The sequence below is a fragment of the Cyprinus carpio genome, chromosome A3 (assembly GCF_018340385.1).
Source record: "Cyprinus carpio isolate SPL01 chromosome A3, ASM1834038v1, whole genome shotgun sequence".
Taxonomy (NCBI): Eukaryota; Metazoa; Chordata; class Actinopteri; order Cypriniformes; family Cyprinidae; genus Cyprinus; species Cyprinus carpio.
Genome location: NC_056574.1, coordinates 7,334,680 through 7,478,858, shown reverse-complemented (window position 1 = coordinate 7,478,858; position 144,179 = coordinate 7,334,680). Strand labels below are relative to the sequence as shown.

The following is a 144,179-nucleotide window of genomic DNA, read 5'->3' as shown; positions in this document are numbered from 1 at the left end:
ATGCTGAGTTTGACAGATTCGTGATAATAGCCCTGTTTTTAATATTGTTTATGTGCTGCATTTGCAAAATCATTTACCGTAAGTATTTCTGTGTGTTTTATTCCTGTCAGTCATCAGATACAATGAGTGAATGAGATTAAATGTTTCATTAGATTCACACTGATCTGAACACTATAGATTAGGGGTGTCAAACTCAGTTCCTGGAGGGCCGCAGCCCTGCAGAGTTTAGATTAAATCCTAACTAAACGCACCTGATCCAGCTCATCATGTCCTTCAGGCTTATTTAAAAACTGCATGGTATGTGTGTTGGAGCAGGGCTACGGCCCTCCAGGAACCGAGTTTGACACCCCTGCTATATATAGTATTCGATTCAGTAGTATTAATACATTAGATTTTTATATTAAAATGCAAACATGTTTTATTGTACAGATCTGATATTGTAGTTTTCAGTTGTCATAGAAAAAGTACATATTGGTGTTTTTTTATTATATTTCATAAATATTTTTATATTTCATATCAAATATTTACTCGGTTCACCTGCTTTTGTTGTTTATTTTACTGTTTATTTATTTATTTTATTCTGTCCTGTTTTTCTGGAATTATAATTACTTAAAACTGAATCAAATAAGATGTTAATTATTGAAAATGTTTCTCATATAGTTTTAGTTAAAGAGGTTGGAAACAAAACAGGACAAATACTTAAAATATTTGACATCATGGCTGAAATGATCTTTGAAATTCTGCCTACTTTACAATTCATTCTCATGTTCTACATGTTTGGACCTACCAAAGCAGGTGAGTTAATAATTATAATGGTTTGTGTTCATTTTATTGAGGGTTCAGATTAACACATTTGGACATTATATGTTCATTCTTCTATAGAACCATTTTAACACACTCTTTATTCACAGAAACTGATGTTAATTTATGGTTTACTTGTTGAATTACAATATCCAGTATTAACATAATTACTGTCCTTTTTTTCAGGTTTCTGTATTGTTGTCCTTTTACCAGTATTACAAGTGATGACAAATGACAGATGGTTTTAAAAGATGCAGATGTGCGCTCGGCTGTAAGTATTTGATTTATTCTCATATGATCTCTGTTTAACTTGATCAATATATCTGTTATATTGATCCTCTATAGAGAAAAAAAAAAACATATTACAATAATCTGATGGAATTTTCACTGTAACAAAGTGCTTTAATGTGTTTTATCTTAAATTCCTGTAATAATCAAAGAGAATAATATTTATTTTACATAGGATGAGTTTACTTCATGAATTTCATACATTCATACATGCATCTGTTTGCAGGCTGCAGTCTGTTATTTACAGTGTTGACACCTTAATTTTAATGACAGCACATCTTTTTTCTAGTTTAGTTATGATGCATGTAGACATGCAAATACTGTGTATTAAAAGCACTAAAGCACATTACACCAATGTTAACTCAAAGAGCCATTAATCCAGACATGTGGACATACATGAGATCATCCCTCACACACACACACACACACACTGGTATTCCTATCATTATGGGGGCATTCCATAGGCGTAATGATTTTTCTACTGTACAAATGCTCAAGTTACTGAGGAAACCTTGATTCCCTGAGATAAGGGAAGGAGTGTTGCATCAAGGCCATGTATGGGGGAAACTCCCGTTTACTCTGAGTACTGAAGCCTCATTTAAACATATGGCACATCAACCTGTAAGACCAGGTGGATCTGACTGCTATAAGTTGACTCTGAGTGCCATTTCATCAGAATCTTTTGACTGATAGCATCAGACATTGACTCATGCTATGCAACACTCATTCCCTTATCTCATGGAATCAAGGTTATGTTAGTAACTGGAGCATTCCCTTTGAAACAGTCTCTCCTGTTGGGGAATGTAACCAATGGCACCGTGCTATAAGCAAGTGCAGAACAAAGCTGCTCTGCAAGCCCAGCTCCGGAGCACCTGTAATGAGGGCTCCTAGGAAGCATGAGCCAAATACGAGATCCAAGCCACCAGGCTGTGGTCTGTAGCAAATCAGCTCAAAGGGGAAATATAAATAATTAATTATAACTATATTAATTATAAATATTTGGATCCACTGTAAGTATTTACTTGACATCTCTATGTCAACTGTCTGTCAATTCTAAGAATGTTAATTTCCTGGTTAAGCATGTAGCAAAAATATCCATGATTAGGGACTGCAGTTATGAGCAAACAATGAGCAACCTCAAGTGTGATACAAGTAAGACTTTATTAACTACATAAACACTTAAACTAGTCTAACATACACACGCATGCATACAGTTGGCATAGGAAAAAGGGTTAAAGCTTAAGCAGTAAAGAGAAGAGAAATAAAGACATGAAGCTATGGCACAATTTGATATTCAGCAGATCTACAGCCTGAAGGAAACACCAGTTTCTTAGTTCAAATGCACCTTTGTAAAAAGTGCAACTGATATTTAATGTACCAATTAATAAGACTAAGTTTGATACTTGCACGTCTTGTCTTTCTGAAAGAGAGTCCTGATACAAACTGAAGGCTCAAGTTTGCTGAAGTTGGTTGATGAAAAAAAAACAGTTTGAGTCAGAGGATCTTGACGTGGAAAGACTAGACCAAAGCCTGGCATAAGCTTAGGTTGGGTTATTGAGGAATAGCTCTAGCTCACATCCTCATCTTCTCAGAAACTAACAGAACCGCAGACTGGTGTCGAAGTCTGCCAGGCATGGCTGTGTCGGCTCTGGGACTTAGCAACCAGCAGAAGGGAAGGTGATGAGAGATGAGTAAAAAGACTAAAAGCAAAGCGGGTCACTCAAATTAGGCCTTTTAAGGTCTGTGGAGGTCAAACCTCTCGGGGGTCAAAGAGCCAATGGTGACCTGAACTTTTGGAGGGAAGGTTTACGACTCTTTGTCTCCAAGCAGGGCCATTTGCATATGTAACTTGATTGGATGTTGATGCAAAGACTACTAAAGATTCTTAGAACACTAATATGTTTCTTAAATATCAACATATTATATAAATGCTCATTTAGATCATCAGAAGACAAATTCAAAGAGACCAAACATGGTATTGGTGGGGTTATATTAACTAGTGATCTATCATAAGAGACACAAAAAACAGTATACAATTCAAATACAAAACAATATACAAGAACAGTAATGGTATACACAATGTCCTGAGGATATGTGTTCATTCACAGAAAGGTTTTTTCATGAATGAATTAGAGAAGAGTGCATTTTTATGGCGTTGTGTGTCTTTCCTAAGGGTAAATGAATTGAGAGCTGCTCTGCATTCCTTTGAGCAATAAAACCAGTGTTATCAGCATTATCAGCATTGCCATGGAACTAGAGGTCTGCTCTGCCTTTTTGAGGCATTAGCCACATTTTTGGGGAAGGGTCCATTGAGCCCTCATAGTTGTCTTGTTGATTGAGGGGTGTTACGGAGTATTTGGTAAATATAAAAAAAATAATAATAATTGTGTGTCTGATTAGTTCAGCCGCTATAGGTCTACAAAACAAAACCTTCTCCACTTATACAGGGGATTAGGTAAATTAAGTGGACAAAATCTGTGCCTGAAGGGCGGGACATCTAAGTTATAATGCCCTGCTCATCCACTGTGTTTGGAAGAGCTAGAAGGGTGATGACTTGTGCTCTAAACCGATTGGAGAGCACAAGTCATTGAACAAATTGTGCATACTGTAAATTACATCACAGGGCCATGCTATACAGACGGTTAACCCCTTCTCAGGCACCCCCCTTCCCCCCATTTTGGTATTGGGACATAAATGACATAACCAAAATGAAAAGGTTGCTGCTCATGAGTCTTTCTGACTAGATACATAGCCAATATATATTTGCAAAGCCGACACTTGAAAGTTTTCTGTTCAAGACTCAGAATTTCTCAGACTGTTATAAACTATTTTAAAAGAAGGCTAAAACTTTTATTCAAATTGTGAACAGATTAAATACAGAAAGTGAGCAAAGAGCACTCCCTTTAATATAATCACTAAAGCTGTCAATCAGTGGCAGCAAGATTATCTACAATGCTCAGTGCTGCAAATCACACTGTAATTAGAAGACTTTAACAGTCTTCACAGGGCATGAACACAAGCATGGGACCACTTGAAAGCAGCTATCCGACATATAAATATTATTTCATCCGTTACATCAAATATTAGTGGTTCATCCATTGGGTACCTATGGGTACCTGCCCATGTGCAGAACTCTGGTTTTCGTTCCATACTGCACACCAGTCAGAAAAGACAGACTGCTTAAGGACGTAGAGGCGTCGCATAGAGGGGCTTTAGCCTCCAAAATGGTGTTAGTCACACTCGCAGAGAGCTGCAAAGACTCCCATTGAGGGGCCAAACATAAAGGCTCTACAGCTCAGGCCAGGGATGCCATATCATGCCTCTTGCTTTTTGAGTCCTGGTAGGGCACTTGTCTGATACAGGAGAGGGGCCTTCCAAGGGGCCACAGCTCTGATGCAGCAGTGGGTTACCTTGAAGCGAAGAAGTCCTAGGCACCTAGCATGGGAAGGTACATGGGCTTTGTGGGCTTTGATGTGAACTTGTGGATCGACAAGAAGATAATGAATTCTAGTCTACACTAAGATATAAATGTACACAATACACAAATGTTAACAGGTATGACTTTTAGTGTCTTTCGCACTGATCAGAAAAAAAGTTGAGCTGGTCACGCCGGTGAACTTTCTTGGGAACAAGGACATAATGGCTGTAAAGGAGGGCTCTCTTTTTTCAAGCAGACTTTGCACTTCAGGCAGTAGAACATGTGAATCACTGTCCTTTACTAAAGTTTGAAAAGCACCTTTGAAGCAAGGGGATCTGTGAGCGAATTGGAGCAAGTAGCCTCATTCTATGGTCTGCAGAACCCAGCTTGATACGCCCAGGATGACTTCCCAAGCCAGGAACTGGGCAGCAGTTGGTTTGAGTTTTCCAAGTGACAGGGCTCTGCAAGAAGGCAGGGAGCTAACGTTTGTGGTATTGTGAAGAGGAGAAGTGCTCTTTTGAGTATGTGGGTCTGTTTTTACAGCAGTAATTTGCCCGGGCATATCTCGTGAGCACGAGACTTCTTTGAGGGTGGTCAGCGGAACTTGGCACTCTCTTCTTTCTCTTTGCATCTAGATCAGGATGGCTTCTGCAGCTCAGCGTCCAATGCTACTCTGAAGTGGGGTCCCTGGCGCTTAGAGAAGAGATGACTCTAAGCTGTCTGAGGGTGCTGTCAGAGCCCAGGCTCTGATTTTGGCTGAGGCTGAGCTGGAGACAGCACAGGCTTCGCAGACTGCTGGGAAAATGGAGCCTTCTGGTGACCTGAACCAGCTGCCAAGCTGGATTGCTTAGGCAGGAGTTGGCACATAGCTTGCAATGACTTGCAATAAAGCACTATGCGACACCGTCTATTGCAGGGCCAAATAACCCCGTGGGGGGAGACAGTGGAATCGAGGAAGGTGACTTTGTCTACATCCTTGATCTCCATCAAGTTCAGCCAAAGTTGACGCTCAAACACCACCAAGCTGGCCATGGCTTTGCCAATCACCTGTGCCTTGATAGCATGCAGAGCCAGGTCAGTAGCTGTGCGCAGCTCTTTAAATGCATACATATTTGGTCTAGGCTCGTCCAGTCCACAGAAGAGTTTGGCTTGAAACACTTGAAGCACCACCATTGTGTGATGCACTGAGCCAGCCTGGTCAGTCGGTGAATAATCCCTGTCCAGTAAGGCCAAGATGGGCCTGCAGGGCTTGGATGGGTGTACAGCCTTGGTTTTGATCCGCCAAAATAGATCGAACAGCTTGCTGCAGATGAGGGGCTTTGATTCTCATGTGTAAAGCATGCGGGTGAATCAAACTGCTGAGGGGAGAGTGAAGCATGTTGGACCTGTGTTGGCAAGAGATCACTCAAGCCTGGTTGCTTAGGCCTGTGACTCCACTGGTTCTTCCTCCAAGGCTCCTGGGATGGGAGAAACATGAGAGTGGGACAAGTGGGGCCATCTTCATTAAAGAAGGTGATCTGCAAGCGAAGGAGGGGAGGCTTACGCTTTCGCAGTAAGAGCAGCCTGTCTCGGCAAGTGAAGCCTCAACGTGGGTGCAGGCCAGGCAAGCAACGCACTCACTGTGCCTGTCTGAGGCACACTCAAGGCATAGAAATTTGCAACAATGCTGCAAAAATTTGCTCTAAGAAAATTGCTCTTTGTGTTCTCCGGATAGCCACAGAGGAGAAGCCAATTTTTTATTAAAAAAAAAAAAAAAAAAAAAAAATGTGTTTTTGTTGCTATATGTATTGTTTTGTGTGTGAAATGCATGTTGAAACCCAATGAAACAAAATTTCCCCAAGGAGATATTTGTTCCATAACATAGTGAATACCAGTACACACACACACACAAACACACCACAAGAATAACTTTAGCGTCATTGTAATATGTACTCCATATGTTTATTATTTATTTAAAACATTTAAGTTCTGTTGCTGTTTCACTTTTTCAGATCCACTTTTGGTCACAAGAACAGTTTTATTAATCATCGTAATAGCGTCTAATGCAGTGGTGATTGGTCTTTACATATTGACAGTTGAAAATAAAACAGGTACAGTAATCTTTTTAATATGGTTTAGAATAACAGCACATACCTGACCTAATTTATCTTGTAAATTGTTTTCATGCTGAAGTTCATTAGTTTTTCTTGTTTGCTAACACACAATTCATGAAATAATTATAAACACAATCCCAAAAATTATTCGCCCCACTTGCACAAACTTCAGACTTCAAAGTTGTAGTATTTGGATCCAGGGGTGATTCTTCTTATCTGGATCTTTGTGCTTTAAAACCATATGTGAACCCAATGTAGAAAAAACAAACAAACAAACAAAATTTGACTCTTCAAAAAAAACGGTGTTATTATGTACATTAACTTTAAACTGGATAAACAGTTTGATTCAGTAATTAAAACTATATTTTTTTTCCAGTTTTTATGCAATTATCCAAAGTCAAGTCATTTATGTCTGTTAATGACTTCGAAAGGGTTATACGTAATTTTATCTCGACTGGATTTTTGTAATGCCCTTTATGTGGGTATTAGCCAGGCTTCCCTCACACATTTGCAGATGGAACAGAGTGCTGCCGCTCATTTGTTAACAGGAACGCATGTTAGGAATACGCTCTATTTTGTAGGGGAGAATTTGGGGAAGAATATATTGGTACATTCATTTTGTATTAAAGGGTAACTAAACCCTAAACCAACTTTTTTTAGTTAATGATCTGTAAGAATGGTGCTTTATTAGTGCTGTTCAGTAATTCAAGTAACTTTTTTGACATTTGAGTATAAAGTGTTTTAATTCTACAATATATGGTGTAAAAAATGTCTGAGTGCTGCCCTCTTCAGGTTGAACGGTGGCTACTGCAGTTGATTTTTCCTATTGGATGTTTGCGGTGGTACGTGAAGTAAGTGGTGGTATGTGACTTAAGCAGTTTCCAGCTCACCACGCCCTTGGTACGAGCTACCACACCCTTGGCAGTATAAAACCATCTTGTTCCATCAAATCACTGTAGCGAGTCAGATGCCTATCGCGATGCGGGAGTTAAGACCGTAGTTTGAGCCAGCGGCTCGAATTGATATGGCTCAGGCCCTGGCCCTGTGTCCACAGACACCTCGACATCCTCCACTTCAGGTGAAAGTGGGGGAGAAAATTTTAATGCGGAGAGCTCTGCTCATATTTTCTGCATAATGATGCATTTAAAAGTTAACGATCAAATGGATGTTTATAAAAGTTCACATTGCTGTTGCAGATTAAATATAACACGGATAACAATAAATCAATATTTTTTACTAGATTAAATGTTGATTATTAGTAACTCAAACCCCAAATTTTAGCCATTAGAGTGTGCACAGATCCACACTTCAAAAATCGACCTAAAATAGTAGACCATCCGAGGACTTTTGGCTTACTCTTTTCAACATACTAGGCTTTGGGACACACTTATTCTAATCTCACATACTGTTTAGGAAGGATAGTGTGAACATTGAGACTTAGGGATAGTTTTTTATGAGACTATGAGTACTGTGTTGTGTTGTACGGAGCTGTGCCAGGATCTGTAATAGAGAAAATGCTGGCTAAATAACAAAAGCACCCAGCTAAATCACATGCTTGTTGTCTTCTTCAAATGTGCTGAAAAATAAACAAACAAACAAAAAAACAAAAACTCAGAAGTGCCATCATCATTCCTGTTGTGGCCCTTACACCAATCATAATGAAATGCTTTGAGCAGCTGGTCATGCAGCACATTAAGAACTTCCTGCTAATCTGGACCCTCTAGAGTTCGCTTATAGATTCAACAGATCCACGGAGGATGTCATTTCTACTACACTCTCACTCTTCATGTCTCATGCTGTCGCACTTAGAGAGGAAGAACACCTGTGCCTGGATCCTCTTCAATGGTTTCAGTTTGGCTTTTAATATGATCATTCCACAACAGTTGGTGGAGAAGCTGAGGATGATAAAGGTGGACACAAGCACCTGCATCTGGGTTCTTAACTTTTTGACACAGCGGCGGCAGACAGTCAAGGCGGGCAGTGAGGTTTCAAGAACCATCACAGTGAGTACAGGCTCTCCGCAAAGTTGCATCTTGAGCCCACTGTTGTTCTGCCTGCTTACCCATGACTGTACTGCAAGAGTAAGCATCAACCATATTATCAAGTATGCTGACAATACAACAATAGTTGGTCTCATAAGTCACAATGATGAGTCTGTATACAGGTTGGAGGTGGAGCAGCTTATAGCATGGTGTAGACTTCATTATCTTGCCCTCATTGTGGACAATACAAAGGAGATGGTGATAGAGTTCCCCTTTCGGATTGTCAAATGCACCTGAAAAAATTTTTAATGGAGCATGAAGGGGTGCCTAAGTGAACTGCATGATGAGATATGTCAACCTTATTTACCATCATTTATTGTGTATACATATAATAACCCTCCCACATATGTGACATCAACAGCTAAGCTAAATGCCACCACATGTCACTGTTGAAGGAACAGTACATGGAAACCTGCTCGGAAGAAGTGCACTGATGTCATGGTCAGTATAACTCAGCCAGTGATGGTACAAAATCAGGAGAGAGGCCTTAGGTTGTGTCCACGTACCATTAAGTCAGCACTGTCAGGAGAACAGGAGGAGGAGCTGCTCATGTCACTTGCAGAGATCCCTAAGGAAGTTCTGAGAAAAGATCAAGAAGAGGACCCTGAAATCAAATATCACAACCCATAAACCAAACAAAAAAAAAAAAAAAAGTGAAAAAAAAAAAGTGACGTGACATTCAGCCAAGTATGGTGACCCATACTCAGAATTAGTGCTCTGCATTTAACCCATCCGAAGTGCACACACACAGAGCAGTGAACACACACACACACTGTGAACACACACCCGGAGCAGTGGGCAGCCATTTATGCTGCGGCGCCCGGGGGAGCAGTTGGGGGTTCGATGCCTTGCTCAAGGGCACCTAAGTCGTGGTATTGAAGGTGGAGAGAGAACTGTACATGCACTCCCCCCACCCACAATTCCTGCCGGCCCGAGACTCGAACTCACAACCCTTCGACTTTAATACAGACAAACTAAACTACAGCCAAAATCAAAATCACAACCCATAAACCGAAGCCAGGGCAAAAAGGCTCTGATGAGGAACAGAGCCAGAATATACTTGGATGAGCATGGTCTCGTTTCGCAAAACAGCAACCCATCATCAGCTGGTCCTGCCAAAAAAAATATCACAAGGTTATAAGGAGTTATATCAAGGCATGGGCCACCTAGAGGCAGAACAAGTGCTGAACTTGATCAGGGATCGATTTTTAAATGTCACCACATGCAATGGGAAGTGGAACACTGTGTCACACGTGTTTGCAGTTGCCTGAGAATTAAGTGTCCAAACAAGGTGACCTGAGCAATTTTGCCTAAATCACTGTGTAAAAATCTTCTTTAATGAAACATTATAAATAATCAAATGCTTAGTTGTTAAAAAAGAATGTAACGAAACATTTTTATTTAAGTGTTTTTAGCATTTTTAATGAGTTCAAAAATGTTTTTATTTTTATAAACTGAGTAGGCTACATATCAACCGCTCACCCTTCTACACATTACCTTCACAGACAGAGTCACATGACAAAAATGAATAGAGGAGAGAAACACACTGGGGTGCTGAACATGAAAGACAAAGGAAAAGAAAACCAATGCATTAAAATACAGCAATGTACAAGTGAACTAATAGCCAAAATGGCAAGCTATTATTATTTTTTTATTTTTTATTTTTTCATTGTAAGTCATGAAGTGATTCAACATTTGACGTGGTTGCCTAAGAGGGCATATCTCTATTACTCAAAAAGTGAAGTTATGATATGTTTGTGAATGGGTGTTTGATTTACATTTGAGAGAAGCTGAGAAGATTGTTAACAAGGATACTAGCCACCTTTCGTTTAAAATTTTTTATTTCATTTTAAATTTAATATAGGTAATTTGTGTGATTCACATGGAAAACTTGCTACTTCATACTTCAGTACAAAACAATGTTGAACTTTGACAAAAAAAGTTATTATTAAATGTTATAATACTGATTTTATAATGGCTTAATATAAATCCAAAAGAAAAACATGTGAAAAGAGCTATATTACGAAGTGGAAATGGATATTGAGACGACGAATGATCCTCTGCTGCCATCTAGTGGTTATAGTGAGAATATCATGACATTCATTTTAATGTGTATTTCTATTAGGTTGCAGAAATCTTCCACTTATAGGGATAGTTCACCCAAAAATGAAAATTCTGTCATTAATGACTCACCCTCATGTCGTTCCAAACCCGTAAGATCTTCGTTCATCTTCAGAACTTCAGAATTTTTTGATGAAATCGGAGAGCTCTCTTACTCTCCATAGACAGCAATGCATCAGTAATGTTCCCAGGTCCAAAAACTTAGTCAGGACATTGGTAAAACAGTCTATGTGACATCAGTGGCCCAACTTCAATTTTGCAAAGCTATGAGAATACTTTTTGAATTTATTCAACAATTCTTCTCCACCGACGTCTTTTGCCATTTTGAAGAGTATCCAAGAACGTTTTTTTGTCAGTTTAGATGGTAAATAGATGATTTGAAAAGCCTGGTTGGAGTGCCAATCAACAGAGAGAGACGAAATGACATGACAGTAGGTGTCTACAGTAAGAACCTCTAGAACCTCATCCAGAGGACACAGTGATGCTGAATGTTGCAGATCCTGAGGAGGAAGATAAGAAAGGAGCAGGACGGGGTGAAGGTGATGTGTCATCATCAAGAGGAGAGGTCAGAGAAACAGGTGATGCTGAAGAGGGTGACGTGGAGACTCCTTTGCAACCAGACTGCAAAAGAGTATATCTTTTGAGAAATAGGAAAGTAAAGAAAATGCTCTACATATATACCATACCATGCTCTGGGTCAGCCTAGCGTTGCAGACTGCTGAATTAAATAGAAAAAAAATGTTTTAGTTAGAATGTTAATTAAATTAGAGTTCCAGCAAATACAGTTCAATTGATAAGTTAAATTAAAACAAGAGCATGATTAATTTAATATCTTACAGTTTTAAAAAGAGTCATATGATCTGATTTCAATTTTTCCTTTCTCTTTGGAGTGTTACAAGCTCCTGGTGCATAAAGAAGATCTGTAAAGTTGCAAAGACTAAAGTATCAAACCCAAAGATATATTATTTATAAAAGTTAAGAGTATACCACACCCTCCTAAAATGGCTCATTCTAACACGCCCCCACATGTCTACGTCACGATGTGTGAAGATTTGCATAACACCACCCAACTATTCACACAAAGGAAGAAGGCATAACTTTTATTCTCACTGTAGCCGCCACTGCCATGTTGTGGAGACACTGTGTGTTTCGTTGTGAAAGCGAAACTACTTTGTTTGGCCTTCCAAAAAAGGACACAACTAGAAATCAGTGGTCAAGTTGTATTCAGTGGTATTTACAACACTGTTCCAGAACAGTTCAACCCAAATATTCAAATGTGTGCAGGGCATTTTATGGAGGATGAGGACTGTTTCCTGAACCAGTAGCCTGCAATACATCTGTAACACAAAGGCTGTTTCTATAAAGTGGGGAAGTTCCAACTTTGCAAGGACAGTCTGACGCTTCTGACTCACAGCCTGTAAGTACATTTTTTATATTTAAAGAATTTGTCACTGACTATTCAAACGCGAGTTTTGAGCATTGTGGAGTCAAGACTGCCTATGCATAGGGCCCTGGATCTTGTGCAACGCCCCTGGCTGCAAAAGCAAATTAAGTGTATGTACAGGCCTGAAGTGGCCAAGGGAAGATTTGGGAGAATTCCCTGTAAGCAGCTCGACAAACGTTGTTCAGGACACGGAAAGCACAAGTGTCTGTAGTTCATTTTTACTAAGAGACGTAGAAATCTGTTCAAGCTGTGCTCGTACAGCCAAAATCCCTATTCGTAGTCAGGGGCTGCATACGAATACTGCAAAATGCTGCCTTCAGAGGATGCATTCCAAGGTAGGAAGGCTTCAAGACACGTCTGAATTTAATGTTAGCTTCAGTTCCTGTCTACATACATTCAATCACATTCCCTAACATTTAAGCCAAAATATCCTGTGAATTCCATTCTGTGACAGTTAAGCTAAAAAATAAAGATGGCATCTGAAAGTTACGGTCGGTGGCAGTGGCGGCTTGTTAGGGGAGGCAGGGGAGGCACAGCCATCCCCGAAATTTTGAGGTGAAAATGGGAGGAGGACTATTTAATTTTAATAAAATTCTTAATTAATTTCAGTTCATATCTCAGAATGTGTATTTTTTGTTTGTAATTTCACAGTTGTAATACCATAAAATGATAATGAAGTTGGAAAGCGCAGTTTGTGTGTAAATGTACATTTTTGATAAACGTTTTCCACTTTCAATGTCATTTTTAGCGAGAAATTAATATTGCAGTAATGATATATTTACTTAGCTAGTTATCACCAAAGCACTCTGCTGTAGATCATTAAACCGTTACTCTGCCTCAGAAGCCTATGTGAAATCTTTTTCATGAGGTGCCTCAGTGCAAAAACGCTGCCTGCAAAGTCATTGCCTCATATGGCAGCGAGGCAGCAAGTCAGCTGCCTAAGTTTTAGGATACAGCCAGGGTGTAATTCAAACAAGCCGTGTCAGGATCCAGCACCTCCTTATTCCGATAACTTCATTTGGCGGATCCCCCTCCTCACACACCATTGAAAGATGTTCGTGTCAGGGTTATAATAGTTTTGCATTTTTAAATTTGTTTATATTGCTTTCATTTTTTTTTATTGGTTTTATTAATAATTCTGTTCATTTTAGTTTAGTTTTTATTTTGTGAACAGATTTATAGCCTATTTAGTTTTTATACAGTTTAGTTTCAGTTTTAATTTTAGTTTTAATAATTAAAGTTTAGCACAATTAACAGAACACTTCCAGAGCGCAGAACAAAGACATTTTAATTTAAGCTTATTGACGCAGACCTCTAGCGACACAAAATTAAAGCATGCTGAGACTGATTAGAAAACAATTATTTATTATATTACTATTATTATTTTTATGTTTATGTTTTATCATGATAAAACCTTAATATCAAACCTATATGAGTTTGGAAATTTTATGCTTAATAAATGCACTTTTTAACCATTCGATTTTAGCCGACTAAATTTACTGTAGACTTAGTAGAGTAAAATGTTATGATATCTAGTCGACTAAAACTAGACTTTACCTAAAAACAATTCAGATGACTAAAATATGACTAAAACTAAATGGCATTTTAGTCAAAAGAGTGAAGACAAAATGACTAAAACTAAATCAAAAATTTGCTGTCAAAATTAACACTGCTTTGCATAAAATAAAATGATTTACAGCAAAGAAACTGTTTTATAGATTAAAAAAAATATATACACAAACTTGTATTTGACGAAAGAAATGCAAGTTGGCGGCACTGAGAACTACTCTCACCTGAAGAGAATGCAAAATATCTGCGCTCATTACAAACTGGGTTGTTGCGACTCTTCTGTCCCAGGAGCTGGGTTACACAAAAACTACCCAAACTCACAAAAAAAGTTGCAATAAAGTAACCATGATCTTTAGAGTATATGTGCATACTATAAAAGCAACTGATGCAAGCTGGTAATCACTTAAGTGGGTTAACTAAATGATTGTGCGAATGCTCCTTTGCCTCTCCATCCTCCAGATCCGTCAACCCGCTTTATTCCAGGACCTCCCAATTTACAAATTACTGTAAACACTGTTCGTAGCATTATAAATGATAAAGGCTTAATATCTAGGCTACCTGGCTAAAAAAAAAAAAAAATACTGTTTTGGTTCAAACCGTTTTTTTTTTTTTTTTTTTTTTTTTTTGGTGTAGATGTATCCACCTGTCTCCCCCCCACATTTTCTCTCACAGTAGGCTATAATCTTACCTTTCAGAAGCACGTGTCATACATTAAAACACATCACAAATCACCATGTATCAAAAAACTTAAATACACACATATTTTTATCAATTTATATTAAATTTATCCAAACACAAGCGGCATTATTACAATTAATATAAACGCTGCTCAGGTGGGGCACAGTGCGGGAGCAGCATTACTATGAAGCAAAGTTAATTTAGATTTAGAATAACTAATGGGGTGATAACTTGTTGATATGAGTGCAATAATTCCAAAGAATGCCCAAAAGATAAACTAAAATCTCTTTTGGTGCTCTGACTGTGCTTCCGCCCTAAGCGGCTGGCTAGTTCGCCTATATGCACGCGCCAGCCCTGGTCATATGACCCCTTTAATAACAAAGTAGTAAACATAAAATTCCAGAAGAAACCCCTTACAAAGTAGATTATTTCCATGGTTAAAGGTTAGATTCCTTCAGTGAAAGTACAGATTCCTGTTGATTAACAGCGATTGTGGTAGAAAATCATGGTGCACAATGATGTCTGCTTCAAACACACTGCATGGAAAAAGAGATAAATGTTGTGTGTGGCGTGTGAAAGTCTAGCACGTGTACTAGAACTGTTGTATCACTGACTCCTAATAAAGAAATAATCTCATAGGTCGATAACCAGTATTCTGGGAATGCCGGGACTACATTCTGTTTTATTACACACGCAATACATCAATACTGGCCTCTCTTCATTGGCTTCCTGTTCATTTTAGAATTGATTTTAAGGTTTTGGTGTTAGTGTTTAAATCGCTAAATGGACCAGCCCCAAGATATCTTTCTGATTTAAAACAGTTACATACTCCTTCAAGGGCACTTACTGTAGGTGTGCTGAGCATTTACCTTTGGTTGTTCCTCGATCAAGTTTGAAAACCAGGGGGGACCGTGCTTTTCAGTGGCAGCCCCAAAACTCTGGAATAATTATGTTAGGCAACACTATGTTAGGCCCAAACACTTTCTGCTTTTAAATATATTCTCAAAACTCATCTCTACTCCTTGGTATTTATATTTACACTCAGTGGCCACTTTATTAGGTACACCTTGCTAGTACGGGGTTGGACCCCCTTTTGCTTACAGAACTGCCTTAATTCTTGGTGGCATAGATTCAACAAGGTGTTGGAAACATTCCTCAGAGATTTTGGTCCATATTGACATGATAGCATCACACAGTTGCTGCAGATTTGTCGGCTGCACATCCATGATAGGAATCTCCCAATCAACCTCATCCAAAAGCTGCTCTGGATTGAGATCTGGTGACTGTGGAGGCCATTTGAGTAAAGTGAACTCATTGTCAAAATGATTTGAGCTTTGTAACATGGTGCATTATCTATACTTTCTATCTATACTATACTTTCAATTATCCATTCACTGGGGACCTAATGTCTCTTTTAAGTCTCACGCTAGCTTCACGTGGATCTTACAATCACAAATTTGCTAGTCTGATGTTAGTCAAATGGTGTAGGTAGACTAATACCCATTCTGCTTGCCGCCTACTGCTTGCTTATGACAAAATGTATAGTTCACTTAATCCTTTCCTGTATAACTTGCTAACATCATTCTCATAATACAAGTGACTACTGTGAAACTGAGACCATTTTATCAATCACACGGAGACCTATAAAATAATACCAAACATGGAGGGGAAGAACAATATATTTGCAAGATATGACACATGGGGCATATGGATATTCTTGTTTTTGGAGGAGAAGCATGAGAGAGGAAAGGCAGAGGCAGGCAGGGGAGAGGAAAGGGAGGAAGGAGGTCGTAAATGAGCAAGGAGAGTGGTGTTGTTTGCTCTTTAAAGATCCCTTCTCCAGAGTTCCTGAGTTTGGGCTGACTTAATTTCATAAGGAAATAATTTCACTCCTTTCAACACTGTAGTCATAAAGGGATGGACATGGTCAGCAACAATACTCAGGTAGGCTGTGGCATTTAAACAATGCTCAATTGGTACTAAATATCCCAAAGTGTGCCAAGAAAATATCCCCCACACCATTACACCACCACCAGCCTGAACCGTTGAGACAAGGCAGGATGGATCCATGCTTTCATGTTCTTTACGCCAAATTCTGACCCTACCCTCTGAATGTCGCAGCAAAAACCAAGACTCATCAGACCAGGCAACGTTTTTCCAATCTTCTTTTGTCCAATTTTGGTGAGCCTGTTTGAATTGTAGCCTCCAGTAACGGTTCTTAGCCAGGGGCGCCCCCACGGCCACCCCTGTATAAACTCTGGCCACCCCTGTGGCCACCCCTAGGATGATTTGCAGTGGCTACTATTAATTTAAATCTATTTTAAATCTATTAATTTTAGATCTATATAATTTATATATCATTTAATATAGTTACTATCACACGAAGAGTGACGTTTTTCTCCAGAAGTCTGCATAATTGCAAATGTGACATTGATTTTATACAACAGTTCAATAAACAAGAAGTTAATATCAAGAGTTTTATGTTTTAGACAACATATTCACTTTTTGCGCTCTATTTCTAAAAACAAAAATCATTCCAAACACAGCCACTGTTTTGCGTCTCTGAGCAACATGATAGAGTTTCATTCCTGAATGAATCAACCGTTTACATGATTCGGATCAATCGCAATGACTCACTTATTAACAGTGACTCGCTGCCACCTACTGGCTGTTTTAATTTCACATTTAAGGTACCATTTCATTTTTTAAACAATTTCAAACATCAGTTTTCAATGTTTTATGTTTTAAATTATCAAAACATTATTTATTACTTTGTAACTCCAGGTTAAAGTATTCCGTGTCCCTCAGAGCTCCATTAAACAGTGTGTAAAAAACATCTAAATGGCACTTCAGATGCAGTTTTCTGTTTTCTCTGCATTGCAAAGATCAATTTTGTTGATACTGATTGCATTTGCCTGGTAACAGCCCAAATGCAAGTGTCTGACTTAAAAGATGGTGCACACTTTTAGAAAAAAATGGCGTAAAGGTTAAAAAAAAAAAAAGCCTCAGCTGTCAGCACACTTAGAAATAAGATATCAGCACAATAACACACTCATCAAAATATTGTCTAATTTTTGTTATCAATAAAATCCCAGAAATCACAGAGATATAATTTTTTTTGTCAATATTGCAAACCCTTTATTTATTTATTTATTTTTTGATGTGCCACCCCAAGATTTACTGTGGCCTCATCTGGCCACCCCTATTAAAATTTTCTGGGGGCGCCACTGTTCTTAGCTGACAAGAGTGGCACCCAGTGTGGTCTTCTGCTGCTGTAGCCCATCTGCTTCAGGGTTGGATGTGTTGTGCGTTCGGAGATGGTATTCTGCACACCTTGGTTGTAACGAGTGGTTATTGTTGTTACTGTTGCCTTTCTATCATCTATAACCAGTCTGCCCATTCTCCTCTGACCTCTGACATCAACAAGGCATTGTTGTCCACACAACTGCCACTCACTGGATATTTTCTCTTTTTCAGACCATTCTCTGTAAATCCTAGAGATTGTTGTGTGTAAAAATTCCAGTAGATCAGCAGTTTTTGAAATACTCAGACCAGCCCGTCTAGCACCAACAACTATTCCACGTTCAAAGTCACTTAAATCCCTTTTCTTCCACATTCTGATGCTCAGTTTAAACTTCAACAAGTCGTCTTCACCATGTCTAGATGCCTAAATGCATTGAGTTGCTGCCATGTGATTGGCTGATTAGCAATTTGTGTTACCAAGCAATTGAACAGGTGTACCTAAAGTGGCGGATGGCATACATATTTTTGTGACTTAAAAATTAAGTTACTTTACTAGGTACTTAAAAAAGTAATCTGATTACATAACTCTTGTTAATTACGTTGGCTTGAGAAAGCCAACTTACTGAAATCCTATTTAAAATTATTAATCTTCTTCTTATTATTATTCTTCTGACCCAAAATTTTGCAACTCTAACTCCTCCTTGAGCTTTAACTCTACAAACTCCAAACTCGGGTCAGACTTTCAGACTGTTCTGACTTGGTGTGCTATATCTTTTCAGACTGATTTGACTTTCAGTTTTCTTAAAAATTAATATTAAAAATCATAAAAATCCCATAGACTTACATTGCAGAGTGCTCAAATTGAGCCAAGACTACGGTGGCCCATTAGTGCACAACCAAAAATTCAAATCTAAACTCCCTGAAGCCCTAGACTCAATTAAACTACCATTCTATGTCTATCTATCTATCTATCTATCTATCTATCTATCTATCTATCTATCTATCTATCTACAGTATCTATCTACAGTACCTATCTTCAAACATTTTCTTGCTTTCTTCCTTTCTTCCTTTCTTTCTGTCGATCTATCTATCTATCTATCTATCTACTCATCTAATATTTCTAATCTATCTATCTATCTATCTATCTATCTATCCTAGCAACATGCTAATAATGTTAGAAACATGCTAGTCGAATGCTAATCATGGAAGAAACATGTTAACGACATGCTAGTCGCATGCTAGTCATGCTAGAAACATGCTAGCAACATGCTAGAAACATGCTAGAAACATGCTAGCAACATGCTAATCATGCTAGCAACATGCTAATCATGCTAGTAACTTGCTAATCATGCTAGTAACATGCTAATCATGCTAGAAACATGCTAGCAACATGCTAGTAACTTGCTAATCATGCTAGCGACATGCTAGTCACTTGCTAATCATGCTAGCAACATGCTATTTTTTACATGCTATCTTCTTTTCTTTCTTTCTTTCTTCTTTTCTTTCTTTCTTTCTTTCTTTCTTTCTAATGAATCTTTCTTTCTAATCTATCTATCATTCTTTCTTTTGAACTAATCTATCTATCATTCTTTCTAACTAATATATCTTTCTCTTTCAACTAATCTATCAATCTAACTTTAAACTACTTTAAACTTCGAACTACTTTAAACTTCTAACTTCTTTAAACTTCTTCAAACTTTTTTCTCAAGCCAACTTAAAGTTTGTCTCAACAAACTTTTTTTTCTAGTTGAAATATGTTACCCCCAACGAGTTTGAAAGTTAAGAGTTTATGGGTGTACAGCATGTGATACAATGTGTATTGCATACAGAAGAATAACAAAGGCTTTCTCATCTAAATTTGAACTGTAAGCAGTATAAACACACTGTAGATTTCTTTCTATGGTAAATTTTCAGGTCACTGTTTTCTTTTCTATACGTTAAAATGATAGATGCAATCTTGAAACGTCTCACATTTGACTGAACTCACTGGCTAGCTTCCCTCATGGTCATCCCATGAGCGAAAACATGGTCAACTAATGTTGTTTTTATTTAATCAGGAACAAATGTTTTTTTTGGCCCCTTCCTCTTCCTCGTCCTCTTTTTCTCCCACCTCTTTTAGCTCTTTCACCATTGTTAGGGTCACCATTGGTACATTGTTATAATTTTCCAAAGCACACATTCACTTGCATATTGCATATGGTTAAACCTGTGCAATATGGGGGTATTTAAGTTCAGCAGAAAACATTGAGAAAATTGGAACATTTGAAACATTCAAATTGTGTTTAAAATTTTGAGAAATGTTTTTGTTCTGAGAACTGAATTTTGGGAATTTAGTCTGGACAGTAAACTGTACAGTAGTGTGTTAGCAATCAGGAAAAACTAATTTCATTAAATGAGTCATGGCACAGAGGGTTGATCACATGATCAGGATATACAGTATAAATCTGTTCTGCTCATGGAGATATACAGTTGTGTTCAAATAAATAGCAGTGCATTAATGAAAGTGAATAAAGTGCAAATATTTTAAATAGTTTTTATTTCCACATGTCCAATATAGTGGAAACATTACACATTCAATTCTAAATCAAAGTATTAAGAGATTTGATCAAAATCTGTGTTATTCTTGTAATACAATGAATATTAATTTGTTAAAAAATAGCAGAATCAACATTTTACCCTTCATACTCAAACACTTACAAACTAAAAATATTTAAACTTCTGTTATATTACTGAACTAATACTTAGTTGCATTACCATTGTTTTTGATAATTGCTCCACATCTGCATTGCATCAAGTCAACCAATTTTTGGCACCTATAAACAGGTATTTCAGCCCAGGATGAACTAACTACATTTAAAGGGGTCATATGATGTGATTTAAATTTTTCTTTTCTCTTTGGAGTGTTACAAGCTCTTGGAGCATAAAGAAGATCTGTAAAGTTGCAAAGACTAAAGTCTTAAATCCAAAGTGATATTCTTTATAAAAATTAAAAGGATACTCCACCCCAAAATGAAAAATTTGTCATTAATCACTTACCCCCTTGCCGTTCCAAACCCGTAAATGCTCCGTTCGTCTTCGGAGCACAGTTTAACCCTTTGAGCGGTACGGTCCCACATATGGGATTCTTATTTCCGTGCCCCTGGGAGTATGGGTCCACATATGGGATTTAGAACGTTCGGTGACATTGCATAACTGCCAAATTCTCTTAGCTGGCGCTGAGCCAGAGAGAGAGACATGCACTGCTCTTGTTATATTATCACAACTATGCAGTGTTATTAACCACATAATGCATAGTTTAGGTTTCAGACATTTAAATACACATAAGTACTAGTAAAACAATACATTTAGAGTTTGAAAAATACACACATACACTCACCTAAAGGATTATTAGGAACACCATACTAATACTGTGTTTGACCCCCTTTTGGCTTCAGAACTGCCTTAATTCTACGTGGCATTGATTCAACAAGGTGCTGAAGCAATCTTTAGAAATGTTGGCCCATATTGATAGGATAGCATCTTGCAGTTGATGGAGATTTGTGGGATGCACATCCAGGGCATGAAGCTCCCGTTCCACCACATCCCAAAGATGCTCTATTGGGTTGAAATCTGGTGACTGTGAGGGCCATTTTAGTACAGTGAACTCATTGTCATGTTCAAGAAATTTGAAATGATTCAAGCTTTGTGACATGGTGCATTATCCTGCTGGAAGTAGCCATCAGAGGATGGGTACATGGTGGTCATAAAGGGATGGACATGGTCAGAAACAATGCTCAGGAAGGCTGTGGCATTTAAACGATGCCCAATTGGAACTAAGGGGCCTAAAGTGTGCCAAGAAAACATCCCCCACACCATTACACCACCACCAGCAGCCTGCACAGTGGTAACAAGGCATGATGCATCCATGTTCTCATTCTGTTTACGCCAAATTCTGACTCTACCATCTGAATGTCTCAACAGAAATCGAGACTCATCAGACCAGGCAACATTTTTCCAGTCTTCAACTGACCAATTTTGGTGAGCTCGTGCAAATTGTAGCCTCTTTTTCCTATTTGTAGTGGAGTTGAGTGGTACCCGGTGGGGTCTTCTGCTGTTGTAGCCCATCCACCTCAAGGTTGTGTGTGTTGTGGCTTCACAAATGCTTTGCTGCATACCTCGGTTGTAACGAGTGGTTATTTCAGTCAAAGTTGCTCTTCTATCAGCTTGAATCAGTCGGCCCATTCTCCTCTGACCTCTAGCATCAACAAGGCATTTTCGCCCACAGAACTGCCACATACTGGATGTTTTTCCCTTTTCACACCATTCTTTGTAAACCCTAGAAATGGTTGTGCGTGAAAATCCCAGTAACTGAGCAGATTGAGAAATACTCAGACCGGCCCGTCTGGCACCAACAACCATGCCACGCTCAAAATTGCTTAAATCACCTTTCTTTCCCATTCTGACATTCAGTTTGGAGCTCAGGAGATTTACACCCCTAAATGCATTGAAGCAACTGCCATGTGATTGGTTGATTAGATAATTGCATTAATGAGAAATTGAACAGGTGTTCCTAATAATCCTTTAGGTGAGTGTATGTCTAGGGAAGCAACAATAACAATCCATTCAAATATAATTTGCCAATGTGTTTTATTCATATCAGATACAAATGGTGTAAGTAACTATAAAGTTCACTCTATTCTTCACCCAGTTCACATGCCACTTATTACTTGTATTTCGGGAGAAATTGATGGACAGGACTCCCTGAACTGCAGCGCGAACAAACATGGCGGTGCCCATCTCACAAAAAAAATAAAGATAAAGATAATTTAAAGAGGTTTTTAAATGACCAAACACACTCATTTACACACATTTGTGAATCGGAATATCAGATTGTTCATGACCTGGTATGCAAATTTGTGAATATTTTAAATAAAAAAGGAAAAACAAAATAAAAGCGATCCATCTGTCATAAAGTGATATTCGTGGCTGTGGTGTGTCACGTGACAAGCCTGACGTGTCACCATGGAAACAGTAAGGGGAAATGTTTCTAAAATAACGGTCGCCTTAAAAAAAAAAACCTCACTCTGGGGGACCGCTAGAATGTTTTAAACTCACCACTGAAAAGGTTAAGATATTTTGGATGAAAACCGGGAGGCTTGAGACTGTCCCATAGACTGCCAAGTAAATAACAGTGTCAAGGTCCATAAAAGGTATGAAAGTCGTCGTCAGAATACTCCATCTGCCATCATACATGCAAACTGGGTTATATTGGGCAAATTGTGTTCCGAAGACGAACAAAGCTTTTACAGGTTTGGAACGACATGGGGGTAAGTGAATAATGACAAAATTTTCATTTTGGGGTGGAGTATCCCTTTAAGTGTCAACCACACCCTGCTAAAATGGCTCATTCTAACACGCCCCCACATGTCTACGTCATGATGTGGGAAAGATTTGCATAACGCCGCCCAAATTGTTCACACAAAGAAAGAAGACGAACTTTTATTCTCGCTGTTGCCGACGCCATTATGTTATGGAGATGCTGTGTTTCTTTGTGAAAGTGAAACTACTTTGTTTGGCCTTCCGAAAGAGGACACAACTAGAAATCAGTGATTAAGTTGTATTTCAGCACTGTTCCAGAACAGTTCAACCCAAATATTCAGATGTGGGCAACACATTTTACGGAGGATGAGGACTGTTTCCTGAACCACTAGCCTACAATGTGTCTGTAGCAAAAGTCTGTTTCTATAAAGTGGGGTAGTTCCAACTTTGCAAGGACAGTCTGGCGCTTCTGACTCACAGCCCGTAAGTACGTTTACATATTTAAAGAATTTTCCGCTGATGATTCAGACGTGAGTTTTGAGCAGGAGAGTAGGCTTGTTGTTTCTCTGATCACAAATGCAGACATGGTTTTATGTTTATGCAGCGCGATACACAACGCAATGCGTAAAAAGACAGTATAAGTCATTATAATCAGTAATTATGTCGCCACTGGATCCAACAAATGCCTCATTTGTAATGGGTTTTATTGTTTTTTGTCTTGTCGCGCCGGGCCACACTGCATCACAGTATGGAAAGGGGCGTAAAATTTCTGTCACACACTTAAGGTATTCAGCCAATCACAATGCACTGGATAGCTGGCCAATCAGCGTATACTCGCTTTTTTAGAACGATGAGCTTTGTAAAGATCAATGCGTTTCAGAAAGGCGGGGAATAAAGGAGCACCAATAATGTACATTATGTGGAAAATTATGTGTTTTTTGAACCTTAAACCACAAACACATTTCATTACACCAAACACACACAGAAAATTACCTTTTAGCAATGTAATATGACCCCTTTAAAGCATTTGAGATCATTTTAGCTGAGCACCATGTAATTTGCTGCACTTCACTTTTTCACAGAATGAATGAATTCTCTAATTAAACTCCACACTGCTATTATTTTGAACACACCCCTTTCAATGCATTAGACAATTAGTCAGAACAAGCAGCATGCATGTCCTGCCGGTTGGGTCTCTTGTTTTTCTATTACACTTCTACTTCAAGTAAATTATTTACAATGCAGAAATATCACTGCTACTAATAACAGTGGTTCATCAGGTTACTGATATTGTACTGCTATTTTTTTTTAACACAACTGTAGGTTTGAGTCTGATCTGTTTTATGTCCCATTCACCTTATCTCTCCTCACATTGTCCTGTCTGACCTCTCACTGTCCTGTATAAAGAAGACAATCTTTCTAATGAAATATCTACAATGACAATATGATGGAAAAGACACTTTATTTCACTCTTTTTATTAATGCAGATCCTATTGGATGGGGCTGTGTGCTTGTGTTTCTGGAGATACTCTGGGCCATTGTGACGGTTTCATGCTATTATGGTTTTAATGCTGACGGTGCAGTATTGATCATCTCCTATGTGATATTTTTTCTGCATCATCAGGAGTACATGTACAGTTAAAGACTTCAGCAGCTCAGGATATTAAACACTGCAGAATCAGTAAAATTAAGCAGATTTGTGTGAGGAAATACTGATGAGATACTATTATGTGTTTTTAGTTGTTAGTTTTTTTGTGTGTATGTCTGTTTGTTTTTTTGTTTTTTGTTTTTATATGAACTAATATTGATATTTAATATGTTTAATATAAACACTTTATGTCCCTCAAAGAAAAATTATACAATAATTAAGCTTTTTATTTAAACATCAAATTCTTCAATTGTATTACAGATTTTCACCGTTATGTTCCTGTGTATGTGTTTGGATCAGTTGGTGTTGTTTTACTGAACTCTGTTACACTGATGACTGAACTGATACTGAAAACAGGTGAGTGAACAACATACACTTTATCATACAATATGTTATACAAATAATTTGAGAAAAATAATGCATAATACATCTATGTCAAAGTTAGTATATACTAACTTATTATTATATTACTAACATATTAAAACAACTTTTTTTAATAATTTTATTCATTAATAATAAATTGTAGAAATACTTTAAAGTCAGAGTCAGAAATCACCTTCTCAGACTTGTTTAATCAAACTATGAGTTCATCTGTATTTTCCTGGAATAATTATGCTGTTATAAAATACTGGTAAGATTGCATTCATTTCTTGAAACAGTGATCATAATATTCATGAATTAAGTGTATCCACTTTTTTTTTTTTTCTCCAGTGAATGGTAATCGTACAGTTGGAGATCTGAGATTCATTGTCTTTCCTTCTGAATCTTACTTTGTCGTATCTGTGCTGATTTCAGCATTAATTCCATCTAGTGAGTATTTCCTGTCACAATGCTTAAAACCACCCTAACCTCCTCAATGTTAAAATCCTAGAGTTCAAGCATCTTGCAATGATTCATCAACATGGCTGGGATCCATTTGCAGTTTTATTTGAAACTTAATCAAACAAGCAGAGGTCAAGACACAGATCAGGCAGTAACGTAGGGCAGACAGACCTGAAATCGGGGCAGGCAGATATCGGTCAGAAACTGAGACAGGCTTAGGTCGGGGCAGGTGGCAATCCAATATCAATAGTCCAGTAAACAGAGCAAAAGTCAAAGGGGCAGGCGGCAATTTAACAAGAGAGAGGAGGCAGGCAATACAAAAGGCTGTCCAATGAAACAAGAATAACACTCAGAAATGTGCACCAAGGCAAAACAAGACTTCGCAAAGAGTCTGTGTGAAAGAGCTCATTAAATAGTCCAGAGTAATGGGGAACAGTTGGAGGATGGTGATCAGTGCCAGGTACAGGCCGATGGGAAATGTAGTGCCGGGAGAAAGCTAGTACTCTGAAGATGGAGCCCTCTGGTGGTCCGCACAGGGAGTAACAGAAGCGCTCTCCTTAACACATCTGCTGCGTCAGTGAGAGCTGCCCATAGTGGACATGTATAAGTCTTTATATTTACTGGCTCCCTGGTTTGTTCAAATCATTGATGGGACCCTATCAGGGGTCTTTTCGTGCATGTTAGCAATTAATTAGTAATTAAAGTTTTCAAGTTGAAATGGGTTGAAAAAAAAAAAAAAAAAAACTTCCTTAAAGTGTACTTATTGTAAACATTAAAAAGAGTTACTATTGCAATAATTTAGAAAGATACATTACATTGTTTATTGATATTATAAGAATTTTCTGAAGAATTTTTTTTTTTTTTTTTTTTTTTTTTATCCTTCACAAAAAAAAAGAGAATGATTAGATTTGTCAGATTCGCTAATATATTTTCTCTCTCTGATCTGACTTTACAGTGATCGCAAAATATATGCAGGTTAGTATCATTTATATGGTTGCAATAATTTGGGATCCAATGACCTGCAACATCAGGAGACTTTTTAGTTCAATTACAAGATTTTCTAAAAGCATGAAGATGTTACATAAATAGTTTAAATTACATATCTTGCCCCAAATGCAGAATATATCGAAATCCACACAAACTTCAGCTGACAGCTCACAGCAGAATCAAAACACAGCAGAAAGACATGAGGTGGAAGAACTGACCTGAAGACTGAAGATAAAGAAAGTATGATCCAGTGGAATCACAAACATAATCAGCAAAGATTGTTCCAGTTATCTCCCACACCAGTGTTGTCTATTAACAAGAACCACCTTAAGCATTCAAGCTATGGATACTCTTCTTTGCATGCTACTGTCCTCTCAAGCAACTCGTATATAAGCAACCATGGCCATAGCCAGGCTTTAAAAATTAGTGAGGTCCAGGGGGTTTCTAATAACCCCCTTATTATAGAATTGTGCTGTAATAACCCCTATAAATACAACTAACACTATTAACACTTTAAAAGACAAAGAAATGTAGATGTTTGTGAAAGATTTTTTTCTGTTTTGGAAGGATGATCATTTTTAAATCATACCCTATTTATTGCATCACAATTTGTTAATACTTTACTATAATTATGGGGTGGATAATTTTATCAGGTGTTTATTATTCTATTCATACATTCTATTCAATACATATTGCTGATATAATTTTTATTTATTTATAACCATTATATAGCTGATAACTTTGTCTAGTGGTCTTGTGAATGTTTATATAGCATGATTTGTGTAAATTTAACTACTATACTGAATGACTTAGCATAGACTTCTTCATGGCTAGTGTTTGCGTATTTCATTTCACTGTAACCTACTCGTTCTATTGTTAAATGCTACAGCTTTTGCAAGCGTTGATAACGTTTCTGGCAGATAATACGTTTTTTTTTTTTTTTTTTTTTTGCGTTTTCTTTACCAAATGTCGTATCTTGTCAGCAATTTATTTTGGATTACTGCCAGTTTTAAGTGCCAGTTTTACACCAAATTCTGTGACCATCGTATTCTGTGACCCTAGTAGGCGCTGTTGTCACAGTTTCCCTTGAACTCGATCACGCAAGCGGATTTGGTGGGCAAACAGCGTACAGGTTCATGGCGCGCGTGCACATTGAATGAGCGCGTCAATGCAGTCTGGTCTCGTCGTTTCACTCAGGTAATGTGCAACCAAATCTATTGTATAGCATAGCCAGGAAATAATCTTGGTCGAATATGAACTGTACAGTTGTCACATTAAATAATTTGTATTTATTTATTCATTTTCTTATACTTTTAAATGGATAAAAATCGACTTTTTTTATTAATTAATTATGATTTATCCTTAAGTGTTATGTAGACTAATGTAGATACTCTTGAATGTTCTTGAATGTTTGTACACATTCTTAACCGCTTCTTTAATTAAAAAAAAAAAAAAATGTCTGGAATGTTTTTTTTTTTAGAAATGCTGGTTATTTAATAGGCTTATTAAACCAATTTAAAATATCATGAGAATAAACACAATCCAGTTGTTTGCAGAGTAGCCTATTTTTGCATTTTGTATGCAAAAAATGTATTACAATGTTCAAGAAGCTGATGTCACAAAAACAGGCTACTAATCTATTTCAAGGGGGCATCAGAATATGTGACCCCATTGTTATGTGTTTGACAATTAACACAACAATCAAACCATTTGAGGTAACTTATCTGCCTTTCATGTACTTTTTTTTTTTTTTTTTTTTTTTTTGTGGTTTTACCACAAATGTAAAATAAATTTACAAACACTCTATCTATAATCTATATACATACTCTACATACATAATAAAACCAATGCTTTAATTTACAATGAAATGCTTTATTTTTGGTAATATCGGGTTAACAGTACCATTAACTTAACAAAAACTTAAACACTAATAATATGTAAAGGCAGGGGAGGTGGAGATTAAAACACGCTGCACAGCTGTAGGGCTTCATGGGGTCAGGCTCTTGTATACTTTGCATGTGGTACCACTGATCACACAAGCCACACTGAATCTGTAACAACAAAGTTAATAATGCTTCCAAGATATTTAGGGTGAATATCCGAGATACAGCACAACATACAAGCTAGCTGTGATACATATACTGTGTTTATATCCTCTTAAGAAAGATGGGCCCTCAGAATGATCAGAGCACTGAGATGGAATGTTCTATTTTAAAATTAGCTTCTTACCCAAGAACAAGGTAGCGCCTGTCTTTGTTTTTTTTTTCCTTTCTTTCCTTGTTCCTCCACAGTATTCTTCTCCCCACAGTGGTGGCACAGCTCACTAGGTCATCTGGTCAACATTGGACCAAAAAAATATACATATTGAAATACAACACTAAAATGTATCAAGAACTATATGAAGGGTTAATCATTTAAACAATGTCTCAGTCATGTAAAAAAATAAGTGCTTCCCATGAAAATAGTCTATGAATTGGAAGATTTTAGATAAATTTGCACAGTTATGGCAAAATATGTCAAAAGGGCAAAATTTTTATTTTTTTCACACAACTAATTACCAGACTCATTTAACAGTGTCATGGCGATCTCTCCTCTGTAGTGTTCCACTGCAGAGGTATTATTGGGAAACTGTAGAGGCTCTTCTGCCAGTATTTTCTCTGCATACTAAGATGACATAATAGAAAAATAATGTTTCAGTGCATACTGCATGGAATATAAACCAACAAAATGTTGATGTGAGAGAAAAATTTGAAAAGAACATTGAAATCAAAATATTGTGTCTCATACATTAAACATGGTTATGTGCAAATTTGTGTGTGAAATCTGCATATAAACTTTTTCACAGAAAAATCATGAGTCACCAAAACTTTCATATTAAAACTTACCCCCCCCCCCCCACACACACACACACAAATGTGAATGACACACATTGTTTTGAAATACTTTACAGATACAATAATATACAGAATGAAAACTTACTTTCAGGACAAATATGCAACATGAGGTGGCACCTTTTTGGAGGAAATGTAAAGAGACACTTTACATTTATGAATTCAGTGGTTACCTTGTCAACTCCAAACACTGTTTGAGTTTGGCAAGAATCATTTGGGGTCCAATCCTTCTCTCAGAAGGAAAGATTACCTGTAGAATTGTAACCTTAGAATCACTTTCACTGCCATTAATAATATTGTAGTTATCCACAAAGCTTAGCTATACACAGATGAAGGTATCTGGTCTTACTGCCAATATCCAGTGCCTGCGCTCATGGACAGCTCCCAAAATAGCACTGTATTTACTTTGATCACACTAAAAAAAAAGGGCAATAATCAATTACAAAATAATTTAATTCTATACATTAAATTACTAGCAACTTATAAAAGCCTGACAAATGAAAGTACGTAAACATTTTTTTTTTTTTTAAGTTTGCCTACCTTCAGTATTGAGCCCTTTCCCTCCTATATCCTTGCTCCTATATCCTTGTCATTTCATATGTCAATGTGAAGTGCCTTTTTGTCTTGTATGTGATTATTATTTTTTACTATGAGGGCCATGTATGCATTGATCACCTGAAGGACAGGTAAATAATGAATATGTAAATGTAAATATAGAAAAGCACAACTGATACAAGTCGATACAAGCTAAGAAGACAAATCTCTCATTACATTCTACTCACCTCACTCTCAGCTTCTTGACTGGGAGCTGTACTAACCAATGTCCCAGTAAAATAATTTATAGGGACCAATTCAAGAAAGCAGGTGCATTTTTGCCTCCCCATAAATCTTGTATGTCTTTGTGTGATCAAAAAGTAAAATAGAAATTAAAATAAATGTAATGCATTCCTAACTTTAATCACAATCTCAATTATTTGAGGTATTTCATATCAGTTTAAAGGTGAAAAAAAAAAATAATAAAAAAAACCTTTAGCTCAGAGTTAATTTTTCCAAGTCACATACACTTTTTGTGAAAGGATGTCAAATTAGATGATGATTGCCCTGCTGGAGGAGGAGGGAGAAGATAGTCTTCAGCTGAAAGTGGACAACAGACATCCTGAAATGGAGAAGGAGACACATCCTGAGATGGAGGAGAAGAGGCTACATCAGGTGGCTGAGATGAGGAAAACTGTTGCTTCCTCAGTTTGTGAGGGATCCTTGGCATGTCCTCTAGGTGGTGTTTGAGGTGGTCGATGTTGACCTTGTGTGTTGACTGTCCCTCAGAGTCCACAAGATCAACACTTTTACCTTCTATTTTGGTGACCATAAAGGGACCAAAATAATCTGGGTCAAGTTTCCCCCCTTTGCGCTGTTCACTGCGGACATTCTTCCTCCACACCATGTCTCCCACCTGAAGGCTTTGGAGCTGTCTTTTTGCTAGTCGCCTACGTGTTCTATACTGTGTTTTTTCAACATGTTTCTCTACCAGCTCCATAATTTCTTCATGATGTTTAATGTCGATGGCCAACCCTTCTTCACTTGTAGTCATTTTCAAAGGAGCCATCAACCTGAAACATGTTAGTAATGAGAACTATTTTATCTACATTGCTATCTACTATATTCCTTTAAAATTATATGCCTGACCTTTTACTTAAAATTAGAAGACAAAAAATCTTTTTTCACCTGATAATGTACAGCAAACAAATATGGTTATAAGAATTATAAACCAAACATAATGAAAAACATATGCAAATAAAAAAAATAAAGCACTAACACTATGCTGTTTGAAATAAAAATTCAAAACAAAGCACTAACAAAACTCCACAAATAAACATAATGCATAAAAAAAAATAACATTTGTTAACTAATAAATCAATATCCCCTTGTGTACTCATACTTCAAAGAACACAAATGTGCTTTTATGACAGATTGTTTGTGACTAAACGCAATATATATGTATTAATTAAACAAACAATCTGTCATAAAAGCACACTTGTGTTCATTGAAGAATGAGTACACAACCAATTTACAAAAGTAAAACTAACTTTATCATATAAATGTAATCTGTGTTTTATCAGAGGCAGAACGTTCAGTAGTCGAGAGACGAAGACAACAGACTGAGATGAGCCAGGAAGGATCAAATGCATGTAATTACTAAATGTTAAATCCTAATAATTTTCCCCTTATGATTACTGTAAGCTTTATTGTATTTACACAATTTGGCATAAAGCCAATTTGACAGTATTGCACAGAAAAGATATCTGCATAATTAAAGAAACCATATGATTGTTTGCTTGTGTGTGTATGTGTGTGTGTGTGTGTGTGTGTGTGTGTGTGTGTGTGTGTGTGTGTGTGTGTGTGTGTTTGTGTGTGTGTGTTTGTTATAGTGTCTCGCTGTAATGAAATCATGTTCATGTTTGGAGCAGTTGGTCTTGTTTTGTTGAACTCTGTTACACTGACAGCAGAACTGATCCTGAAAGCACGTAAGTGAATATCTATAATTTCTGCAAATAACTGTATATTTGTCTGTATATGTGTGTATAATTATTATTATTATATATAAATATGTGTGTGTAGCATCATACCATTTTTACACAAAGACCTCACTGAAAATGAAGAGAGCCCAACAGGGTTACATTATCCAAATACTAAAAATTTACCGTTTTGCTTTCACATGTCCCCTGCATCTTTCTATTCAATGTTATTCTTTCATTTTGATTCTTAGGAAATGGTGAGCGTGTCATGAAGGATATGAGAGTCATTGTGTTCCTTTCTGAATGTGTTTTTGCTTTGTATTGGCTGGTTTTACAAATGCATGCTTTCTGTAAGTTTCTTTTAAAATAATTTTTCCTTTTTTTTTTTTTGTTTGGACTTTATTACACGACAGTATTGGCAGGGAGAGAGAGATTACATTTATTGTCAAAGGAGAGGGACTTGTATGACTGTCCAATTTCCCAACAGAGAACATTATAATATTATAAATAATAACTCAAACTCAGGAATGTTAGTATGATTCATGGGCATGCAATTTTATTTTTATTTTTTGCAAGTTTGGTCAAAAAGTGCCAGTGAAAATACACATATGTATAAATTATATATATATATATATATATATATATATATATATATATATATATGTGTGTGTGTGTGTGTGTGTGTGTGTGTGTGTGTGTGTGTGTGTGTGTGTGTATTTTCACTGGCACTTTTTGACCAAACTTTACTATATAAACTATATATATAAAAAGTGTCCAGTAGGGGGAGCCAGCGTTATTTAAGTTTGGCATTGCATACAGTAATTATAATTTTGCTCAATCAGTTATTAACATTTTTAAACAACTTAGTCTCTCTAATCTCTCCTGTCACATAGGGAGGATTGTTACATCTGGGTAAGTTCAGATTTGTATTCAACACAGCTCTTGTGTGTGTGTGTGTTTATCTGTTTATGTGGTTTATGAGGACACATTTTGTATAATAACATGGGTATTACAATGGGTGATTTATGAGGACATTTCCAGTGTCCCCGTAATTCAAAAGATTTAAATTTTTTTTTTTTTTTTTAAAATCCAAAAATGTTTTCTGTGAGGGGTAGGTTTAGGTGTAGGGCAATATAAAAAATAATATTTGTACAGTATAGATATATGTATGTATGTATGTATATACATGTATATTTGTATATATGGAACTATTTATGTATCAAAGTTTAATCTGTAATTCTCCTCTTTTATACAGATTTACCCACAATCAAATAACTCGCCTCAAAGATGTCATCTCAGGGTAATGTAATAATTGCATATGATGTGTCAGCTGATCATCAATATAAGGTTTGATCTTTGTGTGGAATAGAGATGTGTAGCTGCCAAATAGAAATGTATTGTTTTTAATACAGAACACAGAATCATGAAATGGAGAATCTGGCTGATCCTGATGTTTTACAGACACAGATTTGAGAAACCGACTCATCTACATTTATCCTGTACTCTGACTGCTCTGTCTGCAAAGAAGAGTTCCTCTGGAGTAAAAAAAACCAAACAAACTGAGACTGAAAACTAAATTGTGAAGCAGATGGTCTGGTGACATTCTGTTACAAATAACTTGAATAGTTTTGTATTGGTTGCCAAATAATTTCAAAAGTAAAACATGCTGTATTTTTGTGGCATTATTAAGTTTCTTCTAATAATTCTTATAAACAAAAAGGTTTTTTTTTTCTTTCTCATAAACAAACTGAGGTACAGCTCTTATGTACAGCAGTGCCTTGCAAAAGTATTCATACCCACTGAACTTTTCCACATTTTGCAGAGCTTTGGATCATCCAGGTAACAACGCAGTATTAATTTTTATAAATATATTTTTTATCAATTTAACTACTATTTTCTCTTGTGGAATATATGTAAACGTCTTTTATGTGCCATATCTTCTTCTTCTTTTTTTTTTTTTTTTTTTTTTTTTTTTTTTTTATATCTGTAATATTCAGGTCAATAGTAATACTAAAAAACAACATGCAATTTGTATTATCCCTCTTATCTTGGTGAAATAATTAGGCCTGACATTTTGCAGATACTGCAACTACTGAAGAACTTTGCTCTCTCCCACCGGAACACTGTCAAGGGATGGGGACTCAAAATGATTCTAAACTGAAAATGTTTGTTTATTTATTTATTTATTTTGCCCCGTTTGCATTTATATTGTTTTACTTACAAAATTATTTTAAGTATATAACTAATTGGACGGGTTTGTGCCATCTAGTGGTTAAGAAAAAATACGTCGATATCAGAGAGATGGTGGCTGCACTTTAGTGGGCCAATTTAAATGACTTTTTATTTGAAACGTACATACATTTAAGAGAGAAACAGACACAAAACAATCATGTAAACAGGAAACAGCAGGAGAAGTAGGAGTGCCACCATACCAGTTCTCGGTATTACGAAACTATCGAATTAGACATTTGCACAGCTTGTTTCTTCTGTGGATTCTGATATATCCCGTCTCCTCATCTTGATGTGAGCATTTTGGATTCAGTGCAAGCATAAAAATATACTGACATTAGTGTGCGTAACTGTACTGCAAACTTTGATCGTAGTTATTCCTTAGTATTTTGAGTGTCTAATATTATGTAACACCAGGTGTGTGAAAAGGCCATTCCAATCCCTGTTTGCATGAATATTACGTATGGTAGATAGGCTACTTTAGTATTTCATTGATAAATAGATTTTAAAGTAACTAATTTATTGTGCTTCTTCTGTGTTATCTATACCATGAAAGAAACAAACAATGAGATTAAAATAATGTTTGTGTGATACAGCGTGTCGTGGCACTCACTTATGAAATTCTAATAGGCTACATGGAACACACATTTTCAGACACAGTTTGTATATTTGTGCAATTGATTTTATTTGTGGGTGTGTGTGTGAATCTCAGAATGAAAGTAATTTCAGTGTTTAGCCAACAGTGCGATGTTGGGCTGGCAGAAGATTTTGTTGTGGCAATTTCTGATTAAAAAGCGAAACTACAAGAACGTCTTCAGATGTGAAGGCTATTCTCGTATGAAAACCAAAGCTCTTTTACATGATAATTTATCATAGTTATCAAATTTTTGTACATGATGGCCACTGGGTGTATTTTTATGTCTGTACTTCTGCTATTCGCTGATGGTACGTATTGTCAATGTACTTGAAAGTAGCATTCGCATTTTTCTTCGTAATTTTATACATTAATCAGATTGTGTATTCATAGCCTTCATTGTGCATGGTCCCTCTGGTCCTCTGGTTGCTCCTCTGGAATCTTCAGTGGTTTTGCCCTGTTATGTAGATGAACTCTTAGTAATGGAGGATCTGGAGGTGGAATGGAGTAGAACAGACTCAGAAACTGTGGTTCATCTGTATCAAGATGATGCAGAGGTCCAGCAGCAGGATTATCATGAAAGAGCTCATTTCTTTACTGATCAGATTCAACATGGAAACTTCTCCCTCCGTCTGGACAATCTGAGAGCTGAAGATGAAGGGGTTTACAGATGTACAGTTCATAGTCAGCAGGATTCTGGGGTGACTGTGGTTCAAATAAAGGATACAGGTGAGTAAAAACCTAATTTTGTTAATCATTAAAATATTTCAAGCTCCTATTTCAGTTTTATTCTATCTTATTCTCTCAGAGCGTTTGCTAGTATCAGGCTCAGATGAGTTCATGTCTGTGGGTGAGGACGTCACTCTGAGCTGCTCTGTAGACTCTCACATCACACCTGAACACATTGAAGAGGTTTCATGGAGGAAAACAGATGAAGATATTCTGGTTCTGCTCTTCCAAAACAATAAGATTTTCTCAGATTCATAAGATGAGCGATACAGAGACAGAGCTGAGCTCTTCACTGCTGAGATCCCCAAAGGAAACTTCTCTCTCAGACTGAAGAGTGTCAGAATTGAGGATAAAGGAGTTTATATGTGTTTAGTGTTTGCTGGAGGACTTTCAGCCAATGCAACTGTAGTAATGGAGCAACTGGGTGAGTCGAAAAAACATAGCAAAAAAATAAGGCAGTCTCTATTCTAAGTGCAAATTGTCAACCGTTCCCGTTCAGTGGCTGGGAATGGACACTGTAGGTCCACTGATAAGGAGTAGGACAGGCTGTAAGTGTGTTGATCATACAGTATGTGACAACACGATATCCAGAAGTGTTTCTGTTAAAAATCGTAAAAGCTAAAGCTAGCGCTTTCTGTCTTGCACAGTTCTTCTCTAAAGTAGTTATTCCAAAAGAAACACTGAACAACAATGGAAACAATTTCATTTCTTAACTCCTACAACAATATCAGCTGCTAGGAAAAAAAAGGGTTACAACAACTTACTATGATCCTGAGACAGACTTACTAGTAGAGAGATTCAATCAAACTCTAGTGCAAATGCTTTGTAGTTTGTGAATAATGGGAGGATCAACTGGTATCAGGTTTTATGCAATAAGTTCAATTCAATTAAATTCAAGTTTATTTGTATAGCGCTTTTTACGATACAGATCATTGCAAAGCAACTTTACAGAAAATTAAGTTTCTACAATATTTAGTAGGAGTTTATCAGGACTGTCAGTTTATGTGCATATAGCAGAAATGTTCAAAATCAATAAAAGACGTAAACAAACAGATGATTAACACTATTAACAGCAATTATGCAATCAAACTTAGAGCAAAATGTGGTAGTTCTGTATGTTGTCTCTGGGTTAGCATCATCTGAGGTCCTCTGAGGGGCTGGCATCATCTCTTCTCAGGTGTTCTGGATCCAGACTGGAGCTTGTGTAAATCCCGTGGCAAAACAGAGAAACAAATAGAGACATAATTAGCTTAGCTGCTGTTCCAGCCAAGTAAAATTAATTAGTTTAACCCAAGTTAAAGAATAATAATGCGCATTTGATCAGATATAACTGCAGTCCAAAATTATGAGATGCATTATTTGAATGCTTGGCCAAAGAGGTGTGTGTTTTTAATCTAGATTTAAACAGAGAGAGTGTGTCTGAGCCCCGAACATTATCAGGAAGGCTATTCCAGAGTTTGGGAGCCAAATGCGAAAAAGCTCTACCTCCTTTAGTGGACTTTGCTATCCTAGGTACTATCAAAAGTCCAGCGTTTTGTGACCTTAGGTAGTGTGGTGGATTGTAGTGTGGTAGAAGACTAGTTGGGTACGCAGGATCTAAGCCATTAAGGGCCCTATAAGTAAGTAATAATATTTTGTAACTGATACGGAAATTAATAGGTAGCCAGTGCAGAGACTGTAAAATTGGGGTAATATGATCATATTTTCTTGACCTGGTAAGGACTCTAGCCGCTGCATTTTGGACTACATGTAGCTTGTTTATTGAAGATGCAGGACAACTACCTAGCAGTGCATTACAATAGTCCAGTCTAGAGGTCATGAATGCATGAACTAGCTTTTCTGCATCAGAAACAGGTAACATGTTTCGTAGCTTGGCAATGTTTCTAAGATGGAAGAATGCTGTTTTTGTAACATGGGAAATATGATTTTCAAAAGACAAGTTACTGTCTAATATAACACCCAGATTTCTGACAGTAGAGGAAGTAAGAGTACATCCGTCTAATTTGCAAATTGTAGTCTACGAGATTCTGTGTGATGTTTTCTGGTCCAATAAGTAATATCTCTGTCTTATCTGAATTTAATAGGAGAAAATTATTGGTCATCCAATCTTTTACATTTTTAACACACTCTGTTAGCTTAGATAGTTTCACCTGGTCTTGTTGAGATATATAGTTGAGTATCATCAGCATAACAGTGGAAACTAATCCCGTATTTTCTAATAATATTACCAAGGGGGCAACATGTATACTGAAAATAGCAGAGGACCAAGGACAGATCCTTGTGGCACTCCATATTTTACTGGTGATAAATGAGATGACTCCCCATTTAGATAAACAAAGTGGTAGCATATGGTATAAGTGAATGGTATAATCCAGTGGTATTAGTGCCAAAACAGAATAAATTGTTACACTAGGGGAAGTCGTAGCCTAGTGGTTAAAGAGTTTGACTCCTAACCCTAAAGTTGTGGGTTCGAGTCTCGGGCTGGCAAATACCACGACTGAGGTGCCCTTGAGCAAGGCACCGAACCCCCAACTGCTCCCCGGGCGCTGCAGCATAAATTTTCATTTTCAAAAAATCATTTTGACCCTCCTCCACAAAATAGTGCATTACTCAGTAAATATTCATCCAGTAGTCATCACATTTAATATTTTGGCTTTCTTCTTCATTTGTGTATTTCTTTTCGCCAGAAAAAAAAAAAAAAAAAAAAAAAAATATATATATATATATATATATATATATATATATATATATATATATAGATATAGATATAGATATCTGCTTTTTTATTATTATTATTACCCTGTAGGAAAAAATGACTAATCAACAAATTGTCAAATTTGTGTTTGACAGGTTTCTCTTCTTGGCACATAGCTGTGATATTTTTCTGTTTTGCTGCTGGATCTGGAGCTGTGCTTCTGCTCTGCTCTCTGAACTACTGCAGATCAAAAAACACAGGTGTGTTTGGAAGAGAATTGTTCTCACTTGTGGTACTTAACTCTGAATGTGTAACTGTAAGTATCTCATTTAACTGGGTTTGTTTTACATCTTCCAGTCACCCTCAGAACCATCAGGAATCTTCAGCTTTCTCTGGTCTTTTATCCAAACATCTGTATGTTCTTTGCCTTTATCTTCTGGGGTCTTACTGAAGGTGAGTGCAGGACAGTAGTTTAGTGTCTTAGGTATTGTAATTATTTACAGAACAATATTAAGAATATGACAGATTTTCTAAGTGTTGTAATGTAGTGCTACTTTTTCATGATGAGAAGACTTCTAATTCCCATCATTGAATATTCTGTTCCAGAACTTCTGAATGAGACCATCACTTGCTGCGCTCTTAATATTCTGAGGACTTTTATGTTGATTTGGGCTTTGTCTTATTTAAATTATGTTCAAGGTATGTTTATAATCTAAATATTTTATTTTTTCAGTAAGAAAAATATTGATGACATTTTAAGATTTTACATATTTTAAGAGATTAATGCGGTTAGTTAAATAAATAATGTTATATTAAAATGTGGCTAAGAGTTCTATGCATAACTCAAGATGAAGGCGTACAGAAAACAAATTATTAAAACCGACGTATTCAGGGTGACTTGTCTCGACCATGCTTTAATATTTGATGTTTTGTGAAAAAGAATATTTTAAATTTGTCTGTTTTCCAGCAGAAGGAGATACAATTTACTCAAGCAGGACAGAACTAACAAACATTGTAGAGCTTTTTAATAACATATTAATTGGGTGTAACGTTGTGTGATTACAGACAACCTTAAAACATGGATCAAGTTTTCAAGTAGAAAAAGAGAATTAGCTGTTTGCACAGTTGTTGTTTATTCAGGTGGGTAAATCCAGCTTTTGCACAGCAGAAGTCATGGACATTATTCTGACATTAAAAGCAATTAAAAGCATTTCACAAATTAAAATGATATCTGTCTGCTTGTAGGGCTTTTTTTGACACATTACTCCATTAAGATAGATAGATAGATAGACAGATAGACAGATAGATAGATAGATAGATAGATAGATAGATAGATAAATAGATAGATAGATAGATAGATAGATTTAGCATTGAGAAGGAAATAAAAATGTATTTCTTTTTCACATACTTTTTTAATATTGGCAAGTTTTTTGTTTGTTTTATTTGACAGATACAGTGCATTGCCATTGTGAACATTTAAAATCATAATCAAATCACTTCTGTTTTTACTTTTGACACATCATTTGGGGATAATAGGAATTTCTCAATATTCAATAAGGAAATGGTTAATCTGCTTTTCATTACTTCATATAAAATTGGCACAATCTGCCTTTCATACCTTTTAATGTGCCTTAATAATAACAATGGGGACGAGAACTTTAAATATGGAAAAAAATGAAAACCTAATCTCTGAAATAAGATTAGGTTCTTTTGGAGTTTGGGCTTTTTTTGGCGTAATTTCATGTAGTGCTGCTTTTTCATGAGGTGATCTCCGCATATATTAGAACAGCCTTATTTAATTAAAACAACAAATTGTTTGATAAACATTGCACAGTTCACTCATTCTTAAGGTCTATAATTTTCTTGCAGTTACACTGTCCTTTTTATTTTTATTGATTTATTTACTTTTTTGTGCATTTAATTTTGATCTTTTCCTCTGGCAGTTTTTTTGATAGAGGGCTGGATAAAGACTGCACATAAGAACTCAGCATGGCGCATAATCTTTGGAATGTTCTATGGATGTGTTGTGCTGTTCTCTTTCATTCTGAGTAGAGGTAAGAGTTTCTGAATTATTTGTTTTCACAAGTTGGTCTAGCTTATATGTGACCCTGGACTATAAGAAGCAAGGGTATATTTGTAGCAATAGCCAACAATGCATTGTATGGGTCAAAATGATCAATTTTTCTTTTATGCCAAAAATCATTAGGATATTAAGCAAAGATCATGTTCCATGAAGACATTTTGTATATTTCCTACTGTAAATATATCAAAACTTAATTTTTGATTAGTAATATGCATTGCTAAGGACCTGGACAACTTTAAAGGGGATTTTCTCAATATTTTGATTTATTTGCACCCTCAGATTCCAGATATTCAAATAGTTGTATCTCGGCCAAATACGGTCCTACCCTGACAAACCATACATCAGTGGCAAACTTATTTATCAGCTTTCAGATGATGTATAAATCCCAATTTCGAAAAAATTGATCCTTATCTTTGCTGACCTTGGTTATGGGGTCCAGCGTCAAATATATAAGAAAAAAAAAACAGGCTTAGAGAAAAAAAAAACCTAAAGCTAACCTCATTGACTATTAGCATGTTTTAAATTCTATTAATTTCTCTACCAAACATGATAATCAGATAAAATTTATATAGAGATGTACTATGCAGTTTCTTTTTTAGGCTTAATTACACTAATTTGGTAAGCTGATTAAGCCTACAAAATTATCCAGTGGTTGCTATTGTGCCAAATGTGTCTCTAATGGAACTTCTTGAAGCTTCTGATCAATTAAACCAATTGTTCTGCAGAATGATTCACTCTTCTGAAATACTCAATATCACACACCAGTGAAACCTCCTGCTCAAAACAGTGTATATGTGACAAAAACTCAGCCCAGACATGCACAGCCACTTCTTAGGAATCAGTTGCAAATGCTTTCTTTAAAGTGTATTCTAATGAAATGTACAAATCATCAAACAATAAAAAAATACAAAGTGCCTGTATAATATTTATTATTTTGCTAATTTGTATGGCTTGATTTGTGTTTTTGACACACTTGGATAATCAGGCCAATAAGAGACAACAATTAATTAAGTTTTGTTTTAAATGACCTTGTTTTAGCGTTCTTCTATAGAACTAATCAAATAGTGTGGAAAAGTAGTCTCGATTTTTGTTACATTTATTGAGAAATTGTGTTGTTGTTTTAGTGTGTGTTTTATTAGCTCTAGAAGAGTGTGCTGTATGTTAACAGATTTAGCCCATCCATTAAAGGCTGAGAAAAAAGAGATTGCAGGAAAAAGAGGAACAGCAAATAGAAGAAAAATGAAGGAAAGGGAGTGAGCATACATACATTTTGATCTTCGACCATTTGAAGCTAAAGCTCACACATTTAACCAGCAAACAAATGTTATCCTTACTGTTGTGATGAGCAACAGGGTCCTTTTCATATATGGAGTTCTGTTATATGAGAAAAGATGTGATGAGCATCCACTCATGCTCATCACAATATATATAGTGTATATATATGTGTATATGTGTATATATATATATATATATATATATATATATAAATTTTTTTTTTTTTTTTTTTTTTTTTTTTTAGGTTTTATCAGGATGCATATAAAGTGGCTCTGGTTATATTTTCTGTCTCTGGCACAATTCCTCCTACTGATTTCCTCATTTGGACTTCCCAGTCCAGGTAAGTTGCACCTGAGTACAGATCCCTTCGTGCTTAGATTATTAAATACAGAAATATGAATACAGTAATGAGCAATACTTACAAAAACTACACGAATGACGCGAATGTAGCAACTAAAAAAATTACTTTTTTATTTGATTATAACATGTGTGTTGTCTTTTGAGCAATCATAACATTATGCACTATTATCTTGTTTGAAATGAAAATTGATCAGTAATCTTGTTTTAGCTTTTCTAGCTGTGCCATTGGTTCAGGCAATACTGCTTATGTGTATGCGAAGTAAGTGCATGTTATTGTGTATGTGTAGTTAAATTCAGTAATATTAAAAGTAAACATTTAGTGATTATGAATGTTATGCTGTTGAATAATAATTGCTCAATGGTGATTTAAAAATTTTCAGTTCAGCTAATAAATCTGAGATTATTTGTATTATGTGAACTTTGTCTGTTTTTTTTTTTCCACAGCTATCTTCTGGAAATTAGTGATAGCATTATATATCATTCTAGTGGTCTGTGTTCATGTATGCATATTTGGAAGAGAGAAAGGTATGCTACTTACCTTTTTTGTCACACTATAGTTTGTGGAAAAATTCTCACTATTAACTATTAACTATACTGTTGCCTCAATAAACTCATGATTTGCTGCTTATTAATAGTTAGTAGTTTGTAAATTTAGCTATGGGGTGGATTAAGGGATCCAGAATATGGTCACGCAGAATAAGGCATTAATATGTGCTTTATAAGTACTAATAAACAATATGCTAGTAATATTTATGCTAATAAGCAACTAGTTAATACTGAGAACTGGTCCCTAAAGTGTTATCTATTTATTTATTTATTTATTAATAAAGATAATCATGAGAAAGTTTAACATGTTGTGCTGAACAGAAATAAATTCTTTTTAATTGACAAAATACTTGCAGTGGACCTTTATGGTTGTATTTCTTGAAGTTCTGAGGATTATGGTGGCCTTTGAAGAACGAGATTATGTTATTGGTATTATCCATCATAATGCATGTCTTTTATAACCCCACTCTGTAATTATTAAAGAGCATAATATGGATTCATAAAAGTCAGAAATAAGATAACTGTTATACATTTTACAAGTTATATATAAAATATCATGAAAGCAAAATGTATGAATAAAGTTTCTTCAAGTTTAATATAAAGCATACATTTTAGACATTTTTTTTTATCACATGAGCAAGATTTAGGATTAACTGAATATACACATTAATGTCATTAGTAATTATTCTTTAATTCTTTGATAAATCATTCTTATTTTAGTTACCCTGGCAATGTTTCGAACTTTCTGTACTGCACACCCTGTCATTTTTGTTGGCCAAAAGAAGTGCTACTGAAATGTCATTATATCACGTAAAAGTAATTATAAACTCTGAAATGTGTCCTAACCTAATTCATGCCTTAATGCTTCAAATATTTTTATCATATTCAACAATTGATTTTACACTTAATGTTTGATGTAGCAGGCATAGTATAGTGTCATATTATCAGCACTTGAACTTGTTATTTGTTCTTTTGACCTTTGAATGTGATTTTATTTTTGTTTTACACAGAGGAAGAACATTCAGAAGCACAGAGACGCCAACAGACCGAGACGAGCCAGCAGGGATCAAATACATGTAATTACTGACTGCTGACAATATGAATCACTTTATTTCTAAATTTCTTGATTTACCCAATATTTATTACTTTTTTTATTTATTAATACTTTCACTATTAAAAAAATCCTCTTAACTCTGTTAGTGCAATAGAATAAAAAAACATTCTGTAGTAGAACAAAGAAAAAAATCTACTAAACTTAACACAGTGTTCAGTGGTAACAATAATTTAATAAATTAGTGCAACTATTGATTTGTTTGTTGTGTGTGTGTGTGTGTGTGTGTGTGTGTGTGTTTTTAGCGCCTCTCTTTTATGAAATCATGTTTGGAGCAGTTGCTGTTGTTTTTGTTGAACTCTGCTACACTGACAGCAGAACTGATCCTAAAAGCACGTGAGTGATTGTAATATTTTAATATCATACAGCGTTATCTAATCTAACACACTGTAATAAACTGTGTCTTTAGGAAATATACACAACAAATTACAGTGCAATTACTAAAAATTGCTTGACTTTTTTTGTTTTTAAATGTCTTAATTTTTCTGTTTTCATATGTAGTATTTTAATTTGAAATTCTTAGGAAATGGAGAGCATGTCGTGAAGGATCTGAGAGTCATTGTGTTTGTCTCTGAATGTGTTTTTGTCTTATATTGGCTGTTTCTACAAATATGCGCTTTCTGTAAGTATCTTTTAAAATACTTTTAAAAGAGACTCAGCTGGTTAAATTAATCTGACTGTCAAATGTATGAGAACTTAACACTATAAATAATGAGCCAGCTCATGTATTTTGGCGAAATCTGTTTTTGGTTTATATTAAAAAGATAAACACAGGCTCAGTAACAAACAGTCAGTGGCTAAAAGCAAGTAAATCCAACCAAACAGGTACTTGAGCTAAAGACAGTAACCAACAATATTTATATTACACAATGCCAAGTTTACTGTATAAATCAGTGTTAGTGTGCTACAGATATCACTTAACAATCATGCTTTTAACCCTCAGCAAAGGCATATTTCACACTTGTACTTTAATAGGGTTACCACATTGTTTTTTTCTGTCTTTAAAATTGATATATTAAATTAATTATGTTAACTTAAAAAAATAAATAAATCATTAGTCACAAAAAAATGTTATTCAAATGACAGCCCTAATAAATTTTATTATTAGGATACTTTATGAAAACAAGTGGGCCATTTTAGGTGCATGTCTAAATATCTAAATTGTGAAGCAAAACCCTCAGAGCTAAATCAACTCTGCTCAAAGTAAACATTGTCCCAATCTATAGCATGTTTAAGTAACACTGAAGCAGAGTTTAAGTTAACTGATGATTGAGCATTAGTGATGAACATCTGCTGTAAACAGTGTTAAATATGAACAACTACTGCTCAGATTTTAGACATGAAAACTTATCAAACAGTCCTCAACAGTGGTAACTCTGATTTGGTGTTACTTTAACACTCTGTAGATTGGGACAATATGTACTCTGAGCAGAGCTGATTTAACTCTGGGGATTTTGCTATGTAACTACAACCTGTTTTACTCACAGTGGTTTTAATTTTCCTAAAGAACAACTAAATGCTGATAATATGTAATATTTAGGTGACTGTAAATGTAACATGTCATGTGAATAATTTTCTTTTCTTTGATGCCTCCTGTCCAGTGAAAATTAATCCTGGGTAAGTGCAGGTCTCTTTCTTTCTTTTTTCTTTATTTCAGTGCAACTGTATATAATTTGTTTTTAATAATGTTTCCTGTCACAGATTTATATTTAAACAAGGGAACTCACTTCAATGATGCAGATTTCATCTCAGGGTAATGTAATTATTATCATGTTACAATGTTTAGGCTGATCTGCAGTATAAGGTTTTAAAAGATCCTAATGTGTTCAGTTGTACAGATGCCAGTTTCTTCTTTCTTTCAAAACACAGAACTCACCAGAGATTTATACAGTACATGGAGAATCTGTCTGCACCTGATTCTGATGTTTCACAGAGACAGAAATGAGAAACAGACTCATCCACATTTTGTTCACTCTGCAAAACCACGAGAACCCCAGCAGATCAACAAGCTGAGAGCTAATCATTAGTCTGGTTGTCTTTCAACAATTGCAATACTTTGGGGATTTAAGTATGAAGGTGTGTGAAAATGGCAGTCTGTTTGTCTTTATTAAATTCAATATTTTTTTAAGTCAGTATGAAGATCCTGAACATATGTTTTGAAAATGTTGGCAGTGATCAGGCATACGGTGTATAAGACATTATTTAATATTTCAACTAGTAGTGGTAAAGTAACACAACTGAACCATATTTAAATATACGAAAACATATTTATGCAATGTTTAAAATGAAATGGAAATTAAGTGTTCTGTGTCTGAATTGCTAGTTTATGTTTATGTAACTGTAATAATAATAAATAAAAAGTGCTTTCTATTGAAGTCTTCAAGTTCATCATTTCTGAAAAATAAATCTTTCTGCTTGAGATGTGGCCAGGTTTCAGTAGTTTTACTGGTCAATTATAGACCACAATCCAGTTTCTTACTAGGTTACAACTGTTTCTATATTTTGTAAATTTCTGTAGAATGAAATACTATGGTAATATACAATTCAGATTTATTACCCTCAATCATAATAGTCTTAGCACTGAGCCCCAGCTCAGAAACACTTCAGTCACTCCTGCTGTCTGACCCGATCCTCTGTGGTGGAACTGCTTAAAAAAAAAAAAAAAAAAAAATTAGCTGGTATGTGTGGATGTAATTCTGATCCATTAAACAGTTCTGGATAATTCTTTGACAGTTTTTTTCCTCTGATATTTCACTTTCACGCTCCTTTCAGAGCATTTGATAGTATCAGGATCAGACTGTCTATATCTGTGGGTGAGGATGTGACTCTGTAGACAAACCGCTCTAGACTCTCAGATGCAAGCTGAATTCAGTTCAATTCAATTCAATTTTATTTGTATAGCGCTTTTCACAATACACATTGTTTCAAAGCAGCTTTACAGAAAATGCTTGTGTCTTACAAAGCAGAAGTGAATGTGTCCAAGTAATGTTCATTTCACAAATGAACAGTTCAAGAAAATAGAATCATACAGTTAGCTAACATGAAATTAATTTCAGACAGAAGCTCATTAATGCGATTATTACAAGTGTGATCATAATGATTACAATATAGAGAATTTTTGGCAGCATGTCGATTCAAGTTGGCGTCATCTGGGGTCCTCGCAGGGTTTAGGCATCATCTCTTCACAGGTGTTGGGTCACCTGAAGTCTTTCTATGAGTCTGGATCCACGCTGGAGATGGTGTTATCTCTAGATACCTTGAGATGGGCATCCCAGGGTGGGAACAAAAGCAGATAGAAATTAATTAGCGGAGCTGCTGTTCATAATGTTTCAAGCAAAAAAAAAAAAAAAAAAAAAAAAAAATAAAAATACAGAAAAAAATATATATATATACAGTACAGGTCAAAAGTTTGGAAACATTACTATTTTTAATGTTTTTGAAAGAAGTCTCTTCTGCTCATCAAGCCTGCATTTATTTGATCAAAAATACAGAAAAAAACAGTAATATTACTGGGAACAAGGGTGAGATTGAGATTCATTATGCGAATGCTTGACTGAAGAGATCTAAACAGAGAGAGTGTGTTTGAGCCCCGGACATTATCAGGAAGACTATTCCAAAGTTTGGGAGTCAGATGAGAAAATGATATCCCTCCTTTAGTGGACTTAGATATCCTAGGTACTACTAAAAGTAGACTATAGAGTTTTGTGACATTGAAGAGTGTGATGGATTATAGGGCATAAGAAGATCAGTTAAATATAAAGTGGATTTACAGCCTAAATAGATGTATTTATATATACAGCATACGCAGTGATTGCTGTAAGGGTCTTTTCATCGCTAAAGCTTCAACAAGTTCATGCTACGATGAGCAATATCTAGCCTATTTTTTAGTATGAGATAAGGGGTATTTTTCTCAGATGAACGCTGCCACCTGTAGGTTGTGTGTGAACATTACTCATGCAGCTGCTTTGAAGCATGAGGGCTTCACCAGACACCCCTCGCTGCAGACTGTAGCGCGGTGACGTCACGTACGTCTACGTCTATAGCACGCATGCACATTAACGTGGTGACAGCGCATGCGTGTGTAATTTGCATTGCGTGATGACGTTAGTTGTTTTTGCGTCTTGTGTGCATTAAAACGCATGCGGTCCCATCTGGTCTAAATATACTTATTAAAAATTCATGTCCTCTGCTCTCTCCATAGGCCTACTCATTGGATCCTGCTGATACTGAAATAGGCCGGATCTGTTTCTCTATTCCCTGTACTAAAAATAATAATCGTTGTATACGGGCTTTGTTCCAAAGGGATATTGGGGGAAGGGGAAGTCGTGGCCTAATGGTTAGAGAGTCGGACTTGCAATCCAAGGGTTGTGAGTTCGAGTTTCGGGCCGGCAGTAATTTTAGGTGGGGTGAGTGAATGTACAGTACTCTTTCCACCCTCAATACTACGACTGAGGTGCCCTTGAGCAAGGCACCGAACCCCCAACTGCTCCCCAGGCGCCGCAGCATAAATGGCTGCCCACTGCTCTGGGTGTGTGTTCATGGTGTGTGTGTGCACTTTGGATGGGTTAAATGCAGAGCACGAATTCCGAGTATGGGTTACCATACTTGGCTGTATGTCACGTCACTTTTACTTTCACTTTCATATTGTCTCCAAACCTGCTATTATATCATTCTGGAATGGATGTGCTGATAATTTGTTATGGTCTAAAATATGGAAACTCCCACATAAATATTTAATTACAAATAAAATCATAAAAATTTATAAATATTACCCATGTAATTATTTTCTTGTGAACAGATTTAATTATGTATATGTATTTTTATGTCTGTTTATGTGCTTTACTTTTTGTACCCCCTGACTGCAGTTGTAATTTCTAAAAGTCAAATAAAAAAAAAAAAAAAAAATTAAAACGCATGCGCATACTTAAAAGAATACACTAATAAAATGTTAAAGTATTAAAGAACATTAAGGTGTAAACATTAAGGAGTAAAATCTAATACAGCAAACAGCACATATCCATTATTTTAACCATGTTTCATCTGAGGTAAAATTATACGGAATTACAAAGTTTATTCTGTAATATCTCTGTAGTATTTTATTTACAATATATTAACATTCTTTATCACAATACTTCACTATGTATATTGTAATATTACACTTTAATGACACCTTATATATGTCTTATTGAGCTATTCAAGAGTAAAACAGATGAAAATCAGTCATCAGCTCTAGTGGTGCAGATGGTAAAACGTGTGTTGATTACAATTTGATGCAATCGACCCGGGTTCAAGTGTTCCTTTTGACTTGTTTTTTTCCCCTCCTTTTTCAAATTTCAAATCACATCAGAAAAGCATGTATTTTCAATAAAAATGAAGGAAATAATCAAAAAGTTGTGAGGGAGGGCTTTATTGTCCCCCATTTAATAATTTGAATTAAAATTATAATTTACACTTAATAAGTTATTATTGCATACGGTTTTATAATGTACTACAATACTGAGGTGCAGATACTTGCCGCGATTTGCAATAAGTATAAGTTGCAACCTGGAACTCAGGTTGTATTGTGCAGAAAATGCACTCAAGTTCTCGACACATAATTTACATAAAAGAACAAACAATATTAAAGCAATATTAAATTCTTTTGAAGAAAGGCAGAAGAGCCATACAAGGAAAAGATTTTAAATGTATTTTTAAATATATTATAGAATGGTATTAGAAAAAGTGTTAGTTGCTTTTTCTGTAAAGTGATTAAATTTATAACCAGCATTAACATCAACTAAATTAATAAAGTTTGTCAAGTCAAAATTTAGGTTGGCTTGGTTCGAGAAAGTATAGCCTGAAAGTTTGAAGTTTTTTCAATGTGAAAATTTTACAGTTGAGGGCATTTTTTTTTTTTTTTTTAGATTAGATTCAACTTTATTGTCACTGCACATGTAAGGTACAAGGCAACAAATGCAGTTAGCATCTAACCAGAAGTGCAATAATCAGTAAGTACAGAATATACAAGGTCTACAATATGTTACAGATGTACAATAAATAAACAAATAAGGCAGTATTATGGACATAATTTACAGATTTTAAATACTATCAGCATGATATATAGATAGGTGTACTATAAACATACTATACAGATGGATTATGTATAAGTGTATGTACACTATAAGCAGAAACTATGAACATATGAACATCATTTACACTACTGCAATGGACAGTAAAGTGCATATAAAAATATTCCAGTGTGCAAATGGATCATTCAGTATTCTGGATGAACAAACAGTAGTGCAAGTAATAACAAGTTACTGTTTTTGCTTGTTTGTAAATAAATAAATAAATCAGATGTAGTTTTGAGGAGGGGTGAGGAGTGTGTGTGGTGTGGGGGGTGTCAGAGGGTAGAGTTCAGTAAGGAAACAGCTGTAGGGAAAAAGCTGTTCCTGAATCTGCTGGTCCTTGTCCGGAGGCTCCTGAAGCGCGCTCCCGGAGGGCAGGAGGTTAAAACAGTCTAAGGTCAGGGTGAGGGAGAGTCCTTAAGAATGCTGCGAGCTCGACGTAGACAGTGTTTCCTCTGGATGTCCTCAATAGCAGGAAGTGGTGTCCCTGTGATGTGTTGGGCAGTTTTCACCACCCTCTGCAGTGCTTTGCGGTCAGCCATGAGCAGTTCCCATACCAGACTGTAATACAACTGTTCAGGATGCTCTCGATCGCACACCGGTAAAAGTTCACCAGGATGGCTGAAGACAGCTGGTTCTTCTTCAGTGTCCTGAGGAAGAAGAGGCGCTGGTGAGCCTGTGAGCCTCTGATATAGTCTATCAGAGAAAAACAAAAACAGATAGTTGAGAGGAGACAGACAAAGAGATGAAGAGAGACAGACACTCAAATACTTTTTACAGTACTCACTACATGGTAAGGAGTTAAAGAACTATCTAGCCACATGAAGTGAATTTCTTCTCACTGACAGTGTCCCTAAAAAGTCATATGAAGTCAAATGAAGGTAAATTTAAGAGGTAACACTTTACAATAAGGTGTCATTGGTAAACACTAGTTAATGTATTAATTAACATGAACTAACAATGAACAATACATTTGTTACAGTATCTTTTAATCTTTTATAATGTTAGTTAATGAAAAAGATTACAAATATGCTAAAAAAATTGTTTTTGTTTGTTTTTGTTTTGTTTTTTAAATGCATGCAACCATCAATGACATTACTTACATTAATAAAGTCTTTCTGCTCTATTTTAAGACATCTTTAAAGGCTCATTTTAGGCGAAATAAGATTTTTAAAGACCCTTTAAAGAGCAGCAGAATCCCTGTCACTTCAAATAATATATCATAAAACGTCATAAATGTTTGAAATCGCACACATTTGCAATGACACTCTCTATGATTATGACCAAAGCATCCTTACAATTAAAAGCCATTAACACAAATTCACATTTTTAAGAAAACAAAAGTAATTAAATGTTTTTTGACTTTACTGCCACCGAATCTCAAATCCACCATACCTTACGAACATCTGGAAGTGAATGAACCTGGATATGCGCATTAATGCCAGTCAGTACGGCGCACACGTGTATTTACGGTAAATGCATAAACGTGACGTCACCACGTTACTGCGCATGCGTTTTATAGACATACCTTAAGTCACTTTGTGCATGCGCGGTAAACACATACGTGACGTACATACGTGACGTCACCGCGCTACAGTCTGCAGCAAGGAGTACTTGACCAGAGATGGTTAACACCCCCCACATTACCCCATCAAAGTGTTGTAGCTGTGGAGGAGATCACAATGTGGCTTATGGTGGATGTGAAATAATGCGAAAAGAGACAAAGATACAAAAGATAAGAGTGGAAAGAAGGATATCTTATGAAGATGCAGTTAAAGTGGTTAGAAAGAGGGAAAACAACACAAGTGAGACAGAAAATATGGGAATAATGAAACCTATACAATGGTCAGAAGAAGGGTTGTATGTGAAAAAAGGAGATCTGGTAAAATTCATAGCAGGAGTGATAAATAGTACAGCAGAAGTGAAGTCTAAAATGATAAAATTCAACTGGTGGTAAAAGCTGCAATTAATCATCTAGGATTAGTAGGACTGACATGGGAGGAAGTAAGGGAGAACCTTGCTATTCAGTGAAGTCAAGAAGTATCATGGGTTGGTTAATACTAATGGTTATATCCTTTTACAATGGAATGCCAGAAGTTTAATGGCAAATGGCCAGGAGTTTAAGCATTTCATAAATGAGTTAGAAGTAAAACCAAATGTAATCTGTATTCAAGAAACAAGGTTGAAACCACATCTAGAATTTGTTATTCATGGGTATATTGGATTAAGAAATGATAGGATTACAAGAGGGGGTGGAGGATGTGCTACGTTCATAAAGATTGGAACTCCATATAAGTTAAAGGATAAGGGAGTAGATCAGGAGTATTTGGTGGTGGAGGTGTGGGACAGAGTGGGAGGGTTAAGAATAATTAATTATTATAACCCATGTGGACGGTTAACATTAGATAATTTATTAAAAATACAAGGGCAAGATAGGGAAAGAGTAATTTGGTGTGCAGATTTCAATGCTCATAGCTCATTGTGGGGCGGTGAACAGACAGATGAAAATGGAAAAATAATTGAAGAGTTGATAGATGAAAAGGATCTGGTTTGTCTGAATGATGGGAGAGGAACTAGGATTAACCTAATAATGGGAAAAGAATCAGTACTGGATTTGACATTAGTGTCTAATACTTTATCCGGAGAAAGTTATTGGGAAGTTAGGTCAGCAACAACGGTGGGGAGTGATCATTATCCAGTTTTGTGCACAGTGGGTGGAAGTATGGAAGCTGGGGTAGAGAAAAGGATTCCTAAGTATATTTTTGGAAAAGCTAACTGGGAAGAATTTCAGAGTTTGAGTGATGAATTAGTTACTAGGATAGATATGTCTGGAAACATAGAAGAAGTGAATAAGCAATTTACCTCAGCAATTAACAGGGCAGCGGAGAAAGTCATTCCAAAAACGAAAGGTAAAGGTACTCGAAGATTGGTGCCTTGGTGGAATGAGGAATGTCGACAGGCCGGTGAGGTTAAGAAATAAAGCATTTAGACTGGTTAAAAGAAACACACAATTATCAATATTTATGTTTGTATTGAATATAAGAAAGCTCAAGCAGTGGTTAGAAGAACTATAAAGACAGGCTAAGAGGTCAAGTTGGAGAAAATTTTGTGATGAGATTGGTAGGTCTACACCTGTGGGTGAAGTATGGGGTATGATAAAGAGGATGGGTGGAGTTAGGAGGCAATGGGATTATCCCATGCTATCATTTGAGGAGAAAATAGCAAAATCCGATAAGGAAAAGGTGGAGGCCATGGTCAAATCATTCACAAAGATTCATAGTTCGGAAAACCTGTCAGAAGAGGAGAGAAGGCAATAACTATGAATCAGAATTTTCAAAGGTTAGACAAAAAAGAGGAGTCAGGAAAGGGTATTGATGAGCCATTCACAATGGCAGAGATGGTAAGAGCAATTAATAGAGCTAAGCAAACATCTCCAGGGAAAGATCGAATATGTTATGTGATGTTAAAACATCTAAGAGAAAGATCACTGTTAAAGTTGCTTGAGATATATAATAAAGTTTGGAAGGAGGGAAAATTACCAAGTGAATGGAAAGAAGCAGTAGTGATTCCTATCAGGAAGCCTGGCAAAGATCCTACTAATCCCATAAATTATAGACCAATAGCTCTTACATCAAAACTCATGTAAGATAATGGAAAGAATGATAACGGAAAGATTGTCGTACGAACTGGAATCTAGAGGGGTTTGTCAGAGCTGTCAGAGTGGGTTTAGGAAGGAAAGAAGTACACTGGACTCTGTTTTAAGATTAGAGACTGAGATAAGGAAAGCTCAAGCAAATAAAGAGAGCGTAGTTGGTGTATTTTTTGATATAGAGAAGGCCTATGATATGATGTGGAAGGAGGGTTTGCTAATCAAGCTAAGTAAGTTGGGGGTAGAAGGGAGGGTGTTTAACTGGATCAGAGATTTTTTGTTTGAAAGGAAAATTCTGGTAAAAATTGGGGTAGAGATGTCAAGTCAGTATACGATTGAAAATGGTACGCCTCAAGGTAGTGTTATAAGCCCATTGTTGTTTATCATAATGATTAATGATGTATTTGTACAGGAACAAGAAGAAATTGGTAGATCTCTATTTGCTGATGATGGGGCAGTGTGGAAAAGAGGAAGGAATGTAGAGTATGTTATTAGGAAGGTGCAGGGTGAGATTGATAAGGTTGCAGAGTGGGGCTTTGATTGGGGATTTAGATTTTCAATAGATAAGACAAAAACAGTCTTTTTCACCAGGAAAATAATCCAAGAAGACAAGAAGTTAAGGTTATATGGTAGAGAGATAGAACGGTTAAGCTCATTTAAATTTTGGGGGGTGACATTAGACTCAAGATTAACATTCACAGAGCACATTAGGAAAGTGGAGGGAAAGTGCAAGAAGGTAGTAAACGTGATGAGATGTTTAACAGGAAAAGAATGGGGAGCTAGTTGCTCTTCTCTTAAAAGTATATATGTGGCGCTAATAAGATCAGTATTGGATTATAGTAGTATAGTGGTGGGAGCAGCAGCCAAATCCCTGATGAAGAGATTGGAGGTGGTACAGACCCAAGCACTGAGAGTATGTTTAGAGAAAATTTAGATATAATTAATGTGAGATTAAGTCCTACAGTAGTTTTCCCAGCATTAGCTCCATGGAAGATGATATGGCCAGAGGTAGACTGGTTTGTTATAGAGGAAAAAAGGAAAGCAAGGGAGGAAATTAATGGTAACTTTATTCAGATTTATACAGATGGTGCAAAGAATCCAGAGACAGAAGTTACAGGATTTGGAGTAGCAATACCAGGTCAACAAATTGGAATTAGTAGAAGAACATCGGATAAGTTAGGGGTTTACACTGTAGAAATGTTGGCAGTATTGGAAGCATTGCGGTGGCTGGGAAAGATGGGACATTAGGGCTGGGCGATGTATCGCATGCAATTGTCACGCGCATTTCGTCAGTAAAGCCGGTTCCCCTGATTACCACTAAATCGCCATCACCTGCTTTCAAATGGAGCGGCATTTAATAGACAGAGCCGTAGATCACTGAAAAAGCTACGCAATATCGCGTTCATTATCGCAGATGAATCGCCTTCGATAATGAACGCGATATTGCGTAGCTTTTCAGTGATCTACGGCTCTGTCTATTAAATGCCGCTCCATTTTGAAAGCAGGTGATGGCAATAACTAGAACAAAGAGGCAAAATGAGTATTGACTTGAGGGAGATAAGAGTACAGGAGCTCACTTTAAAAAGTTTACTGGGTGGTAATGGTAGGGCGCAGTTTAGAGTACTGATGACTTTTTTGAAGGAGACAGGGCTATATAGTAGGATTTGAGATAGTTATAGGGAAAGGAGGGAGGATATTTGATTGGATAAAGTAGGGTAAAGTAGAATTAGTATATAAAATAGGGTAAAAGAAGAATTTGTAGGAATTGTTTTTAAAGTAATGAAGTTATATTGGTGGTAATGTAGGAATTAAAATGTGTTTTTTTTTTTTTTTTTTTTTTTTAATATAATTGTGTAGGAGATTGAGAAGTAGAGAGTAGACCTATTATCAGGTCCACATTGCGGAACAGAGGGGGCGGTAATGCTCCATTAAGCTGGATGCCAACCGCCGGTAAAAAAAGAAAGAAGAAGAAGATGAAGACGAAGAAGACCCCCAAAGCACATGGACGGCAAGTGTCAAGCCTGTGGAGTACAGGAGTCTGTCAAGCATGTCATCATGTTCTGTCCGAGATATGCTGAAGAAAGGAGACTGTTATTCATTGGTCTAAACGTTCTGGGAGTTGATTTAGTCTCTGTTAAAACTCTGATGGGTGATGGTCCTAGTCAAATAGAAAGAGCATTGGAATTACTTCACTTCCTAAAGGCCACTGGCTTATATTGGAAAATATAGGCTAGGGGGAGCTTTAATGTAGATTATCTTTATCACCAGTGGGAGGCAGCAATGCACTAGAAGTGCCTAGTCTGCCGGAAAGGAATAGAAGAAGAAGAAGAAGAAGAAGAAGAAGAAGAAGAAGAGAACCCCCCACATAGGCTCTATCATAGACATAATATACGTAGACACCTCATAGACTGACGCTACCTATTGGAGCTGGCGTACCAGCGCGGCGCCATCTTGGATGGGTCTCCAATGCGCCGCCCCCTCCGCATTTACTTCTACTGAGGAAGGTGTATTCCCAACTACAATAATCATAAATCCCCGAATTTTTAACCGGATTTTCAGACGGTTTTGTTTGTTACAAACGGCAGAGATTTAGTTATGATACAGGATGCTGTCACACATTGAAAAATACTGCTTTCATGCTAAAATACTTTGTATTATGCTCTTTAACAAAGACATATGGTAGGCTATGGCATATTGATAAATGTATAAAATTAATCAGTTTTATATTTTAATAAAGAAACAAGTTTGATTTTTGACATTTGAATGTATTTCTCTTTCCACACACACACACACACACACACACACACACACACACACACACACACACACACACACACACACACACACAAGCTCCCATATATACTGTACCAGCTCTGAACACTTTTTTTTAAAAAAAGGCCTGGAAAAGTAACTGCTATAATTCCAGGTCATTCCAGCATCTTACACTACCCTGTCAGGCTTGCAACTGGGGCTGGGGAGCTAAAATCCTTGAAAAAGAACTGTTTTGCACAGCTTCTTGCGTATGCTGGCACTCTGTAACTCCAGGGGTACTTAATTTTGCAATGTGGCGCAGCCTTACTTTGTGAAATACAGACACCACAAATGACACAAGCATGAAATGATGGTTCTCAATTCCGAACTGGGTTTCTGCAATGTGCTCCCCAAGTAAGAACACATCCTCTGAACCAAGGATGGTTCACTTTCAGGGAAATGCTGAGAAAGGTCCACTGGTAGGCTCTCTTCAGCTTTCCTTGAAGTTTTTGTGTTCCTTGTCACTACTGGCTAAAATATAAGAAACATAATATTTAAAAAAAAACACTTCATTAAAAAACACTTGAAAAGGTTTTTAGTATCCCACACTGTATTTTAATACACAATACATCACTAATTTCCTAAACATGCAGAAAGAACTAACGGTTTAAAAAACGTTTAGCAAAGTGTGATATTTAACTTTTGTTTTACATATGAATCATAGACATCTCTGTTAGCATGTAGAGTAAAAATACACCTACTCTTTGGAGATGACATGGGAAGTTGAAGACAGATGGAGTCGCGCCATCTCTAAACCTGACAATCTGACCCGTCCTGTCAAAATCATCAGGCTTGAAGTGCTCACTACAGAGCTTTGACGATTCAGTCACAACAAAACCCTCCCGTCTTATAGCAACTTCCCATTGACTCCTCAAGCCTGTATCACTCGGAAACCTTCAAAATGTGAAGAAGAAAAAACAACAAGAGACAATGAGAGAGAGTACGTTACCAGTTCCTGCTGAACGTTACACGTAAGTAACGTTAGTTACGATGACATAATATTATAAATGGTAAATAACCTAAATTATTGTTCAATATTACTTGTGAAAGGTAATCCCATGCGATCTGGTTTCAATACTGCGCCGGTTATTGCAACCGTAAGCTGCACAAAATACGGGCATAGTTGCTCGCTCTCCGTTGACTCCGATTGACTCTGGTGCTAGCGTAGAGTGAGGGAGACCTAACCAATATGGCGGCGACACTGGGTTACGCTCCAGCACGTCATGAGGCGTCTACGTATATTATGTCTATGGGCTCTATGCAGCGGGGATTGTGACGTATTTCCGACTACACTCTCTACTGGGCTAACAGTTTCGTTCCGTATGCGATAACCTTGTGTATGGCGCGAAACTTAACAGCGATAAAAATTTCTGGTTGTTCTTATATCTAGTTTTTGGTTTGGCAGCTTAACCATGGAGAAAAAAGGTTTTCCGATACCAAAAGCTAATGCGACCTAGATCGGAACATTGTTGTGTGCCGTTGTGCCTTGTGTCGGCAAGATACAACTCGACTGTGAGTTTCCATTCATTTCCAGTGGAAGAGGATCTCAGAAAAAAGTGGATCGTTCAGATCAGGAGAGATGACTTCCAAGTCAACAAAAACACAAAGGTGTGTAGCGTTCATTTCAGACCTGATGACTTTATGGAAGGGGCTCGTCTGAAACGTCTGAAAAAAAGGTGTTTTCCCTACACTGTTTGAGTGGAACCATTACCAGGAGCAGCCGCCAAGGTTGAGTGTTTGGGAACGTCGAGAGAGACCGCTGACCCCTGATCCTGACTCGAACATAGACCAAGAAGATATGGACTTTGATGTGGAGAGGACTGGACATGATTATTGTTCAGTTCCCGAAGCTGCAGCTGTGGACATGGTTCTACATGAAAACGAGGAGTTAAAAAGGGAGATAGAAGATTTACGGAAGCAGTGTTCAGTTGAAGCAAACAAAGATCATACACCGCTTTGGTCCCAAGAGATTTGCTGGGTCCGCTTTTATACAAGGTAAGATTATATTGCCTGTGGTAAGCATTTGTAATAGCGTTGCCATTGACCTGAAAACACTAGTCCACATTTCTGATAAATATGATTAGAGTTGTATACGCTAGCTACACGTAGCCTAGGCAGCCTAAAAGTAGGCTACACTGACCAAAATAATAACAACAACGTAGACTAACATAATTATAAGTATGAACAGCAGCTGTTGTCTTCAACAGCAACCAGAGTTAAATTATACATACCAAATTCCATAATTGTCATGACTCAGTATTGCAAGATTGTTGTATCAGTTACTTGTAGTTCAGCATTCCTATTTCCTAAACTTTAAACTTACTACAAAGCTATTTATAATTATTTTATACCATGTGAGAACCAATGCATATATCTTTCTTGACAGATTTGCAACATACAACCACCTGATGGCCTTCTGGGAAACTGATTGAAACCGGCAACTCACAGGATGATTCGTGTCACCAACTCCAAAGTCTTCAAGGAGCCTGGAAACACTCGGGCACTTCCTGCAATAGACGAGTTCTTCCTGTTCTTGATGCATCTTGCTTTGGGCCTCAAGCAAAAGGACCTTGGTCATCGGTTTCAAGTACATCAGACCACTGTAAGCCGCATCATAACAACCTGGGCCAACTTCCTGTACTTTGTCCTGGGGTCAGTGTGCATTTGGATGCCAAAAGAGAAAGTACGAGCCCATCTGCCAGAAGAATTCCATCAATTTCGAGACACACAGGTTATCCTGGATTGTACAGAGATCCGCTGCCAAACACCTTCCTCTTTGCTACTACAAAGTGAGGTCTTTTCAAATTACAAGTCTTACTGCACCTTCAAAGCTTTAGTAGGAATGGCACCTCATGGTGCAATAACATTTGTTTCTGCACTGTATGCAGGGTCTATTAGTGACCGGGAGCTGTTCAAACAGTCAGGGATCACTAACCTTCTTACCCCTGACATGGCCATCATGGTGGATAAGGGCTTCTTAATTGATAGCCTAGTGCCATGTAAAATCCACCGGCCCTGTTTTCCCTGACCAATGGAAAACAAATGTCAGCTGATGAAGTGGCACATACTCAGTCTGTGGCTGGGCTCAGGGTACATGTTGAACGTCTTATCCGTCGCGTTAAAGAGCATAAGTTGTTTGACACAGTCATCCCCTTGTCCATGTCTGGTAGCATAAACCAACTGTTCACAGTGGCATGTTTGCTTGTGAACTACCAATGTGGACCACTTGTCAAGGCATGGAGCCATTGAGCCTAAAAACTCTCATCCTTGATGATGTGCTAAAGTTTGTATAAATATTGTACATATACTTTTGTAAATACTATGGATTTCACACTCTGTTCTTGTATTCATACCTCTGATCAACAGACAAAACTAAGACAGTGTTTCCTTATACATATTTTATTATAATTTCATAATACATAACACAAAAAACAATAAGAATCCAAAGATATATGTATATACATAGGTATATATTGTGTGTATGTATATATATATATTATATATATATATATATATATATATATATATATATATATAATATAATAAATATAATGCTGTATATAAGTTATGTATATATACATGTGTAATATATAGATAGGTATATATTGTATAAAATAATATGTATGTATATATATTTATCTATATGTGTGTGTGTGTGTGTGTGTGTGTATATATATATATATATATATATATATATATATTATAATGCTGTATAAAGAGTGTATATATACTGTAATATAATACTTGCAATAGATAGGTATATATATTATATTGTGTATGTATAAATATAGTGTATGTGTATGTAAATATTGTTTAGTGTAAATAACTATGAATAATACAATAAATATAATGCTGTATAATAATTTCAGTGTAATTGAATGGACCACCAGTGGTATGTGGCCACACTCACACTTAACACAGTCATTAAATGAAGCAAAATCTGAAATGACTTAAACACACAAACACTTCAGTAGGTAGTGGTAAAAAAAAAAAAAGATCTCCTCAGGTCTCTAATGGTAAGCATTACATCTACATTTTTGTGTATGCGCTCAACAAGCATGTCCTCCTGCGCACATACCACGAAATCGCACCACTTCAAACCTGTTAGGAGGATCTGACCTTGTACTTGCCAATAGTACTTGTGCTGCCTCCTAAGCTGCAAAGAGCCACCAGACATTTTCAGGTAGGGACAGTCAACGTAACACTTGATGTTGGGGCATTTAATTTCCAGCAGGCCGAATGGTGGATTTTCAGAAGGATCAAACACTACTCCATCGGGGGAGCATCCCAGCCATGGAGCATCAGGGTGTATAATGAACCCGCAGGGTGAATAGTTGACATTTTTTAAACTGCAGTACTCTGTCACGGCAACTGGCTCCATATCGATTCCTCTCCTCATGTCCTTCGTCATGACAGTCCCCCTCAGAATTCTGTGTGCCAGATTTTCAGCTGATGTATGACAGCAAACATGGCATGCCTCGTGAATGCGTGTAGACGTAACTCGCATCTTTCTCAGTCGATGCCATTCCTGGCATGAGCTCTGCTCCCGTGTTGCAGCTTCAATCCTGTGGGCCATGTGGAATGACACCTGTAGCGATTTCATATATACATGTTCCTCCTCTGATAACACATAGGCACATGTGGTTGGCTCAAGCCTATAGCTTTGGATGGGAAGGGAAGGTTGGGCAGGGGCGTCTGGGATGTTGATGATTTCTCGCATTTCTGGTGGGTTTTTTTGCTGAAATGACAGCACACTCCCGGCCTGACAGCCCCAAAAGCTGACTGAACTAATGGGACTTCCGCTGACATGGCCCATGGTGGTCACCAGAGGTGCAAGCAAAGGGGGAAAGTCCCTATATACTTCTGCCACTCTCAATGTGGCAAGATCTGGCATTTCCCCGTCCAGTGCTTTGTAGAGAGAACTTCTGAAAATGTTGAAGTGAAAAGATGTAAAAAAAACAAACAAACAAAAAAAAAACTGCAGCATATTAACTGCATACATATTAACCACATCAACACATATCTTAAACTAAAGGTAAAATAGCCTCACCTCACACAAACAGCGGTAGAATTTTGGGGTTTGCAGACCTCCATGTCTCCCACCGGACCTGGCCTAACACCCTGACAGCAATGACACATTTTGACATGGCATCACAATATGTGCATAGGTACAATTCACATGACAGACAGATGACTTACCAAGGTCCTTGGCTTATGCCAGGTCTGCTCAGTTTCTGTGCAACTGTGCACTGGGGGTACAGCAGGGATGCCTAATTGTGAAAAGTGTGCTGTTTGATATAATAGTGCAACCAAATGGTTGCATAAGGCACACCCCGCCACACAGGAGCAGTGGGTGCTCACCAAAATGACAGGTTTCGAGTCTTTTAACACCATCTAGGGAGAAACAGAAGCTTAGATGAGAAATACCTTAAGCTTAATGCTTTAGAAAAGCAATGTAAATTGTGCTAATCGTAATTTATAATCGCAATTAAAATTTCAAGGGAATAATAATCGACAATTATGATTTTTTGTCATAATCGTCCAGCCCCTACCATGTACATTTAGATAATGTTACTTATCAGCTGGGTCACTTATCAGCAGGCCTAACCATTACCCTAACATGACCCTAGTCACCCTACTTTTCAAATCGTGTGGCTTTTTCATTTTTCCTCATGGATCTATGACACACTGCCCCCACGCTGACCTCTCCTGTCACCTTGTTTTTCATTGACACTGTTACGGAAAAAAAGATTAACATACATTTCGAAAACTGGATTACACTCGTTCTTACACTGTGCTAGTTTGTCTGTTTTAATATTGTAGAGTATTGTGAAACAAAAATAGCTAACGTTAACAAGTTCAGTCTCGTCAGTTTTTGATTGTAGCATGTAGCATGATAACGTTAGCTACTTACCCTCATAGTTTGTCGATATAGCTGCCGATATACATTTTTAAATCCCTTTTCCCCCGCTTGCTGTTCGGAAACGGCACATGATGTTTTTATTACGAGTCGGTCAATGTCATTTACCGTGAGACGAGGTAAATCCTGAAGACAGCGACTATAATATAGAGCCATATCTGTCCGTGTATAAACAGGAAGTTGAACAGGAAGTTGAACAGGAAGTTGATAGCCTAGTACACTCGAACCCGGAACCTGTGACGTGCATAGAGCGTACTAGTGATGGGAAGTTCGGATCATTTTACCGACTCGGACGTTTGAGTCTCGTTCAGCAAAATGAACGAATTTTTTTTCGAGTCATTTCGTTCATCTTAGCAAAATGTAATTAAAATGTTACGTGTTACTTCCCCAACACATCTACTACTTACGCAAACGTTGATCACACTACAAACAATACAAAACTACAATGCAATAAGATACAGAAAAGATTAATTCATTCTTTACCTGTGTCTCAGTCTATGATTAGCTCACCTCACCCCTTATCTGACAAGGCTTCGGGTTTGAGTCGTTCCTTAATCACGTGCACCCCCACACGCTAAACCAATGCAGTATGAGCCGGAAAGAGAATTGATTAGTTCGTCTCATGAGTCTTTCGGGTTTGAGTCGTTCCTTAATCACGTGACACCCCCACACGCTAAACCAATGCAGTTATGAGCCGGAAAGAGGAATTGATTAGTCGTCTCATGAGTCTTTCGGGTTTTGAGTCGTTCCTTTATCACGTGACACCCCCACACACTAAACAAATGCCAGTGTGAGCCGGAAAGAGAATTGATTAGTTCGTCTCATGAGTCTTTCGGGTTTGAGTCGTTCCTTTATCACGTGACAGACCCATTTCCCACAAAGCTTTGAATTTCTATGAACAATCTTTTCTATAACTTGTTGCGGAAGTTCGGCATACTCTTTTAAAACTGTCTTTAACGAGTTCGGGACCCCCTTTTTTGTTGTTTTTTGTTACTTTCTACGCCTGAGTTAAGTAGCTCGGTTGTTACAAACATGGAGGAAAATATGAATACAGCTTCTTTTGAGGCTTCTGCAAACATCGATAATCTAAAGGTGCATAATTATGCAAGACGCCTAGAAAATACATTTGGGAGCTCTCCGGACACTCCTAGTAAGTCCCCTGCTCAGAAGAAAATCTCGAACGAACACCCCCTGACACAATATCTAACTCTGTGTTGCTAACGGCAATCGAAAAGGTCAGCAAGTTACAAGAAGAGAGTCGTTTGGTAAAACTGCAGTCCGTCGAGGCCCTCGGTGAAGGAAAACACCTCTTCAATCTGCAAGCTTACCGGCTCGCTTGAAGCCATGAATAAACAGGTGGATGACGTGACGGAGAAGGTGCTTTGTCTGCAATCAAAGGTGGAGATCCTCGAAAAAGAAAACAAGTCTCTCAAGGAGAAATGCAGTGGATTAGATTAATACAAACGCAAATGGAACCTCCGTGTAGCTGGGATACCTGAGCATGAAGGGGGAAATGTCAAAATGGTTATCATTGAACTGTTCAGGAACCTCTCTCCACACTTCGCGGAGAAAATACAGGAGATGGTTTGACATTGCGCATAGACTTGGCCCCAAGTCTGGAAATTTCCAACCCGCGGCGTATCATCGTCCAGTTTTTATCCCGCACTTACCGTGATGCAATATGGGCAGAAGCCAAACGATCTGAGATGCTGAAACAGAAGAAAATTCGGATCCTGGAAGATCTCACTCAGGAAGACAAAGAGGCTAGAAACAAACTCTGGCCACTCGTTGAAAAGGCAAGAAAGGAAGGAAAGAAAGCTGGGTTTAATGGGCCAGTTGCTTTCATTAACGGGAAGAGAATTTCTGTGTATGATATATAGTATACCTCTTACACTTAGATTTTTTTTAAAAACCCGATTACATTTTTTTTGTGTATGTATGTGTGTGTGTATATATATATATTTTTTTACTTTTTTGATTTTATTATTGATTTCTTTTTTTTTTTTTTTTTTTTTTCGGGGTCCACAACAGAGTGTGTTGACCTTCCCAATCTTTATTGGGAATTCGAGCTTTATGCTCTGCATATCTTCTAAGAAGTACTTTATTTGTCGTATCTGTTTGCAACAGTTCCATTTACTCCGAGTTGAGTTCCACTACTATTTTTAGTTCGTATTTCTCTTGTTTTTCTTTGAATGTTCGGGGGCTACGTGACTTAAACAAACGAAAAGCTTTATTTTTGTTTTGTAAATCCATGAAAAGGGATGTTTATTTTTTGCAAGAGACACACTCTTGTGTGAATGATGAAAAGTTCTGGCGTACCCAGTAGAGAAGCTCTATTTCTTTCTGTCATAACTCTAGTTCGTCAGGTGGGGTCGCTATTCTACTCGATTATGGTTTTCAGGGAAAAATTATAGAAACGCTTTCTTCAGGGATAGGAAGATGGATTATCTCAGTTGTTCTCTTGAATAACAATTTCTTTATAATGGCTAACATATATGGGTTCAACAATTCTTCAAACAATAAAACTCTTCTTAATGGTATTAAGCTTAATGTAAATAATTTGAAACTTAAATATACCTCTGCCTTCACATTAATTGGTGGTGATTTCAATGAAGCACCAGACTTTGTTGCTGATAGATTTCCATCTAGATCTGTGCCTAACAGTGTTAACCCCTTAATAGGAAAGTTATGTAGATGTCTGAACCTGATTGATGCACATAGATATTTAAACCCCGATAGCCCCATGTTCACTAGGTTTAAATCTGATCTTTCTCAAAAATCTCGTATAGACCTGTGGCTAATATCTGACTCTTTAATTTCATATTTGACATCAGCAGAAATCTCACCCTCACCTCTAACAGATCATGCAGCAATTGATATTACTTTTTCTGATGGTGAATCTAAAGCAAAGAAGAAAAGTTAGCCCTGGTTACTGATTTACAAACTAATCCATAAAACTATCTGAAAAATATAGAAAAAAAATACCAAAAAATCATAAAAAGAAAACTCTCAATACAATACAAAGCACACATCTAAATGGGAGCAATTTAAATATGAATGCAGAAAATTCTCCGTAAAATTTGGAAAAAATAGAGCATCTGTTAAAAATAAAGAAGTTACAGATTTAATTAGAAAGATGAGCCAAATTTTAAAGAATCCCATCCTGGGAGAAGATGACAAGCAATCTCTTTATACTTTACAAAGCAGGCTGGATGATTTATTTTTAGAGAAAGCAAGGGGCGCTTTCATTAGATCGAGAGCTAAATGGCTCGAGTTTGGGGAAAAAAACTCTGCTTACTTTTTCAACCTAGAGAAAAAACGTGGAAGTAATAAGAGGATCTCCTCTCTATATATTAATAATTCACTATCTAATGACCCCCCTCCATGATTTCGTCTTATGTTTCTAATTTTTATCAAAATCTATACACCTCTTCTTTCGATCTTGTTGCTAGCACTCTTTATTTTTCCGTAAGGTTCATCTCTGTGATTCCTAAAATTAATGACCACAATAGAGAACTTTGTGAGGAACCTTTTACTATATTGATCTTTATAACATAGTAAAAAGAATGCCACACAATAAATCTCCAGGGCCAGATGGGCTCCCATTTGAATTTTTTAAAGTCTTTTGGGACTCTATTAAGTGTCTTCTTTACGAAGCCCTTGTTGAGTGTATAAACAATGGTGAATTGGCAGAATCAATGAAACAAGGTCTCATTTGTCTTATACCTAAGCCTAATAAGGATCCCAATATTTTGGATAATTGGCGCCCGATCACCCTTTTGAACTCTGATTATAAATTATTGGCTTCTGTTTATGCTGAAAAGCTCAAATCTTGCTTAGCAGACATTATTTCTAACACTCAGTCTGGTTTTCTAAAGGGTAGGACCACATCTCTAACAATATCAGATATAATTATAGATATTTTAGATTATCCCGAATTTATAAATAAAGATGCGTTAATTTTGTTTATCGACTTTTATAAAGCATTCGATACTGCTGAGCATTCCTTTATTTTTGAAGCCCTTTATCAGTTTGGTTTTGGTACATCCTTTATTAATGCGATTCGTACTCTATATAATGGTATTAATAGCTGTGTCTCCTTAGCTTCCGGCACTTCTCCCCGGTTTTCGGTGGGTCGAGGTATTCGCCAAGGATGCCCCATCTCTCCTTTTCTTTTTCTATTAGCCGCCGAGCTGTTAAGTTTGCATATAAAACACTCCAATATTGAAGGTATAAATATTGAAGGGAACACATTGATAATTAGTCAGTTAGCTGACGACACTTGTCTTTTTCTTAATAATGATTCACAAGTTTCTGTTGCCTTCAATGAATTTATTCTTTTCTCCAAAGCTTCAGGATTAGTAGTAAATCCCCATAAAAGTGAAATTTTATATGTACACGATTCCAATAAAAATTCTGTTGATGGTATTCTTGTAAAGCGTCATGTAAAATATCTAGGGGTTGATATCTGCAAATCTGATGCAGACCGTCTCCATCACAATTTTCAGCCAAGGTTAGATAACATTAAAAAGATTTTATGTTGCTGGCTGCAAAGAGACTTGACAATTTATGGGAGAGTCCTTCTGACTAAGGCTGAGGGCATTTTGCGCCTAGTTTATCCTGCTTTTTCCCTTTATGTTGATCAAAAAACGATTAAAATGATTAACTCTCTGCTATTCCGCTTTATTTGGAAAAATAATAAGACCGAATATGTTCAAAGGAAATCTATAATAAGAAACTATAAGGAGGGCGGTCTTAATGCTTTAGATTTTAATATAATTAACCAGACTTTCAAAATTAATTGGATCAAGAATTGTTTATCTAATAACGAGTTACCCTGGTTTTGGATCCCTAATCTAATCTTCAAACGTTATGGTGGCCTTAAATTTTTATTGACCTGTAACTTTAAGTGTAGTAAGTTACCTATTAAACTGTCAAATTTTCATAAACAAGCCCTAGAATCCTGGAAGATTGCTTTTAAGCATAATTTCTCCCCACACACGTGTATTCTTTGGAACAATGAAAATATTTTGTTTGGTAACAAATCACTTTTTTTCATTGAATGGGTGAATCAAAATATCTTTTTTGTTTCTGATTTGTTTAATGCTGATGGGGACCTTCTTTCCTTTCCTGACTTTGTGTCTTTGAAAGGTGCAACAATCTCACTAAGAGATTTTAATAAAGGTGACTAAAAGTATTCCTGTCAGTTTAAAAACTTTGTTTAAAGCGCATTTATGGTATGGCTGTGTAAACAACTATTTTCCTACTTGCAGTTAATGGTGTTTATTTATTTGATAAAAAATGCAATAACTTTTTTATTAGAAATGCCCTTTCTTCAACTCCAGGATGCCCATCTAAAGCACAATCTAAATGGAGGATCTGTTATCCGAACTCTGATTTAAAAAAACTTATGGACCTTTTCTCACAAATTATTTATCCCCAGTAAAATTAAAGAACTCCATTTCAAAATTGTTCATAGATACTACCCTTGTAATTTATTTTTGAGCAGATTTTTTGAGAATATATCTTCAATGTGTTCATTTTGTAATTCTGATGAAGAATCTATTTTACATCTGTTTTATCATTGCCCATTCTCCAAATCCTTTTGGTCAGATGTTACCATGTTAATTTTTTCTTGCTGTAACAAAATGATAGAATTAACAGAATCTATTATTTTTGTGTCAGATTTTCATACCAAGGACATTAATCTGGAGCATATTGTTTTATTGCTTTGTCTTCTGGGTAAATTTCACCTACATAAAGCCAGAGCCATCCATTGCAAACCTAACTTTAGAATGTTTTCATCTGATATAAAGTCCCTTTTTACTTCCTTTAAGAATATGTCAAATCCGTTGAACTCAAAGGCTTCAAAAACTTGTAACATTATTGAGTCTATTGTAAGCTATCTTTAAATGATCCTTTCTTTCCTTTACATATTGTTTTTGGTATTAATTTTTTTTTTTTTTTTTTTTTTTATTATTATTTTTTCATCTTTGATATGTCTTGTAAATTTGTGTCTCTATCCTAACCTCTTGTGATGGTGTCCGTTTGCCCCCTGTTGCTTCAAATATGTTGTTATTCTTTCAACTGCAATAAAAAAATAAAAAATAAATAAATAACTAATCAATTCTCTTTCCGGCTCATACTGCATTGACTGAAACAGGTGAACTACTACAGAACCTATAGAATATTGCGCATGCGTGACTGAACGAATCACTCCCCGAGACGACTCGTTCTTCCCGAGTCACATTAAAGATTCGTTCAAAATGAACGAATCGTTCAAGAACGACACATCACTACACAGCACAGGTTTAGCGCATGGGTCTGTCACGTGATTAAGGAACGACTCAAACCCGAAAGACTCATGAGATGAACTAATCAATTCTCTTTCCGGCTCATACTGCATTGGTTTAGCGTGTGGGGGTGTCACGTGATAAAGGAACGACTCAAACCCGAAAGACTCATGAGATGAACTAATCAATTCTCTTTCCGGCTCACACTGCATTGGTTTAGCGTGTGGGGGTGTCACGTGATAAAGGAACGACTCAAACCCGAAAGACTCATGAGATGAACTAATCAATTCTCTTTCCTTCTCATACTGCATTGGTTTAGTGTATGGGGGTGTCACGTGATAAAGGAACGACTCAAACCCGAAAGACTCATGAGATTTAACTAATCAATTCTCTTTCCGGCTCATACTGCATTGACTGAAACAGGTGAACTACTACAGAACCTATAGAATATTGCGCATGCGTGACTGAACGAATCACTCCCCGAGACGACTCGTTCTTCCCGAGTCACATTAAAGATTCGTTCAAAATGAACGAATCGTTCAAGAACGACACATCACTAGAGCGTACTGTCACGGGTCTCAGCAGGACGCTCTCTGGCAGCAAAATGGATTTTCAATTTGAAGAGGAATTATTGCAAAACTGCAAGTACACGCTGGTTAATATACATGTTTATAAATATAAAATGTTTTGAAAGAGTTTATGTCGTTATTTTACCCAGGTTAAGGGAAGATGAAACGCCTTGTAATTTATTTTACTTCCTGAACTTATGTGAAGTACAAGAACAACCGTTGAGCAGGTCCATCAAACCTTTCTGAAAAGTTACAGATCAGACGACTTGAGCGAAGAAATCGAATGACTGAAAAAAAAATACATTAGTATAATTTTATAAAACGTTTTATTCAGAACATTTTTAAATGCGCGCAGCGATGACGTTAACTGTTTACAAACAAACACTCGACGACGACACTTTTATCTTGGAGTTAGTTCTTATTAACTAAAAACAGAGAATGTCTAATATGGCGAGAAGTTTCACTATCACTAACATGTTCCGTACACTTTTCGCTATTCACCGCACGCCAGCGACCACTCCTCCATTGTTGAAAGACATTTTTGTGTGATCATTCTCCGGGGGAATACCTATTATAAAGTCTTTGATTGATACCTTTAGGACCAATAGTTTTTGAGAAAAGTGGGGAAAAGTACCTCCTCCGCCAGTGTACGGAACATGATAGGGGTTAACGGTGTTCCGTACAGGCTTATAATGATGTTCCGTACAGCGCGCATAACTTGATTTTATCGGCGAAAATGGACATTTAACTGATCAACTGTAAACTGTTTATTTTAACTGAAGAAAACATTATTTAAATGAAAATGAAAGATGAGTACCTTTTTATTTGATTAAAATGTAAGTTAATTGCTGCTTTAATAAAGAACAATGCGAGTTAGGCATGATTGTTTCGTGATATTAATTATGGCATGTGAGTTTAGCATGAAGCATGTGAAACGTTAGTGAATACCATTTCCATATCTTTCTGAAGACAAGAAGGGCAAACAACTTGCACTGATTAATAATAATAAAAAAAGATTAACCAATGTGAAAACTTATAAGGTAAGAGATCTCTGTTGCCTGTGTCAGGTGAGGGTGGCGCTAAGTGGTCATCGCCCGCAATCGATGCTTAAAAATTCCCATTTCAAAGCATTTATTCAACAAAATGTAATATATTTAAAAATTTGTGATAACATAGGTTTCATTTCATAAAGGCTGTAGTACTGTGGGAAACGTATATTAAATAGAAATGTACATTTTCGCTGCTCTAGTTGTTTCCCCACCCGAGCGGCAGTTTCACGTTTAGCTTGCCCACCGTCCATTTTCAAGCGCAGTGGGCGCACCTGGCAAACTTACTCAAATCTTACTGAAACAAACAGCGGATGTATCTCTGTTTAGATCGGGGGTGAAAGAGGGAGACATAAGGATGACACAGATATATAGTTTATGTACGACCTGGAATTATTTATTCTGCAATTGGCACTAAAACGTCACCTGTACGGAACATCGTTGTGTACGGAACATGGTTAGTCTACGTTACACTTCCGGCTTCTGAACTGGTTGCAGTTCCACCACTGATCTATTTTTATTTTTTTTTTTTAAATTTTTTTTGCATGAATAACAATTACAGAACATAAAAACAAAAAATAAAAAAAAAAAATATAGTGCCAGGGTTACAGATACACAAATACAAAATACAAACATTGAGTTGAAATAAAACTAAATAGGCCAAACAAACAATAAAAGGCTTTGACATTTCACAAAATTGTAAAAGTGTTCAACAAATACATGGTTTTAACAGCTTTTTTGTTTGTACTGTCCTTAATGGAAACCATATAATTTTCTAATTCTTTCAATACCACAGAAAAAAAAAGGTTTCTGATTAGTAAATTTACACCGATGAATATGAAACTTCACTAAAATAATCAAAAGATTAATAATATACGCTTCCCTTTCCATACTCTTTTCATATTGTAAAAAACCAAATATTACATGTTCGTATAACAAAAGAAAATTACATTCCAATTTGTTATTTATAAATTTAGAAACTTCCCACCACAACCTTTTGGTATATTGACAGTGCCAAAAAATATGAGGTACAGTTTCTGGTTGCAAAAAACAAAATGAACAATTTACATCTATGTCTTTGTTAAATTTGGATAGAAAATGTTTAGCAGGGTAAAATTTATGCAGTATCTTAAATGAAATTTCCTTGACCTTATTTGTAATAATAAATTTATTAGGTAACAACCAGACCTTATTTCAATTAATAGTTCCAATAAACCTTGACCAATAGGAAATGACATGTGGTTTACTGACTAGTTCTTTTTGAAAAAGGAAACGTATAGCCTTATTATTTTTGCTTGTCGAAAAACAAACTTTACCACAAATCGTATCAGCTACCTGCAATAGAGACACACGTTTAGAGTATGAAATACCTCTACATAAAGAAACAACACTCAAAGAGATAGCACCAATTACAGAGGCAAATTCTTTAGGGGAAACAGGGAGGTTGAAGTATGAAAGAAACTCATCATAAGTCATTAAATACCCCTGATAATTCAACAACTGACCAACCACAAGAATGCCCTCATCAAACCAAGTTTTCAAAAATATACTCTTATGTTTGTACAAAATATTACAATTATTCCAGATGTAATAATGATGTGAAGAAAAATTATGCTTGTAAATTAACTTCCAAGCCAAAAGTGCTTGCCTGTGAAAAGCTGACAGTTTAACCGGAAGTTTCTCGATTCTGTAATCACACATAAGCAAAAATGAAAGGCCACCAAGTTTGTCAAAAACCGATTTAGAAATCATATTCCACACAGAATCAGTGTTTTTTAGAAAATATTTCAACCAGTTAATTTTGAAAGTGTTATTTAACGTAGAAAAATCTAAATAATCAAGCCCTCCATTTTTATAAGAATTAACAATCACAGATTTTCTAATATAGTGTATACGGTTTTTCCACAAAAAATTCAGCATAATTTGATCAATTATCTTATTTATTTTATTATCTGAGTGTATTGAGGAAGCTATATAAGTAAGCCTAGAAATACCTTCCGCTTTAGCCAGCAGAAGATGACCTTTGAGAGACAAGTCCCTCTGCAACCAAATATTAAATCTATTCTTTACTTTTTTAATCACCGGATCGAAATTTTGTGAGATTCTCTCCTGCTCATTTTTAGTAATAACCATACCTAAATAAGTTAGAGAATCCTTAACAGGGATATTACATATATTTCTGTAATGGCAACTTTTTAAAGCAAATAGTTCACATTTTTGTAAATTAAGGCACAGACCTGAGGCACTGGAAAAAACTTCAATAATCTTGACAGCTGACTGAATTTGATCAACATTTTTCAGGAAAAGAGCCGTGTCATCAGCCAACTGACTTATCAGGATACTTCTCTCTTCAACTTGAATTCCTTTTAAATTGGATGATTTAATAAAGTGACAAAACACCTGAGCAACAATGAGAAAGAGATAAACAGAAACTGGGCAGCCTTGCCTAACTCCTCTTTCCAAATTAAATCTTTGAGTAGTGCCATTATTTAATTTCACAGAACTATTTCCCCCGAGTTTTCATGGCATTACAGAAATAAGCCCCAAACCCAAAGTGTTCTAAACAGTAGAAAATAAAAGGATGCTCAACAGAATCAAAGGCTTTGAAAAAGTCTAAAAAAAGTATAAAGCTATCATCATTTATAAGGTCAGGATAATCAATAAGATCAAAAATAAGTCTGATATTGTTACATATATGACGGTTTCTCATAAACCCAGATTGATTTTCATCAATAATAGAATCTAATACTAATTTGAATCTTTGGGCAAATACCTGAGCAAATATTTTATAGTCATTATTTAACAGACTAATGGGTCTCCAATTATCAATAAGCAACAAATCTTTCTTGGGCTTAGGAATCAAACAAATTATACCTTGCGTCATAGTTGTAGGAAGCTCTGAGTACTGTAAGCTTTCAGAGTATACTTCAAAAAGAAACGGGGCAAGAATCTCAGAAAACTCCTTATAGAACTCCGTAGTAATTCCATCATTACCGGGTGATTTATTACATTTTAAAAGTTCAATAGCTTGCTTAATTTCCGTAATAGTTATTGGAAAATCACATAACTTTTGGTCCTCCTCAGTAATTGTTTTAACATTCTTAAGCTGTTTACAAAAAGAAGTCATATCATGTTCACTGAATTTAGAAGTATATAATTTAGAGTAATAATCATAGCAAAACCTAGAAATTGTGTCAACATTATCTGTAATAGATCCATTAATATTCATTTTAGAAACAGAATTTAGTTTAGCTCTTGACTTTTCAAGATTAAAAAAATAAGCAGACATCTGTTCTCCATGCTCTAACCATTTTTGCCTTGATCGTATAAAAGCACCTTGTGCTCGCATTTTGTACATATTATCAAGCTCATTTTGCAGCTCTGTTAGACGCAGTCTCTGTCCTTCTACCAGGTCCACCACAGAAATGTTAGAAATAGCTAAGATTTCACTAACAACTTTCTCTTCCATAAGACAATGTGATTTAACTAATGTGCTACTAAACTTCCTCAAATATTTTCCAATTTCAAATTTTAATAATTCCCAATTATGACAAAACAACCCTTCCTTTTTAGCTTTAATCCAATAATAATTAATGAGTTTTCCCAATTCCTGTCTAACTGCACTTAATTTAAGCAAAGAACTATTAATTTTCCAGTATGAATTATACTTGTTACAATTTGTGTTTGGTGAAATATTAATTGTAATTAATATGGCCTTATGGTCAGTTAATGGTGTTGGCAAAACATTAACCAAAATATTGTTCTCATCAAAATGGTTAGAGACAAGCCAAAAATCAATCCTAGAACGTCTACTGCCATCCTTGTTACTCCAAGTATACACAGTATCATCTACATTTTTCTCTCTCCATATATCAATCAGATGAAATCTGTCCATAAACAGTTTCAAATTAGTATTTAAATTTGAAGGTCGTCTTGGAGGCCACCTATCTATTGACTCATTTAACACAACATTGAAATCACCCCCTATAATTAAATAAGAATCAGGAAATTTGGATAACCAATGTGTAAGTCTTTCCTCCAACAAACATAATAACTGGTCATTATCAGATTTACAATTATATCCATAGATATTAACTACTATAAAAATTACACTAAAACATTTTATAATTAAGCATATAAAGTGGCCATTTTCATCACAATCCGCATGCAAAACCTCACCTCTATAGTTATTCTTCAGGCAAGAAACCCCTGCTGAGTGTTCGGTTCCATGAGACAGCCAAATATCACTAACCCATTGTGATCTCCAAAAATTAACATCAGAAGCAATAGAGTGAGATTCTTGAAAGAATACAAAGTCATTATTAAACCTTTTAGTAAACAAAAACAAAGCCTTACGCTTAACGTTTTCTCTTAAACCCCTGGCATTCAAAGATATAATGGAAAATGACATAAACAACAAAGTTAACTCTGAAACAACAAAACAACTTGTAACCTCTTATAAGTCAGTATATTAAAATAAAGCTGGCAAAAAGGTCAACCACATAATGTAGCACCATAAAGACTTGTATTTTGTGCAAATAAGCATCTCTATAAAAAAATAAAAATAAAAATCTCTCGCTTCATCCGCTGAAACAGTAACTGTCCAAAAGTGCAGAAATGCATACAAGATCACGCAAACACGCATCTTATGTCTTCAGCTCTTCAACAGACATCACCATCTCTTCAACAGCATTAGTTCCCAACTCAGTCGACCGTGAGGATAATTTCACCTTGCCCTTGTACAAAGGCTCTGCCTCCAACAAAGTAAGCAGTTTTCCCAGCCGCTCGAGCTTTTTGAACTTCCAGCCACAACTTCATCCTTCTCTCGCGATCTCCCTTGGAAAAGTCCTCTCTGAACTGAAAACCCTTGTCCCGCAAATACGAGGAGCTTTTGGCAGCCTTCCAAACTGCATCTCTGTAGGAACGCGTGGAAAACTGTAGTATGGTTGCTCTAGGCCTACCGCTGCTCTGTTGCGCACTCCCGAGACGGTGAACAACATCAATGGCATCTGGAAGCTTATCACTTTCGCTGGGAAGAACAGCTTGACAAATATTTTCATCAGCTGCCTCTGGAATGCCTATGATCTTCAGATTCTTTATTGAATCTCATGTAGGTTTCTAGATCATCCATTCTTCTCTCCATTTTGTTGACCGGCTTTTCAATTTGATCCACGCGCCGCTCTAAGCACACCACCTTTGCTGTGACAGTCTTTAAATCAGACGACACAGCATCCACTTTTTCTCTCAGGTCGGAGATCTTTCGCTCTATCACATCAGAGCGGCAGTTAATCAGCTGCGTTATGTTCGCCAGCTGAGAGGAAATATCAACACTCGTATTATCACTGGCCTTTTTTTTAGCAGCTGGTGGCTTGCTTGGAGTAGCAGGCAGAGCTGGGAACTCCTCTTCTGCCAGGCTAAATGAATCCTCTTCGCTCATGCTGACAACATAATCATGCCCGCTGTCAACCACTGAGGATGTGCTTGTGCTAGCAGCACTTGCATTACCCTTTTCCTTTTCAGACCACGCTGAGAGCCCTCTTTTACGAACCATGGTGGAGCAAAAATTTTTTGTCAAAGACGCAACAGGCTGTTACAACTCAATAAAGAACCAGAAGATCTAATTACTGATCTAATTAAGCAACATTTATAGGACAACTTGGTGCAAGCACTCAAAATTGCGACCATTCAGGCTGCCATCTTGGTCACGCCCCCCACCACCACTGATCTATAATAAAGAACTGGATTGCTCATGACGTCATGAAAGTGAAGCCGCCACGCCGCCATATTGGTAATCCCTAGTGTGCATAAACGTTCTATTGAATTAATAGGAAATTTTATGATTTTAATGAGAAAACATCACCTAACAAGTCAGCGTTTATAAATCTGAAGTATTTCTGTACATTATGTGACGAGCGTCCTAGGAGGAATCAGCGTCGCCCTGGCAACCAACGAGGCACACCTGCACGTCCTCACCGTCGGCTGATCGGTCACCGCTGCAGCTCGTTAGAAGACGGCTCTTAACCAGCACCGGTTGAGCAGACAGGACAGACACTGGTCTCGAGCCGATGAGACGCTGGACTAACGCTCTCTCTCTTATTTTCCCCCTCTCCAGAAAGCAGCGAGTGACCGACAGCCCACCACGTTTGGAGCACGTTTGGGACACCCACTTTCACTCGGATTGAGCACGGAAGAGCACCGTTGAGCACCAGCCTACCCACACCGGCTTGCCACCCTGCACTTCACTTGTAATAAAAATCCACCCTCCGGGGCCTTTGTTGTTCACGAAACCAAAAACTTGTCGAGTGATTCTTCCCCACGTCACCGGCAAGTTCACCGCCCCAGCCCTTAATTCTTTTTTTTTTTTCTTTTTCCCTCTCTTTTCCATGTTTGCACGCCCAAGCACCGTGGAAAGAGGCACGCTCGGCCCCACGATGGAAGAGGTTCTGCAGCGTCTTGCGGAGGTGAGCATCCGCCAGCAACAGATTGTGGAACACCTCGCCACTCGCCAGGGCCGGACGGAGGAAGAACTCGCCGCCGTCCGTACCGCCGCCGCCCAGCGCGTTCCGCTACCTGACCCTCGCGCCCAAGCCACCCGCCTGTTACCAAAGATGACCGCGGATGACGATGTGGAAGCCTTCCTCCAGGTATTCGAGAACACCGCTCAGCGTGAGGCGTGGCCCGAGGACGAGTGGGCACGTGCGCTGGCACCCCTCCTCACCTTCCCTTTGCGGCCGCAGAAGACTATCAAGAGGTCAAGCGAGAGATCCTAGCGAGGCTCGGCCTCTCACCCGTCTGCGCGGCCCAACAGTTCCATGAATGGGAATTCAAGCCCCAGGTGCCAGCCCGTGCCCAAGCCGCCGAACTCAGCCACATCGTTCAACACTGGCTGCTGGAAGGAAGCCCCACGGCAGCACAGGTAGCGGAGCGAGTGGTGGTCGATCGCCTCCTCCGTGCATTACCCCGCACCCATCGGCAAGCGGTAGGAATGAGGAACCCGACCAACACCCAGGACCTCGTGGAGGCGATCGAGCTGGCGGATGCCATCCATCACCGCGAGGCCGGGGACCAAGCGCCGCCTTTTACCCGGAGGGTGGTCCAGGCGCGACGCCCGCTCGAAGGCGCACCCCGACCAGTCAGCAGGCCGATGGTTCCCCCACCGCGGGATGAGCCCATGCCCAGCGCTGAACCGCCGTCACCCCCCCGCGAGCATGGCTGGCAGGCTGCATCGTCCACCAGCGCATACCATCGGGAGCCCCCGAAGCAGAGGTGACGGTGGAAGGAAAACGTTTCCGGGCCCTGCTGGACTCAGGCAGTGCGGTCACCCTCATCCAGTCGCGGTTGTGCCCCCCTCGAAGCGGCCAGAAAAGCTTCCTCCCGATTACCTGTGTACATGGAGACACTCGCCAAGTACCGGCCCGGAGGATCACCATTTCCTCGCCCCAAGGCGCCTGGCCAGTGGAGGTTGGCCTGGTGAAGGACCTACCGGTGGCCGTACTTCTGGGAAGGGATTGGCCCGGCTTCGACAGACTGCTCACCGCCGCTACTCATCCTGCCAGCCCCGAGGGGAACCGTCGGAGACGGCCTCGAGCACCCCGCCGCCGTCCGCCGCTGCTCGCCTCCGACAGTGGGAGAGAAGGTGAGTCCCCCTCCCAGCCTACTAACTTGTTTTATGAGGTGTACCAACAGGCGGCGGGAGGGGGCTCGTTCGCCAGGGAACAGCGGGAGGACGACCGACTCAAGCACTGTTGGGCCCAAGTGCGAATAGTGGATGGAGAAGATGTCCTCCCCCGGCCCCACCCTCTCCCACATTTTGTCATAGAGAACGGCCTGCTGTACTGTGTCGCCCAGCAAAGGGGGCAGGAGAAAAGGTTGCTAGTCGTGCCTCGAGCCAAGACCGAGACCATCCTGGAGCTGGCACATTCCCACCCCATGGCAGGTCACCTCGCAGCAGCCAACACCACCCAACGCATCCGCGACCGCTTCCACTGGCCAGGCCTGGAGGCCGAAGTGAAGCGGTTCTGCCAAGCCTGCCCGACCTGTCAGGCCACGTCGCCCAGGACCCCCCCCCCCCAGCCCGCTCATCCCGCTGCCTATCATCGAGGTGCCCTTCGAGCGGATTGGAATGGATATAGTGGGGTCGTTGCCAAAGTCTGCCCGGGGGCATGAGCACATCCTGGTCATCGTCAACTACGCCACCCGGTACCCAGAAGCAGTCCCCCTGCGGAAGGCCACCGCGAAGTCCATCGCCCAGGAGCTGTTTCTGCTGGCCAGCCGAGTCGGCCTCCCCTCGGAGATCCTGACTGACCAGGGGACCCCATTCATGTCCCGGCTAATGGCAGACCTCTGCAGGCTGCTGCGGGTGAAGCAGTTGAGGACCACCGTATATCACCCTCAGACGGATGGCCTCGTGGAGAGATTTAACCAAACCCTCAAGCAAATGCTTAGACGCGTGGCAGCAGAGGACAAGCGGGATTGGGACCTCATGATCCCCTACGTGCTCTTTGGGATCCGCGAGGTTCCTCAGGCCTCAACTGGCTTCACCCCCTTCAAGCTCCTGTTCGGCCGTCAACCACGGGGGCTCTTGGACGTGGCCCGGGAAGCGTGGGAGCAGCAGCCTGCCCCTCATCGCACCATCGTCGAACACGTCCGACACATGAGGGAACGGATCGACCGAGTGATGCCGTTAGTCCGGGAACACCTCACCAGGGCCCAACAAGCGCAGCAACGTCACTACAACCGGGCAGCCCAACCACGGGAGTTCCAACCCGGAGACCGGGTCATGGTCCTGGTCCCCAGCTCCGCCTGCAAGTTCCTGGCCTCCTGGAAAGGGCCCTACTCGGTGGTGGAAAGAGTGGGACCCATCACATACCGGCTGAGACAGCCGGGACGGCGGCAGGTGGAGCAACTCTATCACATCAACCTCCTGAAGAAATGGGTGGGGACCCGGGACCAAGTAGCTGCCCTGAGCCTCACCGAACTCGTGGTTGTGGATGTCGACCCCCATCTCTCGGCGGCCCAGAAGACGGAGCTGCAGCACCTGGTCAGTCAGTTCCAGGATGTGTTCTCCTCCCAACCCGGGCAGACCAACGTGCTACAGCACGACATTCGGACACCCCCAGGAGTCGTCGTCAGGCAACGACCCTACCGTGTCCCGGAAGCTCGTCGGCAGGCTATTGAGGAAGAGGTCCAACAAATGCTGAAGTTGGGGGTAAATAGAACCATCCCGGAGTCCGTGGTCCAGCCCCATTGTAATGGTCCCAAAGCCGGATGGCACCCTCCGCTTTTGCAACAACTTCCGCCGCCTGAACGAAGTCTCCGAATTCGACAGGTACCCCATGCCTCGGGTCGACGAGCTGCTGGACCGCCTGGGAAGGGCCCGGTACATCAGTACCCTGGACCTCACCAAGGGATATTGGCAGGTACCGCTCTCCGAGACCGCCAAGCCGAAGACTGCTTTCTCCACCCCCAGTGGCCATTGGCAATACTGGACCCTTCCCTTCGGCCTACACGGGGCCCCCGCGACGTTCCAGCGGATGATGGACATCCTCCTGCGGCCCCACCAGGCGTATGCGGCCGCCTACCTGGATGATGTCGTGATCCACTCCGAGGCATGGGAGGATCATCTGGATCGTCTGCGGAGGGTGCTCTCTCGGAGCTCCGGCGGGCTGGACTCACCGCCAACCCCCGAAAATGCCACCTAGCCCTCTCTCAGGCCAAGTACCTGGGCTTCCAAGTCGGCCGAGGTCTCATCCGGCCACAGGAAAAGAAGGTGGAGGCCATCCTATCCACCCCGAGGCCCCGGACAAAGACCCAGGTACGAGCCTTCTTGGGGTTGGCGGGTTATTACCGATGTTTTATCCCCAACTTCTCCTCTTTAGCCGCCCCCCCTGACAGACCTGACCAGGAAGGGGCAGCCGGAGAAAGTGTGCTGGACCCCATCGGCAGAAGAGGCCTTCGGCCAGGTCAAGACAGCGCTCACGTCCGCACCTGTCCTTCGCGCTCTGGACTTCAGCTGCCCCTTCCTGTTGCAGACGGATGCCTCCGACGCGGGACTGGGAGCAGTCCTGTCCCAAGTCCAGGAAGGCGAGGAGCATCCGGTCATCTACATCAGCAGGAAGCTGTCCCCGGCCGAGAGGAACTACGCCGTCGTGGAGAAGGAGGCCCTGGCCATCAAGTGGGCAGTCCTGGAGCTGCGGTACTACCTTCTGGGATGCAAGTTCACCCTGGTAACCGACCATGCGCCCCTACAATGGATGGCCCGCTCCAAGGACACCAATGCCAGGGTGACTCGCTGGTTCTTAGCGCTCCAGGACTTCCACTTTGAGGTGCTCCATCGAGCCGGGGCCGCCAACGCGAATGCGGATGGCCTCTCACGAATCTGGACAGCTTATGCAGGTCTGTCGGGGGTCATTTCCTGCCCTCCCCTAACTTCACCCCTACTTTCACCGTTTATCCGCAGGACCAGAACGACGCTTAGGGGGGGGGAATGTGACGAGCGTCCTAGGAGGAATCAGCGTCGCCCTGGCAACCAACGAGGCACACCTGCACGTCCTCACCGCCGGTTGATCGGTCACCGCTGCAGCTCGTTAGAAGACGGCTCTTAACCAGCACCGGTTGAGCAGACAGGACAGACACTGGTCTCGAGCCGATGAGACGCTGGACTAACGCTCTCTCTCTTATGTTCCCCCTCGCCAGAAAGCAGCGAGTGACCGACAGCCCACCACGTTTGGAGCACGTTTGAGACACCCACTTTCACTCGGATTGAGCACGGAAGAGCACCACTGAGCACCAGCCTACCCACACCGGCTTGCCACCCTGCACTTCACTTGTAATAAAAATCCACCCTCCGGGGCCTTTGTTGTTCACGAAACCAAAAACTTGTCGAGTGTTTCTTCCCCACGTCACAATTATTACAATGCAAACACCATAGGCATGTAAACGGTTTTTTTTTTTTTAATGTCGGGAATTTCCCCAACTTATTAAAAACCTACGTTCATTACAATAGTGAACATCATGAACATGATAAACATCAGACAGACATGACCTCAACATATATAACAAATGACAAAGTGCTCATTCTGAAATCTGAATTTATTCAGAGAAATAACTGACTATATACAGTACGGATTTAAAGACATAAAGCTTTATTTCCAACATAGTAAGTTAAGCTTTTCATTTCATTAGAGCAACATTAACAACATAATTGTATTATTCATTGTAATATATTCAAATACATTTCTGATACTAATACGTTCATGTTTCATAATTCCTGAATAATTATGTTCCTAAAGAAATAGGCTATATTTTGTGTTGGTTCGTTACCTGTGTCATCAGTGCGCAGCAGACACACACCTAAACGGTTTAAATATATCGCTTATACTGCCCCAAAAGACCGTAAACACTGCAGATAACATCTGAAGTAAACATTTATTTTACATACACATAACATAAAAACTAGTCCCGTTTGACTGATTTGCTTCAAATCGGGTGATTTTACGACAGCGGTTTGAATGTGACTCAATGGTGCTCTCTGCCGGTAGGGATTAGTAAGATGGCGGATCGAACACTTCCGGTGGCTTCACTGCCTGCTGGCAGTTTAGAACGCGATGAGTGATCCAGTCATATATAGATCAGTGAGTTCCACTCTGATTCCATATGAGGGCGCTCACAGGACAAGTGCCGAATGAATGGAGGTCAATGGCGGTATACCCCTCAAAATCCACTTTTCTCAGGATATAATTTTTTTGTCTAGTAATTTGAATGTTGTATTCGAAAGGAGATGCAAAGAAATTACACATTGCTGGGTGTTAGATTTTTTAGAGTCACTTATTTGCTTTAAAAAGTCTTTTCAAATGTCAATGACGTCATACGTTATAGTTCATTAGCAGAATGCTAGCGCGTTATGGGCAACAACAACTCAACCTGTAAGAAATCGAAAGGACATAAGTACTCGTTCATTCAACTTTCGACCTATAACCCATGCTGAACTTGCAAAACCTACAATCAGATCTGAGATTTCTCAACGGCAATCGGGTGAAAGGGACAAATTTAGCCGTCTAGCCCCATAGACTCCCATTCATTTTGCACTCATGGCGATCGCCCCCAGTGGAACTCTGGTGGAACTGCAACCAAAATTCGGTACATTAGGACTTAATAGGGAGTGGGAAGGCTCTCCATAGACGGGCTCTGCTGAGAATCTTTATGCCACGAAGAGGGAAATAGATGTTGTTTCCTGACTGTTCCGGGAAAAGATGCAAAGCTTTGAGAGTGTAGAAAACAGCGTCGTCTGCTGGCGATTGTGCGAATCGGCGCTTCTCGTCCCGTGTGCGACCGGCCAAAGTCTTTATATCTCTCTTCAGTAGGATTTCACTGAAATTATCAATATTCATAGATGCCCGGCATCACGATTGTCTCTGCTTTAAAGTTATGAATATTTAAATTTCCCCCCTGGAATTTTGTGAATAGAATAAAAGCAACGAATAGAAGCGAATTAAAACGTTGCGTTGATGAAACAATAGTAGGCTTCTACTATTTAATTTAATGCTGATAGTATCTTTTACTATCAAAAACTGTTAAATCGTATCACTGTCAAATATGAAGCCATTTATTTATGCTGCCAAGTTGTTGTTGTTTTTTATGCCTGCAGTGCATTTAACTTTTATAAGCATAATAATTACATTTGTTTTTATTATTACATTGGCTTATGAATCAGCAGTTTTTGGACCGCTTTATTGTTTATTTATTTATTTCTTAAATTTTGCATTGATTTCTTCTGTTTTCAGTGACAGTGAGCTCTCCTGACACTGACATTCAGGCTCCTCTCGTCAGTCAAGCAGCTGGATCCACCATAAGCAGCGGCATGCACCATATTCATCATTAACCTTAATTACTAACCTTATCTGGGATTATACTGAATAATATTTACCATTTAATAACACTGCACACAAGTGCATCAGTTTTCTAGTCCATAAGTAAATGCAGTTTGTCTGATGATTTCAGTGAGTGTAATGGAGGAAAGCAAGATGTTTATTTGGAAATAAATCTTTTAACCCTCTAAAATGTTTAACCCTCCACAGGGAACCTTTCTGCATCTGTACCACTGTCACTACCTGGCATGAAGAAGTCCTGGCATGAGAACATCACTCAGGACCTGAGGAATCACCTAGTGCACAAGCTGTGAGTTCAAGAAGGACTGTCTCTTATCATAATGGGTATCTTTGGTTGTTTTTGAGCATTTTTCAATTTCTTAAATGGTCTTGTAGGATTCAAGCCATGCTCCCCGTCCCAGACCCTGCAGCGCTGCAGGACAGATGCATGGAGAACGTGGTTGCTTACGCATGTAAAGTTGAAGGGGCCTGCTATGAGTTTGCCAACAGCAGGGTAAACCACATAAGCTTTTATTATTATTTCTTGCCTTTATTTACACTAGAAAAGCCTGAATTTGAACCATGATTTCATGATGCCTCAACCTTATTTTTATTTGGTGATTTTATCCTGTTTTTATGTCTAAATATCTTGTTTTCAGGATGAATATTACCATTTATTGGCCGAGAAGATCTATAAGATCCAAAAGGAACTAGAAGAGAAGAGAAGGGCCAAACTGTCAAAGCCACTCACAAACACTCAGGATCCTTAACAGCCTGATTTCATCAGATCCAAAGCTACAGGACCTGAACAAGCCATCGGCCAACAAGTTAGTTATTTTTGGAGCAGATCAGTCGTGTGTCACCCAAATTGTAGAAGGACTGAGGGATCTCATTTGAGTTTATAATAACAGTCAGTATGTGCAGCTTCATGAGCATGAACATACATCTGTTATTCTTGATTTGTTATTTCCATGTTTATTTCATAGTTTTCTCATGTATATGCAGGAATATTTACTCTATTCTGTGTATTAGTTGACTTACCATTTCTGATTGTTGTTTGCTCTTTACTTTTTTTTTTTTTTTTTTTTTTTTTTTTTTTTGTTGAATGTTATGTTGTATGCTTTATCTATTCTAGAATTAGAGAAATAAGTGAAGGTTTTCAGCGGGAACAGATGTTGTGAAGCAGTAATCCTCTGTGGACTTTGCATGATATAACAACACTTTGTGCTGAATTTGTGCTGCATGCTCAAATGAAGACAGAGCATTAAGAAAGATAAACTTATATGTAAAATCACTTATGGTCTACTGATACCTCCATCAGCTGAGTTGACATGACAAAGTAGACTGGTTTTGGATTTCAGACAAAACACTGATGTTTAGACATATCTTCTGATGAACAGAGATCTGGTAAAGAGGCTGGCTGTTCATGTTCCTGTAATCCTTGTATTAAACATTTGTTGGCATTAATGTTGCTGTGAATAGTTGTCATTCACTTATTTTCCTTTTTGGAGTATATTTATATGAATATGTGGGCATTTTTTCATTTAAAATTGAACACAGAAAGACGCAAAAGCAAAGACAATCTGACAAATAAGTAATAAACAAAACCTTCAGGTAAGCCATCACATAGATTTTAAAAATACAAATAAATTAAGTGCTACATATTTGTTTTTGTTTTTTTAAATGAAATTTATTCTAAGAAGTAAATGATTTCGTTTAAAACCTATTCATTAAAATACAACAATTTGAACAGTAAACAATAGAATGAAATATAACATTTTCTTTAAATTGCAAATATTAACTTAATGATAAAACATATGCCATCTCTTCACTACAGTTTCACTTCAAGTGGGTACTTTTTAAATGTTTAAAAATTGGGTTTTGTTAAATGACTATAAAGTTTTTAATGAAGTGCTGTGATCAGATTTTATTTTATTTTTTAATCACTTTCAGTGATGACTGCCAGGTTGTAGGGATATTTTCTGCATACCTTTAGAAGATAAACTGAATTTGACCCAATTTTAGTTTGGTTTTAGTGTTGCTTTAATCGTTCCATTTGCATTTGTTTTTTTGGCAGAAGCATTTATCTAAAGGTGCATTCAAGGTATAGCTATATTTCATTAGTTCATGCATTCCAAGCCCATGATTTTGGCATTACTAGTGCCATGATCTACTGTTTGAGCTGCAGGAATGCTTTATATATATATATATATATAAAAAAAAATTCAGTCATGACAGCTCTCGGAAATAGATTGTTAAACATTTTATTAATGTAAAATAAAAATATAAAAATATATTTCAGTCATGACAACTCTCGGAAATAGATTGTTAAAACATTTTATTAATGTAAATGGAGATGTACATAGGTCTGGTATTGGTGGACTAGATCTGTTACGCTACTGCTGCTATAGCTGTGTTGCTTCTGCAAAAGAACATAAATAAAGACATGCTGCTGCAAGAAGACAGAGAGGTAGATCCCCCAAGCAGATCTTGGCAGGTGGTGCTGGGGAGGTGGTGGGCTAAAGAGAGGGCTCTCATAGCATGAAATGACTGAGCAAAGATTTGCAGAAGACGAGGTTATATAGAGGAACTAGTAATGAATGAGTGAAGCCGATTGGTTGGAGAAGTTACGATTGAATGAACCAATCAGGATGCTAAAAGAGTTCCATGGATGAACTATTTATATATTTGTATTACTATTGAAATTTATAGCCTACTATAGCCTGTAAAAAAAAAAAAACACACAAGCATAATAATGATTGGATTTTAAATGGACTTTGATCATGCCCATCTGTTAAATGCACAAAATAACAGGTGGTTTGAACGTGTTCATTTTTACTAAAATCAGCCATGCTAAATCTACTTGTGGGCCAAAAGTTAGCCATTGTTTTACAGCAAGGATAGTTCAGCTATGGTATTTGCATTAAAATCTCAAAAATAAATAAATAAATAAAATAATAATAATTAAGAAACTCAAATAAGAAAAAAAAAAAAAATTATATTTAATAAAAAAAAAAAAAAAAAACTTGGTTGCTGTGGTTTTACTATAACACATGGCTGCTAGAGCAAATCAGTTCTTCTCTCTTGATTTACGTCTAATTTTATTATTTTCTCTCGAACTGAGTGTTATCATATAGCCTACGGTTATTTATTATAGACTACAGTTACATGTATATAACTACAGTTATTTATACAGTTATTATTATACTGCTCATATGACTATAGTTCAGTGGGACTCGACCGCGCACCTGCGGCAATGAAGAAGAGAAAGTAAAAATGAAAGTGAAAGGAAGTGTTTAGTCTGCCTCTCCAGAACAGCAGCGTCCGTCAGCAATAACATCTGCGATCATTTAAAGCCAGTAGACATGATCGTTTTGTTTAATTTCGCATTTTGGAAGATGCATCCACCGAACTGTGTTTTGATGTCAGTTCTGCTGATGATCGCTGATGGTACAGTATGATCTCCTTCACAGTTATTCAGGGGCGACAGGTGTGTATGGGTGGAGCAGCTATCTTTAGCTCACCTGTAAGAAGTATATATTTTAATCAATATATTTAAATAGATTTTTGAAATCAGATGTTGTTTTGTTTAAAATAAATAAATAAATAAAAGTGAATTAAGTAGCCATTATTTCACCTTATCAACTCAAACTCAGCTGTTTTTCCTGTAACGGGTGATCCGCTGGGAGGAGCCCATACAGTACACACAGTATAAAACACCCAACCGATAAAACGATTATATTTACAATAAAATTCACATTTATATTTATGTTATTAGCTAATTAAGGCGGGATCTATAAGCGACTGATTATAAAAAGGATGATTTTATTTTTCTTTCTTTTTTCCCCTCTTAACTCGACGTTGCGTCATTTGCTAACGCTATGGGAACAAATCCCATGGAACCTGGTAAATGAAGCATGTGTGAAATAAATCATGCAATCTGACAGGCTGACAACAGTTTATGCTGTTACGTGATTTTTATAGTCATATGCGTCTGCGTGTTGTCCAGAGTTGCTTCTCCCCTCTAGTAATCCTCAAGAGTAAAGCTAGACAAGTGAAGTTGTATATAGATTTTCACTCTCTCACCAGTAGTACTTAATTTGGTATTGAAGCCAGACTTTGCTGTTCTGTGCTGTTACACTCCATCTGTTGTAGCCGGTGCTACTTTATGTAACCTGAGAGTTTTTGTTTGTTTGTTTGTTTGTTTGTTTTTTCATTTAATGTTTATTATTATTATTATTATTATTATTATTATTATTATTATTATTATTTATCTATTTATCTGTTTAATTCTTTATTGTTTAACAAGGACTTGAGCAATTACCGTTTCATCATAATGGAGTAACTACTTTATGTTTCTGTTTAAATTCAGCGAAGAGCTTTATAAGGTAAGACTTGGTTTTGTTGTTGCATATATACTTCATTTACTTTGTTTTCTGCATTTGATGCTTTCCTTATCCTGTCTTTTTTGTAATACGAGAAAGATGCTAAAGTCCTGACTAGTACATTGTATTCTATTCTATTCTATTCTATTCTATTCTATTCTATTCTATTCTATTCTATTCTATTCTATATTAGCAGCTACTTTAATGCTGTCATCATAAAAGTGTCATAAATATTTAGCTTTAGCTTTAAGTTTAAGTGATACCACTGCAATTTGTAATGCAAATCATGTGTTTATTGAATAAATGAAGTAATTAAAGTTTTAACGATTTTGAATATTTTACAGCAGAAACAAATCATTTCTATATTAATTATTATATTTTTAAAAAATTTTTTTCTTCACTTTATAGGATTGATTGTTCACGGTCCTTCTGGTCCTCTGGTTGCTCCTCTGGGATCTTCAGTGGTTTTGCTCTGTTATGTTAATGAACTCTTAGTAATGGAGGATCTGGAGGTGGAATGGACAAGAACAGACTCTGAGACTCTGGTTCATCTGTATCAAGATGGTGAGAGTCGACCAGAGTCCCAACAGCAGGAATATCGTGATAGAGCTCATTTCTTTACTGATCAGATTCAACACGGAAACTTCTCCCTCCGTCTGGACAATCTGAGAGCTGAAGATGAGGGACGATACACATGTAGAGTTCACAGTCAGCAGGATTCTGGAGAAACTGTGGTTCAAATAAAATATGTTGGTGAGTGTGGATCTCATGAATTTTTCCCATCATTTTCCCATATGATTTTCCAAAACTTTTTAATCCGGGACATAAATTTCCTGCTGTGATATTTTACTTGTCTTTCAGAGCATTTGCTAGTGTCAGGATCAGATGAGTCCATATCTGTGTCTGTGGGTGAGGACGTCACTCTGAGCTGCTCTGTAGACTCTCACATCACACCTGAACACATTGAAGAGGTTTTATGGAGGAAAACAGATGAAGATATTCTGGTTCTGCTCTTCAAAAACAATAAGACTTTACCAGATACATCAGATGAGCGATACAGAGATAGAGTTGAGCTCTTCACTGCTGAGATCCCCAAAGGAAACTTCTCTCTCAGACTGAAGAGTGTCAGAACTGAGGATAAAGGAGTTTACATGTGTTTAGTGTTTGCTGGAGGACTTTCAGCCAATGCAACTGTAGTACTGGAGCAACTGGGTGAGTTAATGGATATAAATAAACATAATATAAAAGCGTAGAAGAAAAGGGCTTAAAAAGGGATAGCAGTCTATGTGTATATATATATATATATATATATAAAAAGCCTTATTAATGCCTGTGAGTTTGGATCTGTACAATGTAATTTCTGCATTTTCTTAGGTTTCTCAATTTTACACACAATGGTGTTGATTCTTTGTATTACTGCATCTGGATCTGCACTTCTGCTCTGCTTTATAATCTACTGCACATCAACAAATAAGGGTATGTTCAAATAGTAAATGTCCACCTTCACTGTAATAAATATTTGTAGGATACACTAAAAGTAGCCTATGATTAAAGGGATAGTTCACCCAAAAATGAAAATTATGTCATTAATGACTCACCCTCATGTCATTCCAAACCCGTGAGACCTCCGTTCATCTTCGGAACACAGTTTAAGATATTTTAGATTTAGTCCGAGAGCTTTCTGTCCCTCCATTGAGAATGTATGTACGGTATACTGTCCACGTCCAGAAAGGTAATAAAAACATCTTCAAAGTAGTCCATGTGACATCAGAGGGTCCGTTAGAATTTTTTGAAGCATCGAAAAATACATTTTGGTCCAAAAATATAAAAAACTACGACTTTATTCAGCATTGACTTCTCTCCCGGGTCTGTTATGAGCGCGTTCACAACACTGCAGTTTAGTGATATCCGGTTCGCGAACGAATCACTCGATGTAACCGGATCTTCTTGAACCAGTTCACCAAATCGAACTGAATCGTTTGAAACGGTTCGCGTCAACAATAAGCATTAATCCACAAATGACTTAAGCTGTTAACTTTTTTTAACATGGCTGACACTCCCTCTGAGTTCAAATAAATCAATATCCCGGAGTAATTCATTTACTCAAACAGTACACTGACTGCACTGCTGTGAAGAGAGAACTGAAGATGAACACCGAGCCGAGCCAGATAACGAACGAAACATTGACTCGTCCTCGAGTCAAGAACCGGTTGCATCGGTTTTCGGATCACCGGTAGTGATGGGAAGTTCTGTTCTTCTCCGCGAACCGGTTCTTTCGGACAGTTTGATTCATTAAACCGGTTGCCGAAAACGGTTCACCAGTTCTTTTGCGCTCGACGTAATGACTTCATTGGCGATGATTGCCCTTGATTGAAGCCTTCGGTTTACCCGCGCTCATAACATTAGCACAGAATCGGTTCAGAATCAATCACCAAAAAGAACCAGTTCGGTTCAGACGCGCTGTGTGTCAGTCTGAATCACGCATGCGCAGTATCATCAGCTCCTTGGTTCTCGAACCGGACGCGTCCGACAGAAACGGGTCCTTGACTCGAGAACGAGTCAATGTTTCATTCGTTATCTGGCTCGGTTCAGTCAGTGTACTGTTTGAGTAAATGAATTACTCCGGGATATTGGTTTTATTTGAACTCAGAGGAGTGTCAGCCACATTAAAAAAGTTAACAGCTTAAGTCATTTGTGGATTAATGCTTATTGTTGACGCGAACCGTTTCAAACGATTCAGTTCGATTTGGTGAACTGGGTTCAAGAAGATCCGGTGTACATTGAGTGATTCGTTCGCGAACCGGATATCACTAAACTGCAGTGTTGTGAACGCGCTCATAACAGACCCGGGAGAGAAGTCAATGCTGAATAAAGTCGTAGTTTTTGATATTTTTGGACCAAAATGTATTTTCGATGCTTCAAAAAATTCTAACGGACCCTCTGATGTCACATGGACTACTTTGAAGATGTTTTTATTACCTTTCTGGACGTGGACAGTATACCGTACATACATTCTCAATGGAGGGACAGAAAGCTCTCGGACTAAATCTAAAATATCTTATACTGTGTTCCGAAGATGAACGGAGGTCTCACGGGTTTGGAACGACATGAGGGTGAGTCATTAATGACATAATTTTCATTTTTGGGTGAACTATCCCTTTAATGTTGTTTTTTAAGTTTGTGTAAATTAAACTGTACAGAAAAGTTGCTGTAATACTGTATTCCACTTAAATGTATTAGTCCATACTCAAAACTCAAAAACACAGACTTGAATATAACCTATAGCCTTGGTTTAAAATTAAGATAAATTAATTTTGTGAGACCACTCAAAATCAAAAAGACACTTTTTTTCAGTGTATATGTTTAACAATTTAAATCAAACAGAAAGCCATGAACACAAGTCACATAAAGTATACCAACATTACAACAAAACCACAGATTATGTCACAATATAGTCAATAATCTGATGACTTTATAAAGATTAAGTGTAAAATTTACACACAAGAAAAGTATCGCTACACATAGTACAGAGTGAACCAATTATGCAGAAAATAACTACTGATCAGAATTGTTTACTCTGTAATTCTATTTACAAAATGAACAGTTCTAGTCCCTGTTGCCAATTAATGAATAGCAGTATTGTATTTAAACTGCTATTCATTACTATTTTTTAATTTTTTAATAACATTCTGCAGATTTAAAAATTCCCCAGTATAAAATATAATTTTTTGCCACACTCTTGCAAATTGGAGAAAAGGCGTTATAATTAAGCTCCCAAAGAAGGGAAATCTCACTGATTGTGACAACTGGCACAGAATAGCTTTACTATCGGTTCCTAGAAAGGTCCTAAGCATGGTCAACCTCTGGAGGCTGTGATGTGCAATCAACGAGCTGCTACGGGAAGAACAGACTGGATTCAGGAGTGGACGATCCTGCTCGAAGGTCACGGCAGTTGTGTGGTGACTACTAAATGTTTTTCAAGAGCGATGTCTACGGCAAATACTCTGGGTCTCATATCGAGACCATATTAACAACGGAGAAATACACAGAAGAACTGCTACTCGCCCCTTGGCCAATATCATCACTGAGCGCTGTTTATGGTTTGTGGGCCATATTCTTTGGTTTTCCCGAATGATTATCAAAGATGGCCATGTTGTGAAGAGAATGTAAAAATGCAGAAAGTTTTCTGTGAGGGGTAGGTTAAGATGTAGGGTTGGTGTAGAGTGTGGGTGTGTGTGTACATGTTTATGTGGTTTATGTGGACACAGGTTTGTAAAGTGACATGGGTATGACATAGGTATTTCAATGTGAAGGTGGTTTATGAATAAACTTCCTGATGTGTCCCCGTAAGGTTTAAAAAAACATACTAAATGCACAAAGTTTCCTGTGAGGGCTAAGTTTTAGAAAATAGAAACTACAGCTTGTACAGTATAAAAACCATTACTCCTAAGGAGAGTGCCCATAAACCATAAAAAACAACGCATGTGTGTGTATGTGATCAAAAACAAATAACAGTGCATGAGAACAGTTCTTGGTCACTGTCATGTATTATTTTTCTGGCAGAAGGATGGAATTGAGTGATTTTGTAAATTATTTTAATAAAAAAAAAATATTTACTTAATTTAATAAAAGCAATAAAGTTTTATGAAAGCTTCATGTAGTGGCTAACGAAGCACTTCAGCTGTGGCAGTATTCACAATATAGCTTTCGTAGCTTATTGCTTGCTTAAATCTGTTCAAATAATCTATTTTGATAATAAAATTATTTATTATATATGCATTATATCAAGACAATACAATTGCTTATCAATTAACTAAATTTAATGCTATAAACAATTTCAAACAAGTAATTAATGTACATATTTTTTTTTCTAGCCCCCAGTGAATCCGCTGTGAAAAAACGTATCAGGACTCTTGGATATCTTCATGTGTTTCTTCCAAATATTATGATGTTTGTGGCCTTTGTCCTCTGGGGTGTTACTGAAGGTGAGTCTTTCAAATCTATTAATCACACAGTTACAAAACCAACATTATTCTGATGTCTCAAATGAATTTTAAATTCAGACATTCAGCTGTAAGATAGTTCTGTTCACAAGTGTGTTTCAGTGCAGTGTGTCATGACCACTTCTCTCTCAATATTTTAAATGTATTAGCCAATCATTTTCATGAAGGATCTGAATGTGTTGCAGGTTTTCTGTATGAGACGGTCTCTTGCTGTGCTCTTTATATACTGAGGCCTCTGATGTTGCTTTATGTTGCGCCATATTTAGAGAAGACGTCAGGTTTGGATTTTTCTGTAACATGAACTCATGATATTAAATTTGTAAACATGCATACAAAATGTTTTTATTGTTGCTAGGTCTATACTCTAAAATCTAACATGATATACACTATTGTTCAAACGTTTGGGGTCAGTAAGATTTAGTGAAAGATTCTTTAATTCTTTGATAAACAGAAAGGGGGACCCCACTCCCGACATCCGTCCAGTGTTTTCATTTAAACCCGTTTCTTTTTACAGGTGAAGCTCTTTTCACTGAAATCATCATTTTCATAGTAGTTTATGTTTCAGGTTGGTAAATACAAATATTTTACCAATGATCATGTTTAATATCCTAATTGTTTGATACAAGTGATCATGTTTAATCCCCTAACCACTGAATTTCTCACTATAAATAGTGTGTCATTCATTTAGGCTTGATTTTTCCCCCCTCTTTATTCTGTTTTAGTTCTTATGTGTCGTGCTTGGGAATCAGTTGTACATTATGCCAAATCAGACAAAATCGTGGTATTGGCTGTGTATGGCGTAATGATTCTGTTTATTGTCATCGGCGTCATTTACGGTAAGTTTCTGTTTCATACAAAGTTCTTTGAAACTCTGTGTGAAATTCATTTTCATGCCATAAGTAGCTAATAACTTCTAACACAGAATAGAAGAAAACATGTATTATTATTATTATTATTATTATTTTCTAGTTTTGTCTAAAAAGAAGGAGATGCCATGCCATGGAGCGATATGTAATTGGATATGGGATCAATTAGCAATTGCATCTGGATTTATCTTTTTAATTCTTCCTTCATTGCAATTTGCTGTTGTGTACTTTGCTTTTGGAGCTGCCAGAGGAGGTCAGTGACCCATCATTTTAATAGGAAAATGTTTATGAATAAAAACAGTAGTAACTATGTTATTGTATGTTCAGAGAACAATCAATTCATTGACAATTAACCTAGACAAACAGAGTTACAAAACAGGTGTTATCTATCAGTAAATCTTACATAAATCTTATTCTTTTAGGGTATTATGTGTCCATAGCTGTCCCAGTTTTCTATTTTCTCTCATTTTCCTGTTTGTTTAAACTACAGGGAGGGAAAAGCTGTAAGTATGTGATAAATTATTTTGTCTGTAGTTATGATTATTTTCATGTTCATATTCAGTCATCTCATTTATAATGATTCAACATCTTTTTTCAGGTTTAGAATTACTCAATAAAACAGCATGGATAATCTACATGTTTATCATGAATAATACAATAATTATTATCTACAACACAACAATAACAACAAAAAAAAGAATTAATAAATATATAACAAATAAAATAAATAAAAAAAACTTTTTATCTAGTATTACTGAACTAAAGCTCCATATATGTTTGACTAAATTACCTTTAGTGAATCTTTATGTAATAAAAACACATTTTTTGTACAGATGGTGCAGGATGGATCTGCATGGCTATATTTCACCAAGCCCTATGGATGATCGCAATTATTTTATTCATTGCCAGTGGGAAAACAGGAAATGGGGGGAAAAAAACAACCTTGAATTCCACATGTGATTTTACAGAAAATCACATGCATTTAGATTTAGGTAATTTTCACACATGCATTTTCATGTGATCATTATATAATTTACAAAAACACAAATGATATTGAATAAATATAGTATAACCTTAAAACAGGTTGTTATTCACAATATTTATTCCTACATCTGGTATTCATTTTAGATAAAACTTCCACCTCAGTAAAACTACTGTACCCATTATAAAAACTAATTCATATGTAAATGTAGCCATTAAGCTTATTATTATTTTTTTTTAATCAACTATTTTATACTATATTAAAAAAGGTAATCTTTCATCTATTACAGATCTAACCATCACCTTTAAAAAGATGTTGTATGTGTTTGGATCAGTTGGTGTTGTTGTACTGAACTCTGGTACACTGATGACTGAACTGATACTGAAAACAGGTAAAGAGTAAAAACACTTGAACATCATAGACCAGGGGTTGGCAACCTTTTGTAAAAGTTTATTAAAGATTAATTTCTTAATTTCCACCAAATAAACCAGTTTTTTGTTGCTGTTTTGTAACCAAATTGCAAAATTTTACATTTTTAAATATTCAAAACTTTTCAAAATCATACAAATGTGTTTATTTTCTGGTTTAAATGGCAATAAATTCACCCTTTTGACGTCTTTATCTCTATCGCTCAGATTTCACCTCTATAGGTTACCGATCATTATATGTTATGGATGCATTGACAGCACAAAACCTTCAAAAGAACTTGTTGTTGCTGTTGTTGTTTATGTGTGATTGTGTAATGGCTCTCATCCTCAGTGAATGGCGAGCGTGCAGTGGGGGATCTGAGAGTCATCGTCTTTCCCTCTGAAAGCCTCTTTGCTTTTTCTCTGTTGATTTTACTCATGTTTGGACCCTGTAAGTACAACTGATGCTTTTTTCTTGGTTTCATTACAAATTCTAACCTGATTAATGAAATTTACATCAACATATTTACAAGAAAACATTTTAACTCTTATTGGATTACCATGAATTGAATATGGCTAAATATCTGACTACTGATGATCTATTTTTCTTGACCAAGCAGTTTATAGAAGTGATATGAAGAGTCTATATTCTGATGAGGATTCATGCATGTCTCACGTTAGGATGGATGTTGGTTTTTGATTAACAGTGTGTGTTTCGTAATTCAAACACACTCGGTCATCAATTTCATTACTGAGAGCTGCTCAGGTTACATGAAGGATGAACAGCAATAACAAACTGAATTGACTATTACCAATGATGATGCATATTCAATTTATTTATTTTATTTAACAATTTCAACATGATAATCAGCAGGAATGGATGACTAAATGAGATCGATGAGTGATTAGTGAAAGCTGAGTGTCAAGTCCATGAATCAGCTTTAGTGCATCTGTGCTTTGAGACTTTACTTAAATATCCTTCTCACACTGCTCTTAACACAGGGATTTCAGACATGAAGTGTCTGCAGTGTTTTCAGGTTAGTATCACTGCACTGAAATGTACTTTATATTTAATATACACAGCTTGTTTCCTAATCTAGCTTTCAATAAGCCTGCTATTGTATATTATGAATATTCTTGACTTACATGTACATACATCTTATTCAGGAAGCAGCAAGGCCTCTTGACATTCCAGTCACCAGATCAGACCAGAACCAGGATTCTCAGGTGAATATCTTTTATAAGATCATATTGATATCAGGTGTATTCTTGTCCTACAATTAAAAGCTGCTTTTTTCATGTAGATATAGTTTAATTTATTTTTATATCTCTTATCCTGGACTTAGGATTCAGCAAGATCTGAAGAAACTCCAACCAATGGATTAAACCAGCATCAGAAAACCACAGAATCACATGAAACAATTCCTCTAGTGAATAAAGATAAGGAGGCTAATAGGAGTGACATGACAGAAACTGTTTCAGTGGTATCTCAAACATAATCATAAATGATAGAAAAAGGCAAGATTTATATTTAACGGAACATTTTTATTGATGGGTTGTCAAAAAATGGACAAAACTACACTGAAAAAGCTGATTCATACTAGAAATTAATATGCTCATTTAAAACCCATTTTGTCAGGCCTCAAACTTGGTAGCAATGTGATATTATTTTGGCCTATTCAGTGCACCCAATTATTACAAGCATCTGTCCAGCTATGCATTCTCTGACATGAAGGTCAACTCTAATTCTGGCTGATTTAAGCCTATCTGAAAAAAATTAAAGCACTTTTCCATATGTTTTATTTTTGTTCTATTGCATTTTTAATTACGAATGCTTGCAATTATTTTCTTGGTAATTTTTTTTTATTATGACTCTTTACTTACCTTTTATATTTAAAAAATTATATTTTAACCATAATAAAAAAAAAATGCTTGGATAACTTGGTCGCTTATTCATGCAAAGCTGAAGGGGGCATAAGAGTCTGGCAACATCAGGGTGAACTAAACCCATGATGCTACATTTCAGTTTTTTCTTCAGCGTTTTTGGCCATGTTTTTATATGTACAGAAAATGTCTTGTGTTCAGGATGAGTATTACCATTACTTGCAGATAAGATCTGTAAGACCCAGAAGGAGTTAGTGGAGAAGAGGTAATCCAAAGCCACGGTCAAAGCAGCTCATGAGCATTCAGGGTTCCTAACAGCCTTTACCAGCCCAATACTGTCACGCTACGGTATTGAATGAACACGCACGAAGATGAAGATTAACAGTCTTCAATAATCCACACACAGGTAAATTCCACACAAGGGAGGCTGATAACACACATATACATCAACATTTAAGACCTGACAAACACTAACTGAACAGACAGGAACTTAAATAAAAAGGGAAATGAAGATAATTAACAAGACACACCTGAACATAATGACATAATCAGACATGAGGGAAAACTAGGTTAGGAACACATGAGGGAAGAAAACAAACTAAAAGTCCATGTGGTGTGACAGCTAAAAGATCTGCACAAGCCACTGGCCACCAAGTTAGTTTTGGGCCAGTTCAATCATGTGACATGCAGAAAGTGAATCTAATTAAGTTTTATAACAGTCAGTTTGTGTAGCTTTAAGAGAACAAAAATACGAACAAACATGGAGGAGAACAGACTCAGAGACTGGTTCATCTGTATCAAGATGGTGAAAGTCGTGCAAAGAAACAGCAGCAGGATTATCGTGATTGTGAAAAACCTGAACGTGTATATTTAGAGAGAAGATTAATTTTATTAAAACTTCCTTATCCCATGTAAGTTATTTTGTCTTTTCTCTCCAGACACAGTTTCTGTCTTCATGAGGTTTCTTGTCTTCTGTTCAAATACTCTGATGTTTCTTTGTCCTCTGTGGTGTTTCTGAAGGTGAGGTTGCAACAGGGGTGTATTCCAAAAAGCAGGTTATGTGACATACTGTACCTAGGTATGTTTGAGGATAAGCAAGCAAATAACCTAAGCAAAATCGGAGGTTACTTTCAGGGTATGTAAGTAACCATAGTAACTTGCTCTTTAAAGATAACCTGCTCTGGAGCAGGTTATGTTCCAGGGTTAGTTCACTTCATACCAACCAACGCATTTACTTACTAACCATCATTCAGCGTGACAGACAGATAACAAAAAAAAATAAAAAAAAAAAAAATAAAAAAAAAAAAAATAAAAAAAATAAAAAAAAAATATATATATATATATATACTAAATATATATATATATATATATATATATATATATACATCATATATATATATATATATATATATATTATACATATATATATAAAATTATTTTACTTTTGTTGTATTAATATATATATATATATATATATATATTTGTATGATATGTCAATGATGAAGCACTAATATAAGTAATAATATATAATAATATAATTAAATAGTAATAACCCTGGGCATCTTTCTTCTGGTGTTTTTCAGTCAGTAGAAGGGTATCTTAACCCAGGAGAAAGGTATATTTTTATATATTTTTTAAAAAAAAATTAGCCACCCGTTATTTAAGAATGTATCTCTTTATTGTTTCAATGGCAATGTGTCCTACTTGTCATATAACACTGAGAATGATCACTTAACACAACGACGTGAATGAGTGACGTTCATTTTTCTTTTTCTTTTTTCAAAATATTCACAAACCTGTTAATTATATTATGAAATATATGTTATTCTGATTCTCAAATATGTGCAAGTAAATGTATTTGGTGTTTTAAACACCTTTATAATGACCATGCTTGTTGTATGTCCCATGAATAAACACAGTGACAGCCACATGGGAGCGCGATATTTATTATCAGAGCTTGTGTCACAAACACGACACAACACACTTTGAAATATTGGTTGTGTGTTCCTAGTACATGTGCACAATGAGGGAGAGCACATTCTTAAAGAGCCATTATAGCAATGTAACCTTTGTTACTCTGTATGCATTAAGAAAGCACATCAACAAAGAATGATACTGGCAATATGGAAATAATAACAAAAACATGTTGAGCGGATATTCAAAATAAGAACCAAAGAGCATGTGGCTGAGGCTCCTTGTTCACCTCCTTTACTGTGCCAAGGTGGTCGTATCCTTATGTGGTTTGCATTTTTGACAACTTGTCCCTCTGCCAATGGTTGCAGTGGATGACTTGAGGCACCATAGTATCACTTTTGAGTCATCTTCTTATGGAGGAGCTGTGCAGTGACTTGCTGGGCATGTTTGGGGGCTGGCTCCAACAATCTGGAATTAACAGGAATGGCTGACCGTGTCTGCTGTGACAACAGGCGTTGTGCAAGGAAACCCAATGTTGGGTCATGGGGGATGTTTCTCAGGTTTAGGAGATTGAGGAATACATCTGTCCCATCTCTGTGAGATTTCTCCATCAGCTGTTTGCCACTGAGGACTGCCCTTTCTTGTCAGGCCATTTGACTGCGGGAACTCCGGACTACTGGTAACATGGATAAAGTCCCGCTGTTTGGCAAAGTCTCTGAATCGCTGACTTACGTACATTCTGATGTTATCAGAAATGAGTGTGTGCGGTGTGCCATGCACAGAGAAATGTCTCTTTAATTTCCTGATTACAGCTGAGGATGTCGTGTCATGGAGAAAGTCCATACCAACATGAGTATGAGTCCACAAGCACCTGGTTTTATTTAGTTGTCTAATATTTTATAATATAAATATTCAAACGATACCCAACCCTAGGTAGGTTTAGGGTTGGGGGTGGGGATTAGGAAATCAACTAGCGACTTCAACAAGGGGGTGTGTAATCTGGCAGAGGTGAAGAACACTGTTGCTTTGTAAGTAGCTCTAATGCATTGATAATTGTGGCATAAAACTTTTTTTTTCATTCATGTAATGATGATTTGCTTTTAAGACTAGTTGTAAATAGCTGTAGACTACCTGATTCTAGCTGTAAACCAACTTCAACAGTCCAAGTGAAACCAAGAGAGAAGAATCTGTCCTACAAGAAACAACCAGCTGCAGTGACCTGATGGATGGAAATCAGAAACACTGAGTCTGAAGATTTAATGCATTAGGACATATATACATATATATATATTAGTTTTTATTTCAGTAGATTAAAATAAAAACTAATTTAATCATCATGTTTTTAGAACTGGAGAGTCAATTTTGCAATATTTAAAGCTTATTTATTCAACATTTCTTTACAGTCATATAGTGTCATATTATTAGTCCATTAAGACACAACAGCCACAAACAGAAGTGATCTTTCGAGTTTAGTTCATCTGTATGTTGTGCTGATCTAGAGCTCAGACGTGGTTTGTTGAGTGTTTTTCTTTCTGCTTAGAGAGCAGTTGTACAGTGTTCAGGCCAGTGTTTCCTCAGCTCTGTGTTCATGTAGTAATAGATCCATGTGATGAAGGGAAACACTGTGATTCCCAAAGCAGTGCAGATCCTCACAGAGCCCACAGAACCCCTACAGGACAAAACACACACATTCATGATCATAATACAGAGTCACAGTCAACAGAATAACATTAACAGATGTTAAAATCATAAACTAATGCATTTACCTTCCTGAATGTCGACACAACAGCAGCCAGAAAACCGTCAGCATGAGTCCAGAACACTCCCTAAGAGCAACGGTTATGCAATAAATGAAATATATCTGTTTTATTCTCCTAATGTAACTGAGTATTGGTCAAAACTCCTCTGAATTGTTGTTACCTTCCTTCCTCTTGCTGGAAAATGTCTGTAATTCCCTCTTTATAAAGCTTCCAGCCCAGGATGACTCCAAACGTAGAGGCTACAAGCACATGCAGATCAGCTATTCTCCTCCAGAATAGTGACTCTGGAAAGGTTATAACACACATGAATTTAGAACTCTAAAATCTACCATAATCTCTTATGGGGGCTGAGAAGAGGCATTGTGTATGTGAAAAATACATCTTGTGTCTTCTGAATATACTGTTTTTACATACTTAACTTTGTTTGTACAGGGGAAGTCGTGGCCTAGTGGTTAGAGAGTTTGACTCCTAACCCTAAGCTTGTGGGTTGGAGTCTCGGGCCGGCAATACCACGACTGAGCTGCCCTTGAGCAAGGCACCGAACCCCCAACTGCTCCCCGGGCGCCGCAGCATAAATGGCTGCCCACTGCTTTGGGGCAGCTGTGGCCTAATGGTTAGAGAACTGGACTTGTAACCAGAAGGTCGCAGGTTTGAGTCTCTGTGCTGGCAGGGAGTGAATGAACAGCGCTCTCTTCCACCCTCAATACCCATGGGTTGCTCCCCGGGTGTGTGTTCACGGTGTGTTCACTTCTCACTGCTGTGTGTGTGCACTTGGATGGGTTAAATGCAGAGCACCAATTCCGAGTATGGGTTAACATACTTTGCAAATGTCAGGACTTTCATATTTGTATTGTCTTTTTGTCTTTTTTTATACTTTATTATGTCTTTCAATTCAAATACATTTATGCAAATGAACATTTACTTTAAAGATGTAATATTTTTTATCCAATAGTTTTTCCTCATTTTACCTTCTTTCTCTTTTGTTCACTGTTTTTTCCCCTTTCCTTTTGTCTTTTTAATGCAAAACGTTGTGCTTTATGTGGTAAATAAATTAGGTAAATATTGCATATCATTGTCTTTATGATGTATGATATACTTTTAAATATATTTTACATATCAGATAATACCAAAATCTAATGTAAAAAAAAAAAAAAAAAAAATGCAATTAATTATGATACTTCCATGAAAACCGTGTTAATTTTTTTATGTATTTCTACTCCAGTAGATGGCAGCATCGCGTCTCATTCTGATTCATGATGAACTTCTTCACTTTCTTACCTGTTATTTGTGGTTGACAACAAAGCAAAAAACACAGTCCAGCTGGAACTGCATAACCAGCCTGCAGAAACAAACACAGAATTACATAAGGAGCATGCATATGTTTTAGAGCAGCAGAAATGTTTCTCATTTTGGGGTGAAAGTGAGTCTTACCATCCACAAAACAGCATCCGGATCATTTATCTGAAGATAATCACACAAATCAACGATTAATCTGTTAATTATCACTGATCACTTCATATGTACATAAACGAGTGCTTCATTTGATGATCATCGCTCATTCAGCGTGTGCAAATAAAACATCTGAAAGTAACATTTACCTGCACGTAAGTTGCCAGCGAGAAAAACACTGACATGCATAAATTACACACTCTCCAGATGATCTGAGAGAACGAGACACTCATCCTGTTCTTCATTTGGACTCTTGTGCATTTATTCTAATAAATTTATCAACATTTCTCTGAAACGAAACACACTGGACTTTATAACTATACTGTTGTCCGGATATGACATTGACGGCCCGATAAAGCTAGGCATTGTGGGAAATGAAGTCCATGGCACATGATTCATTCAGTGATGGATTAACAACGCAAACGACTATTAATCAAAAATGAATGAATGAATGTTTAAAATGAACAAACGAATTAATAAATACACTTGACTGAAACCACTAATAAAAGATTATAATACTGAATACAAATTGTTATCATCATCATTCATGTTATCATAAATGATTCAGAGAGAACTACACAGTACACACACTTCTGAATCTCAATCATGCATACATATATATATTCTGGACCCCATGTGGATGTACACAAACTGAGAAAGTCAAAAAGTGTTACTTTGTGCCCCTACTCTGTACTGTTTCCATCTCACGATTCTATTCTATTCTATTCTATTCTATTCTATTCTATTCTATTCTATTCTATTCCACTATTTTACTGTAAATGTTATGTCACATAAAACCACATTTTGTTCTTTAAAATGATTTATTTCATTTTTCTTCTCGAAACTACATGCAAATGTGTGTGTGTGTGTGTGTGTGTGAGAGAGAGAGAGAGAGAGAGAGAGAGAGAGAGAGAACTTTTAAGTTCTTCTTTAATGTACAATTTATTGAATCGTTAACAGAGACACAACAACATTCTTCTTAAGTAAAACACAGATCTCACGGATCTCATCTTTAAATAAATAATATAAAAAAGAAGAAGAAGAGAGAGATTTTATTGTATTTAATCATTTATTTTCTTTTGTTCATTACTCATTTTTGTCTCCTTTTTTACTTTGATGGTGTAATCATGTTCTGTATTGTACACATCTAAAATGCTTTGGCAATACTGTAACAGAAGAGAGAGAGAGAGAGAGAGAGAGAGAGAATCAAGAAACAAACTGCCAATAGACACACAATTCAATTCAGTTCAATTCAAATAGCTTTACTGGCATGACAAAAATAAATTTTGTATTGCCAAAGCATTAAGACAACAAAGAGAATAGTTTAACATCTGAACATTTACATTAGAACATCTGATCATTTATTTATATATTATAACTAATATGGAAATGTAATATATACACATAGATACATATAGGGAAAAAATACATAAATAAATGAAATAATCATAATATTAATAATGATTTTCCTGTAGCAACTGCTGGGCTAAGAATTGGAACATTATGCACAGTACATGTGTAACAGTATTTCAGTTTTGGCCCGTGAGAGTGTATCTGGGTTTCTGGACTGTGTTTGTCTCTCAGGTGACGGCACGATGCTATGAAATTTGCAGCAATATTTGCACATTTGGCTTTTTCGCCGAGAATGAAACAAATTTTTTGGGTTGGGCTACAAATGTTAAATTGGGGAAATATTTTGTTTATTTTGGGATAGTAGCGGTTTCTGATGGTTTGGTATCTGGGGCGTTCTGTGAGGAAGTGCAGCTCTGTTCGGATCTCTCCCAGAATGCAGTGGAGAGCCAGGTTTGTCTACGCCGGCCTGTCAGGACTGTGCTCGCTGAGTCTGTGCATCCTCAATGTTTTCCTGAGATTCACATCACTCACTGTGCTCAAGTAGTTTGCCATGGTGTACTCTCGATGGGTGATGCACTTGTCTTTCTCTGTGTTGATGATGTGTGTGGACCGAGTGTGTGTGAGGTCTGAGGCTGATCTCTGTCAGTCTCAGCATCAGCTGAAGGAGGGGACCCTTCGTGAGCTTCAGCTCTTGCTGTTTCAGGACTTTATGATGGTATGTGCTGGGGCCGCTTTATTTTCATCTTCCTATGTATCTGTGTGTGTATATTTGCCATTTCCATATTAGTTCTAACATGTAAATAAATGTTCAGATGTTATAAACCATTTTCTTTGTTGTCTTAATGCTTTGGCAATGCAAAAAGTTTTTTTTTTGTCATGCCAATAAAGCTATTTGAATTGGAGAGAGAGAGAGAGAGAGAGAGAGAGACAGAGAGAGAGAGAGAGAGAGAGAGAGAGAGAGAGAGAGAGAGAGCGAGAGAGAGAGAGAGCAGTGCTGCCAATTTAGCAATTTTGTTGCTAAATTTAGCAACTTTTCAGACTACCCTAGCAACTTTTTCTTTAATTTTTTTTAAATTTATTTGGCAACTTTTAACAAATTTTGATAAGTGACTCAAAGGCATACATTTTCTATCCGAATTACACAAAAAAGAGGAAACCACAGACGCCTAGCAGTACACAAATCACATGAATTAAGTTAGCTGCTATTTGCAATTATTGAATTTAATAATAATAATAATAATAATTTTATATGATACTCTTTGTTAGTAGCTTGGACCTGCAATTGGTGATCAGTTAGTACACTGTAAGGAAAATGGAAAAGATGCTATTAATTTTCCAGGACATTATCAATTATCCATTGTAACCCGAAAAAAACACAATGGGTAATTTAAAATGCAGGTATAAAACAACACGGAAAATCTTTCATATTAACATAGTAGATTTTGCCCTGTATTACAGACTTTTCTCAGAGTGTAGCATACTTAAAACACTGCTTAAAGCATAATTGTTGAAAATGTGTAGAATTTCTAGTTTACTATCTATAAACCAATTCATTTAAAAAAACATAAACATATAAAAAAATATAAGTGTTCAATAATTCAATGCATTTAAAAATACAGTTATTTATATTTTAATATTATGCATATTTTAGAAAGAAATCTAAATTAACATAAATAAAATATTTATTTTTTTTGCTGAGATTTGATGTTGTGACAATTTTGCTTTGTGATGACGCAATGACGTCATTGCGAAATGACATCACAACGTCATTTAGCAACTTTTAGCAACAAATCAACCTTCCATTAGCAACTTTCTCTGAAAATTAGTTGGCAACACTGAGAGAGAGAGAGAGAGAGAGAGAGATAGAGAGAGAGAGAGAGAGAGATAGAGAGTGAGAGAGAGAGATAGAGAGTGTGAGAGAGAAAGAGAGAGAGTGTGTGCAGTACAGTAGGTTGCTCTGCTGTTTCTGTCTCTGCATTGCAGCCAGTCTATGATTGCAGCCCAGCGCTGGCTGCTGGAAGTCAAACCCAAATGGCGACGTCCAGCCCCAGCAGTAACCCCGGAGCAGCCTCCAGCCTGAGCGGCAGCAACAGCGCGCAGCACCACGCGACCCAAAGCCAGCACATCAGCACCATGAGCAGCATGCAAGGTCAGAACCCGGCCGAGCCGGTGACAGCTTACACACTTCAGACGAGACTCGACCAGCCGTGTGGCTTCAGCTCAGCTGTCGACATACAGTCGCATTTACACGCTCTGAATTGTATGTTTTAAACCAGTAACCTCTTTATAGCTGCTTGACACGAGTGGTTTTAATTGTAATTTTAGTGTCCCGTAGCCGCGCGGCTAACCGCTTTAGTCAAGCACTGACAGGCCCGTTAATATCTCATTTTCTCACCGTGATAATTGCATTGTTTACTACGCAACCTGAGTATAAATGAATATTTTCCAAGTCCATGTCGCAGTTAGTATTACAGTGATTGGTTTAATGTCATCGTGTGGATTCTGACTGTCGTTGGAGTTTGTTGACATGTTTAGCTGGATGGCTAACGCTAACGCGAACTTCAGATAAATGCGAGGGCTTTTGGGGGCATTTAAAATGTCGTTTCTTAATAAATGGAAATGCTAAGATGGTATTTCAGTTATTTGTGGACAACAGAAATATGAATACCTGATCTCATGAAGAAAATGACACCGCTAAATGGTAAGATCACCGCTAATCTGTATGATTTAAATATCATAAACAAGGGGTTTCAGTCTTGTAGATGCCACGGGCCCCAAAATATGATCCTCGCGTTATATAGTAATAATTATTATTTTTTTTTATAAATGTCTAAAATATTTTTTTAAAAATATTTTCTGTTAAGTTACCCCCCCCACACACACACTTAGTACTTTACTTTTAAAAAGGATTAAAAAAAAAAACCTTTGCAAATTATATCTTCTTTTCCTATTTTTTAATTTAATATTTTATTTACCCGTTTACTAATTTATCTATTTTAATCAGTGCTTATTTAATTGCATCGTATTGTTATTTTTTATATATCTACTCATTTATTATAATTTATTATTATGTTGATTATTACTACTACTGCATGTTTTACACTATTTTTCTCTAAACTTTTCCCTGAACCCCCAAGCGTCTCGTGGCCCCCGGTTTTGAAAACCTTTTAAATAAACTACATGTTTATGATTGTATTTTGGGTAGTTTTATGACCCAAACTGCCACATGATATATTAATGATTAAATATGAATCATTTAGATCATCATTATCTAACATAACTTGAGTTTAAGGCAGAATGTGGGTTAGTTTAGGAGATTAACCAGTGTGCATGTGATATTTTGTTGTATTTATCATCAAATGCGGATCTGGAAAACGACAGCTCATTTTAGTGTGAAATGTGACTCTCTCAATGGTTTATTTTGGTCATGGTGTGGTGTAGTGGTTAAAGATATGGGCTGGCAACTGAAAGGTTGCAGGTTTGAACAATTGTGTTTATCATAAAATGTAGAAACCTTAGCGTTTAGTCTTCTCTCTTTTTGTCCTGTGGCTCTCCAACGTCTCCACCACCACACCATCATTCCTGTATTTCCTGAAAGCGCTGTCTGACGGGATTCTGCTTCGGTTGGGAAGCTTTATTCACTGGCTTCACTTGTACACAGGAAGAGGAAACTTCGCATGATTTATGAAGTTAATCTCCGTGTTCTTGTGTTCAGATAAACCTGCTGCGTAAGAAATGACACGTTTACGTTTTGTGCATCATCGTGATTATGATTATGACTCTGTGTTGCAAAACTCCTTATTGTTGTCTAATGTGTTTAATAACTTTATAATGTCACATTTAATTTTAATGTGTTACTTGCGATTCCTTGTAATTATTTTTGAAACTATTTCAGATTTCCATTTTTTTTTTCATTGTATCTGTCATGAAATAATCTAACGTGACTCCTTTTCCAACACAGACTTTATTTTTCACAGTCTTGACGTTCCAGCTGGACGGATTCTTTTAAATCTGTCAGTTAAGCAATGAAACTCAGTATTTCCCCTCATGATATTTCTCTCCCTTTATCTCTTTGCCTCTTCTTACCCACAATCCACCCTGATGCCGGACCACGGTGAGACCCAGAACAACCGTTGTGTATATTCCCTCTCTGAATGGTTTCATTTTTATTTTGCCCGTCTTCATTTCTTAGTCTGGTATTTTACGTTCTGCTGATTTCCGTGAAACTCCTCTGCATGTACACACATTTCCCATGTGTAGCGGTTCACTGATGCACATCCCGGCACAAAGGTTTGGTTTGAGCGAGCTTCAGATGCTCAGTGCTGGTCACTGTTCACTTCATTGCTTTGAAGAGCAGGTTAAGGTGGATTTGAACAGATGCTGCAAATGAAACCATGTGTTCGTTGTTCTTCTCACCACCAGGGTTTCAGATAAACCTGTCTGGACCTCCTCAAAGTAAGCCAACCCTTCTGAGCCGTGTCTGTTTGCTGGTTTCGGGAAGCCTGTCCTCTGCTCCACACTAATCCATCCACACACGGTTTCTGCTAGACTTGTGCTGGTCTAGGACACATCGAGCCGCATCCTTGATCATTATTATGTGCCAAGAAGGTGGACAATTTGCAGACGTGTTTAACCCCGAAATGAAAACAAAATAAGCATATGAAGAATATTTTATTGTTTTTAAAATAATATTAATAAATATTTTACCTAAAGAAAATTAAGCAAAACAGTAAAGCAATCAAATACTTTAATTAGTAAATTAACAACAAATACTGCCATGATGTAAAAAATGCATTTAAAAATGCAGTTATTTATTTATTTGTTATTTAGTTGATTTTTTTATACATCATGATAGTTTTTGATGGACTGCACTAATATTTTAAGGTACTATAGTAAAACACTAAACTAAGAAATGCTTAAAAAACACTTAAAAAAAAGGAAATTATTATAGTAAAGCAAGAAATCTCATTTCCCTAATATAAAAATAAAATTACTATTATTATGATGACAACTAATTAAATAATTTAATTGTTTATTATTAATTTATATGTAATTTTTATTTAACAGACATGTTTAGTTTATTCATAATTAACAGTGTATCGTTACATTTTATTACATATAATGTAATATATATATATATATATATATATATATATATATATATATATATATATATATATATATATATAAATATAAAATTTAATATGTAATACAATTTATAATAAAAATATTAACATATATGACATTAATCTATATAAATTATAAATACAATTATTAACAATAATATTAAATAATAATAATAATAATAATAATGAATCTTTTCTTTATGCCTTGGTGAGCATAAGAGACTTCTTTCAAAAACATAAAAAAATCATACTGATGCCAAGCTTTTAAACGTTTAATGTACTTTTTTTTTTAAAAGTAAATATTGTGCAGAACAAGTATTTCTTTAAATTTAACTTTTTGTGCAGTTCTTGTTTATCATCAGATCATATTATTATGTCTGTATCAGAATTATTTCATCCTCCCTTCTTCTCTAGATATTGCATTTTAAGCCATTAAATTAGCCGACCACATTCGATAACTCGTATCTTCACACATCAGTATCAAACAACTACATAAAGAGGATCTTAGGGAGAAATCGGCACAAGTCTAAAGCTTGGAGCTTCCATTGACTTTGGATTAAAAATATTCACTCCTGGACAGTCGATTGGTCCTGACTTTCATTTGATTTAAAATCAGCCTTTACTTGATCAAGATCTCTTCAGTAATAATCATTCATGTGCTTTCCACACTGATCAGTGGTTCACACACAGTAATGGAAGCTCTGGTGGTTGTTGATTCAGGTGTCTTAGGTGGCTTTTTCTACTAACTGGTGCAGTGAACATTGCCTTGGGGGCTGTAGCTGTCTTCCCTTTTTGTTGGGTTTGCATTTTGTTTAGTGTTGAGCACCGCTGGGATGTTTTTGGCATGAGCACCTGGAACAAACACCAGCTTGCTGGGACATGGACGCACATGCCGTGAGGTTTCTGAAATGTTGTTCCTCTGGTATTCGGATCCTCACATTCTTGTGGTGGAGGGGAAATAGTGCTTAATTACACAGAGATCTGCTTACTCAGATTTTCCAGTTACTTCCATGAATTGAAGGGGTTTTTGGTGCTTAACTATTGTTTGGTTTATGTTAACATTGTTTTCATTTATTTTTTTGTTGTGTAATTTTCATTTATTCGCTAGGGCTGGGCGATATAGCTAAAAAATTTCACAGTGTAATGTTTCATATCATTCGGTATCGATAATTATTGAAAGTTTTATAACCTTTTATTTAATTTTTTTAAACAAAGAGCAGTAGAAAAAGCTGAATAGGGTTTCTGTTCAAAATACAGGTATAAAATACTAAAAAAAGCTGTAATGATATAAAATAATGTGACTGTAAGTCATTTAAAGAGATGATTAATAATTCAGCAGTCTTATATTATTCCTTACAAAAATATCTAGTTTTTTCATATTTTGCGTTTTTATTTTTATGGGTCGGGTCATGGTATAAAATAAATAAATAAATAATAACACTATATTAGAAATATTTTTGTGGTTTCTGAAAAAATACAAATATTTTTGGTTTTGGACGAAATGATTTTGGTGACCAAAATAGTGAGGAATAATTAGCGTTTCTTTGCAAAATCATGCATTTTGATGCATTTAGCAAAAATAATTCTAGAGTAGCAATATGTAAAATTTGTTCAGGTGAAATATCGAGAAGCCCTGAACAGCTAAAGAGTTCAGTTACCCAAATATAATTACAGAAACTTTATTTCCAGTTTTTTATAATCACTATTACTTTCACGTGGTTTGGATTGGCTTTATTTTTGTGGTGGCTATTTTTAGTGCTTATAAAGCACCTCTCGCACTCTGAATAAACCATGCAAGATTTGGACATTACGGATCCATGCATCATTTTGTGTGTGGGTTGTGTTGGGTTTTGCATGTGGTGAAGGTAAGTTTCTTCTTTCGTTTTGGTTTCGGATCTTCCGTTTTGTGTCCGGATGTGATCAAATCTTTTTAACGCTCTGTTGTCTGCCGTGAGTGGATGTAGCTGGGGAAAGATGTTAAACGCAGGGTTTGAGCATGTCGGACTGCAGTCCCTGTCCTCTGCTGCCAGATTTGCTAAAGCCGTCGTCACCCTCCGTGTTTTTTCTACATTGTGTAATGAAGGTGTCCTGATGGCTTTAGGAAATCTGGCTCTTGGGTTCCTCTCCTGGTGCTCAGATGTGCATGTCTCTAGTGAACTTTGTCTCTTCACACGACCCTCCCACATCTTCCATGGCTTAGCTAGAGATCTCATCCTACGGAAACCTGAACAAAATACACCTGCAACTTTATCTTCACGCTATCTGAGTGTGTTTGTTTGTGCTTTTATGTGTGAAATTGCTGTTTCCTGACTGTGTAGTTTAAATTGACGGTCTCTTCCTCCTCTGTCAGGTAAACGTAAAGCCCTGAAGTTAAATTTTGCCAATCCTCTAATCAAACCTACTTCCAGAATCACTCTGAACACTGCCGGACTTCCTTTCCAGAACCCACACATGTGAGTACAGACCATCTCATGGCCATTTCGCCCAAAAATGAACTGCTGAATAATATTTTTTGCTGAAAGTGTACTCACCCTCAGACCATCCAAGATGTAGATGAGTTTGTTTCTTCATCAGATTTGGAGAAATGTAGCGTTACATCACTTGCTCAGCAATGGATCCTCTGCAGTGAATGGGTGCCGTCAGAATGAGAGTCCAAACAGCTGATAAAAACATCTCCACTCCATCAGTTAATGACTTGTGAAGAGAAAAGCTGCGTGTTTGTAAGAAACAATCCCATCACTGAGACATTTTAACTTCTGCTTCTGGTTAAAATTTGAGTCTATAATCCATAATAACGCTTCCTCCACCAAAAAAAAAAGTCCATCTCCTGTCCTCCCATCATTTTTTCTTCTTTTTTTTTTAAAAAACGCTTCATCATCTCATAATACACCACCCATTAATAAGAAAAAACTACTTCACTCAATAAGAGAAAGCAATATTAGGGATAGAGTACTTTTAGACCGAGTTAAAAAATGTCTTGATGATGGATTTGTTTCTCACAAACATGCAGCTTTTGGCTTCACAGGACTTTAATTGATGGGCTGGAGTGGAGTGGATTACCCTCATTAAATAATTTTTAGCTTGCTTCCTGCTAAACGTCCCCTGTTCATAACATTGCTTTTTCTAGTGAAGTGGAAGTACGTGTTTGTTTGTTTTTTAGCTTTTTTTTAATCCAAACCGATCATTCACTGGATTAAATAGTCATCAGATTATTGGATTTTTAAAAAAAAATCATATTTTATTGCAGCCCTAATCTACAGTCTGTGAGTTTTTGAGCTTCCGTGGACCGTGTCAAGACAGGTCTTCAGTTTTGTCTTTCCAGCCTCAGCCATGATGGTCTTCTCGAGCATGTGCGTGTGTTTTCAGAGAGCGGCTGCGGACACACAGTATCGAGTCGTCCGGGAAGCTGAAGATCTCTCCGGAGCAGCACTGGGACTTCACAGCCGAAGACCTGAAGGATCTCGGAGAGATCGGCCGAGGAGCGTACGGCTCCGTCAACAAGATGGCACACAAACCCAGTGGACAGATCATGGCCGTCAAAGTAAGACACACCTCATAGGTTACTGATCGCTGGCAGTTTATACTTCAGGTTGTTTTTGAAAGTCAAAAACTGTGTGCATAGTTTTACATCCAAAGATTTCTTATGTTTGGCTAATAATTTGTGGAAACATCTGGACTTTTTTGGGCCTTTAGTTGTGTTATCATCAGTGTGTTTGTGTGACAGCGGATCCGCTCGACGGTGGACGAGCGCGAACAGAAGCAGCTGCTGATGGATCTGGATGTGGTCATGAGGAGCAGCGACTGTCCTTACATCGTCCAGTTTTACGGGGCTCTTTTCAGAGAGGTCTGTCTGTTTTTGGCATGCTGTCTCATATTCTGAGACAGTCTTTCTGATTCGTGACGCTGGTTCTGTCTGGTTCTTGTTCAGGGGGATTGCTGGATATGCATGGAGCTCATGTCTACCTCCTTCGACAAATTCTACAAATACGTTTATTCCTCTTTAGACGAAGTGATTCCAGAGGAGATTTTAGGGAAAATAACGTTAGCTGTGAGTTGTCATCTGTTCAGTTTTCTTCGGCGCTCACCGAGTGATGCGTTCATTAACATGCTCTTCGTTCTTCGGTGTCGTTTCAGACTGTGAAAGCACTTAACCACTTAAAAGAAAACTTGAAAATTATTCACAGAGGTAAGAGAGGCAGAATGATGATGGCGTCTTGTAGAAGTTTTTCTTGAGGAGGTGTAAGTGGGTTTGGATGTGAATGAGTTCTGTTTTACTCAGACTGAAGCTCTTTCGTGGTCTTTCTGCAGACATAAAGCCATCAAATATCCTCCTGGACAGGAAAGGCAACATTAAGCTGTGTGATTTTGGCATCAGCGGACAGTTGGTCGACTCCATCGCCAAAACCAGAGACGCAGGCTGCAGACCGTATATGGCAGTAAGATTCATTCATTTATATATTCATGTATTACACTACTGAGGTCAGTAAGATTTTTTAAATGTTTTTGATCAGAAGAAAGTCTCTTCTGCTAAAAAATACAGATAAAAAATACAGTAAAAACTGTAAAACTGGGAAATATCATTATACAGTTTAAAATAACTGTTTTGCATGTCAGTATATATTAAAATGTAATTTATTCCTGTGATCAAAGCTGAATTTTCAGCATCATTACTCCAGTCTTCAGTGTCACATGATCCTTCAGAAATCATTCTAATATGCTGATCAAGAAACATTTCTGATTATTATCAATGCTGAAAATATTCATTTTTTGTGGAAACTGATATACATTGTACTTTTTAGGATTCTTTGATTAATAGAAAGTTCAAAAGAGCATAATTTTTTAATAGAAACCTTTTTTTTCTAACATTATGAATGTCATTAATGTCGTTTTTGATAAATTTAATGCAACGTTGCTGAATAAAAGTGTGTGTGTGTGTGTGTGTGTGTCAGATATTTCTACAAAATATTTACATGTGTATATACAGGTGCATCTCAATAAATTAGAATGTTGTGGAAAAGTTAATTTATTCATTCAGTAATTCAACTCAAATTGTGAAAAAAAAAAAGCTGGTCAGCAGAAGGAAGAATGAAGTGCTCCAAAATTTCTTGGTAAACGTGTGCAGTGACTTTGGTTTTCAAAAAACACAATAGACCAACACCAGCAGATGACATTGCACCCCAAATCATCACAGACTGTGGAAACTTAACACTGGACTTCAAGCAACTTGGGCTATGAGCTTCTCCACCCTTCCTCCAGACTCTAGGATCTTGGTTTCCAAATGAAATACAAAACTTGCTCTCATCTGAAAAGAGGACTTTGGACCACTGGGCAACAGTCCAGTTCTTCTTCTCCTTAGCCCAGGTAACATGCCTCTGATGTTGTCTGTGGTTCAGGAGTGGCTTAACAAGAGGAATACGTCAACTGTAGCCAAATTCCTTGACACGTCTGTGTGTGGTGGCTCTTGATGCCTTGACCCCAGCCTCAGTCCATTCCTTGTGAAGTTCACTCAAATTCTTGAATTGATTTTGCTTGACAATCCTCATAAGGCTGCAGTTCTCTCGGTTGGTTGTGTATCTCAATCATCCACACCTTTACAACCCACTCAACTTTCTGTTAACATGCTTGGATACAGCACTCTGTGAACATTCAGCTTCTTTGGCAATGAATGTTTGTGTCTTACCCTCCTTGTGAAGGGTGTCAATGATTGTCTTCTGGACAACTGTCAGATCAGCAGTCTTCCCCATGATTGTGTAGCCTAGTGAACCAAACTGAGAGACCATTCTGAAGGCTCAAGAAACCTTTGCAGGTGTTTTGAGTTGATTAGCTGATTAGCATATCACCATATTCTAATTTGTTGAGATTGTGTGAATTGGTGGGTTTTTGTTAAATGTGAGCCAAAATCATCACAATTAAAAGAACCAAAGACTTAAACTACTTCAGTCTGTGTACACTGAATTTATTTAATACACAAGTTTCACAATTTGAGTTGAATTACTGAAATAAATGAACTTTTCCACGACATCCTAATTTATTGAGATGCACCTGCATATTTATGTATGTGTGTATATATGTACATACATACATACATACATATATAATGTTTTTCTATACTCTCTGTATATACATACACACTTTATATTATTATTATTATTATTATTATTATGTTATTTAGATAAACATAGTAACTATACTATATGCATGTTAAATTGTTTTTATTCCATATTATAATGTTTTTATAACAATGTTTACTGGACATGCATTGATGCAGAATTTGTTTTGCTACAATAAGTGTTATTCAAATGTTTTTTTTTTTTTGTTTTTTTTTTATTGCTATTTTTGGTCACTTTTTGTAACATTATTTTAATTTTCTTAATTATTGGCCCAAAAAATAATAATTACAGAAATAAAAACTCTGTAATATCCTCTCATACCTTTTTGAAGCTGAGTGTGTGCTGTAGAATGATGTAACCGCAGGAGTGTCTATGAATGAAGCTCAGCTCTGCAGTGGCTCTGCTGATGATGATGTCATACTCTAATCTTAGCCATGATCTCATCATCATCATCATCATCATCCCCGGAGTCTCCTAACACTGCATTATGACATCATCAGAGACATTAGTGTGTTGACAGACACGCACAGGTGTTACACACACACACACACTCCTGCTGCTGTGTGTGACGGGAGCACATCTGTTTCGGTCGTGTTTAGGCCTGTGAACAGTCTGATGTGCTGGAAAAGCACCCTGCTGCGCTCTTGCAATTCACATTTATGTATTTATCCAGAACAAGACATTTTATCAGTGTGTGTGTCCTGAGGACTGAATCCATGATCTAAGTGTTTCTGAAACTATGCTAGTTGAAAAGGTGAAGCATGAAACAGCATTTTCAGCACAGTTTACCTCAGAAGTCAATGATATTCAGCAGTAAATGATGTAGGACTGTACTTGACTTTACTGTATATGTCAGCATAAAACATCTTTTCTGCCAGTGTTTCAGCAGAAAAATTTGATTCAGGTTTTTTTTTTTTTTTTTACATCTTTTTTTTTTTTTTTTAAACAGCAACTAATAATAATATCATTTTTTTTTTGTCTTTAGAATAAATGCACTGCTGATTCATGCCAAATGTAATAAATGAAATAGTCTTGACAATGAAGCATTAAACAGCATTCGCAACGCATGTTCCCTCAAAAGTGTGAGGAAACAATAACTAATAATAATATTAATACTTCTATTTTTTTTTCCTTTGAATAACATCCACTAGGAAATGATTACCTTTTATTAATAAAATAAGTAATAATAGTAATAATAGTAATAATGATAAATAATACATTTGTGTTCTTTAGAATAACACACACAGCAAAATTAAAGAAAGTAAATAGTCCATTTGGATGTCATAAAATATTCAGCTTTTACAATGCATTTAACCTCAGCAGTGTGAGTGAAACAAAAATGATTAATTTGTAATTTTATTACACTTATTGCTTAATAAAGTGATTTTTTTTGTTTGTTTGTTTGTTTAATGATTTTTTTTTCTCCTGCCAGTGCTTCAGCAGAAAAATCTATTCCAAAGATGGAGCACATTATTTCTTATATTTATTCATAAAAAACAACATCATTAACTAAGCATCATCAGCATCATACACAATAATAATAATAAGTAATTGTTCTTTAGAATTGCATGCATACTTCATGACAAATTAAGAGCTGCAAAATGTATGTATTTTTTGTCTTTATTAAATGTGATGTCTTGAGTCTTTCTGCATGATTGACTCGGTGTGTTTGTCTCTCAGCCGGAGAGGATAGACCCCAGCGCTTCCAGACAGGGTTATGACGTGCGCTCAGACGTCTGGAGTTTGGGAATCACACTGGTGAGGATGATGTGTGATCATGTGGTCATGTGATCTCCAAGGGAACGTCTGTGTGATATTGAAAGTGATTTCTGTGTGCTATACTGCTGCGATGCTGTTTCAGTATGAACTGGCCACGGGACGGTTCCCCTACCCGAAGTGGAACAGTGTGTTTGATCAGCTGACGCAGGTGGTGAAGGGCGACCCGCCGCAGCTCAGCTGCTCAGAGGAGAGACAGTTCTCCCCCAAATTCATCAACTTCGTCAACCTGTGGTGAGACACACACACACACACACATGACCGCAGTCACACTGTGATCTCCAGCGTTTCCTCTTTCTGAGAGTTTGCTGACTCAGCACAAGGGAAGCAATTACTCAGATTTATTGTGCGATCACATGATGCACACAACGCCTCCTGCTGCTCATTCACAGCAACTGCAAGAGCTCAAGATTGAGCTTACTGTCAGTGTGACTCTTAAGGGTTTTAATTAAATCTTTTCATTTTTGCTTTTTGTTTTTGTTTCTAACAGCCTTACAAAGGACGAGTCAAAAAGGCCAAAGTACAAAGAGCTTCTGGTGAGTTCCTGTTTCCTGTTGAAGCCACACACTCTTGTTATGATAATAAAAGGGTTGTTGGTGTTAAGTTTGAATGAGAGTTCCTACTGTAGTGGTAAACCTGGGCATATCAGGGATTTTTTTCATATTTAGAACTGGAGAAAATACCATAAAATCTTTGTCATGGAAATTATGCTTTAAAATGTTTAATTGGCTAGAAATCGCTGTTTGTCTCTGTATTATTATTATTATTATTATTATTATTATTATTATTATTATTATTATTATTATTATTTTCCAAATCTTCATCCAAATAAAAAGCAGAGGAAACTCATTTGGGTCTATAACAGCATTTTTGTAATTCTTGTCAATTAAATTCAGGGAAATTGTTATTATCTTTTTTTTTTTTTAGAATAATATTCATTAAAGAATAAAAAAATCAAAGTAAATATCATAAAAAATAAAAATACTGTGAACAAGTTTTTCACAATTTTTAATTACATTGTTGTAGATTTTAAAAAGTCCATCTGTTACACAAATTACATTTATTTTATCTATTAAATAACTTAAGATCATATATAATAACAACAACTAAACAAATATTCATAAATAAAACAATAAGAATAGTTGTTGTTATTATATATGATCTCACATTATTTAAGAGATCACATAAAAAAAATAAATGTAATTTGTCACACAGATGGACTTTTTAAAATCTACAACAATGTAATTAAAAATTGTGAAAAACTTGTTCACAGACTTTGAATTTTGCACTTTCCCTTATGAATATTATACATTAACCTAAAACCTTGATGTTAGAAAAAATATGCATATTTTTATCTATATTTTCATATTTATATTAATTTATATTTTTTATTTATACATTGTATGTTTTTAAAGAGTGGGAATTTACTAAAATAATTAAATTAAATAATTTATATAATAATAATTAAAGTCTATAATTCCAGAATGAATTTTTCAGTAGTTATTGATAGTTTATTTTGATGGTTACATTTATTATTATTATTATTATTATTATTTTATTTTATTTTTTACAAATAGCAATTTCTACCTAATAAAATATTTAAGAGTTTAACATAATAATAATAATAATAATAAAAAAGTATATTCATCATATAAATTTCCATGACCTATATTTTATCAATTTCAGTTTTTTTCCCCGGTCTAGAAATCACACCCTAATTTATCCAGGTTTTATTTCCAAGACTGTGGGAATCCTGATTCTTAAATATGACAGGTGTTGAGGCAACAGAATAAATGATGAACTATTATGAGGTCATTTTAGGTGTTTCAGCATATTTCAAAGCATATTTTGTCTCGTTTTAAATCATTTTAGGCCATCTTTAATGCTTCAAATGTGATAAAAGCACAGGTCATTTAAGACGTGCATGTGAAACTCTTAAAAGACTAAAGCAGAAGTGCTGTCAGGTTTCAAACTTCTCCCCTCTCTGTCTCTCAGAAACATCCCTTCATTCAGATGTACGAGGAGCGTACGGTAGACGTGGCCAGCTACGTCTGCAGGATCCTGGATCAGATGCCCACGTCCCCCATGTACGTGGACTAAGACCATACGCAAGCGGCGGCGTAAAGATTGGCTTTCTCACAGAACGGCAGTATTAAAACAGGAACACATACACGAGAACACAGCGGTGTTCAATTCAAGCTCGACTGTAAAATACCTCCTACCCACATCTCTCTCTCTCTCTCTTACTGTCTCTCTCATCACACACACATCTGTAAAGCGTAAACACACACGGATCTGATGGGACGCGTGGCGGTCTGGTCTCTCGCAGATGCGGAATAGTGATTTTAAACAGATATAATGTAATGAAATAATAAATAATAAGCCTGGAATTGTATTTATACTTCTGAAATCACTTGTGGAATATATGATTCTGACTGGAAATCTGCTCGTGTCTCGTCCCTCCTCTTCATGTATGTGATATTAAACGTGTTTTGTATGTTAAGGTGAATGATGACGCAGAGGTGGCCGGGGTTTCTGTAATCCTCACTGTACAACGACTATGTGCTGATGTTATTAAAATAAAACTGAGGAATATGGAAAGGACTCCACGTTTGGTGCTTTTGAAAAATGTGGTTAATCTTAAGATAAAAATCCATTGATTTGACATTTATCAAATGATTTTACATTTGATATAGTGATTTCATATTTTATATATTTTTTTCAAGTTTTTACGTACTAATGACTTTAATCACTTTTAATATGAATAATTACGTTTACAGTGTAATTTTGTTTTATAATGTAATTCTTCAGTTTTGTAATATCACATTTTTATATTAAAGATCTTTATTTTTTAATATTTGTAGTGTAATACAAATTATTAAATATATAATTACAAATAATGTTATTAATATGAATGTAGTTTTTTATATCACAGATTTTTAAATATATAATTATATTAATATTTTGGATATTTTTGATGTATTTTTAATGCAATGTAAGTATTTTATAATTTAACTCTTTTTTTGTATCTTTTTATATTTGTAATATATGTAATATAAATAATTATTAAATGTATAATTATAAATAATGACATTAATATGAGTAATATGAATAGTATTCTTAATTGATATATTTGTAATTTTATAAAATGACAGCTTTACAAAAAAAATATTTCATTAACAATATTTTGAATCAAAAGTACGTTATTTAATGATTTGAAAAATTATATTTTTGCATCCCAAATATTTTTTTTTTCTCCTGCAGAGGGCACCTGTCAGCACAGAAAGCTGATTTCTCAATGATCCTCATTCAAATTTCACAACGTTTTTTCGTTTTACTGCAGAGATTTGGCACTTTAAAGTATATTCGTTCAAAAAAAAAAAAAAACGACCTGGTAAGTGAAATGCAAATAGGAATGCAATGTCCATTAAACGATTGTTTAGGTATAATTTCCCAGCAGTCACGAACGACTGTGGTTGGTCCGTTCTGACCAGCGCTGAGAAAAGTAACAGGCGTTGATGACAGCGCAGTCAAATTTACATGTTACTTTTCTCATCGCTGATCAAAATGGAATTGCTAATTTCAAATCTGAATAATAACCCTGTGGAACTTTAATAGACATTAAATTAAAAATACCCAGTGAAGAGTTAAAATAGGAGTACCTGACTAACTTTCTGGGTTGCTACGCCTATTTTGGGCATTTTATTATAGCCATACGACGTTTTTATATTATATTATATTATATTATATTAGACTAACTTTGTAAATATATATATGCGCCATTCTAGCTGGTATTTCTACGTGCGTCAAACGTCATCATCATGCGTCGGAAGCGCGTCCATCATCAACACACGTGAGTCCTCTACACTGCTGTTGCGGTTCTCTAAACAAACTTACAGCACATCGCCCGTGACATTCGCGTTCATTGAGCAGAAAGCGGCTCTAATGAGCCTCTCCTCGTAGCCGCTGCGCGTGGATTATGCTCGCGCGTCTCCGCTGCTGTCTCTTCGCACTCGGAGCGCCGGGACTCGGTAGAGAGCCTCCGCTGCGGGGACCCGTCAGACTGATGGAGACTCACTGCTCCAGGAAGAGCCGGCCTGTCAGAGACACGCTGCGCCGTGTGAAGGTGAAGGAGAACCGCAGGCAGGGCGAGCTGAACGGGCCCTCTAGCGTCTATGTGCAGGTGGTGGGCGCCGGGAGCAGAGACAGTGGCGCCTCGCTGTATGTCTTCTCGGAGTACAACAGGTGAGCACTGACCCTGACATCAGATATTACACTTTATAATCAGTATTCGTGATTCGGGTGAGGCGTCAGTGTCTGATGTTGAGCAAAGTATGCAAAAATAGCAGAAGACGCGTTCAATAATATGTCAGTTTATATTTTTATGTATAATAATATACATACGTATAAAAATAGTATGTATATAATAATACAATGTTTTGCAACTTAGATTCATATGTGTATTTGTCTTTGATAAAAGCGTCTACTAAATCAATATGTACATGTCATTGTATATTTTCGTATTTTATTATTATTTGATTATACATTTATTATTATTTGATTATCTAAGAAGTAAAAATAGTTTGTTGCTGAATTATTAATGGATTAATAATTAAATAAATTGATTATGCAATGTTAGTAATAAAATAAAAATAAAAAAACTTAAGTTTTCTAAATAAAATTAACAAACGTTATCACTTGATAACAAATCAGTACTTTATAAACATAAAGATGCATTATTTACATTTATATAAATAAAATTATGAGTATAAATATATAATGATGCTAATTTACCGTTAAACCTTATATAATATAATCTATGTTATGCGAGTACATAAGTTGTTAATTATTATAAATGTATAGATTGTAGATTTATAAATGTTTTTGCCTGTAAATGCCTGGAAATGATATATCATCAACTGTATTTGATTATTATTTTACTTTATTTATATAATCACTTAACTTTTATTTAAAAACTCCTCATTAAGAAATCAGTAATAACAGATCAAATATAAAAAATGGCATGAAATTCTTGATTCAAATGTTCCGCCTTTTAATAAAAGCATCTGTTCAGTGAATATATAGATGTATTTCTATATTTTCACATATACTCATATTTGAATCTGCATGAGCCACTGACTGTCTAAGCAGTTTATGCATGTTGGTGAAAGTGATTCTGCAGGGTTATTAATAATTAACGTCTTTCATATGCAGGTATCTGTTTAACTGTGGTGAAGGAACACAGAGACTGATGCAGGAACACAAGTAAGAGAGAAAATAACAGCATCTGTAGAGATCTGATCAGAGAGGAACGCAAACATTTGGTAAACTGTGCTTATTAATGACTGCAGATCATAAAATGTTCTGTCTCGTGTGTGTCTTGTTTGTATCCAGAATGAAAATCGCACACTTGGACAACATCTTCCTCACCAGGATGAGCTGGGAGACGGTGGGCGGTTTATCAGGTCAGACAGCGACTTTATTCAGTTGTAACTGAAGCTTTTTCTCCAAGATTTGTACCTCTATGTTTAAGAAATGACACTCTCCCTGTCTGATTTGCAACCGTTCACAGTCCATGTTTCTCAGAGATATGAAGCAGTGCCAGCAGGGTCAGGTGATTAGAGACTGCGTGTGTTTGCTCTGCTGACTGTGTGATGGCTTGGTTCTGTGTTTTGTGTGCGCAGGGATGATCCTGACCCTCAAAGACACGGGAGTCCCTCAGTGTGTCCTGTCAGGACCGCCGCAGCTGGTGCGTGAGCGAGCGCAGCCACGAGCAACAAAAACAATCTCACTACAAAAAAAAAATCAAAGAGTTTGGCTATTTTTATGAATTATCTTGTGCTGTTTAACTGAATTGTGTTCTGATATTTTAGGATAAATATTTACAAGCCATTCGAGTGTTTTCCGGGCAGCTGGAGGACATTAAACTTGGTAAACGTTCACCGTTATCCTCTCATATCGATTTTGTGCAGCATTACTGTTTATTAAAACAAAAGCTAAATTGTTCAAAAGTTGTTCTTGTTAATTGAAATGAAGCAAAAATAAATAAATAAATAAATAAATTACAAATTAAAAGTAAAACTTGACTCAACTTTCCTCATCTCACCTAAACTAAACTCAACACTTAACTAAATCCACTAAACTCAGCTCAACTAAATTAAACTAAACTTAATTAAGCTAAACTTAACTTACCTCAGCTCACCTTAACTAAACACAGCTCAACTCAAGTTAAACTTAAAAGTAACTAAAACTGAAATAAAATAAATAGAAAATGAAATCGAAATTGTTAAAAAATTGTTCTTGTTAGTTGAAAAAAAAACTGAAATGAAATATAAATAGATGAAAAACTTAAACTAAACAAATTTAAACTAAAATTAAAACTCTAAACTAAGCTAAACTAAATGTAACTTTTTCAAAAGTTGTTCTTGTTAATTGAAATAAAGTTTACATTTAAATAAAGGATGTAAAACTTTACAAAAAAAAAAAAACTAAAATTAAAAGTAAAACTTGACTCAACTTACCTCATCTCACCTAAACTAAATTCAACACTAAACTAAATCCACTAAGCTCAGCTCAGCTCAACTAAATTAAACTAAACTAAATTAAGCTAAACTTAACTTACCTCAGGTCACCTTAACTGCACTAAACCCAGCTCAACTCAAGTTAAACTTAAAAGTAACTAAAATGGAAATAAAATAAATAGAAAATATTCTTGTTAGTTGAAAAAAAAAACTGAAATGAAATATAAATATCAGATGAAAAACTTAAACTAAACCAATTTAAACTAAAAGTAAAACTCTAAACTAAGCAAAAACTAAATGTAACTTTTTCAAAAGTTGTTACTGTTAATTGAAATAAAGTTTAAATTTAAATAACAGATGTAAAACTTTACAAAACAAACTAAAATTAAAAGTAAAACTTGACTCAACTTACCTCATCTCACCTAAACTAAATTCAACACTAAACTAAATCCACTAAACTCAGCTAAGCTCAACTAAATTAAACTAAACTTAACTTACCTCAGGTCACCTTAACTGCACTAAACCCAGCTCAACTCAAGTTAAACTTAAAAGTAACTAAAATGGAAATAAAATAAATAGAAAATGTTCTTGTTAGTTGAAAAAAAAAAACCTGAAATGAAATATAAATATCAGATGAAAAACTTAAACTAAACAAATTTAAACTAAAATTAAAACTCTAAACTAAGAAAAAAAAAATAAAACTTTCAAAAAAATTTTCCTTTTAAATTAAAAAAAATTTAAAAATAAAAAAAACATATAAAAAACTACAAAAAAAAAAAAAAAAAAAAAAAAAAAAACTTGACTTAACTTACCTCAGCTCACCTCAACTGAACTAAACTCAACTCAAGTTAAACTTAAAAGTAACTAAAACTGAAATAAAATAAATAGAAAATGAAATAGAAATTGTTAAAAAAATTCTTGTTAATTGATAAAAGGCTGAAATTAATATAAACATCAGATGAAAAACTTAAACTATACAAATTTAAAGTAAAATTACAAGTAAAACTTAACTCAGCTTAACTTCACTCAACATTAATTAAACTTACTAAAATAGTAACTAAAATTGAAGTAAATTAAATTGAAATGGTAATATTGATAAAAGCAAAAACTAATAAAAATGAAAAAAAAAAAACAAGTACATAAGAAAATTACAATTAAACCAAGTATTAAAATAAAAGCTAATTGAAAATGTTAATAAATAAATACTCCAATAGTATATAAATACTACTATAGTAACATTGATCATTCGTCTGTCTGTGCTCTGATTACGGTACCTTCATGCATCTGAATGAGATTCTGTTTATTTGTATTTTGTCCGCAGCTGTCAGACCTTATACAGAACCTCAATATAAAGACGATACGATGACCGTCAGTCAAGTTCCTCTGTTCTGTGAGTGTCACCTCATTTTTACACTGTTCCCCACCATCAGCTCTGAGAGTGATTCCCATCTGAAGGATGTGACTGAGAGCATCTGTGCTGTGTGTGTGTGTGTGTGTTGAGCTGAGGCCGGCAGATGTTCTCCAGGCTCTGGCCGCAGCAGCAGTCAGAAGGGGGCGCTCAGGAGACAGGACGTCCTGGAGGAGAGTCAGAGCCTCAGCGCCAGTCCAGGTGAGACGCCACACACACGTGACACTGCTGTATGAAACTTAGACTGAAGAAGATGCAGGTTTTACATAAAACCATGTCGTTTAAAAGGGATGTGATGAAAATTCTCATTTTATTAAATGTATACATTTGTTTAATATAATTAATAATTTTTGATTTTATATTTATAGTATTCATTTTGACTATTATATTGTTATATATTGTCCAGGAAGAAGGCGAAATTTTGCATTTGAATTGCATACTTTATGTTGATCATTTTCAAAAAAAAAAAAAATAATAATAATAATAAATCAAATCTCTCCAAGTTTCATTCTGTCCATTATATTATATTATTTTGTCCTATAATAATAACAAAGTGATTAAAATAATTACATTACGTTACATTTAATTATTTTGTGTTGATAAATTTCAACATTTTAAATTTAAAATAGAAACAAAATCACTTTGTCTTATATTTTGCATAATAATAAAAATAATAATAATAGAGTAAAATAATAATTTTCATTCCATTTGTACTACAAAAATTCTAAAAATATATTTTCAATCTAACTTTCATTTTTCTGTTATATTTTGTAATAACAACAGCAGCAGCAATAATAATAATAATAATAATAATAATAATTATTATTATTAGATCTAATTATTTTTTCCTCTCCACAGAAGGCAAAGAAAAGGTTACCAGAGATTCATCTCTCGTGGTGGCTTACGTGTGTAAGGTGCGCAGAAATAATTTCTCCAGCCACAGAATGACTGTAAATGTGTCTTTTCACTTTTTAAGACCATATAGTGCTCAAAACCCTGTTTTCTGTCTGATGTTTCTTCAGTTGCACTCAAAGAAAGGGAACTTCCTGGTTCTGAAAGCTAAAGAGATGGGTCTGCCGGTGTAAGTGTCTGATATCTGTTCAGTTCAGCTATCATTATGTTTTTAGGACTAAAATAAATAACACACACATGGTTTGGTTTCTCTGTAGAGGAACAGCAGCCATTGGACCCATAATCGAAGCTCTGAAAGCTGGAAAAACTGTGACGCATGATGGAAAAGAGGTGACTGAGAGTTGATTTTCCCTAAAAACATCTGTAGACTCCATAGTTCATCCGAAGGCTGTAAGATCTCCGGGTTTCCCAGCTGACCGTGCGGCGTGTGTTTTAGATCCGGCCCGAGGAGCTGTGCACACCGGCTGATCCCGGACCAGTTTTCATAGTCGTCGACTGTCCATCAGAGGACTTCATTCAGCCGCTCTGCACCAATCACATCTTACAAAGGTGAGCAGATGTCTGTCATAGAGAAAAGAGGCCTGTTTTCTCTGAATAAATCTCATACTGTCATGCGTGCAGGCATCAGACGGGCGGATCGGAGGATTCTGCGGCTCTCGTGGTTCACATGACGCCTGAATCAGTGCTGGACACGGATCAGTACAAGAGCTGGATGGAGAGGTACAGCCATCACACAGATCTGACTCTGACTCTTGACTGATTGCACAGACACTTTTGGAAGAGAGGATCATCAATGAACTGACTTTTAGTGTATTATTGACGAGCTCTTTTCCTGTTTGACACTGTGAAGCTGCTTTGACACAACCGGTAATGTGTGAAGCTCTACTCAAATCAAGGTGACCCGACTGGACTGGTCTTGTCTGTTGTGTCTCAGGTTTCCCAGCAGCACTGAGCATCTGGTGATGAACGAGCAGACGTTCACGCCTCACAACACCCGCAGTCATAAACTCCAGACCATCCATCCTGAGATCTTCCCTCCGCTCAAACTCTACAAGACCAAAGTACAGCACCACTCACTTAGGACACATCTATCCATTTAAACTAATATATAAACAAATATATATATATTTTAAAATATAACAATCACATTTTATTCAAAATAAATATTCAAATATTCTCTTTTTCACTAATTTTTAAAATAACAATATTTTTTCCAATTTATTAGTGCTACTTTTTTTTTCTTTTTTTTCCTATTTTTTACCTTTTATTTTAACCAATATTACAATAGTTTTTTCCAAAGTTTGTTACTTTAATTAATATTTATTAGTTAATTTATTTTTTATTATTCCATTTGAATATTTATATATATATAATAATATATATTATATTAATTATGATATATATATATATGATATATATATATATATATATATATTTACTCTTTTACAGGTCAGTTTGATTTAGATTAATCATTGCCAATTGAGAATTTTTTTTTTTTTTGTATTTTCATGTAATTTTTTTAATGTATTTTAATGTTACTTCTTTTCTAATAATATAGTTTTTTTTTTATGTTTTTTGTTTCTCTTTTGATTTTCTCTATTGATCACTTCTAATTTAATTTCATATTTATTTATTTTTTATTAAGTTTAATATTAAATAGTCTCTTACAGGTCAGTTTGATTAGATTTTAACCATTGCTTTTGGGAACTTTTTTTATTCTGATGTAAATTCTTATTTGTATTTTGATATAACATTTTCTAATCTTAATGTTGTTTTTTTTGTTTTTTTTTTGTAATTTAATATTCAATTTATTCATTAGATTTTTTTTTATTATATTTAACATTTCATGTATTATTTATGCTTATGCTTAATATGCTTAATGTACTTGAATTTTTTTTTTTGATTAAAATTTATATTTTTTAATTTAATTTAATATTTAATTTAATAAAATATCAATCTATAAATATATCAATCTATTAGGAAATATTTATTAATCATTTATTAATCAGTTTGTCTTTTGTGGTTGTTGTAGGAGCCGCGGGCTTCTCTCCGCACTCCTAACATCAGAGCCGAGTGTCTGATGAAGTTTCAGCTTCGGCCCAAACTGGAGTGCTGTCGGACCCACTGGAGTGGCACAGGTCAGTTTACAGGTCCAACGTCGACAGGTATTTCTTAGGAAGATGCTGTGTGTAAAACTCACCTTTAAAGTGACAGTTTCATTGTGGTCCTCATTTACCTGAAATACACAAGCTTGATCTGCAGGCTAATAGTGTGAGTTTATTGATTTTCACAGCTTCAAGAAACTAGTTCTTAGGAAGTTCTTTGAGATTCCAGACTTTGAGGAACTTTTCTAGTGTGTGTGTGTGTGTGTGTGTGTGTGTGTGTGTGTAGAGATGCCATCCCGTCCTGCGACTCTGAGGAGTTTGTGAAGGAAGCAGCCGAGCCGAACGAAGTGCCAACCTGAATCTCTTGAAGAACCAGTTGAGAATGCAGAAAGTTCCAGACGGCTGAATCCATCTCGCGCGTAAAACTTTCTTCCTAAGTATAAAATAAGCTCTTATAGAGGGTAAGAAAAAAAAAAGAATATATTTTTGAAACAATTTGAAAATAACAATAATAAAAGACCTCATAATAAAGAAAGACCTATACCAAGTAATAAAAAAAAATCTAAAAAATAATCAAGTGCTAAAATAACTCTATAGAGGTTCTGCTTCATTTTTTTCACCGTTTTCTATGCTTGTAAACTATACAATAAAGGTGAGAAGTTTCCTGAGATTGTGTTTTTGGGCACCGTGGGCTAGGCTCGCTCTCCTGCCGTGAAGATCAGAAACTTCAGTGGGACTTTAATTAACATCAGTAATATTAAATCGTAACTGTTCCGGTAATTATAATAATAATAATAAAGCACGTATTGTGTTAATAGTATTCATAATTTATGTACATTACAGGTCAAATTTTGGAAACAGTACTATTTTAATGTTTTTGAAAGACAGTCCTTCTGCTATGCCAGCCTGGCATTTATCTTTTGATCAAAAATACCGAAAAAACAGTGTTCTATATGAAATATTATTACAAGCTTTAAAATAATAGTTTTCTGCCATCGTACGAGATTCGCAGGATTTTGTGTCCTGTATGCAGGTGGATTTTCAGGATCATTATCCAGCCGTCATGTCAGAAGGAACCTCTGCTGTAGTCGATATGAACATTCTTTAGAAAAAAAATCAAATATCTGCTCTTAATAGAGGGTCCTGGAAAAGTTTCCGCTGTCTAATATATTGGCTGAATAAAAGGTTAAAAAGAATGCCTTTATAGTCAAATAAAAAAAAAATTCTAATCATATGTATTGTAAATGTTTTTCTAATTCTATGCTGTTATCAAGGTGAGACATTTTTCCTGAGATACAAGTGTTGGAATTGTTATTTAAAAAAAAAAGCAAAAAAATTACTGGCTCGTCTTTACTGACTCTTTCTGGTGGCTTGTTCTGCCGGTATTTAGATCAGAAACTCAGTGGCTTTTTTTTTTTTTTACTTTATATTCACAAATGATCCTAAAAAAGTATCACATGTTCTGCTTAATCGTACTTTTTAAAAAATAATTTTATTCCTTTGACTGCAAAGCTGAATTTTCGCATCTTACTCCCAGTAGATCATTTAGAAGCCTTCTACATATTCTGATTTTCTGTTTTAATATAATCAAGTAATTTAAAAAAAAAGACAAAAAATTACTGCATGTCAAAATCTTAAAAACTAGTCTCAGCCCGACCTGTTTCCAACTGATATATCTGAGCAAAGAAACTTTTCAAAAACATTAAAAATGTTTGTACTGTATGTATGTATATGTGTCTGCCAAAATAATTATATTTATTATATGTAACTTGAACTATTTAATATTTTTTAAACAGTTCTCACTCAGAAATATTTGGTATGACAAATAATTACAAAAATGGCAAGTAACATGTTAAATCAAATGTGAAAATCTGAAGTAGAAAGTGAAATATTAATCTATAAAATTAAATTAAATAAATTTTCTAATATAGTATACATATCATAAATTACAATCAAATTAACTACAAAAACAATTAGCTAAAAAAGCACAACCCGAATCTATTTAAGTAATATAAACAACTAAAACATAACCAAACAAAAGATATGATTTGTGAGTCGTAAAATCATTTCTGTAATATAATCAAGTAAAGCCTGTCGCCGATATATCGGTATCGGCAAATATGCCACTGATATGAACATTTTTTACAGAACATATAACGCAAATTAAATGCTTCTGAATGGTGTAATTACTTAGTTTGTCCAGCAGAGTGTGCTCCATTGTTTGCTACTGGAGACCCAGGTCAGTGTAGTGTAGAGATGGGTGGATGATCTCAAACTTCACCCGAGTCTGCTGCTTCAAATTATCCGCCCGCCATAGAACCCATTGTAATCAGTGATGTTGTCTACACTAGATGTAGTAAACTGATGCCTCGTTCTATTTATGATGTGCTGACAGAAGTTCAAATGATTTTCAACGGTTGCTTTGTCACGTCCTGTTGAGGGGCAGACACGGTGTCAGCATAGTTTTTCAGTACAGTCAGTAATGTAGCAGATTGAAAAGTTAGTATCTTTCTGCAGTCCAGTAGAAGGCAGTGCGGTGGTGGCTTGAGTCTGTTGAATGGTGATTTAACGCTACGTTGTCACCTAGTTGGAGAGACTCGATGCTCAGTAAATGAATAACAATGTCCCCGTCTTTTACTCTCACAATGAGCTTATCATATTCGTTTGCTACATTAGTAGGGCCCTATGATTTCCGCGATGCAGAAAACATGGACGGAATCGTGGAATCCAGTCATAAAAACTGAATTTACTGTATAACGCAGAATTTCATGGAATTGGTTTTATTTTTGATGAATAAATGAAAAACAGGTCAGTAAATATATGTATACACTGTGTCTGTGAATAGTCTATTAAACTGCAAAAAGACGATTTGAATCCGAATGTTCTGCATGTTCATTTGATTACCAGAAAATGCACAACACAGAGTTTGTGAAAAAATTCAATATTATTAATTATTATGACTTATTCATTTTAGATGTTTACATTTGGAAAAGCTGAGATTTGGCAGTAGCTTGCTTGCTCTACACACTTACCTTGTTTAATTTCTTAATTCAAGTTATACATATTTTCATATTATAGTTCTATTTGTGTTAAGTTATTTATAATAAATGAAGTGAAGCTTACTATTCAGTGCACTGATGCCAGACTCATTTTGAATAATAAAGTTTATTGTTACATTGTTAAATACCCTGCCTCCATTACATAGTGTTTGATCACCACATTTGAGTTATCATTGTAAAAAAATATGTTTATGTCTATATAGGCAATATACTGCATTTTATATACAGTACCAGTCAAAAGTTTGGAGACACGAATTGGAAGTGTGTCCAAACTTTTGACTATACTGTACTATAATACAGCCTTCACATAAAGAATATCGGCCGATATATCGGTATCACTCTTTTTTTACTCCCTAATATCGGTATCGGTATTCGGCCCCAAAAAACCCATATCGGTCAGGCTCTAGTCTAAATATCTCTGTGCTCCTCAGCTCATCTCAGTCGCTGCTGCTGGATTGTGGGGAGGGAACGTTCGGCCAATTGTGTCGTCATTACGGCGATGATGTGGACGAGATCCTCTCCAGACTCTCCACCATCTTTGTGTCGCACCTTCACGCAGATCATCACACGGTGAGCGAGAAGATAACGTGCAGTGAGGTGGTTGTACTTGCAAAATAAACCAGTTAATGCGACCATGGGACTGTACATTATCCTGAATAAATAAGTTTAGTGTCATTAAGCTAAAATATTTAACCACAGAAACCCAGAATTCACCAGTCAGGATCATATAGCTGTGTGATAAATCTTTAAAATAAAGCAATAAGCCCCAAGAAGCTGTGGTTTACAGTGGATTTATAACAGCTAAGGGACGTTGTTAGACACGACGTGAAGCAGAGTGCATAAAACCCCCTTAGCTGTTATAAATTCACTGTAAACTACGGCTTCATGGGGATAATTGCTTTTATAAAATGGTTATTCCATATATGTAGTAAGGTTTCACAGAATAAAACAGAGCAAATAAAGTGTAATGATATAAATACAGTATTCTTCCACCAAACAATGTAGTTCCTCAGAAACAGTTTTGGTTCCAACAAAGTGGTTGCCGTGCAACACACAGAAGTAAACAAAGGTGTAGAACGAGTAGAATGCGGCTCAGCCAATCAGAATCAAGGACCGGAACTATCCATTTTATAAAAAAAAGGTTATTAAATAATAATCTAGAATTTATTTCTAGAATGTTATTTATTGCTCTGCTGACCTTCCTGTCTGTTTTATCCTCTACACAGGGTTTGATTCATTTATTGTTGGAGCGAGAGAGAGCTCTGGTATGTATATACAGTATCGATATATCTGTGTATGTTTTATTTCATCTTTATTATGTATATGGATAAGTCTGTGTTATTGATAGTTATTTTCTGTGTTGTAGAATAGTCTAGGTAAAGCGTTCAGTCCCGTGTACCTGATCGCTCCCGTACAGATCATGACGTGGTTGAACCAGTATCACGATCACTGCCAGCAGATCCTCAGCCAGATCAAGTATGTGAGGAAACTACCACTGAGAGGCTGTTTACACGACAACGTTTTCAGCTAAAAACTTTTTATGCGTTTTGTCTGTTCGTTTACACGATAACGGCGTTTTGGGGACTGAAAACACACATTTTTGAAAACGGGTTTCAAAGTGCAAGTTTTTGAGAATGGCACTGTTATCGTTTCTGTGTAAACACCCAATATGGGAATCTTTGAAAACAGTGACGTCATGCGCGTGCGTAGTACGTGTTATGTATGTAGACACGTGCAGTACGTGCCGCTTTTAAAGGCAAGCGCGAACAAACATGCACAACAATGGCGGAGTACATGATTCTGTTGTTGCTGCTCAAGAGTTTGCTAACGCTTCTTCAGCAAAGTGTGGATTTGCTTCACCAATATTACAACCAACAGCGGAGACGCATCATATACAACATATAATCGTCACTTCTCTACAGCTACTGTTTACTAACAAGGTGACAGCGCCAACTACTGGCCTGGCATACATAATACAGCGTTTTTGTGGATATACTGTATGTAAACGTGAATCGTTTTGAAAACATTGTCGTGTATATGTGAAATTTGTAAAAATGCAAGGGAACAACTTTTCTGTTTTTGACTAAATCGTTGTCGTGCTGAGTCTTTAGTTTTTTTCTTTTGGTCTGTGAGAGCATCTATGATTCTCGCAATTAAAAGTAAACTCATTATCATTTGTCAGAATGAAATGAAACAACGTATGTTGACACTTGACACTTTTCACCTTTGTTTTTCATCTTTCCAGTATTATCCCGTCAAAGTTTTTGTGTGACGGTGCTGAGATTCCCACAGTCGAGACCAAATCCTTCATTCAGGCTGTTCTGAAGAAGAATGACCTGCTCAAGGTCTGTGTGGACGGTGTTGGCTTTTTCAGGATTATAGCCATTCATTTTTTTATCTTGATATTTATTCATTTGCTGTGAAATTATTTTAGTAGCTTGAAATATGTTTTATAATTTATTTAAATGCACCATTGTATTAATTAATTAAACTTACATAACCTATTGCTATATTTCCTAAATATTTTCCTAAAATAGAGGCAACTAAAATATTTTTTTATCTGTCTTCTAGCACTCTGATACTCTTAGAAATATATTGGTTTAAAATCATCATTATATTCATAATGTTGGTTAATGTAATATCAACAGCAGAATATTATATGTTTATAATATCTAGCAGGCTCTTCAGATTACTGTCCGTTCATAGAGAATAAACAGTGCATGAGCATGTTGTGATTTGTCCTTACTGAAACCTCTGTTTCTGGTGAATGTGTAGTTTCAGACGTGTTATGTTCGTCACTGTAAGAACGCGTTCGCCTGCAGTTTGACGCATCAGTCTGGTTGGCAGCTCGTGTTCTCTGGAGACACCATGCCCTGTGATGCTGTCGTTAATATTGGTAAAAACCACACACACAAACACACTCTAACCACTCCTGCTTTTGCACATGTGTGTATATACATGTATGTAATATCATATTGGCCTGAATATTCTGATAAATCAAAGGGGATGCAAGGGTAAAATTGACTAAAATTGGCCTTTGAAAGGTTATAAGTATTTTCCTTGCTGATGACACTTAAGAATATATATATATATATATATATATATATATATATATATATATATATATATATATATATATATATATATATATATTCATTTATTATTATTATTATTTTTTTTTTTATGTTTAACAAATTAAAAATGGTATTGCATGATATGCAAATTATGATAATAGTTTATAAAGACTTTTAATTTGTTAAAATTAGTTAACCACATTAGTTAACTTCTAATGCATTTCTAAATCTTAATGTTAGTTTCGACATTTACGTAAATATTATTAAAAAAAAAAAAGTTGTGTCTGTTCATATTATTAAATAGACCTTAGAGAGCATGAACTAACAATAAACTTTTGTATTTTTAATAACTAATGGTAATTAAATTCATTACTTGAAATAAAATTAACTAAAATAAGTGTAAATTAAAAAAACAATTAAATGAATAAAAACTAAATTGACATAAAAAAAAAACAAATTCAGTGACAAAACAACAAACTTACTAAAACTTAAAAATTATAATGAAAATCTAAAAATAAAAACTAATTCAGGGTATTATTAAAAACTAAAATAGTATCTTGAAATAACACAAAAACACACACAAAAAAAGTACTTAACACAAAAACTAAAAATTACTGTAACTAATGCTTTAGTTAAAACATTAACCAGCGTTAACTAATAGGGCCGTATTGTTGGAAAGTTTTAGCTAAATTATTTATTATTCTGCAAAACATTTAATACGAATTTGAGGGGGAATAGTGCTGTTTTTTTTTTTTTTCATTTTTTTATTCTGTTGATTTGAGGGTGAAATGTGAGCCGGAAAATGTTATTGAGATTTATTAACCCAAACACAAACAAATACTGATATTAATTTATTAAGATACACAATTATGTTTTGCATGCTATAAAATTGAAAGTTTGCAGTTGATTTTCAGTCTGAATTGTCAGACAAACCAAACGTTGTCTATTTCTACAGAGATTTTTCCCTTAAAATACTCCGTCAGTCAGAATCTGCACATTGAAGGCCCATCAGACCAACAGGAAAGTGAGAGTCTGTAATTGCGCCTAAATCTCTATAGTGGCTCTCGGATCGATACGAATGAAGCCTGCGTTTAAATGCTTCTTCCTGTGTTTATCAGCAATGCAATCGATCACTTCCGCGCTGTTCTCCCAGTCACAGAAACCTCTTAAATGGCTCCTGAGGGAGTCCGGCGGTGATGAGGGTATTCAGCCTGAAACGAGCTCCCCTCCTGAACGCTGGAGATGGTTCGCTCCACTCGTCTCATTAGGAAAGGCCTTTGTTGTCTCATGATTGATTGAGTGTGTGTTGGTGTTTGTGTGTGTGTGTTACAGTGGGGAAAAGAGGGAACAGCATGTCATCTGTAATTTATCTGTGTGTGTGTGTGTGTGTGGGGGAGAGAGTTTGATTCATCTCTTGGTTTGCTCTCAGGCAAGAATGCAACACTTTTGATTCATGAAGCCACACTGGAGGACGGGATGGAGGAAGAAGCGTGCGAGAAGAGACACAGGTAATCAAGGACACTTCAGATCTGCAGGGTCATAGCAAGTGTTTTTAATTCAGTTTTGTGATGGCGTTTGTCAAGTCACCTTTATATGGTGCTTTATACAATACAAAGCAGATTCACAGTATTAAATAGGAAAATTACAGAAGCAGTGATGAAAACTTTAAAAACGAGACAGATTTAATTTGTAAAATTAATCAGTTATGAAACGAGTTATACTGAAGACAAGTGTGTCGTTGTTTGGAACAATTCAGTCCGGTGTTGATTCAATTCAGTAAAATAAACGTGCCAGTGTTGCAAAATTTGTCAAGTATGAACAATTTGATTAAGCTGTAAAGCAGAAGACAATAGTGTCATTATTCAGTTCAATTCGGTTCAGTTTTGTTCACTCAAAAATAAAAAACTGCTGTAAATTTACTCAACCTCAGGCCATCCAACATTTTTTTTTTTCTTCAGCAGAACAGTAAAAAATATTTTTTAGCTGAAACTGAGTCATAAAATGCAAGTCAGCGTCTGTCAGTATTTGAGAATAAAAAAGCATATCAGGGAAGACAAAATTAATACCCGTGTCTCCTGATGATATATCAAGGTCTTATGAAGTGAAACGATCACACTGTGCAAGAAACTGAACATTATTTACAACATTATCTGTAAACCAGACCCTATTAACAGCAAATTTTCAGTTTTGGGTGTACTATCCCTTTAGCCTTCTTTTAAGCCCCGACTAAGAAAAGCCAAAGGCTTGTCGAAGTTTTGTTGATTGAAATGTTTGTGAAAGTCTTTAGCACTAAATCTATTTTAATTGAGTTTTTCATAGCCAGTTCTGACACAAGTTTTACATGTACTGGGGCAAAAAAAAAAAAAAAAACACCCTCCTTAGTTTTTATTTTTCATTTGCTCGGTTCTGAAATAGTTTTTAATTGCTCATCCTTCAATAGCAGTCTCTTTACAGCTGCATCACATTTTGGCTGATTCATAAAACAATCAGGTAATAATAATTCACAATATTGCAGTTTTTTGCTGTATTTTTGACATAATAAATGCAGCCTTGGTGAGCAGAAGAGAAAAATCTTACCGACCCTGAACTTTTGAGCTGTAATTCACATATCAAACAAATAATGACAGTATTGCCATTTCATTGTGGCACAATTTCCATCAACATTGTTCCTATGTAATGAATGCATTTCAGCATGAATTCTCATCCATCAATAATGCAACAGTCAAACACCAGCTCTTATTGGACAGCGCAGGTCTTATGTGAAGAGGTTGTATTGGTCATGTGCGAACTAACTAAACAAACAAGAAGGTGACACTATCTTTTGATTTAAGAGCTAAAAAAACACCCTTAATCGCAGGCAGAGACAGGAATTCTTCTGAAATGAAAGTGGTCAGCCTTCCCAGTGGATAATGTGCTTCCTGATGGAGGACTCTTTTAAAGCGGGTCTCTCTTAAAGTTGTGGGATTCTCCTCTTAGATGAGCACTGATTGGGTTCCTTGTCTGCTGGAGTTCTGGAGCGCCGGGTCTATGAATGAACTGCTCCGTGTCTCACACTGGGGCCCTTTCCAATTTAAGAGCTGAATAATGCTGAGAGCTTCTGGGTGAAATCGATTGGAGTTTTTGTGGGGGATTCATTTAGGTTTCAGTGAGGAATTGATTGCCTGAGAGGGTGGAGAGCGTCTTTCAGATTGGTTCAAATTCAGTTTAGCTTTATCTGCTGAAATTCACAAATGTACAGATTTGTTGTGTAGGCTTTGTAGAAAACAGATCCTACATCAGCCCTTGTACATGAGAAATGGTTGAGGAAAACAGTGGTGTCCGTGAAGACCATTTTGGTTTGAGTAAATTGAAGTTCAGGGTTTGGGTTGTTGATTCTGTCAGTGATCGGTGTTTGAAACTGAAACTCTTTCCAGCACCACCTCTCAGGCTATCGGCATCGGGATGAAGATGAACGCTGAATTCATCGTGTTGAATCACTTCAGTCAGCGGTACGCGAAGATCCCTCTCTTTAGCGATGACTTCAACAGCAAAGTGGGGATCTCCTTCGACCACATGAGGGTGAGGATATTGTCAAATATCTCACAGCTAATTCTTCCTATCTATCTTAATTAAAATCCATCCTTTTGTACATACTTAGGTTCTTCGTTACTTGCATCCTTCCATACTTCCTAATTAATTCCTTAGATATTTCACTATTTACTTCCTCCATTGCGCATATCCTTCCTTAATTATTTCCTTATTTACTTCCTGCGTTACTTAACTATCTTAACTAAAATCCATCCCTCCGTTCTTTTGTCCTTAATTCCTTATTTAAATCATTACATCCTTCCATACTTCATTCCTTCCTTAGTTATTTCCCTTTTAACTTCCATCCTTAGTAACTTCCTTCCTTACTTGTGTCCTCCTCCTTTTCAGTTACTTCCTCTACTTCTTATGTCCTTGCTTGCTTCATTCCTTCGTTAGTTATTTCCTCATTTACATACATACATCCGCCATTTTTTTAACTTCCATAACTTCTTGCATTACTTCCATACATCCTTCATTCCTTCCTATACTTCCATCCTTAGTTATTTCATTCCTTCCTTCCTTCCTTGCTTTCTTTTCTCAGTTACTGCCTTCATTACTTATATCCTTCCTTGATTTCTTCCTGAGTTATTTCCTTTTTTACTTGCATCCTTCTTAACTTCCTTATTTACTTTATGCATTACTTCCATCCATCCTTTGTTCCTTCCTTATTTCCTTAGTTATTTTCTTCCTTACTTCCATTCTTAGTTATTTCCTTCCTTACCTGTGTCTTTTTTCACAGTCACTTTCTACATGAATTATATCCTGTCTTGCTTAATTCCCTCTTTAGTTATTTCCTTTACTTACATCCTCCGTTTTTACTTCCTTAGTTAATTCCTGCAATGCTTCCATCCTTCTTTCCTTCCTTCGGAATGTTCCTCCATACTTCCATCCATAGTTATTTCCTTCCTTGCATCCTTTCCTCACTTCCTTCCATAGATATTTATTTCCTTTGTTTCTTGCATCCTTTATTACTTAGTTACTTCCTTCATTACTTACATCCTTTGTTCCTGCCGTCCTTCTTTTCATACTTCCTTAGTTATTTTCCTCCTTATTTCCATCCTTTATTTCCTTTCTTCTTCTTTGGTTATTTAATTCCTTACTTCCTTAATTACATTCTTACAACCTTCCTTGTTTCCTTCCTTAGTTACTTCCTTTCTCCCTTCCTTCCCTTAATTTCTTTTTCTTTCCTACATTATTTTCTTATCTGAGAAATGCTGTGCAAACAAAATGTAATTTATATCCCACTCTGAATGAAATGTAAAGTTTGATGTGTTATTTTCTTGTGCTTACAGATCCGATTTGGAGATTTCCCAATGCTTCCCCGGCTCATTCGACCTCTGAAGGCATTGTTTGCAGAGGAGATTGAAGAAATGGAGGAGAGGAGAGAAAGGAGAGAGATGAAGAAAACTGCTGAGCCTCCATCTAATGGAGAGTCCGGAACGAGCCGGCAACCTGAAGAGACGAACAGAGTCACCAAGAGAGAGCAAGATGACCTCAACCGGGAAGCAGCCATCAAACGACTTAAGCGAACTGATGGGCAACCAATCAGGCTAATGTTTAGATCAACCCAACCAATCAGAATGCAGGCTGGAAAACTGAACCAATGGGTTATGATCTTAAAATGTAGGCCTATATCATAAGGTCCATGTTGGGTAGAAGTCTGCAGTGTCCAACTGAAAAAGGTGAGATTAAAGCAGCTGGAGATTAATCTGAGTTTCAAATGAACACTGAAATACAGCGTATTGGTTCCTGGCTGGGATCAGATCTGGAGTCAATCCCGCTGTGATCGATTTGACTAAAGCTGCAGGTTGATGGTGGAAAAGTACACTGCCTTAAACCTTTGAATGTTTGCCATTTTAATTTCAGCCCTCCAGCTTCTTTAAACCTGAAACAGAAACATTTCAGCACTAAAGGAAGACGTCAGGTTTGGCATTTTCATTTGGAAGTGATGCAGGATTTGATTTTAGTTTGAATCCGGTAGGTTTTTTTGGCAAGTAAACTGAGTGCAGTGGTATGTGGGGAAAAAGCACTTGTATATTTCTGTATGCACTATTTTATTTTAGGTCTATGAAATGGCTGATCAGTTTAGGCTGTTCTAATTATTGTAGGGAAATAAACGTAAATCTGGACAACTGTTTGTCATTATTATAATTATTTTCAGTCCCCCTTGCCAAATCTTGTTAGCACTTCCTGTGCAAACACTACTTATATTTTCTTTAGGAAAATGTAAAAAAAAGTTTCATTGAATAACGTGTGTATAATATATAATATATGTGTGTGTGTGTATATATATATATATATATATATATATATATATATATACTATATATATATATATATATATATATATATATATATATATATATATATATATATATATATATATAGCATTTGTTATGCATTTAATATTTATATTGTTTGGATTTAATAGATTCATATGTAATTTATGTTGGGCACGTGACTTGCTAATGTCACATTTATGATGGTTGCAGAAATAGCTGCAACTCATCTTACAGCTACCGACCATTTGTTTATAGAAGACTTGAAATTGTGAATCAAGCATGACAACTGAGGTTTCAAGTTAAAGTTAAAAATACAGCTTAGAAAGGAAGGCTGAGGATGCGCTTCCAGTTGTAGAGCGTTCATAAAAAATGGATGAAAGTACCGCCCGAGTAAAGATGTACTCTTTCACCACTGGGATGTTGGGGTGAACGTTAAAAGTCAACATGAAATAGTTTTTGCAACCCATTTTTACTTCGATGATGTAACATATTTCACATTGAAGAAAAAAAAAAAACTAGGTCAAGATGGCACTTTTCACCATCCAGTCAATTCAGTTAGTTATACAATTTTGTTTGGAATAAAGTTAATTGCTAAATAATTTACAAGTAGCTATTAAATAAGAGCATTATGGTTTTGTTTAATTGTAACTCAGACGTGACAAAGACTGCATCATAACCACCCCCCCCCCCCCAATAGGAAATGATGAAGCTGTTGCTAAAGTAGATGGTGCAGTCAGCCAACAAAGCCTTTGATTTAATGTCACGTCTCTGGGTTTGATGGTTACTCTGTCATTAAGTGTTGCCCAATGGGAAAACATGCTTGCTTTGCCTTTTGCGTGTATGTCAAACACTATCTTGACATCTAATCAAATTTCGCCTCTGAAAAAAAAACTGATGTGATATAGCTCAGAGACATGAAAAGTCTTGATACTGTTATCAATTTATTACACAAAACCCAAATGTTTCTGATCTTGTTGACGGCGCTGTGTGTTCACTGCTATGCTAGCAGAGCGGTTTTGATCTAATATTCATCATAGAGGTTCAAATAAAGATTGGTTTGCTGTGAATTCAGTTACAGTGGGAATTATCTACATCTGAAGAGATGTAGTCTGATAGATTTGATGTAGGCTTTTTTTATTGAAAAAGAAAATCACTTATAAAAGACTGCTGTAGCGCTCTGATGTCGTTGATTTAGATGTCTTTTGGACTTCTTGTATAAGCTCATCCTTGTGAACAAACCTACAGAATCTATACAATGTTTTAAGCTCTTTTAGTTTTTTTAATATGTGAATTCTGATTTAATACAAGTTCTGTCTAGATTAGGTTATCTGTGGCATCGATTATGCTGAAATTTATGGGGCAGACTTTTCTGTAAAAGCAGAAACAAGCAGGTCATATTTTTGTTCGAGGCCTGTTCACACCAAAAAGGAAAATGCTCTATAATGCTTTGTTTATTTTCAGTACACACTGCAGTTGTGTCATCTTCAGCTTTAAATGATCAAGCTCTTTAAAGCAGGATAGACTGATTGACTGTCATTTTTATCATCCATCGGCTGATCGATGAATGCTGAAAAAAAAAAAAAAAAGAAATGGTTTGAAAGCGATTCCTGTTGTGGTGTGAACTCTTAAATTTAGACTGATTTTAAAACTATATATTTATGATAGTCATTTTCTTTGTGCAAACGGGCCTTAATTCATTCAGATAGTAAAATTTTACATTTGTGATGGGTCTACTTTTTAGACGAATGAATCGAATGATTATACTGACATAGATCCTCTTGGTGGATTTCTCTTTATGTAACGACTCTTTCTGGTATTCTTGCATATATTATGGGAAAGTTACAGTGTTTAATGGTATTACATGGTTACACTTAGTTAAACTATAAATTTAGTTAAAACGATTAATGTTTCCTTTCTTCCCAGTATAATGTCTTACCCACTTGGTCTTCCGTTGGAAAAGCGCGGCAGTCCTCACCAACGGACAATCACGTTCTGTTTATGCTAAGCGCGCGCTTTTTTAAAAAGATGTTAGGTTGGCGGTAAATATTCCTATCGTTTTATTGCCGGGGAAAAAATGAATCTTTCCTCCGTGCTGTTAAATTTTCTTATTTTCTAAGTTTTTCTTTTTTCCTTAACAACCACTGCTATTTATTCCTCAGTTAGATATTCACCTCCCTCAGCTCTCTAGCCGCGTTTTGCTATTTGTTCATAACATTTCTGCAGTTCTCTGGATGCATTTCTATTCTCCGTCACTGGAGGCCGATATTTCCTCAGGAATTGCACTGAATGGTTCCCACTGAATGAATGAAGAACAAATTATTGACAAAATATATATTTAATGAAGACAATGAAATCGGGTCGTTGTTTATAGGCTACATAATTTGTTTTTAATAATACTGGACCCATAGTAGTATAGCCTGAAAGGGTTTGAAACAGTTTGTGACTTGTTTGAGACCACAACACTCTTTTACTGTAAACTAACGCTCTGATATTAACAGGACAGGTGTCACTGTAGTCCAAAAGAGAATTAAACTCATCTGGTAAGTGTAACAGATGCTTTTATTTACAGAGAGAATCCCACTGGACGAATCTGGGGGTTCAGCCCGAAGAAAATCCAGTTCTGGCCCAGAAAAATAGGCTCTAGTCTACCCTGTCCCTTTAAACCTGCTGATCTCAACCTCTCTGGCATCAGCACACTATTTTGTTTGAAAAGATCAGTGTCCAGTTTCAACACAACAGTGATGCGTTTAGCTAAAAATATTCATGTATTTGCACCCGCAGGTTCAGTGTGTCCACCTGCAGTTCTTCCAGATTTTAGGTTGTCTTTCTCCTTCGGTCCAGGAAGTGATGTGATGTGCTGTGATTTTTAAAGGGGGACACAACCCCATCATCTCAGTCTCTTAAATGAGCTGTGTGTTGCTCATATGAAAGCATATGTGTGTATCTCCCACTGTGATGCAGCTCTCCGCTTAAGCAGGTGTGTTATCTCCGTATCTCTCTTTACAGTCGATATTTATGGATGTGGGTTTGGCCCCAGAAGGGATCCTTTCTAAATGCAGTTACATGAAGCTCAGCTCTCCTCTCTTCTGCTCAGATGTTGCTCTTTCATCTCTAATGAGACTGAATGGAGATCTCAGTTATGTCTCGTTTCAACCCTGTATCAAGTATCAACTTTGTTTCAGAGATTTCATCTAAGCTTCCTTTGGTGAAATTAAAGCACAAAGAGACAATTAAATAACTAGTTTTCATACAGTAAAGAGATATATTCAGATATTTTTGTCTTGGGTAAGAAATATGAGAAATGTTTGACCTTTGGTTATTTTTAGTTTGAGACCTCGTTGATGCATCTAGAGAAGACAAATGACATTACTGGGGTATTTTTCTCAGGAGAAACATTTGAGAAGCAGGACATTTCAGCACAAGGCTCACTGAAATCAAGGAGAAACATTTGAGACACTGGAACGATCTTATTTGTGATTTTATAGTTTTCTGGATCTTATGCTGAGAAATCAGCAATGACATGAAGGTTTTATTGGTCAGGAGGCTTCTCCGTTATGGCTCCGTATCATCTCGGATGCCTAATGTGTGTTTTAGTATAAAATGTAGATGGCAGCTCAGATTGTTTAAGCTTGATATAATTTGATGCATGTTTGAGATCGCGTTGCAATTTCTAGCTTTTGATTGCAGACAATCTAATCCATATCTTGGTAAATTGGAGCACAGTTTGAGACGTTAGTGAGATCTGTTCTGAAACTAAAGGGAGAAGTGAGATTACAAGGCTCATTTTAGTAGGGGAAACATCTAAGAAACAGGAGACTTCAGCATTTCCAGTTGCACTCCATTTAATCTCATATTTGTAGAAACAATAGAGATTTTATAATTGCTCAGTGGTTGCTCAATCATATCTCAGAATTTCTATTTTTTTTTTTTTTTGAATAGTGCTTTTCGCGATACAAATAGTTGCAAAGCAGCTTAACTGAAAATGAAAGTTTCTACATAGAGTAGCTTATCAGTGGTGATTAGCCTATGTCAAAGTGATGTCCATATGGCTGATACTGTATGTACAAAAAAATATCATGTTGTAATGACGTATAAAAAAAAAACTTTGAACACTATTAACATCAATGATTATATGTTGTGATCAAACTTGTAGGAAAATTGAGTAGTTTTGTTTGTTGGTTCAGGGTTGACATCTCGTGTTCTCAGTATAATTTTGATTATACCTATTCAATTGCCAATTTTGTCATCTTTGCGAATCTGAGCACAGTGTGAAACATTGATATCTCTTCTGAAACTCTAGTTTATGCAGCTCTCAAATCAATTATGTCACATCTTTGGCGTCCTGATGTTTGCTTATGAAATCTTTGAGAACCAACATTGTTTGATGTTATTGACGCCAAGCCTGCACCTATTCGGTTTGAGAGCTCCATAATTATTTGCATGAATGCTTTGATTTGAGAGTCAATAATGATTCAAGTTTCAGTCGGTTCCTCATGCCAGAAGATCTGATGGCTTCAGTAGACGTGGAAATACAGCACACTAGTCCTTTTTGGAGCATGATGAATGAGATCGCATGAAAAAGAGCTGCATAAAGATTCTTCAAAATTGTATTTTATGGAGAGAAAAATGCAGTGTGATTGAAACAACATAAGGGTGAGTAAATGATGACAATTTCTTCTCCATTGCTGTTTACGCTCTTATAAATAAAGGTTCTTATTGACAATGATGGTTTCATGAAGAACCTTTAACATCCATGGAATCTTTACATTAAACATAAGGGTTCTTTATTTTATTTTTTAATTTTTTATTTTTTTTAATGTTCTTTAAGAAGAAAAATGGTTCTTTTAAGAATTGTTTACTGAAAGGTTCTTCAGGGAACCAAAAAAAAAAAAAAAAAAAAAAAAAGGTTCTACTGAATTGTTGTGAAAAACCCCTTTTGGAATCTTTATTTTTAAAAGTAATAGGAGAAACAGCTGAGATATTTAAGCAGTTTCATGTGTGATTTGCTATGCTTTGAGTTACACAAACATTCAGGCAGGCAGGTGGAAAAGTCTGTGACCGACTCAATCGGCCCCATTGTGTGAAATTTGTTTCATACTTCTGGTGATTATAGAGTTCTTCTAAGCCTGTCAGATATTGTCTGCTCACCTCTTTTCTGTCTCTCTCTCTCTCTCTCACTCTCTCTCAGCATGCAGTTGAGCAGGCACTGATGATGTGGACAGACTTGTGAGTGTGATTACACCGGAGATCATCGCCTAATTCTACAGCACTTCAGCTCACCTGGACAGGCCGGTAATTGCTGGTAGACTCCAAAACTGCCTGACTTGCCCATCAGATACAGATCAGCGTCAAACTTGAGACATGTCACATCTCTGCTCGCTGGAATCTCATGTCTTTTTCCTTGAGAAAAAACAGACTCATCACATAAGAGAGAGAGAGCCAAGCCAGTGCAGGCTG

General features: G+C 36.6%; 7 protein-coding genes across 15 annotated transcripts in view; 5 read left to right on the top strand and 2 right to left on the bottom strand.

Moving 5' to 3' along the window:
• The window catches only part of LOC122135622 (butyrophilin-like protein 2), a 55,592-nt gene extending 55,458 nt beyond the window's left edge, over positions 1-134 (top strand). The window contains exons 11-12 of the mRNA XM_042715671.1: positions 1-20; positions 111-134. The exon at positions 1-20 is cut by the window's left edge and continues 36 nt beyond it. Of these exons, the coding sequence (XP_042571605.1) occupies positions 1-20; positions 111-134 (44 nt within the window). The remainder of the gene's footprint in view (positions 21-110) is intronic.
• A 56,190-nt stretch (positions 135-56,324) lies between these two features.
• On the bottom strand, positions 56,325-57,254 carry LOC122135886 (THAP domain-containing protein 6-like). Its single transcript, XM_042716935.1, has 3 exons — positions 57,127-57,254; positions 56,787-56,979; positions 56,325-56,556 (listed from the first exon to the last, which is right to left on the bottom strand). Exons 1-3 carry the CDS (start codon positions 57,204-57,206, stop codon positions 56,350-56,352), a joined length of 480 nt encoding a protein of 159 aa, XP_042572869.1. The 5' UTR covers positions 57,207-57,254; the 3' UTR covers positions 56,325-56,349.
• Positions 57,255-68,871: 11,617 nt separating this feature from the next.
• LOC109062998 (histone lysine acetyltransferase CREBBP-like) lies at positions 68,872-84,246 on the top strand. 3 transcript variants are annotated; one of them, XM_042716946.1, is made up of 5 exons: positions 68,872-68,953; positions 82,696-82,770; positions 82,990-83,089; positions 83,176-83,293; positions 83,439-84,246. In XM_042716946.1, exons 3-5 carry the CDS (start codon positions 83,028-83,030, stop codon positions 83,547-83,549), a joined length of 291 nt encoding a protein of 96 aa, XP_042572880.1. In that variant the 5' UTR covers positions 68,872-68,953; positions 82,696-82,770; positions 82,990-83,027; the 3' UTR covers positions 83,550-84,246. The 3 variants fall into 3 exon arrangements, with proteins under 3 accessions (XP_042572880.1, XP_042572875.1, XP_042572888.1); XM_042716941.1 differs by lacking the exon at positions 68,872-68,953 and adding an exon at positions 81,522-81,546; XM_042716954.1 differs by lacking the exon at positions 68,872-68,953 and having other exon boundaries at positions 82,696-82,911.
• Positions 84,247-87,578: 3,332 nt separating this feature from the next.
• LOC109113370 lies at positions 87,579-93,679 on the top strand. The gene is made up of 8 exons (XM_042716925.1): positions 87,579-88,376; positions 88,539-88,640; positions 92,039-92,149; positions 92,353-92,445; positions 92,682-92,732; positions 92,890-93,003; positions 93,137-93,286; positions 93,456-93,679. Exons 1-8 carry the CDS (start codon positions 88,316-88,318, stop codon positions 93,608-93,610), a joined length of 837 nt encoding a protein of 278 aa, XP_042572859.1. The 5' UTR covers positions 87,579-88,315; the 3' UTR covers positions 93,611-93,679.
• A 5,901-nt stretch (positions 93,680-99,580) lies between these two features.
• Positions 99,581-101,788, bottom strand: tmem220 (transmembrane protein 220). Its single transcript, XM_042716915.1, has 6 exons — positions 101,579-101,788; positions 101,412-101,441; positions 101,259-101,319; positions 100,141-100,264; positions 99,987-100,046; positions 99,581-99,889 (listed from the first exon to the last, which is right to left on the bottom strand). The coding sequence occupies exons 1-6, from the start codon at positions 101,672-101,674 to the stop codon at positions 99,757-99,759; spliced, it is 504 nt and encodes a 167-aa protein (XP_042572849.1). The 5' UTR covers positions 101,675-101,788; the 3' UTR covers positions 99,581-99,756.
• Positions 101,789-104,674: 2,886 nt separating this feature from the next.
• On the top strand, positions 104,675-118,398 carry map2k4a (mitogen-activated protein kinase kinase 4a). Of its 7 annotated transcripts, none has more exons than XM_042716872.1 (12): positions 104,676-104,931; positions 107,205-107,237; positions 110,259-110,361; positions 111,275-111,449; positions 111,633-111,752; positions 111,837-111,956; positions 112,043-112,094; positions 112,217-112,344; positions 115,699-115,776; positions 115,880-116,028; positions 116,285-116,330; positions 117,790-118,398. In XM_042716872.1, exons 1-12 carry the CDS (start codon positions 104,814-104,816, stop codon positions 117,892-117,894), a joined length of 1,227 nt encoding a protein of 408 aa, XP_042572806.1. In that variant the 5' UTR covers positions 104,676-104,813; the 3' UTR covers positions 117,895-118,398. The 7 variants fall into 7 exon arrangements, with proteins under 7 accessions (XP_042572797.1, XP_042572806.1, XP_042572818.1 ...); XM_042716901.1 differs by lacking the exon at positions 104,676-104,931 and adding an exon at positions 105,065-105,483; XM_042716863.1 differs by lacking the exon at positions 107,205-107,237 and having other exon boundaries at positions 104,675-105,042; positions 110,271-110,361.
• A 1,204-nt stretch (positions 118,399-119,602) lies between these two features.
• elac2 (elaC ribonuclease Z 2) lies at positions 119,603-138,572 on the top strand. Its single transcript, XM_042716855.1, is given in 24 exon segments — positions 119,603-120,039; positions 121,009-121,059; positions 121,189-121,259; positions 121,479-121,543; positions 121,668-121,725; positions 123,637-123,705; positions 123,817-123,924; positions 124,582-124,637; positions 124,746-124,804; positions 124,893-124,965; positions 125,072-125,184; positions 125,257-125,355; positions 125,570-125,696; positions 126,668-126,747; positions 127,021-127,155; positions 127,385-127,504; positions 130,231-130,369; positions 131,026-131,064; positions 131,166-131,275; positions 132,045-132,144; positions 132,575-132,695; positions 134,303-134,381; positions 136,287-136,431; positions 137,733-138,572. Coding segments are annotated over 24 exon segments (2,631 nt in total). The 5' UTR covers positions 119,603-119,773; the 3' UTR covers positions 138,081-138,572.
• Positions 138,573-144,179: the final 5,607 nt, after the last annotated feature.

Coding starts and splice junctions, on each gene's coding strand:
- LOC109062998 (XM_042716941.1), top strand. Junction 82,771..82,989: donor TGGATCCACCATAAGCAGCG/GCATGCACCATA, acceptor AACCCTCCACAG/GGAACCTTTCTGCATCTGTA. Junction 83,294..83,438: donor ATGAGTTTGCCAACAGCAGG/GTAAACCACATA, acceptor TCTTGTTTTCAG/GATGAATATTACCATTTATT.
- LOC109113370 (XM_042716925.1), top strand. CDS start 88,316: ATGTGTTTAGTGTTTGCTGGAGGACTTTCAGCCAATGCAACTGTAGTA. Junction 88,641..92,038: donor CTGCACATCAACAAATAAGG/GTATGTTCAAAT, acceptor TTTTTTTTCTAG/CCCCCAGTGAATCCGCTGTG. Junction 93,287..93,455: donor TTTTGGAGCTGCCAGAGGAG/GTCAGTGACCCA, acceptor TTATTCTTTTAG/GGTATTATGTGTCCATAGCT.
- LOC122135886 (XM_042716935.1), bottom strand. CDS start 57,206: ATGCCCGTATTTTGTGCAGCTTACGGTTGCAATAACCGGCGCAGTATT. Junction 56,980..57,126: donor CATGGGATTACCTTTCACAA/GTAATATTGAAC, acceptor CACATTTTGAAG/GTTTCCGAGTGATACAGGCT. Junction 56,557..56,786: donor TCCCATGTCATCTCCAAAGA/GTAGGTGTATTT, acceptor CTTATATTTTAG/CCAGTAGTGACAAGGAACAC.
- map2k4a (XM_042716863.1), top strand. CDS start 104,814: ATGGCGACGTCCAGCCCCAGCAGTAACCCCGGAGCAGCCTCCAGCCTG. Junction 111,957..112,042: donor TAGGGAAAATAACGTTAGCT/GTGAGTTGTCAT, acceptor GTGTCGTTTCAG/ACTGTGAAAGCACTTAACCA. Junction 115,777..115,879: donor GGAGTTTGGGAATCACACTG/GTGAGGATGATG, acceptor ATGCTGTTTCAG/TATGAACTGGCCACGGGACG.
- tmem220 (XM_042716915.1), bottom strand. CDS start 101,674: ATGAAGAACAGGATGAGTGTCTCGTTCTCTCAGATCATCTGGAGAGTG. Junction 100,265..101,258: donor TTGTCAACCACAAATAACAG/GTAAGAAAGTGA, acceptor TAACCTTTCCAG/AGTCACTATTCTGGAGGAGA. Junction 99,890..99,986: donor TTGTGTCGACATTCAGGAAG/GTAAATGCATTA, acceptor TTTGTCCTGTAG/GGGTTCTGTGGGCTCTGTGA.